The following is a 144,179-nucleotide window of genomic DNA, read 5'->3' on the forward strand; positions in this document are numbered from 1 at the left end:
CTCCCAGGTTCAAGCAATTCTCCTGCCTCAGCCTCCCAGGTAGCTGGGATTACAGGTGCACATCACCACACCCAGCTAATTTTTGTATTTTTAATAGAGACAGGGTTTCGCCATGTTGGCCAGGCTGGTCTTGAATTCCTGAGCTCAGGTGATCCACCCGCCTTGGCCTCCCAAAGTGTGGGGATTACAGGCGTGAGCCACCGCACCTGGCCATAAACTTACTGTGAATGATTATGGCCTAGTTCATGGCTTTCAAAATAAATTAAAGCCTATTGCCTGAGCATTCTGAGCCTCACAGGGACGCTGGCTCTGCATCCTGCCAAGCGTGCTTCCTGAGGGGAGTACCGAGATGGAAAGCGGCACAGAGGCTGACGACCCCTCTTCATTCGGAACCTTTGCCTCAACCTCCCTGGTCTCCTTATGACTGAAGGGTATGAGTGTTGACAGATGATCACTGCTTTAACTCTGCACTATCATAGACCACATTTCTGAGAATAGGCATTTCTAGGAAATAAATTATCTCTTAAAAAATCCATTCTTTTATTTCCACAACTGCTTAAAATATTTTATTAATGGAAGAATACAATTTAACAAAAAGTGTTTATTAAAGGGGAAAATATATAGTATTAGGTTTAAGGCACATGGCAAACTTTTGGCATTAAATTGCAAGAAAAAAGAAATACAAATTATCACAGTAAATTTCAGAATCTGTTTCTTTAGTCCAAATAGTTTTTTAAAAAAAGGTTTGAACAGCACCAGCGCTTCACTGAGGAAGGCACATCATGGCTTGGCGTCTCCGTGGGAGAGCAGCTGCTGCCTGGTGTACTCCCAGATCAGCAGGGCGCCACTCACGTGGACGTTCAGGGAGCGGATAATGCCCTGTTGAGGAATTTCCACACAAACGTCCAACTGCTGGATCAGATTTGCTGGAATTCCCTCACGTTCATTTCTGAGGAAGAAAATGGAAGAAGGGTTAGTTTTCCTGTAACAAACAATTTTTCTCTTTGATACTCTATTTTTTATTTACGTATTTATTTTTCTCTTCGCTATTCTGAATGTTACTAAAAGAGACATTAACAAATGAAGTTAAGTCTGTAGCACTGGGAAATAAGTAAGAGTGTAAGAAAAAGACTGATGGGTCAATTCCGTGTTCACCTGACGATGCCAGAGAGATGAAATAAAAGGAAAGCCCCGGGGGGCTTCTTATAAATGTTACAAATCAAAGAAAAGTGCAGGTATGAGCAGGAGTCAGGGTAAACTGTAGAACAGAAAGGTAACATCTTCCTAGCCAGGCACGGTGGCTCACGCCTATAATCCCACCACGGAGGCCAAGGCGGGAGGATCACTTGAGGTCAGGAGTTCGAGACCAGCCTGGCCAACATGGTGAAACCCCGGGTGGTGTAGCATGCCTGTAATCCCAGCTATTTTGGAGGCTGAGGCCCGAGAACTGCTTGAGCCCATGAGGCAGAGGTTGCAGTGAGCCGAGATTGTGCCACTACACTCCGGCCTGGGCTACAGAGTGAGGCTGTCTCAAAAAACAAAGCCCGAAAACCTAACATCTTCCAGTGGTTTGGGGCTCAGGGAATATACTACGGACAAGAGAAGATTCTTACCCCAACAAGAGTAGAGATTTCTCAGGAAAGCAATATTGGGTTAGGTCTAAACTTTTGGCAGTTTGTTCCACTCCAATGATGGTATAACCTTCTGTTTTCTTCTGCTGCAGATAATCAATTAGGTGAGGTGGTTTTACCTGAATATTAGTTTAAAAAGAACAGAATATTCATTCAGTTATAGCCCCGCTTGGAGTAAATTAGAGTTAAAAAACATATTAACCTCAACTTAAGTCTTTTTAAAAGAAAAAGAACAGAATCATACATTATAAAAAAGAACTCTCCCAACATGATATCATGATATATATATATATTTCTTTAAGTGGAGTCTCGCTCTGTCCCCCGGCTGGGGTGCAGTGGCCCAGTCTCAGCTCACTGCAACCTCCGCCTCCCGGGTTCACACCATTCTCCTGCCTCAGCCTCTCGAGTAGCTGGGACTACAGGCGCCCGCCGCCACGCCTGGCTAATTTTTTTTTTATTTTTTAGTAGAGACAGGGTTTCACTGCATTAGCCAGGATGGTCTCTGTCTCCTGAGCTTGTGATCTGCCCGCCTCGGCCCCCAAAGTGCTGGGATTACAGGCGTGAGCCACCGCGCCCGGCCAACATGATATAAATTTCTAAGAATTATTCCTAAATCAAGAGTGGGCTGTAACAGGGTATGTTTTACTGAACAGAAATCTACATTATTGATGATTTCTAAAAATGTGACCTATAAAAAAATAAGTAGAAAAACAGAAGTGAACTGTATTTTACTTTAAATACTGTTCTTAAACGATTAAAGGCTGCACTGCTATAAATATGCAAAAGAACTAATACACAAAGAGCACTACAAAATATTTTTACAAATACAAACTTTTTATAAAAACTTTTAGGTTCACGGGTACATGTGTGGGCCTGTAATAAGAACTTGAATAATAAATTCCTCTCCACCCACCTCCACTAGAGGAAGCCACTGTTCCGCGGAGACGCTGAGGTGCTGGAACTGTTTGTCGCTGATACACTGAAGGCTGCCAACAACGAGCGCCGAAGCCCCAAATACCTCACAGGTCCTGCACAGTCCTGCACAGAACACCTGGAATCATTCCGATTGTTCCCAACACAATGCTAAGCTCATCATGTCCCATACAGTCCTTTGAAGCTCCCGTGACAGTGGATTCATTAAAAAATGTTTAAGACCAAAAGATTTTAGGCAAGCTCCTGGAAAACTACCACTTTACCTCCTAAATTGGTTGGTTTGTCGATGAGCGAGGCCACGACGATGAGTCTACTAATTGACTTTCCAAGTCTGGCAGCACGATCCTGAAACAGGAGCTCCAGGTCTAAGTCGGGAACACGATTGTTCCACGGGATAATCTTCTTCTGAACGTCGGTCCACTCTGCTTGGTTATCTGCTTCGACCAAATTAGTACCTGGGAAGGAAAAAGAAAACAATCCCACATATAAATAAATCTGAATCTCTATATATTTATTTATACATGTATATGTATTTTTAAGAATTTGAAATACTTTAGAATGAGATGTATTTAACTAAAAAACTTCAGTTGGACTCGGACACAATTCTCGTTTTTAGTAGCAATTTTAAGTTTTCAAACTCAGCTCTACTAACCAATATACTGTGATACTTCATGAAAACATAAGATACACATTTTTTCACATTTTAGCATATCTGAAATTGAGACACATCTTAGAATCAGAGTATCATTGCTAACTTTTTTTTTCCTTGGAGGTACATAAAATAATGATGTATCTTACAAACAGCAGCATATTAGATTAGGATTTTCTGTGGAAAGACTGTATTTCTGAAAACAATATAATAAAATATCTAAGATAATTTTATAAGTGCTTGGGGTAACTTTTCTAAAATGAAGGATGTTGTATAAAGTAGTTATCTCTTGACAGAAGTGATGAGGACACAGAACGTTACTAGCCTATCTGACTGCAGTGTTTTCACCTCTGTAGAACGGGACTGAGACTCTACCTCTCAGGCTCTTCCTCAACTCTGTCCTACTCCAAACTGCTTTCTGAGCAATCAAGGAGCACTTAGTTCACTTAGGATAGGAGAGACATGCAAATAACTGTAACACAGCACAACAGCGAAGGTAATGCTCACACAGAAAGGAGTTACTAATGTCTAGGGGAGGGAGAGGCAAAGGACAAGACCCCGGAAGGCTCACGGGAAGGAAGGAAAAAGTTTGCAAAGCAGACAGTAGATACAGTGCGTGCACATACATGGGATGTGCGAGCAACATGGTTCGGGCAGCAGCAAGTACCTTGGTTTAGTGCACAGACTGCAATGGAGTGGAGGGAGATGGCTCAGACCAAAGGGCTTTGCATATAATGATAAAGAATTTATTCTACTGGCCGGGCACAGTGGCTCACAACTGTAATCCCAGCACTTTGGGAGGCCAAGGTGGGAGGATCACCTGAGCTCAGGAGTTTGAGACAGCCTGGCCAACATGGCAAAACCCTGTCTCTACTAAAAATACAAAAAAATTAGCCAGGCGTGGGGCTGGTGCCTGTAGTCCCAGCTACTCGGGAGGCTGAGGCAGGAGAGTGGCGTGAACCCAGGAGGCGGAGCTTGCGGTGAGCGGGTGTGCCACTGCACTCCAGCCTGCGCAACACAGTGAGACTCCATCTCAACAAACAAAACAAAACAAAACAAAAATACAAACATTAGCCAGGCGTGGTGGTGGACGCCTATAATCCCAGCACTTTGGGAGGCCAAGGCGGGAGGATCACCCGAGGTCAGGAGTTTGAGGCCAGCCTGGCCAACATGGCGAATCCCCATCTCTACTAAAAATACAAACATTAGCCAGGCGTGGTGGTGGAAGCTTATAATCCCAGCTACACGGGAGGCTGAGGCAAGAGAATCGCTTGAACCCAGGAGGCAGAGGTTGCAGTGAGCTGAGATCGTGCCACTGCACTCCAGCCTGCAGCCTGAGAGACAGAGCGAGACTCCGTCTCAAAGAAAAAAATAATTATTCCACAGATAAAAACCATTAAAAAATGTTAAGGAGAGTAACAGTACTGCTATGTGTTTTACAAAAATCTCTTTTAATAGCTATGTGGAGGCTAGAAAACCAAAGGGGCTTTTGTACTAGTCCAGGTAAAGACAATGCCAGTCTAAATTAAGACAAAGCAAGAGGGGCTAAAGAAGAGGAGGAGGAGGCAGCTTTGGGAAGTGAAATCGCCAAGACTGGGTAACAGATGGATGTGGCAAGAGCAAAAACAGGACAAGAACGACTTCCACGATGACTGAGTGACACCATTAATAGGGCATACAGAGCAGGCAGTTTTGGGCAGAAAGGCAAACTGAATTTGGATATGGTGATATTTCAAGAGCTTAAGCAATATCCCAGTGCTAAGGTCCAGTCTGTTCAGCACAGAGGCTGGGCAGCAGATAAGGACTTGAAGGTTATAGCTGCACAAGCGGTGGGTTCAAGCTGGGGACATTAATAAATGTGTTCTGGGAGAGCATGAAGAGTGAGAAGACGACCGGGCCAGTGAAAACCTTCAGTGGCAGGAGGAGAGGTTGGTCAGAGGGTACAAAGTTAGTTAGTCAAGAATAAGCTCTTGTGTTCTAGTGTACAGTACAGTAAGATGACTATAGGTGACAACAATGTATTGTATCCTTCCAAATAGCTAGAAGAGAGGATTTTCCATGTTCTCACCACAAACGTGAGAGGTGACGGGTATGCTAATTACCCTGATTTGACCATTACACAATGTATATATGTATCAAACCATCACTGTACCCCATAGATATGTACAATTATTATCTGTCAATTAAAAATGAAGTAAAACTTTTATAAAAAAGAAAACAAAATTAGGGGGGATGCTAACATTTAAGCCTCGGCATGGAAAGCCTACTACAACATGCCCCTCTTTACCAAAAACAGGCGGAACAGACAGACCTCGTTAGCCATTCTGCCCTTCCAGTAACACTGTATTTCCCTGATCCACTTTACGCAGAACTCGACAGTTGTCTATAATGACACCCCTCTTCCCTCTCCTCCCCGGCTCTACCCAGCCACACTGGAAAGTGCCTCCTGTCACTGTCTTTTGCTCCAGAATCTTCACAGTTGCTCTTCCTTTTCCAGTAAAGCTCTCCCCAGGACGGACCTTGCCTTGCCTTGCCCGTACTTCCTTGGGGTCTCTGCTCAATGTCAACTCCTTAGAAAAGTCTTTCTCACCCTCTGTCCCTCTCTTTACCCCGCTTTGTTTTTTCACGGTACCTCTACTACCAGACACTATGTTAGGTGCGTGTCCCCTGTTGTCTCCTCTGTAAGAATGTGGGCTCTGTGAGGCAGGGACTGGGTCCCACATCTAGCATGTAGGAGACAATCAATCAATCTTTGTTGAATGAATAAATTTAAGACAGTACGTCTTAAAACACATTAGTGAACCATCCAGAGGCCTGAAAAAATTTGCATTTTCCCAGAACTCTCCCCTAGAGATACTGAATTAATCCAGGGGTGGTTCCAGACCCATAATTGGCCTTTAAAAAAAAAAAAAAAAAAATCTAAGGATGGGACATGGAATCTGAATTTTCAACAAGCCACATGTGAGTCCTGAAGACATGAAAAGTTTGAAGAAGCACCAGTGTCAGCGGAATGTGGGGGACTCAGAGCAAGAAGGGTCAGAGTGAGGAGAAAAGGCAGGATGGCGGGAGACCAGCAAACACGTGGCACAGAAAGGGCAGGTGCGATCCGAGGGCAGCGTCCATCTGTCCACTCGGACTGTGTAAAGGAAACTGAAAGAAAAGGGAGGAGGAGGAGGAGGACGGGAAGGGGAGGAGGGGGAGGAGGAGGAGGGTTCCAGAGGAAGCTGATGGAAAGGAGTCAGTGTACAGGGAAGGGTGAGACAGAGGAGAAGGGATAACATGAAGCAGCACCCAACCAACCAAGAGGGAACTAGAATCAAGAGCTTTGCTTTATTCCTAAGAAGGACAAAAAAAGAGATTTCATCATTTGGTCCTTTGGGAAATGTTTATTTTTACAGAAATATACAGTAGAAAAGCAATGAGTGTTAATGAACAATACTACTTAAAAGGGAGGCCACTGGCCATCAGCTTTATATAAAGCAGATCAGGCTTTCTTTGGCTTTTTTTTTTTTTTTTAATAGCAAAGCTAACTTTCACTAAAAGTGTTAGTCAAAGTTATACCACACTTTTACACTGTCTTTTCCCTAAGTGGAAAGGCAGAGTTCACCATGTCAATAAAAGTGATATTATTAACTACCTGTCCTTAGTAACTTAAAAAAATCTAACCAGATCAACAAGGGGAAAAAAATAAAATGAAAATTATTTTTTACCTATGTCTTGCTGAGACCAGTCACCTGGTTTTAGTTTACTAAGTTGAGTTTGAGAAAGGTACCACTGAAATCCCGCATCTAAAGGAACATCAGTGAATCTGGTAAATTTATCAATGGTGATCCACTCATCTTCAATAAGGCCTGAAAGGCGTGGAAGGATGTAAAATATGGTCTGAAAAGAGAATTATAAAATCTAAATTTCTTCCCTTAAAAAAAGCAAAGAAATACATAACATATTTAAAATACAACTTAATTATTAATGATATATTCTCCAAACTATTACATCTGATCAAACTATATACTTTCATTTATATCTTATAGCAACTGTCTATATATATTTCTCATCTTCTCTGAGAAATTAGGGGATTAATTTAGCGAATCCCTGAGAGGAGAAAGAACTTGTACTCCGGTACTTCTAACTATATGTAATAAAACAGTATGCGCCTAATAAAAACAGTGTTTCAGAAGTAATCAGTTCTAATGATGGACAGTATTTGGATAAGTGCAATTTACTGATAACTAAATACCTCCAAAGGCAATCAAGTTCAAGCTCTTTTCATGACAAGTCTTTTACTCCCGTACCCATTAGATAAATTCACAATCTGAAATCTGGTTTGACTAATATAATTAGTTGTGTGACATTAGGCAAGTGATTCAGCCTTTCTTGGCTTCAACTTCCTCATTTGTAAGATGAGGATAAAATCAGATTACAATAGCATATTAAAGTGTCCGTGAAAACGGCATAGTCTGACAGCACTGTAAACAGTCATTGCATAAGCAATCCTCCTTTGCTTTCCTTACCTACTAAAAGAACTGAACCAGAAAAATAACTAACAGTGAAAAAAGTACACAGGAAGCAGAGGTCTAAGTAACAGGCAACTTAAAAATGAAACAATACTCTTAGCAGCAATGCACACGTCTTCATGAAAGGCTTTAGAATGAATATGGTTTTCTTCATGCTAGCCGTATCTGTGCAAACTTAAACTGGCACAATGATCACGATGACATGTTGATTAAGGGGGCACTAAGTACAGCTTCAAATACATGAAGCGATACAGTTCTTGTGAACAATTAAGCCCATTATTTTATTTACACATATGGTTTTAATTCATTTCATGACTGGAGAATACATCATAAAACATATGAGAGTGAGGTGGTCAAAGGTAAGGATGAGGGAGGGCAGGAGGGAGGCAAAGGACTTACTCCTGTTGGAGGACTGAATAGAAAAAGGTTGACTTAACACTAGAGGGTGACTAGAGGAGTCCTGCAGAAAGATGCGGACAAAGCATTCGGGGTGCTAAAGAACACAGAGCAGAGCATATTAAAATCTTTGAAAAATCCTAAATGATATTTGCAGTGAAGCAGCAGAAAATACACATTGTGTTCTAGGATGCATATCTCACAATATATAGATCTATACTTTTTTAAAGATCAGTTTATCAATAATCTTAGTAATCTACCAAAAAAATTGCTTATGCACAGTAGCTTAAGTTACCAATAACTTACACGTTCTTCAGAGGAAAAGCCCTAGGTCAATGATTTAAATTCAAGGGCGGCACATCATAATTACAGATGAAAAAGGGAGAAGGCAATGTCTAATGATTTACATATTGAATTAATTTACATGTTAATCATAATAAGCATGTTTATGGTTCTTACAATTATATAAGCACATTTTGTTACAGTCAATGAGGGGATGTATCATTTGCTATACAATTTTCATTACCCAGAACCTAAAAACTGCCATTAACAAGAGTATATCTTTTTGTTCTTTCATTAACAATGGGCTTCAGTACAATGAAATCTCACCTGCACAAATGTTCTCACTCATTTCCTTTTAATGTCAGAACAGATTTCTGTTTAGTTAAATATTCCCTTCCATGTTTACAAGCCAGACACTGCCTGAGAAATAGAAAGTGAAAATGACTAGCCAATTTTCACTGCTTAAGAGTGAAATGAAAGCAAGTCATCTGCATAAAGTGACAAAGTTAAACTTAGAGCTTTAAAATGTTAAGGTGATGTTTGTAAGCAAGAAAAAAACTTTACCCTAATCATAACCCTTCAACAAAAGCAGAAAGGATTCAGGATTAAATATACAGTAGAGAATTTACAAATGATATTCTCTACTCACCTCTAGACAATAATCCTTGAGTGGGTGAAATGTTGCAAAAAAGAAATGCTCTTGAATGCGCTGCCAATTCTTCTTGGCATTCCTAAGGATTAAAAATATGGTATGAGCCACAGACAAATCAAACAACTCTGGTGAGGGGAGAATCAATCAGATATCTTAAAAAGGGGCTGCAGAGTTGAGAAGGAACAGAAAATTTTATGAACTTTATCCTAAGATTGATACACACCTCTCCAAGATCAATATATACGTTAAAAACTGACACTTACTACATTTCACATTTTGAAGTAGAACCTTAAACCTGTGTCTGGCAGAAAACTCTTTTTCCAGGAGAGAAAACCATTACATAAAAGTCACTTTTTCTACTCCAAAGACTCATATCACACAGCCACGCTGTACCCACTTTCACAAACCAAACAAATTTACTATGAGCAGGGTTTAAATTTTTAAAACATCTGTTGTCAAGTTTATGTTTTAAAAGGCAAAAAAGGTAGGGATAAAAGTTATACAATATGACAGGCAGGTTTCAGATGAAATTCATGATCATCAACCCATACACTAAGCAGCAATTTCAAGACATTTTTCTCGCAAGATCACGCTCCTGCTCCGGCCAATGTATCTTCTTCACACCCTGGAGTTCCTATGCCTTCCCCGACCCTCTCATTATCAGCAGACGGCCATGCCTCACACATCACAGGAGACAGGAGCGAGAGATCCTCTTCCTGCCACCTCCTTACCCACTGTCCTCTCTTCTCCTTCACTTTCAAGAGTCTCTTTTCAAAGGGCAATCCCCTGCCCCACAACAGACCCCATTCCCCTGGGTTCTGCCGTATCTCCCCCAACTTCTGCATCTCCCCTGTTCTCTATTCCAGCCTTTCCGTCAGCCTTTTCAAAAGGGCTTTTATATCTAGTCTTAAAAAACAAAACAAAACCTTATCAAAGTATCCATCAGTAGTGGACTCAAGCGATAACCTAAGGCACAGCCATACGATGGAATATTAGGTAGCTGTTAAAAGAAAAGCCAGTTTACTGGGGTTTCACCTTTGGTGGGAGAAGGGAGGAAGGAGACTGTCTCGTTTTTATTTGATGGCTTTCTGCAATGTTCAACTTCCTAACTATGAATATCACTTAAAAACAACTAATGTTACCAAAAATGAAACAGAAGCCCTCTTTTGACAGCACCTCCACCACTAGCTGTGGAACTTTCTAATATACTATTTTTTGAAAGAATTTTCTAAATAAGTTGACTGTGTCTCACCTTCTGCATTACCCATATTTTGAAAATTTAAAGACATGAAATATTTTAAATATTCCAAATATTCAGGTAAACAAAATTATAGACACCAATAAACCTACCACTCTGATGTAATATATGTTAATATATCATCCTATCCACATTTGGACTGGGTTTTTTGGTACTTGTTTTTGTTTTTTGAGACAAGATCTCACTCGGTTGCCAGGCTAGAGTGCAGTAGTGCAATCTCAGCTCACTGCAGCCTCAACTTCTTGGGCTCAGGTGATTCTCTCACCTCAGCCTCCCGAGTTGCTGGGACTACAAAAGTGCATGCCACCATACCCGGCTTTTTTTTTTTTTTTTTTTGTATTTTTATAGAGAACAGAGTTTTCCCATGTTGCCCAGACTGATCTTGAACTCCTGGGCTCAAGCAATCCACTCACCTCAGCCTCAAAGTGCTGGGATTACAGGTGAGAGCCACTGCACCTGGCCCCATCTTAGACCTATTTTAATGTGGTTTCAATCCCCTAACTATGCTATCGTATGGCTCTTGATAATCCAGCAAATACTTTAGGCTCTTATTTACCTTACCTCAAAGCCTGTGCATTTCTCTGGCCCTCGACTAATCTCATACTAATCTAAACCACAGTCTTCCTCCCACTTTCTCTTGCTCACCTCTGATCTGCTCTTCACACTTTAAATAATGCAAAAGAAAACCGGATGATGTCATTCTCAAGTTTAACTTTTTGCTGGCTTCCCAATTCACTCAACATCAACCCAAGCCCAGTCCTGGCCCCCTCCATCTTGTGGCTGCTCTGTTCCCTCCCTCAGCCAGACCAGGCTTGCTTTAGTTAAAGCTCTGGGCAAATCAAGTGGGGCTGGGCATTCCCAAACACTGTCTTCTCCACAGAAATCTCTTTCCTTCACTCTTCGTTGACCTAGTTCCTATTCATGCTTTGGATTTTAATGTAAACATCGTGTTACTTAGAAAGGCTTTCCCTAAGCCACCCAGACTGAATAGTCTGTGTTTCCTCATCACCACATATACTTTTCTGTGATTTATTTTAAAACTTTTAAAAATTGCTCTGATTACTTGGTATCTATTCCCATCTGACTGTAAGCCACACGAAGAAAGGGGCTTCATCTACCTGGCTAACCCCCAGCACACGGTCTTGTGCCTGTCATAAGCCGATCCCAAGGAGGTATGTTATCACAGAACAGAGGTGGCTCAATGCCCAGAGTGCCTTATTTATTTATTTATTTATGAGACGGAGTCTCGCTCTGTTGCCAAGGCTGGCGTGCAGTGGCGCGATCTCGGCTCACTGCAACCTCTACCTCCTGGGTTCAAGAGATTCTCCTGCCTCAGCCTCCCCATTAGCTGAGATTACAGGTGCCTGCCACCAGGCCCAGCTAATTTTTGTATTTTTAGTAGAAACAGGGTTTCACCATGTTGGCCAGGCTGGTCTCAAACTCCTGACCTCAGGTGATCCACCTGCGTTGGCCTCCCAAAAGTGCTGGGATTACAGGCGTGAGCCGCTGCACCTAGCTGGATGCCTTATTTTGATTGGCTGTATCTCCTACCTGGTACTGAGATTTTTAAAGTTATTTTTTAAAACGGCGTTTTATTGCTTAATAAAAAATATGAGTATAGCCAGTTGCTTTTAGAAATCAAAACACAGCTATCAAGAAGCTTAGAATAGGATCAACAACCAGGATCAAAATGTCTCAATACCAAATAATCAATCACCATCTAAACATAGAGAAAACAAAAGCTGACAAATAGCTACCTGCATGTTAAATTGTGGCAATTCCCTCAAACTCCCTTCCATTAAGGAAGGGCCGAAAGTCTATGGGGTAACTATACCCTCTGTCCCCTGGTTACCTATCTCTAACCATCAAACACTAGTAGCACGTAAGTTCATTAAATTAGGAGCAACTTTGGTAGCTTGAGTTTGGATTATTGCATGATAATGCAAATGCGATCCTGAGAAATATTAATGTTCAAATCTACACATGTAAACTCAGCCATGTATTCACTAAATAATAGGAAATACACCATACACCAAGGAGAAATAAGACATTTAAGGTTCCTTGAGAAGATCCAAGATTTCTAGTCTTCAGATGACAGTTGGGATTTTAGGGGTCCCTGGCAATGCTACAGTGAATGAGTAATTTTGATGACCAGCCTTTGCTGGGCCAGGCACGGGGAGGTCCTTCTCCAGTACACAGAACTGTGCACACTGTACCAGGAGTCCATTCCCACCTCTGTCCCTCCTCTGGACCCCATCTCCCCACAGCTAACTCTCTTTTTCTCCTGCTATTCCCTTTCCCCTGTTTTATCTCAAGCTATTCACTTTTCTCTCTTCTCCATTTTAGTATTTATTTATACTTATCAAGTATCTTTCTCCCAAGCCCCTAAAACCTCCCTTACCCACTTAATGCCCAAATGCCTCTTTTCAACAAATGCATCAAAAGTCAAGGAAGGTAGAAAGGTACGTCGTGGCCAGGGAGGTACTCTCGCCCTGCCCCCATATGAAGCTACACAATGACTCAGTCTTATTTGTACCATGTACAAATAACTTGATGGTCACGGCCAAGACCTCTACATGTTACTGGTTTTCCAAATGCTATTTCATTTGCTTATTATGCTGTTTCCAACACTTAACCATTTGTGTATATGAATTAGTGGGTGCTTTTTCAGCTTTTAGATGAACAATCTTTTATGTTGGTTGATATTGCTTGTGTCTCTAAAATTTAGAAAAAAAAATCCAGAATTCTGGATGGCAGTAATCTATGATAATAATAAAAAGGCAAAACAGCGCCACCTCAGAGACAAGGAGACAAGCGCAGAGACCCACAGGTGCTTATGACACTGCAGCCTGCTTCTGCGCCGTGACGGGTGCGGGGAAAGAGAGGCAGACGTGGGAACTACCGTGAGGGCTTCACAGACACTGGGTCCTGCACCGCTCCCTCACCCCATCCACGTCACTTGCTTGATACTGAGCTTCCATGTACGATTTTGTTTGCGGAATAGCAGAGTTCTCTTAGAAAAGAGAAAAGGCTTTAGCTGTAACTCGTATAGCTGAGAGGTGAAGAGCATGTCTTTAAAGTCAGGTCGTGCCACTTCTAAGCAGTTCTCAAACAACAGAGGATGACATTTAGCTATACTGAAGAGAAACATGTAAAAGATTATTTATACAATAAAGGATTGAGGATAAAAGGGCAGTAAGAGGTCAAGGTGGAGCTGACAATGAACTGTAATCAACCACACCCCATAGTGAGCTGTTGACGCCTGGCCCAGTCTGAGCCCTCGATGCTCCAGCATGAGGATGTGGAAGGAGAAGCTGACGCAGCATGGGCACCACCCTCTCCCTATGGGCCCTGCTAGAGGAGAGTGAGGGCGACGAGGGCTCCTTACCCTGCCCCATGCATGCTTTCCACTTGATGGAGGCTGGATTCAATCACAGGAGTCAGGGCATCAAATTCTTCTACATTTAACACTTTACACACAGTCCAGAGTTTCTTAAGAGCGACTAAAGCATACAGTCGAACACTAAAATTGTGATTGAAGCACCACTGCAGCACAACAATAAGGGCTTGCTTCAGAATTAGTTTCTGAAAAGGAAGGCAAAAAATTCCTCAAAACACAGACACGGACCATTTTACTCTCACTTGTATGACACACAAAAAAGTATACGAATGATACAACTGCTCCTGGTAAAACTTCTTGCACTGGCTTTGCTACCAGGGCCTCTCATTCTTCCCTCCTGGACAAATTCGGCGCACTGGCATTTGCAATTTACTCAAGGAAAAACACATTCTCCCAGCTCTAGATTTCATTAATGCTGCAGTACATTTTCCCCCATACTCTAGTACCTGAGTTAACTTGAAAATCAAGTATGCTTTATGCTAACCATTATACAACCACAGTGTTCTTCAAATGGAGCCTCCATCACTTACCTTAATTTGTGCTGAAAAAGTCAGAAATAGTCTTCAAGAGTCCCACTTCTGATGGCTTGAAAATGCTCCTAGAGCAAGATGCCACACAAAGTGCTGTCCTCCTCCTCGCCACTGATTTCTGAGCTACTCTGTCTTCCCTAATGGTGATCCTGGACCCACACAGTACTGAGTAGTGGCAGGAAAATTAAGAAGTGAGGGGGAGGCTGGGCGCGGTGGCTCACACCTGTAATCCCAGCACTTTGGGAGGCCGGGGCAGGCGGATCACGAGGTCAGGAGATCGAGACCATCCTGGCTAACTAAAATACAAAACACTCTACTAAAAATACAAAAAATAGCCGGGCGTGGTGGCGGGCACCTGTAGTCCCAGCTACTCCGGAGGCTGAGGCAGGAGAATGGCTTGAACCCGGGAGGCAGAGCTTGCAGTGAGCTGAGATCGCGCCACTGCACTCCAGCCTGGGTGACAGAGACTCCGTCTCAAAAAAAAAAAAAAAAAAAAGTGAGGGGGAAAATAATAAAACTGTTTAAATTTCCCTGTAGTCTTTTCCTGTGAACTTTAGTCTTCACACATATACTAACGAAGGAACCAGAAGGACCCAAACGTTTAATGAAATATCAGAAGCTATTTTGATGCTCCTACCAAATGCACTTCTCCCCTAAGGCTCATGTGCTCACCGGCTGCACCTGGCAGCCCAGTTTCTACTGACCAATGAAAAACAACCATATTCACAGAATAGTTTACCAAAGGCATCAGCATGGCTGATAACACACTTCAGTTACCTAAAGTTTCTCTGAGAAGGATAAAAACAGATACAAATAATCCTCTTTCTCTCATTCCTTTACTCAACATGTCATCAACATTTATCAAAGGTCAGTGACTGTACTGCCAACATTACAAAGTATGATGTTATGATATACACTGGTTTTCGTCCACAACTGCTGGCTTCTAACTCCCACAGCCCTTGTTACAGTCTTTTGTTATAACGATCCCATTGGGAAGGAAGTCACTTGTGCAGGCTACACTGAAGGAGTGAGAAGTCATACTCCCCCTCCTTCAGGGCAGAGCATTTATAAAAATTACTTATAATTTTTTTTACAAGGGATTTGTCTTGTCCGTCCCTTCTTTTTTTTTTTCTTTTTGAGACGGAGTCTCACTCTGTAGCCCAGGCTGGAGTGCGGTCGCGCGATCTCGGCTCATTACAATCTCTGCCTCATGAGATCAAGCGATTCTCTTGCCTCAGCCTCCCGAGTAGCTGGGATTACAGGCGTGTACCCCCATGCCTGGCTAATTTTTGTGTTTTAGTAGAGACAGAGTTTCACCATGTTGGCCAGGCTGGTCTCAAACTCCTGACCTCAAGTGATCTGCCCGCCTTGGCCTCCCAAAATGTGGGATTACATGCGTGAGCCACCGTACCTGGATTCATTTATTGATTCAATCATTTATTTGTATCGGTGTGGGCTCGAGGATATTTATTTTATTCTTTGGGTTGTGATCCAATACTGCTTTATTTTGTCGCTCACACTGTTTCAGCTTTAGCCACTGGGAACACCTTCCCTCTGCACTCCCATCTCACATCACTGTGTGTACGTGTGCCGTGCCTTCTGACTCTACAGGATGCTCTACCAGGCTCATCTTGTATACTTTCTGCCCTAGTTTTAGAATCAGCCATTTCTCCAGCGATCCCTGGTTCATTTTATTGGAGAATGGTGTTAGCAACCAAGATCTTGGACCTAGGTATACATTACTTGTAAATGAAAAAAAAACCACTATAATTCTCCATAGGGAAAACAGTGCTTCCTATGGAGGCCACACTCAAAAATGTTGGTACTGCCAGTGATCGCTTGGCTGGGGCCTTCAGGACTTAAATGATGCTTTCATATACATCAGTGTAAAAATGATGCTTTCATATACATCAGTGTAAAAAGCCCTGCTCGTGAATTCTCACGTCCCGCTCATTTTATACAATGAGCAAGCTGACAGGACAATACACAACTACGAGCATAATTCAGAAAAGTTTTTTTTTTTCTTTTTTACTCTTAGAGGAACACTTCGTGCTCTGATCTTGAAACCACCATTGCAAAATTGTAACTGAGGTGGGGAAAGAGATCTGACCTGACCAACTCCATCTTGCTTCTAACCTCCAAGCTGTCCTTATTCATTGCTGGATGTAGGCTGAACTAACTTTGGGAGGAACTTATAGTTTAAAACAATGATAACAGCCCTTTCCCAAAACAAACCTCCTACTTGTCTGGGGACTAGATTTTCTTTGTAGGACTAACAAATTAGCCTCAAGATTAGAAATAATGGTTTAGGAGTCTTGTAGCTAGAGGCTACAAGATTGTGACCCTCCCTAAACTGCTCCTATGTCAGTGCTTGAGATATTTTGCAGACCCTGCACTTGACGGACCAGCTGGCACCACCCAGGTCGATAAACTGGCTCATCTGATCTTGTGGCCCCCACCCCGGAACTGACTTAGCACAAGAGGATGCCTCAATTCCCTATGATTTCATCTCCAACCCAACCAATCAACACCCTTGACTCACTGGCCTTCCCACTCCCACCAAATTATCCTTAAAAACCTGATCCCCAAATGCTCAGGGAGACCCATTTGAGTAATAATAAGACTCCAGTCTCCTGCACAAGCAGCTCTGTGTACTCTTTCTCTGTTGCAATTCCTGTCTTGAAATCGGCTCTGCGTAGGCGGCGGAAAAGGTGAACCTATTGAGCGGTTACAACCTCTGTCGTGTGTGACAACTGCTTTGAATCGTTAATTGCTCAGTACAGGTTAAGTAAGCCGCTTTGAAGAGAATGGAAAGTCTTAAGTGATTGCTTCCAAGAAATCAATCCTACATTTATCTAGGTAACAACGGACTTTATGTATCAGAAATGAAGAGACTGACAAAGTCAGTCAGTTTGGCCTTTTCTTAGGTATGTCAGGTCAGATTTTTTTTTTTTTTTCCTAAGGTGTTGAAGTGGAAATTATTCCATTCTACTAATTAGTGCTCCTTTTTGGATGTTTCGAAAATAAAAAATAAATCTAAAATGTGTAATATACAGCAAGTACAAAAAGGGCTTGATGGAAAAATAACATGCTATTTTTACCAGATCTAACATAAACATCTCCTAAGTTCATTTTCAGAATTTGTCTAAACTATTCTTAGGCTATTCATCTACCCTGCAACACGACAATGTCTGCGCTGTTTTAGCTTTCTCAATAGATTGTAAACAAATCTCTTTCCTGCACATATTTAAAAGAGAAAGACAACATTTGTTGTCTTTGAATGAATATTTGTTTATCTGAAGGCCAGAGCCTTCTTGATCTTAGGAAAGGTGTGAACAAGTTTTCCTGGAACTGTAACACACTGCCATCTGGCTGATACACACTGGAAGACACCATCAATTTAAAAGTGTTATCATGATTTTAGAGGTTAAAATGCGGTGTGGAGAAAGGCCTGTCTTAGAATGGATGAAATAGGTTAATAAAAAACAGACCACTGTTTAAAAACCAGAACACTGAAAAATTCTAGGAAAGCTTATTTTCCCTTCTATTTTTATGGCACTTTCAACACTTAAGAACACTATTTCAATTAAGTTTTCTCCTAGAGTTTATAGTGTATCAGTACATTCTTCTCTGTGGATGCAATAATACAGAATCTTATTGCAAATCTTACTGGCAGGTTCTCCTAAATTCGTCAACGGTTGCCATAGTGATTAACCAAAATTAGTTAGGATTTCTGCTTATCTGTGTGAGAACTTACTGGGGAAATTGTTCTAAACCTGAGAAACATGAAGCAACTGTACTGCACACTCCAAATGATGCCAGTCATTTTATATCACCTTCAATTACCCAACAGCTTTTAATAGTCTGGCCCTAAGTTTCTTTGCATGAGCATTTGTTAAATAACTACCATTCAGTCAAAGAATGCAGTAAGGGAAGTCCTGTTTAAAGAATCCTAAGTAATTCTAATCCTAAGAATTATAAATAATTATTAATTTTATACAAGTATCAACAAAAACTTACCCAGTAATTTGTCTATAAATTTGGTATGTACTCATGCACACCTCAGTGTGTATGCATGTAAATGGGTAATTCCCGTTTACTGGGTATTCGTGTCTAATACATGTGCACATTAGCGGGGCAGTGGAAAGGAAAGGGAGAAATTGCAAAAATCACAGGAATGCTCTACATATAAAAAATTGGTACAAATAATATAAAATTCTTTTTTTATAGTCAAGTTCAAATTCTTACAAACAACTTAAACTCACCTTTTCTGGAATGTTTTGAGTAACAACGTCCAAATGTGATAAAACTGCTAAAAATGTACAAATGCTTGTTTTAAGATTTTCTTCACCCTGAAAAAATAATCACATAAATATTCATTCAAAGCTTACTGTAAGCCATGCGCGTGCAAGGCGCCGTGCTGGACTCTATGAGGGCCCAAGACGGGAGGCCGCCTCTTCCCTGGAACAGCCCAGGGTCTGGGTGGGAAGAGGGCTGCAGTGGCAGGCGCAGGACTGAAAGCAGAGGAATAATTTCCTAGAGCCACATGCCAGTGCATAGAAAAATCAGCAGGTCACATAAAGTACTGAATAACTCAACTCTAAGAACAGCAAGGCTGGGCACAGTGGTGCACGCCTATAATCCCAACACTTTGGGAGGCTGAGGCAGTCAGATCATTGGAGGCCAGAGGTTTGAGATCAGCCTGGCCAACATGGTGAAACGCCGTTGCTAACAAAAAATACAAAAATTCACTGGGCGTGGTAGTGCGTGCCTGTAGTCCCAGCTACTGGGGAGGCTGAGATGGAAGAATTGCCTGAATCCGGGAGGCAGAGGTTGCAGTGAACTGAGATCATGCCACTGTACTCCAGCGTGGGCAACAGAGCAAGACCCTGTCTCAAAAAAAAAAAAATGAAGTACAGTGTGCCCCCTGTATGCGTGGGTTCTGCATCTATGAGTTCAACCACGGATGAAAAATATTTAAATAAATAAAAAATTTTAAAAACACAATTAAAAAGTAATACAAATAAAATTTAAAACTGTATAATAGCGATTTACATCACATGTACATTGTACTAGACATTGTAAGTAATCTAAGATTATTGAAGTACATGGGAGGATACACGTCAGTTACATGCAAATACTATGCCATTCTAAATAAAGAACTTGAGCATCTTCAGGTTTTGGCATCCATGGGGGGCCTGGAACCAATCACCCAGGGATATCAAGGGTTGATTACAGGTAGCAGAGCCAAGGGCATGCTCACTTCAGGAGAGGTGAGGCCTTCAGGATGGGAAGGACTGGCCTGGAGAAGGAGCAGGAAGGTGAGAGAACAGATAAGTGAATAAGAACAAAGACACAGAGGCAAACTTAAGGGAAAGGCAGCAAGAGGAGATAAAGCCAGTTTCGCAGGGAGTGACAGAGATAAGGCTCAAAAACTAAATGGAATTATACTACAGAGGCTTTAAAAAGCTATAGCAAAAAACCTATATAAGACTTAATCAGCTATCTTAGGGAAAGTTTTTCAAAAAGACTGTTCAATTGGAATCTGGAAACTTCTGATTCCAGTTGAAAAAGACTGTTCAACTGGAATCTGAAACTATTATTATTCCATAATAATAGTGGTTTGGAATAATACATTATTTTAGTGATAATAAACTGATAAATGCCAGACAGATTGGAACGAAAAGAGCATACAAGCAGAAGACCAGTTTGGAGACCTCTCCAAGAGGCAAATCAGATGATTATTGAATTCCTTTATTTAATTAACAGTTACTGAATGTCTTCTACATGACAGTTACTATAGAAACAAGTTCCTGTAACTTAAAAATCTACTGGAGAAGAAAAACACCAAATCAGATTAAAATTCTAACTTTAAGCAATACTATTTATGTGCTATGAAAACCTAAAATTAGGGGATCTAAATACTCGGGGAGGTAACTTCCCTTAAGAATGACAATATAGGCTGGGCGCTGTGGCTCATGCCTATAATCCCAGCACTTTGGAAGGCTGAGGTGGGCAGATCACAAGGTCAGGAGTTCAAGACCAGCCTGGCCAATATGGTGAAACCCCATCTTTACTGAAAATAAAAAACTTAGTTGGGTGTGGTGGTGGGCACCTGTAATCCCACCTACTCGGGAGGTTGAGGCAAGGGAATTATTTGAACCCACGAGACGGAGGCTGCAGTGAGCTGAGATCACACCACTGCACTCCAGCCTGGGCGACAGCAAGATTCTATCATCTCAAATAATAATAATAATAATAATAATGACAATATGGGCCAGGTACAGTGCCTCATGACCAGCCCAGGCAACATAACAAGACCTCATCTCTATAAAAAATTAAAAAAAAAAAAAATTGGCCACGCATGGTGGCATGTGCTTATAGTCCCAGCTGCTCAGGAGGCTGAGGCGGGAAGATCATTTGAGCCCAGTCATTCAAGGCTGCAGTGATCTATAGTCGCCTGGGTAACAGAGCAAGACTCTGTCTCAAAGACAAAAAAAAGAAGACACATGAACTGAGATGTGAAGGGAGAGAGCATTATCCAGATAAAGGGAAGAAAGAAGACCGTTTTGTGCGATAGCCTGAAACCAAAAGGACTAGTGATAAGCAGGAAACACTGAAAAGGTCAGTGTGGTACTCAGTTATCTCGGGTGACCCCCAGTCAACCAACCCTCCCTATGCATGACCGATGTAGGCTCCTTCCACCACAGCAGGGATGGTCATGTGATTTGCTCTGGCCAATGAACATTAGCAAGCCTGAAGCACCCAGAGGCTGGATGAGCACTTGCCCATCAGGACATGTCCCCCCCAACACCCCCGTCGGCAGAATGCTTATTCTTGGAGAACTGAATATAAAGAGGTCCAGCTACCCTGCTGGAGACATGGAGTGGGAGCGATGCCCAGCCAGCAGAGCTGCTCCTGCCATTGCAGCTGAGGTGACAAATATGTGAGCGAAGGAGCCATGTGGAAGTCTCAGCCCCAGCAGACATCACAAGTAGCAACACTGCCCAGCCAGGCCCAGACAACACACACATCATGAAAAAAACCAAAACACTGTTTAGGCTGGGCGCGGTGGCTCATGTCTGTAATCCCAGCACTCTGGGAGGCCGAGGCGGGTGCGTCACTTGAGGTCAGGAGTTTGAGACCAGCCTGGCCAACGTGGTGAAACCCCATCTGTACTAAAAATACAAAAATTATTTAGCCAGGTATGGTGGCGCGCACCTGTAATCCCAGCTACTCGGGAGGCTGAAGCAGGAGAATCACTTGAACCAGGGAGGCAGAGGTTGCAGTGAGCCGAGATTGTGCCATTGTACTCTAGCCTGGGCAACAAGAGCGAAACTCAAAACAAAACAAAAAATATTGTTTACACCGCTAAGCTTTGGAGAGCTCTAGCAACAGAAAACAGACAACCAGTGTGCCTCGTGTAGTAAGCTGAGAATGGACGACACAGAGAGACTAGAGAGGAAAGAGGCCTAAGATCATGCAAGCCTTACAGGACACTCCGAGGAGCGTAGTCTTCGTCCTGAGAAGACGTAAGACACTGTCTTCAGCGGGCGGGGTCACCTGTTGAAATTCTCACCGTGGAAACCCTGCCTGGGCTTCAGGGTGGAGAGCAGATGGAAACAGAGCCAAGAGTGGACGTAGGAAGCCCAGTGAGGCAACCACTAAAAGGGATGACAGCAGTGTAGACTGAGATACAATGGCAGAGACAGACAAGAGAGAACTCAGAAATATTCAGGCAGAAAGATCAGGACCTGGTCATGAATCAGACACAGAGCATGGAAAGTGTCAAGGTTTCTGGTTTGTGCAAATGCACAGATAGCGGTGGTATTCACTAGAGTAGGAAGAAGATCAAGTTTGAGGGAAACAATAAGGCACTCAGTATTAGACATCTACGTTTTAGATGATTTAGTCTAAGGGAAAATCATCTACAAGGAAAACGTCTACAGCAAGGGTCAGAAAACTTGTTCTGTAAAGTGCCAAGCAATAAATAAAAACATGGCTTTGTGGGCCACACAGTCTCTGTTGCAATTGTTCAACTCTGCCACGTTAGCACAAACACAGCCACAGACAATATGAAAATGCATGGGCATGGCTGTATTCCAATATAACTCTGCCAGGCCAAATTCAGCTGTCGCTTGCCAACCCTTGATCTAGAGTCAGGGGAAGATGTGTGGCATACAAATACAAATGAGTAAGTCATCCGCATTAGGCAGTATGTGAATCCACAACATAGATAAGACTGACTATAAAAATAAGAAAATTTAAAAAAAGCCTAGCCCTAGAGAAGCACCACCATTTAAGAGGTGGGCAGGGAAGGAAAAGCCTGGAAAGGACACAGAAAAGAGGGCAGGAGGGACCAAAAAAGTGTGTGTCACTAGAACCGAGGATAAGAAAATGGTCAGCAGCATGCATGTGGCTGAGAGAAGACGACGAAGGCTGACCACTGACTCATGGAGGTCGCTCTTGACTCCTGCAACAGTGTCTTCTGAGAAGTGACTGAACTGGAAGTTGGTCCACCATGGATTCAAGTGTGGGGTTGGGGAGGATGTGACAAAAAAAGGCTGGGCGCAGCAGCTCACGCCTGTAATCCCAGCACTTTGGGAGGCCAAGGTGGGCAGATCACCTGAGGTCAGGAGTTCAAGACCAGCCTGGCCAACATGGTAAAACCCAGTCTCTACTAAAAATACAAAAATTAGTCGGGCGTAGTGGCACACACCTGTAGTCTCAGTTACTCAGGAGGCTGAGGCAGGAGAATTGCTTAAAGCTGGGAGGCGGAGGTTGCAGTGAGCTGAGATCGCACCACTGCACTCCAGCGTGGGCGACAGAGCAAGACTACGTCTCAAAAAAGTAAATAAAATAAGTAAATTTAAAAAATTAGTAAAACTCTGGAACACAGGCACCTCTTTTAGGAAGTCTGACAATGAAATAGCAGAGAGCCAGGGTGATCAGAGGAGAGGGACGAGAAAACAGCCAGTATAAATATCCACAGAAAATGGATGCAACTCGAGCCTGTTGAAAAGCCAATGGGACCACTTGGTTAAGGCGGGACTGAGGATAGAAGACAGGCTGATAGCAACAAATGCCTAAGAAGACAGGAAGGAAGAGGGCCAAAGACCCAGTGGGAGAATTACTCTGGCACTGGAGAAGATTCTACTTCTTTACGGTAAAAGGAAGGAAGAAATCTCAGATGGATACTGACATAGGCAGATTTGTCTGATTGCTCTTGAGAAGATATAAATATTCCTACGTGGCAACTGTTATTTTCTCTAAAAAATAAAGGGGAAGGTAATTTGCTTTGAATAAAGGAAGAAAAGGGTGTAGAGGACAACTGCCCCTTTCTTTGATATCTATCCTGAATCCCCTTCCAAGTTTAGGGAATTCTTCCATCTTATGAGTGTTGGGGGACACTGAAAAATGCCAGATATTCGTCTTCCCAGCCTCCTTGCCACTAACAAGAAGGCACTTGACCTGGTTCCAAAGACCCCAATTCTGATTTCTAAATTGAGAACTTACAACTTAGAGGAGTAGAGCTCACAGAAAACCCTCCTCCACGGCAGGCAGCAGAGACAGCAGGTACACAGTTAGCTATGGCAAGGCCCTGCTGAAGGCACCGTGTGTCCAGTGAACCAGCTCTCTCTGGCCTGCCTGTGGCTGCAGTTCTGGAAGCCACTGAGCCTCCCCTGTGCCTGCCAATTTTCCAGGTCTGATTCTGTAGCTTTCCTGGCATTCTGTAAGCTACCTACTACTCCCCTCTTCCCCACTACCTTTTTTGAATCCCGTTTTGATTCCATCAGCAAAAGCTTCCTTTGCCTACACCAAAAACTCTGACTCATGTCCACAGGTAAAATCAGATTCGAAGAGAATATACAAGGCCTAATGACAAGTGAGAGGCTGAGCTAAGCAAATAAAAGTAACAATTGGCACTACTGTGGACGGGAGCCCAGGAAGTTTTGGGGGTACACCAGAACCAACCTGCCCTTTGTGAGAATTCCTGGGGCGGTGCTAACCCATTTGAGAGTTGACATGAACAAACTACATTAATAAGGCTATGGATCTAAAAATCAATTCAAGGGAAAATAACAGAATCTCTTTCTTCATTATAGGAACATGAAGATGAGCCAGAGGAGCATGGGAAGAGGTGAAAATTTTGAGACGGAGTCTCACTTGGATGCCATCTGGAGTGCAGTGGAGCCATCTCGGCTCATTGCAACCTCCGCCTCCCTGGGTTCAAGCTATTCTCCTGCCTCAGCCTCCTGAGTAGCTGAGACCACAGGCGTGCACCCACCCCACCTGGCTAATTTGTGTATTTTTAGTAGAGACGGGTTTTCACCATGTTGGTCAGGCTGGTCTCAAACTCCTGACCTCAAGTAATTCTCCCGCCTCAGTCTCTAAAAGAGTTGGGATTACAGGCATGAGCCGCTACGCCTGGCCAAAGCATTGTTATTTCTTAGTGGTGTGACGACTGACTTAATCGTTGTTTTCTTCATCAGGGTAAAAACCCCAACCTGTCTTTTGGGATTATTGTGAGGTTGCTGCTTCTGCTGCTTATGGAGACACCCAGGTTTTAAGCTAGGAGACTGGGAGAATGAAAGACATCAGAAAGGGAAGCCAGATGCTATTATCAGTTTAGTTTAACACAGGGTGAAGTTTGGTGATTATGGAAAGGCCCTGCAGGTGGCTGGAGAAGTAGGGACTGGCAGAGATGGGCTTTAGTATGCTAAGGGAGCACAGAAAGAGAAGTGGACGGGCTAACCAGCAACTCTTCAGATAAAACCAAGCATAAGGGTTGGGAGAGAGAAGGAAACATGTGAAAGAAATAGAGAAGTTATCAGCACAACAGGAAGGGAATTATGAAGCTGACCGCAGTGTGAGGATCAGCTGTGAAGAAAGCCACCACCAACGCAAAGGCGTGAAATTAAAGTGGGGAGTATGGAGGAAAAGAGAAAGGCTGTCTGCAGCTCAGATGAAATCCCTGAATGATCACTGTTGAAAATGGAGTGGACCGCAGTGATTTGAGGAAGGCAAAGATCACACATTGAAGTTTAACAGTAAAGAAAGGAAGACACTGGATGAGAGCTGGGTGGAGGAAAAGTCAACAGAGCAAGCGTGAAGAATTCGGTGAGGTCCCAAAGGAGACACAAATAGGTCACAGGGGATAGATGTGAAAAAAAGAATAAGGATATCTCTCCTGAAATAGGAAGAAATGGAGAAAGAGATATTTTGAGGAAGGCACCTCCATTTTCACACAAAGTGGAAGACAAGATCATCTATTATGAAAGGGAAAGGTGAATTTGGGAACCAAAAGAAAATATTCAAGATTTAGAACTGATAACTCAGGGCCGGGCGCGGTGGCTCAAGCCTGTAATCCCAGCACTTTGGGAGGCCGAGAGACGGGCGGATCACGAGGTCAGGAGATCGAGACCATCCTGGCTAACACGGTGAAACCCCGTCTCTACTAAAAAATACGAAAAAACTAGCCGGGTGAGGTGGCCGGCGCCTGTAGTCCCAGCTACTCGGGAGGCTGAGGCAGGAGAATGGCGGGAACCCGGGAGGCGGAGCTTGCAGTGAGCCGAGATCGCGCCACTGCACTCCAGGCCGGGCGACAGAGCGAGACTCCGTCTCAGAAAAAAAAAAAAAAAAAAAAAAAAAAGAACTGATAACTCAGAAACAATTTGCTATTTGTCAGGAAGCCAGCAATGATAAACTCTATCACTAATTTTAGTATCAATTCCTTAAAAATGATTTTCAATATATAAGAAATGTTGGAAAGCAATCAGGGGAGTATGTGAGGGTACAGATGAAATAAGAAAGGAAATGAACTGATATTACTTCTATTCTTTCTACTTTGATTACGTTTGAAATCTCCCAAAACCTTTTTTTTTTAATTTTAAGGAATGCAATTAATTCCTCATCATTCATATTTCTAAGATCAAAGACACTGCTTGGTAAATAAGAATACAGAAGGCACCTATTTCCCTTACTTCTTAATGACAAATGCCCTTTCCATCTTCATTTTGTTGCATATAACAACTCTCAGATAAAAACTATGAAATACTCAAAATGAATGCCAGGGATTTCGGTCTTCTGAATTAATTCAGATCTTGCAAAACGTAACTTATGATGTCAATACATTAGCACAACTGAGAATCGAAAACAACTATTTAAGTGAAACAAATCCCCCAGCACTGTCAAAATCATTTCTTAGTTTAAAGAAATATTTAACATGTTCTTTACTTACATAAGAAAAACAATCCCAGAACTTTGGAAGAAACTGAGGGAATTTATGAAGAATCAATATAATAATCCACTCTATAAAATATTTTATGGATGCTTGATTGTTGGTGAAACCAGCCTGGAAAATCCTGTCAATAATTCCATTCAAGAAATTCTGAGAAAAAAAGTTCAGAATTAAACAGTTAGTTATTCATTTTAATTTAAAAATAGTCTCCATTTAAAATAAAATAGCTTAAAGTTTTTATCATGTTATTTATTGAATCTACAATTCTCTGACCAAAGACTCTAAAAACTACTGATTAAAATATAATGATGAAGTACCTTCATTCAGTACTTTATAATTTACCTGGACATCAGCTCTATCTATAAGGAAGATTATTCATCACCTGTATTTTTGCAGGGAAAGGAAAAGACTCAGAAAAGCTGAAAAACCTTCCCAAAGTCACATACCTAGTAAGTGGAAGAATTCAGGTTCAAATCAAGATCTGCCAAGATGCCAGGGCTTAAAACTTGTAATAAGGGATGGTCCAGAGACTGAAGTCAGCAGGTGGGAAACAGCATCCCAGAGGGGCAGGTCTCAGGTCACTGAACCCTCTGTTCAGGCTCCTCGTCCTCCTGCCCTCATGGTCTGTGTGGCCCCACAACTACTGCACTGTTCTCTGGCTAAGACCCTGAGCTCCAAAATCATCCCTCCCCCTTCCACCCTCTCCTCTTCAAAACCGCATTTCTATCTGGGGGACCGAACCTATCTCAGCAGCAGATGAAAAACAATACCTACTTATATAAGCGTATAAAAGTAATATGTAGGGCTGGGCGCAGTGGCTCACATATGTAATCCCAGCACTTTGGGAGGCCGAGGCAGACGGATCACCAGGTCAGGAGATGGATCCTGGCTAACCCAGTGAAACCCTGTCTCTACTAAAAATACAAAAAATTAGCCCGGCAGGGTGGTGGGCGCCTGCAGGCCCAGGTACTGGGGAGGTTGAGCCAGGAGAATGGGTAAACCCGGGAGGCGGAGCTTGCAGTGAGCTGAGATCCGGCCACTGCACTCCAGCCTGGGCGACAGAGCGAGACTCCGTCTCAAAAAAAAAAAAAAAAAAAAAAAAAGTTAATAGGTATTATGTACAAAAGAAGAAAAATCTATCTTACAAGAACTTCTACTTGGTAGAAAAAGAGCAGAAGGACTCATCTGAAGCCCTGAGATAGTAAAGTAGAGCATGAATTTTGTAGTTAGGCTTGATTTTGAATTCCACCTCTATCATTCACCACTAGCTGTGTTACCTCTCACACAGGACATCTGACCTCTCTCAACTGCGGTGCTCTTGGAGGCAAAATGAGAATATGTACGGCCTACCTTGGAAGACTATTATGAAGATTAAACAAAACCATAAGATATAACAGTTTACAACTCTGAGCTCCACAACAGACTGCTAGGTTTCCTTCTCCTTGCAGGTGTGCATGCTCGGGCATTTCCCCACCCTCCGCAACATTACCTTTCTCTCTAGGAGGCCCTCTCCATTCTAAGAAAAACGTGTTCTCAGTAATCTAGTTGAGCATTTCTAAAATGTTTCCTTTTTTAATGCATCCTTATGCTTAATGACGTACTTTAAATCAAATAATACAAAAAGACCTATGATGAAAAATGGCAACCTTCCCCACCCCCCACATCCAGCAAAACTTCTCTGGAAGCAATTCTTTTAGCTATTTCCTCTTACATTATTCCAAATAGTTTTATTTGAATATACTTACACTGTTACTGAAATGTTTCTCACAGATACAAGACTTCATAAGATTGTAAAGAAAGAGGCTAGTGTGTATATATATCTATTTTAATTCTCTCACACATTTAAAAGAAGGTAGGGAGGACAGTAGGAAATTTTAATGTCTGAAGGATTTTTTTGCATTGAAAAATGTTTTTAAAAACTGCATGAGTCATATACCATCACTTTCTCATAATGACGATCTATTTTCTCAACAGGAATATTAAGCAAAGATGGTCAGAAAAATCAGATTGTCCGTTCAACTGTTTCTTGCCTCCTCAGGGAAGAGAAAAGATAACTTCAGATAAAGATACTTTGTTGTAAGAGACTTGGCCTTTTCCTTAGCTGGTTTATGTCATCACACTATTCATGAAGTTAAGGGCAAGGAAACCCACCATGTGAAACATTATTCCCATCCCAAACGATACAATTTGTCTGGTTTCTACAGTACAGATAATCCAAAATAGTAACACTCCAAAATAACGTACCTACAGAAAATTAGGAGTTAAGTATTTGCATTTTCTAATCAAATGGCAAATCAGACTTATTTAACAGTTAAAATGTCACATTAAAATACCGAAGGGAAAAAATATTAAATGGGGCCATGTAAACCAACTTCTAACTTATTTCTGCAATACCTAATTGCCTTGGTATTCTCTCTGTTAATAAAAACTTTTGAATAACTTCAATGTGAAGAACTAAAGTATAAATTTTAAACATTATCTTTTTCAATTTTAAAATGGTATATGACAGTTTCTGCAAAATGGTTCAGTCATGAAATCATATGCTTCAAAGGTATAACTATAATAAAAATCTGATACCTGATCGAGTCTAGGGAAAAGTACAAGCAGAGTCTGCCATATGCGGTTTTTCACTCTGTGCTGTAGAGAATTCACATAGTAGCGTTTTTTGGACTTGGACACGAATTCATCCTGGAAAGGAGAAGGGAGGGAGTCAATATTAAATTATCTATTGAATTGGTGATTAATGAAAAAAATCAATGACAACTTGAAATATAAGAGGCTTAAATTAGGTACAGGGGCTTTTTGTTCCCCCAAAAAGCAGGAGGATGAGAAAAAGAATTGCACCTTAAAATATTTCAAACATTGACATTTTGGGCTGAATGATTAAGAAAAATTTAAAAATTTTTAAATAAAACACTTCAAACACTGAACTTAGTTGCTTTTGTTTAACGTACGTGGTTTTTTTTTGGTTTTTCTCTTTTTTGAGATGGAGTCTCATTCTGTTGCCCAGGCTAGAGTGCAATGGCATGATCTCAGCTCACTGCAACCTCTGCCTCCCAGGTTCCAGTAATTCTCCTGCCTCAGCCTCCTAGGTAGCTGGGATTACAGGCACCCTCCACCACGCCTGGCTAACTTTTGTATTTTTAGTAGAGATGGGGTTTCACCATGTTGGCCAGGCTGGCCTCGAGCTCCTGACCTCAGGTGATTCGCCTGCCCCAGCCTCCCAAAGTGCTGGGATTACAGGCATGAGCCATGGCGCCTGGCTATGTGTTTTTAAAATTAGAAGAGGGGCCGAAAAACTGGGAGCTGTGGGTTCCAGGGGTGAGAAGAGATTGAGATACTGGACTGATATATACTGATATATATTGCCACATATTACCATGTACCTCACAGGCACATCTCACCTTGTGCCCCCGTGTGATATTCACATTTGGAATACTGGTATCTACATCTGATGCAAACACCACTAAGAAGGAAGCCACCCCAGTACGAGACAGCGTGAGGCATCTCTATGCATGATGTGTCTCTAGACACAAGAAAATGGCAGCACTGAGCCTTTCGTAGTAGCAGAGAGCTCTCCCTGGCTTTTCATGGCTTGTGCCACCTAAATTCAGCCAGCTGCAAGATTTGCTTTTATTACCATAACTATTAGTGCTTTGGCCATAAAGCAAGATGGCACTGAAGAGTATATCAACATCCTCAAATGTCTTAAAGGTGAAAAGTCATTCACCACCTCCAAAACCATTTTCACATAATGTAGATGATCCTCTTCTACTTTGTAACTTCTCTGACCTTTCTTCTTCCATAATCTCATTTTCTGCATTTTAGTGTATATAAAGTTTCATGTCAATAGCTAAATTCATATAGATTTTAATGACTCCCAATGATGTTTAAAATCTTATAATCTCTATATAATTTCTGTTAAGAAATTTTCTTCTGATATAGGTGTGTTTAAGTTTCATATACTGCTCAACCTCAATGCAACTAAAAATGGAATCAGTAGGGTGGATCACTCATGCATTCAGGAGAAGCATCTTCATGTCAAGAAAGCTGCCCTTAGGACCTCACCAAGTCACCATCCTCAACTAGAAGTTGAGAATTCTAAAATTCCCTTTCAGGCCGGGCGCGGTGGCTCATGTCTGTAATCCCAGCACTTTGGGAGGCCGAGGCGGGCGGATCACAAGGTCAGGAGATCGAGACCACGGTGAAACCCCGTCTCTACTAAAAATACAGAAAATTAGCCGGGCGCGGTTGTGGGCGCCTGTAGTCCCAGCTACTCGGGAGGCTGAGGCAGGAGAATGGCGTGAACCCGGGAGGCGGAGCTTGCAGTGAGCCGAGATCGCGCCACTGCACTCCAGCCTGGGCGACAGAGCGAGACTCCGTCTCAAAAAAAATAAAAAATAAAAAAAAATAAAATAAAATTCCCTTTCAGCTCAAAATCTTCTGTCCTACTTGTTCCACTCAGTGTGCTCCTTTACTCAGAATTATCTTTTCTCTATTAGTCTGTTTAACTCGTGGCCGGGTACTACTGAAGAAATTAAAAATCACCAGCCACAACTGACTTCATTAAAAATATGTATTCCACACAATGGAGTACTATTCAGCCATAAAAAAGAATGAGATCCTGTCATCTGCAACAACATGGATGGAACTGGAGGTCATTATGTTCAGTGAAATAAGCCAGGCACAAAAAGACAAACTTCGCATGTTTTCACTTATTTGTGGCAGCTAAAAAATAAAACAATTGAACTCATGGAGACAGAAAATAGAACGATGGTTGCCACAGAGGCTGGAAGGGGTAGTGGTGGTAGGGGGAAGGTGTGGGATGGCTAATGAGCATAAAAATATACTTAGAATGAATAAGATCTAGTATTTGATAGTACAACAGGGTGACTACAGTCTACAGTAAGTTATTGCACATTTTAAAATAACTAAGAGTGTAACTGGATTGTTTGTAACATAAAGGATAAATGCTTGAGGTGACAGATATCTCATTTACCTGATGTAATTATTACATATTGTATGCCTATATCAAAATATCTCATACACCCTATAAATATATATACCTACTATAGACCCACAAAAATTAAAAATTTAAAAATATGCATTCCAGCTGTTTCTGGGCCTTCATGATTGCTAGACCAGTAGTTCTTAAACTGTATCAGCTCCAGAATCACAAGGACTCATAAAAACAGAGTGCTGGGCACCACCCCCAGAGCTTCTGATTCAGTAGACTGGGGCAGGGCCTAGGAATATGTATTTCTAACAAGTTCCCCAGGGATGCTGTCGCTGCTGATCCAGAGACCACACTTTAAGAATTACTGCGCTAGACAAGCATTTTGCTTTTTCAAGTCTGTTTTCCAAAGCAGCTGCACTGTTTTGTATTCCTATTAGCAACGCATGAGGATTCCAGTTTTGCTACATCCTCACCAATGCTCGCCATTTTTAGTTTGTTTTCTTAGCAGCCATCCCAGTGGGTACGAGTGGCTGGTATTTTGCCTGTGTGATTATTCCTGGCCTCTCCCTAACTGTCATTTTTCTCTCTCTACTGGATCGTTTCCTTCAACACAGAAACATGCTCTAATTATCTCCCATCTCTAAAAAGCCCCTCTTTAACTCCAGGTTCTGCTCCAGGAACGACTCCTTTTATTTCCTTTATACCCTTTCTAGGGTAAACTCCTAAGAGAGTCCACACTCACTGGCTCCACTCGCTCAACTCCCATTTTCTTCTGAACCGGTTCTATCAGGTTCTCATCCCAGCATTTCACTGAAATGCCTTTGTCGCGGTGACCGAGACAGCTGAAGCCAATGGCCAGCCTGTGGCCTCCTCGTCCTCCATGCAGCACTTCCTTTCCTCACTTGGTCTCCGGACAGTGTCCCCTCCTGGTATCCTCATTAATTCATCCAGAGCTCAGCCCAAATGTCACCTGATTAGACCTTCCTGACCTTTTTAGATCTTTTTTTTCTGAATTTTTTTTCTTTTCTTAGAGAGGTAGTCTCACTCACTGTGTTGCCCAGGCTGGTTTCAAACCACTGACCTCAAGCAATCCTCCTGCCTCGGCCTCCCAAAGTGCTAGAATTACACGCATGAGCCACCATGCCTAGCCCTGACCCGCTATCTAAATAGTTAAATACATAACATGTATTTTTGTTCTGATAGAATTCCCATACCCAGCTCCCATCACTTTAAACTCTACTCATCTTTTAGAAAACCAGTAACATACTATTTCCTCTGGGACATCTTCCTTGACTGCAATGCTACAGAGAGGGAACTGTTGCATAAAAACTATTTCCAAGGTTTTATATAATAAAGCTGATGTGCTACCTTCAGAAAAACAGAGGTACGATGAACACTCCTGTTTTAACAGAGGGACTGATATGAGTTCGGTAGTCATCCATACGTCCACACCAAGGTCAGAAAGGTAACTGTATCTGTCATTTAAACATACATGGGGAACAGAGCACCATGCTCAACTCTTCCCCTTCCTATTTAACTTGTCCCCAGATTTATTAAACCTGTTCTTCAGACACTATAATGTTCATTTAGAAATGATTTAGCAGGCTCAAAAACAACCTAGCTGGATTGTTTTTATCTGAATAAATAAGGAATTTTCATCAATCTTAGACAAACGTCACACACCCAGATCTAGAAATAACAATACATTACAATGGAAGGAAATCCTGGGATAATCTTTCACGGGTTCTCAAATCACAGCAATCAATTCCTAACATTTGAGGCCATTTTCTCAGTTTTTACTTTTTCATTCCATTTCTTACAGAAAGCAACATATGAATATAGCACTGAAAACATAACTGGGGCCAAGCACAGTAGCTCACACCTCTAATCCCAGCAGTTTGGAAGGCCAAGGCAAGAGGATCACTTGAGGCCAGGAGTTTGAGACCAGCCTGGCCAATATGGTGAAACCCTGTCTCTACTAAAAATACAAAAATTAGGCCAGGTGCATGGCTCACGCCTGTAATCCCAGCACTTTGGGAGGCCAAGGCGGGTGGATCACCTGAGGTCGGGAGTTCGAGACCAGCCTGACCAACATGGAGAAGCCCCATCTCTACTAAAAATACAAAATTAGCCGGGCATGGTGGCGCATGCCTGTAATCCCAGCTACTCGGGAGGCTGAGGCAAGAGAATCGCTTGAACCCGGGAGGCAGAGGTTGCAGTGAGCCGAGATCATGCCTTTGCACTCCAGCCTGGGCACTGAGCGAAACTCTGTCTCAAAAAAAAAAAAAAAATTAGCCGGGCAGAGTGGTGGGCACACCTATAATCCCAGCTACTCGGGTGGCTGAGGCAGGAGAATCACTTGAACCTGGGAGGTGGAGGCTGCAGTGAGCCGAGATCCGAGATCATGCCATCGCACTGCAGCCTAGAAGACAGAGCAAGACTCTGTCTCAAAAAAAGAAAAAACAAACAAACAAGCAAAAAACATAACCGGGTTTGACTGGCACTGGAAAATACAGAGTAAAGTACAGATGGTACAGGAAAAACATTACCATTATTGTTCTCTAAAACCAAACTTGAGTTGGACAATTACTAACCAAGATATTTTTTCTTTTTTCTTTTTGTAGAGACAAGGTCTCACTATGTTGCCCCAGCTGGTCGCAAACTCGTGGCCTCAAGCAATTCTGCTGCCTCGGCCTCCCAAAGTGCTAGGATTACAGGCGTGAGCCACAGTGTGACCTAATCAAGACTGAATTAAAAATACAGAACATAAACTTTGTGTTTTCTCCTGACAAAAGATATTTAGAAGTACATATTGTAGCAACATAAAGAGCAAATGTTGACCTCCGATTGTTAAAAACAAAGATAATTTAAAGTAAAATACACTTACTTTATCTAATAGCTTGATTGCAAGATCCTCCATAAACAACTTATGGGACATATTGGAGCCATCTAATAAACACAGGAATTTGATGGCACAAATTCTCACATAATGGTCTTCTCTCTTAGTACTAAAAAAAGTAAATGATAAATTATGTTAATACATTTTGAAAACAGAAAGATAACATCAAATATTAGTTTCAAATATCATTAGATGATCAAAACCTCTCAAAAGTTTTCTAAAGTTAAGTAGGTCCATACTTAATGACAATACTTTTTAATTTAGAATAGATAACAGAAGATAACAAATGAATATATTACAAGAAGGGTCTATACAGAAAGTATGAATGAGCACAAATCCATCCAGATTTCTGGAGAATCAATGCACATGCTGCTGAACCTCGTTCAATAGTGCCTTATCTGTGGACAAAACAGATCACAGCTCATGAGCCTGTCCCTGAAAGAGGACCACAGATACCTCCATTCACTCAGGGGCATGAATACGCATCAAACACGTCAATGGCCTGTCTCTACCACGCACTATCAGTGCACATTCTCCAACTGAGGGGCAAACTCGGGAAGCACTGTGCGCTCTCAACGCCTGGCATTTTCAGTAGCCAAATGTGGAAAGAGAAATTAAGTGAAATCGTTAGTATGTTCACATTCCATGATAATTGTTATAATGTGAATAAATATTTTAATTTAACAACAAAGCAACTGTCTAGTAGAAATCCTAATCAAATTATTTGGCAACTACCAACTAGAAAAAGTCACTTTTATTGCCACACTAAGCCAGCCAAGAAAAAATAACTAAAAACAATGAAAAAAATGTATATATTTAATGAGGAGTGACAGATGATTTAAAACGTAGTTAGGACTTTCAGAATAATAAATACTTTATGACTAAATATTATAATCATTTGATGTCCTAAACTCTAAAATTAGAGTGAATGATACAATGCTACTTTAATCTTCTTTATAAACACACATACACATTTTTGAAAGCCATGTGAAAAAATAAAACTTGAAAAAAAGCTACTTGACAAGCTCCAAAAAAATTAATTCAGTGGTTAGATAAAAATAGTCTTATCCCAGAAATCAAAACTTTAGGGCCTATCCCCACACTCATCGAGTTGCACATATTAACTATGTACAGCTTTTTACATATCAATCATACCTCAATAAAGAGTTTTTAAAAAACTAAAAAACTTTAGTCTGTTCCAAGAGTAATTCTATTTCTGTGTGTAACATACTAACTTGTTAAGCGGTGAATTTTAATTTCATATTAAACTTTACGCCAAAAAAAGGACTGGAGAATAAAGTGTCTAAGCTGATGATCATCCCATCCCCGCAGAAGAAAGACAGGGGCTTTACGCTCTCCACAGTCATTTCCTTGTTTATGCTGGACTCTGCACTACACACTTTTAAAGTTTTATCAAATTCTAGTGAATACTGAAAGATGTAAAGACAATATATTAGCAAGGGACTATAATTTCTATCATACTTTTGAAGGCTCGTCCCATCTTATTAATACGTGAGATGTCACTAGCAACATTTATTAAATTTAGCAAACAGAGAATGTTTGTCATATGATGTTAAATTTTTAATATCTCATTTATGTGAAGGCAGAGAAAATCTACCATACTTACTTTTCCATAACAATATTTGCCGCACAGTCATGTCCAAGGTTTTCTATGAAGGTCTGCACATCCTGAACAAGTCTTTCCATAAAAAACATTTGATAAAGAACAACAGGTTTTAAATAGAAAAACAATTAAATCCCCAAGGTTAAAGTTAACTAATAATTTATATTCTTCTAATTGAAAGCCTCAAAACAAAGACATAATTCTATACCCAAGTAGGCACTTAATACAAGTTATGACCAGCTGAAATAATAGCATCTTTTACCTCTGATCACGCCTAAACACAGTTCCAAATATACAAGCCTCAAGGATAAGTTCGCTGTAATTTTTAGCACTTGATAAAGATCCGTGGGACACATTTGAAGCAGACACTATCCAAGACTGACAGCAGTAACTTATCAGTGTATTGAAGACTCCAGTCTTTATAGCAGACATTTCAATTATCTTGTACATAATCTGGAATAAAATACAATGGTCATTTTATCCTTTGATTTAGTTTAAAAAAAAATCAGTGCTGCTAAAAACTGTTACTTAGTGTCAACATAATCATGAATAGTCTAACAACTGTTACATTCATTACTGTTAGAATAACTTTGCAAGATGATCAATAATCAGAGAGTGCTATTTCATCTCTTGATAATAAAAATAAATAAAACTTTACTGATAGTGATACTCAAACTCTTCAAGAGAAACAAATGCCCAAAGCAGTAGAATCAAAGGGGAAAAACACCTCACCCACACACATTCAGCTTCCTTTGTTTGCATTTTGCCAGTGGCCTTCCTTGGGCTGAGGCAGCAAAGACCAGCGTCTCTAAGTATGTACTGTGGGGCAAAAAAGGATCAAGAAAGGCAGCACAGGGCTGCAGAGAAATAATGGAATCTGACTTTCCCTCTTCCCCTGGGGATCAGGAGCTACAGTGGAATTCCACCTTTGTATATTCCTATCTCAGTGGCTGCAAATGAAAATACCTCCATAAACTAGCAAGACCTTTTGATAAGGGTTACAGTCTGAAAAATATTTCTCTACACACACACACACACACACACACACACACAAACAAAAAACAAAAAACAAAAAAAAAAACCTGAGCCAAAGTGCAATGACAAATGGCACCTGACATTTGCCTTCAAGTATCCGGGTGAAATGAGACTGATTGTGGAAAGAGCATGCCAACTCCTACTCAACCCAGCAATCAATTACATTGCCATGGAGGAATGACCGGTGTTGCTAGATTATCTCATTTTCCAAGAAATCCAGTTTTTCATACAGATTTCCCAACTCTTTTTTTTTTTTCGAGACGGAGTCTTGCTTAGTTGCCCAGTACAGTGGCGTGATCTCAGCTCACTGCAACCTCCGTCTCCTGGGTTCAAGCAATTCTCCTGCCTCAGCCTCCTGAGTAGCTGGGATTACAGGCATGCACCACCACACCTGGCTAATTTTTGTATTTTTAGTAGAGACAGGGTTTTGCCATGTTGGCCAGGCTGGTCTCGAACTCCTGACCTCAGGTGATCCGCCTGCCTCAGCCTCTCAAAGTGGTGGGATCACAGGCATGAGCCACCATGCCTGGCCAGATTTCCCAACAATTAAATGTTGCCAGGTAATCAAAATTTTAAACACTGTATGAACCAAACAAACCATTTCTGAGGCAGATGTGGCTCCAGGCTACCGTTTTGTACCTTCTCTTCTACATCTGTCAGATATTCTCATTCTTACTCTTGACATTTAAGAAGGTTCAAAAATATTTTTGACTGAAGGAATAAAGAACCACAAATCTGAGAATATAACTCTCATGTTCTTCATGTGCTGAAGCTCACACACGTGAAAAGTAAAGCAAAAAGAAAAGAAAGGTAGTTACCTCTTTTATTTTGAAATATGCCTGGCCCTTGATTTTGGCAGCAATGGTAAGAACTTTGTTATCAAAAACAAACTGAACAAAAGCTTTTAAATTAGGCCAGAATATCAGCTGAGTGTTGCTTAAAGAAGATATAATTTTCCAAGCCATGTCAAAAGACTCCATGCAGAGTGATTCAGAGGAGGTCAGAAGCTGGTAGGAAAAAAAAAATACATACTTATTTTAGAAACTTTGATCGCCACTCCTATAGTTCCTCTTCAACCCATGTTTCACTCTATCTTACCTTGGGAACCAACACTTTCAAGCAATGGAACACTGGTAAAACTTGATCAGAAGAAAGAACTGTGAGGGCTTCTAGTGCAGACTGCAAAGTCCTGATTGGCATCTGAACGGCAGGCAGAAATGGTTCCAGAATTTCACTCCCTGTGCTTGGTATAAGGGTGTGATATTTTTTCAACAGGAAAGAGAGGCACACCCATTGATCATGAATATATTGTGCAACTATTTTTCCCCATCCTTGGGAAGATGACGATTCTTCTAAAACACTGAAATAAAAAATAAAGTTACTAGGCCATACTTCCCCAACTTGCCTCCACGTCTTTTGCACGTAGCACACTATCCTTCTAAAGCAGGGGTATACAGATATAAATGGTCATTATCAAACAGCCTACCTACCGATAACTAAGGAAACCACATAAACCTTAATTCTCTAACTCCTCTGAAAGTAGGCACTTTTGCTCATGTTAAATGATTCAGAGAAAACTAGATGCAGAAAAGTCAGCAAGTCTCCAGCAACAGAAATGAGTAACTCCAGTAACAGAGTTACACTACACTTTCATCCTGAATGGGGCTTCAGCTCCAAAATTCTGTAACTATATAAGCAATGTTGGGCAGTCATGAACTCCCGATGACAACAGAAATGGATTTTTAGGCCTTAACTTTCCCTGTACCTGGTACACTGCGAGGGATGAGCATAACTGCTCTGCTCCTCTGCGTGGGGCTTCTGCAGCGTCTGATTGAGCTGAAGAGAGGAAAGGAAGCTTTCCAGGGGCCCAGCATGGAGAGAGTCCAGCTGCAGCTCAGGCTTCTGGTCTATGGCCTCACACACCATGGCCAAGGCAGCCATGCTCACTACTCTCTGAATCTGATTTCCAAGTGTTGGCTCCTGAAAAGGAAATGTGACAATGTTTTATTTAATATGCGCAAGTCTTAATCAGTAAGGACCTCAGTTGCCAGTCCATGGAAAGCTCAGGCTCTCCTTTTTCCTCTTCCTGCCTGCTCCTGAATATCAGGAGAAATAAAAGGAAATCCAACACACATCATTCACTTCCACTACTTCTCTACAGATTGGGAGTGAACAATTTTAAAGTAGCAATAAGAACTCAGCAATTAAGACAACAATGAGATCTTTTCATTTGGTAAACAGGTAACTGGAACTAGTAGATGACAGATTTGCTATGTACAGAACCCAAAGCTGTGTGTAAGTCCTTCTCGACCTTTCTCCTGGTCGCATACACATCTGCGTGCAGCATTCCTATGGGTGAGCCTTATTTTAATTGTCTGTTGAAACAAGTTAAAAAAAATATAAAAGACTCCAGGTTACAAATAATTCCTTCAATCAGCAGCACACTACTTTTGGAGAAGTCACACAGCCCAGCAGTTAAGAGCTGGACTCAGGAACCACAAAGCCCAGGTCTGAATCCTAGCTCTGTGCTACTACCAGTATGAGTGTAGACATACTGCACCTTAGTTTTCTCATCTGTAAAATGGGAACAGTGAAAGAATCTACTTCATGGGGTTACTGTGAAGATTAAGCAAATGGGTTACTGCATGTAAAACACTCGGAACTCTACATGTAGGAAAGGAGGGTAGCCAAGACCACCTGGTCTATACTTAAAGAGAAAAATCAACAATCTCTCACCAAGCTAGGAGTGCAGGCAAGAAGTCAGACACAGAAAACAACAGCACTGAGAAACTACAGCAGTTCTCTCAAATACTGCCAACCAGTAATGTCTGCATCAGAAAGGAAATTTCTATTTATTCCATACCCCTCCCTCACTCTCCAAAAATAAATCAACCATCTCTACAAAAAAATTTTACATATCAACACTGCCAACATATGAAATAGAATTTAGCGTTACCTTTGGGCCAACTACGGTTCCCACTAACCTTAATGTAATTCAGTGAATTACTAAAGGAAGCCGATTTTTAAGAATAAGAGTTACTGTGGCATGGTTCATGGTTTGGCTGTATATTTAGAACTCACAATGTTCTTTCATAACACTAACAGACTAATAGGTACCAGACAGGATGCCGAAATATTAATCATCTTCCTTATCATTTCCTCCTAGAATAAAATTAAATTGTTAAAGCAATCGAGTATCTTCTTTGTTTTTCTTAGTAGCCTGGACTAGTTAGACTGATTGAGTTCAACTTATTAAACACTTACCACATGTTAAGTGAAAATGGCTTTTATTGAGGCCTTTCTATCTGCCAGGTACAGTTCTAAAGATTTAACATGTATGAACCTTCTTTAATTCCCACATCAGCTCTATAATCCCCATGTTGCAGGTGCAGTAAATGAGACACAGAGGGGTTAAATAATGTAGGTCACACAGTTAGCAAAAATAAAGCCAGAATTCAAACCCAGCAACTCTAACTCCAAAGCCTGTGCTCTTCATTGCTAAGCCTTATTGTGCTATGTTCAAGAAATGCCTTGACCAGGCGTGGCGGCTCATGCCTGTAATCCCAGCACTTTGGGAGGCCAAGGCGGGTGGATCACCTAGGTCAGGAGTTTGAGACCACCCTAGCCAACATGGTGAAACTCCATCTCTACTAAAAATAAAAAAATCAGCCAGGCGTGGTGGCAGGCACCTATAATCACAGCTTCGGGAGGCTGAGGCAGGAGAATTGCTTGAACCCAGGGGGGCGAGGTTGCAGCGAGCCAATGGCACCACTGCACTCCAGTCTTGGCAAAAGAGCGAAACTCCGTCTCCAAAACAAAACAAAACAAAACAAAATGCCTTCAGACCAGGCACGGTGACTCACACCTACAATCCCAGAACTTCAGGAGGCTGAGGCAGGCAGATCGCTTGAGGTCAGAAGTTTGAGACCACCCTGGCCAACATGGCAAAACCCCATCTCTATTAAAAATACAAAAATTAGCCCGGCATGGTGGCATACACCTATAGGCCCAGCTACTCGAGAGGTTGAGATAGAACTGCTTGAACCCAGGAGGTTGAGACTGCAGTGAGCCAAGATCACACCACTGCACTCGGTCTGGGTGACAGAGAGAGACTCTGTCTCAAAAAAAAAAAAAAAAAAAAAAAAGGAAAAGATATATATGCATACATTACTCCAAAAACAAGAAAGATGGAAATACACACTATAAATGAGGCATAAAGAGCAATAGGAAGATGAAGGAGAGTGAGATACTAATCGATGAAGACCGCTAAGAGAAAAGAGATTCCAGCTGGTCCATAAAAGGGGGGACCAGATGCTGACAAGTGTATGCTGGAGGAGAGGGCACTCATTCTCCACGGAGAGACCAGACTGAATGACAGCCTCCAGGAGGAAGACAGGACACATGCTTGTGATCTGTAAAACTCTAAGTAGCCTAGAGTGGCTGCAAAGTCATGGCACTCTGGGAAGGAGGGGGAAAGGCAGTGGACAGTGGACAGCTGGGCTGAAAAATGAGGTAGGAAACCAAGCATGGAGGGCAATAATGTCAGACTATAAAATGTCCTTTACTGGACACATTTGGGCAAAAGACCTAGTACAGGTGAAATGTCTGTATCTAAATGATTTTAAGATCGATGCCGCTTATATGTTTAGTATTATATTAACAGCATCATCTGCAATCCCAGTACTTTGGGAGGCCGAGGTGGGTGGATCACGAGGTCAGAAGTTCGAGACCAGCCTGGTTAACATGGTAAAACCCATCTCTACTAAAAAATACAAAAATTAGTCAGCCATGGTGGCACGCACCTGTAATCCCAGCTACTCAGGAGGCTGAGGCAGGAGAATCACTTGAACCCAGGAGGTGGAGGTTGCAGTGAGCCAAGATGGTGCCATTGCACCCCAGCCTGGGTGACAGAGCAAGACTCCGTCTCAAAAAAAAAAAAAAAAAAAGTATCAATCTTAACCACATCTTATCACCAGAGGGTACTATTTTAAAACTGAATTTTAGTTAATGCTTTGTATGGTATCAAAACAGTGTATAAGAACTGAGTATGTATTCCCTGTATGCCTTATTCAAGATAACTGCAAACCTGGAATCAAAGAGGCTTACCTGTCCACTGTCCGTCTCCTGAAGATGCTGAATGGACGCATTTTTCAAAAGAGAAATAACTCTCCAAATAGGGTTACCCCTTTTCCACCCAACCTTCAAATGCAGATTTATAAGCTCAGTTAACACCATCAGGTATAAATGGCAACGGTCCAGATCTGAAACCTAAGACAAGGATTAAAACACTTACGGGTACAAGCAAGATTCACGATTTTCACAAAACCACAAGCCTTCAGGCAGGAAAAGTTTACTTAAAAGACCACCACAACACACTGATGAGAAAATAAGTTCTTTTCTCCAAGCAGCCTTCCATAACCTCCCATGCAGAGCTAAGGACTTCCTTCTCTGTGCTTACACAGTGACTGTGCATTCAGCACAATTACGGTGCATTTCACAATTGAGTCATCTGTCTCCCCACCTATGAGGGAGACCTTAGATAGCAGAAACTACCATCTACCAATTCTTACGTCCCAGGGCTAGTACATCATAAATAATAATGATAACGGTTATAGCAATGACTACTTCCATTGTTTACAAAAATCACTTCTCACAAAAAAGATCACTGTCCCACTTTCGTAAGACAACTAAGTTTCAGGGAAGTTAAACAACTTGCCCAATAGCTCAGAGCCAGTAAGAGGGACAGCATTAAATGCAAATTTTTTGACTCATAAACCCAGAAAAAAATGGGTTCAGCTCTACTATGCACTAGCCTTGTGACATAGGACAAGTCATTTAACTTTTCATTACTAAGCCTTATTGTGTTAAGGTCTCATAATCCAGGTGGGGAGATGGATGACTCAATTGTGAAATGTGCCATAATTGTGCTGAATGCACAGTCATTGCCTAACCTTGTCCTTGTCCATAATATAGAGATAGTAATATTTATCCATCACAGAGTTTCTGAAGGTATCAATGGGAGAAACTATTACTATATGAATATATTATTACTATACCAGAAGAGGCCTCCTGTGGCACATAGAAAGCACACAGGAAGTAATTTGATCAGTTTTTACTGAGCAACCACTGGATGCCTAGCACTTTGCCAGGTGCTAGGATACAGTGCAGGCAGAAGGTAACGATGACAAGACTGAACAAAAGGGCAAGAGTGAGGGATGAAGCTACCAGGGAGGGTTCCTAAGTTTTTGGCTTAAGAAACTGGTGGGATGGTGGGACATTCACTGCGACAGGGACCTGGAGAACCTCCTGTAGGAATGATGATGAGGGGGTCAGTTTTGAACAGTGTGAGAAATTCGACTGACACCATCAGAGAGCAAGCGACTGAGGGTGTTAAGCTCAGAAGGGTGGTCTGAGGTGGAGACAGAGATTTGAGGGTCCCTGGCAGAACTGAAGCTGGGGATGTAGATGAGATCATCAAGTGACAGGGGAGAGAAAGAGAAAAGAAGGGGACACAGACAAGCTTTAAAGAGCTCTGGCTTCAAAGGTTAGGAAGCAGAGAATGGACATTCAAAGAAATGGAAATAATGGCCAGAAGGATGCAGGGGCTGGGGTAAGGAGAAGCATGAGAGAACGACATCATAGAAGTTAAGCAGCGTTTCAAGTGGGAGGTGGTCAGCAGTGTCCACTGGAACAAAAGAATCAAGAAAAATACAGTTTGGAAAGTATCCATTAAGTTTATGACAAAGAGTCGCTGACAACTTTAGCGAGAGTCATTTCTGTGTTGTAACAAAGATAAAACCAAATTAGAATTAAATTGAGTCTGCTTAAAGAGAAGGACATAGGGTGCTAGAAGGGAACATGAAATTGAGAGAGGGTTCTTTTAAAATGAGGGACCCTTGGCTGGGCGCCGTGGCTCACGCCTGTAATCCCAGCACTTTGGGAGGTCAAGGCAGGCAGATCACCTGAGGTCAGGGGTTCAAGACCAGCCTGACCAACATAGTGAAACTCCATCTCTACTAAAAATACAAAAATCAGCCAGGCATGTTGGTGTACACCCATGATCCCAGCTACTCGGGAGGCTGAGGCAGGAGATCGCTTGAACCCGGGAGGTGGAGGCTGCACTGAGCCGAGATCGGGCCACTGTACCACAGCCTGGGCAACAGAGCAAGACTCCATCTCAGAAAAATAAAAAATAAATAAATAAATAAAATGAGGGACCCTCAAACCTGTTAAAATGCTCATGAAAAGAATTCAGGGGAAAAGCAGTCATTGAAAACACAAGAAAGAAAGAAGATAATCAATAGTGTAAAATGCTTAAGAAAATAGAAACGGATGAAATCCCAATTTTCTTACTCTCTTGTAACAAAGGGAAAACAGGGAGGATGGATTCAGGTGTGGGTGAGCATATAGCCTAAGTCCATACATCTGGCAACTGGAAATTGAGAGCATTCCAGCCGGACAGCCACTATTTCCTCTGTGAACTCAGAGAGGCAGTGGCGTAGCAGCTGCAGTGCAAAGACTGAAGGTCATCTGTCTTTCCAACTCAATGGCCTCACATTGGTAGGTTGAAATCGGCCATGGAAATTGGTAAATACTACAGAGGCAGGCTCTTTTTTCCCCTAGAGTCAGTCATTAAACACTGACCAGCACACTGCTGACAGGGGTAACTGTGGGAAGAGAATGCTATTAAACTCTAAGCTACTAAACAAACGTGCTTAATTGGAAATTCTAATTAATTTATTAAAGAATGGCTTTTTCAAAACAATTTAAAACTATCATATATGGAATAACTTTTTAAAATCTTTGCATCTAAAAGATAAAATAACATCAAGCTTTCCCTTTAAGCTATATTTAGCTTCAAAATCCAAACAAACAAAAACATGTTATATAACGGGGCATCATATAAGCATAAGGGAGGGTCATTAAACTTCTTTTATATATGTTTGGAAATTTCCCATATAAAAAGGTAAAAATAATACTGAAGATAAAAAGTGGTATTGGAGCAAAACTTAAATTTTAAAGTTACTTAGATATTTAAATGACTTCTTGGTTAAATACATACACCGACTATGTACCCACAAAAATTAAAAATAAATAAATGACTTCTTAAAAATTTAGGTGTACTAGAATTCATATTAATGATTGCTTGACAAACTTTAAGGAAGATAGAGATAAATATTCCCCACTCCAAAGAGATTTTCATAATAGTTTCCTTGCCTTTCTATAATAAAATCTCAAGTCTTTCAGTCGAATACTTGTATTTTTATATTTTCATACCTGCGTAAGCTGTCAAACAAATGTATTAATATTTAATTGGGTATTTAAAAGCATTCAAATTATTTCAACATTTGTCCCCAGATATTTTAAACAAACAAACAAAAAATTAACAGACATATCAGAACTGGTATTTTCAAGGTATTCTTTAAGGGGAAAAGCTTGTTTAGATGTCCTAAAAGAACAATTATGTACAGTCTAGAGAGAGAGAGGACAGCTACAGTCACAGAGCATCCTTAACACACGCACCCCCACTCAGGGTCTGGTCTCAAACCTGCCACATCAGAATCTCGGGATATGGACCCCAAAATGCACTGAATGTGTGTGGTACTTCAAATATGTTACATCATTTGAAACTCTCCAAACCCTTGGATGTAAACGGGGTGAGGCTCAGAAGATCTATGTAACTTGCCCAAGGTCATAGCTAACAATACAGACAGAATTGGAACTAGAAGACTCCAAAGTCTAAGTTTTTTTCTGCTGCTCCCTAAGACCGTTTCTTGAGAAAATTAATTTTTCTTTTCAATTTAATACAGTATCAGTGATCACTGAAATATTGGTGAAAAGAATGAAAGAAATGAAAGTTACTCCAATGAATACTTACACTATTTAGCTCATTCATAGTAAGTCGTCTGAGAATAAATTCAGAAATGCTCTCTGTAGTAGACATGACAAAGTTCTGAAGAACAGTAAACACCTCATCTGTATGGGGGAAAAATGCATGCAACTAAAATGATAGCAGTTCTTTAGTACAAAACACACCAAATATTCTAATAAATGTACAACTGGGCTAAGCAAGTGAATCACTTGCCAAAAATAAACTGCAATAATATAATCATTATTCGCCCCATGGGGAAAGCTATACTTAACCTTAAGTCACTTAAGAGTCCCAGTTGTAGGTAGAATGGATCAGGGACACTCTTCCCTCCACCACTGAACACAGCTATAAACCCTGGACAGAATGCACGAAGCAGCTATTTGAAAACTCGACAAGGAAAAAATAGCAGGTGGATTCAGAGAGAAGTAACACTGAACAGTGGTGAGTTTACTAATGTTTCTCCCTCTGGTCCTCCTCCCAGTTGTAACCAGATGCAGAAGCAGTCAACAAGGTGGGCAGCAGAATGGGCGCCAGCTTTCTGGTCAGGGAATGACCAAGGAACCTTCAAACAAACTCCTAGAATTAATAAGTCCTTCAGCAAGGTCACAGGATACAAGGTCAACAAACCGAAATCAATCATATTTCTATACATTAGTAACATATAGTTAAAAATTGAAAATTTTAAAACTATCAATTACAACAGCTTCCCCTCAAAAGAAACAGTTATAAATCTTACAAAACCTGTGTAAGATCTATATGCTGAAAACTATAAAACTCTGATAAAAAAAAATCGAAGACAACCTAAGTAAATGTAGAGATGGGCCAGGCGCGGTGGCTCATACCTGTAATCCCAGCACTCTGGGAGGCTGAGGTGGGCAGATCACCTGAGGTCAGGGGTTTGAGACCAACCTGGACAACATGGCGAAACCTCATTTCTACTAAAAATACAAAAATTAGCCAGGCATGGTGGTGAGCGCCTGCAGTCCCAGTTACTTGGGGGGCTGAGGCAGCAGGATTGCTTGAATATGGGAGGTGGAGGCTGCAGTGAGCTGAGACTGCACCACTGTACTCCAGCCTGGGCGACAAACTGAGACCCTGTCTCTAAATAAATAAATGTACGGAAATACCATATTCATGCACTAAAAGTTACAGCATAAGAAAGCAATTCCCCACAAACTGATCTATGTATTTAATGTAATTCCAGTCAAGATCCCAGCAGAACTTTTTTTTTGTAGGTACATATAAGTTGATGATATAATTTATATGGAAAGGTAAAGGAACTAGAATAGCTAAAAATATTTTGGGACAAAAAAGAATTTGAAAGAACCACACTACCTATTTTAAGACTTACTATAAATCTACAGTAACCAAAACCTTGTGGTATTGGCAAAGGAATAAACACTTAGATCAAAAGAACAGAATAGAGTCCAGAATTACACCAATACCAATACAGCCAAATTAATTATTTGTAAACAATTTTTTGAGATAGAATTCACAGAGCACTCAATTCCCCTATTAAAGGTATCTAATTCAATGGTTTCTCGTACAGTCACAGATATGTGCAACCATCACCACAGTCAACATTAGAACATTTCATCACCACAAAGAGAAATCTCAAACCCTTTAAATCATCAGGCCCTTAACTCCTGTTTTTTCCCAGCCCTAAGCGACCCCAGTCTACTTTCTGTCTCTATAGATTTGCCTATTCCGGACACTTCATTTAAATAAGATCATATAATATGTGATCTTTAGTGATCACCTTATGATAACGTTTTCAAGGTTTATTCATGTTGTAGTATGTATTACTACTTCATTCCTTTTTATGGCTGAATATGTATAAACCACATATTATCCATTCATCTACCCATCTACTTTGGATTGTTTCCATCACGGCCAATTCATTTTTGACAAAAGTACAAAACAATTCAACAGAGAAAGGATACTCAGGCTCTCCAACAAATGGTGCTGGTGCAACTACACACCTAAAGGCAAAAAAACTAACCTTGACCTAAACCTTACACCTTAAAAATTAATCCCTAAATATATCATAAATCTAAAAGTAAAATAATAAACTAACGAGAAATCCTGTATGACCTGGGGCTAAGGCAGAGTTCTCACTCATAATACCTACTGCATGATCCATAAAACAAAACAAAAATAAACTGGATTTCATCAGAATAAAAACTTGGGTCTGCAAAAGACACTATTAAGAAACTGAAAAGATAAGCTGCAGACACGAAGAAAATATGTGCAAACCACGTATCTGACAAAGGACTAACTAGGCAGAAGATTTAATAGACACCTCACAAAATGCTGTATTATCATTCTGAGTGTTCATTAAGAGATTACATGTATTAAAAATTAATTTTAAATTTTCATGTTACCCAGGGGCTATATGGCCTCTGGAGTATCTCATGAGTCACTTGCCAGGTCAAGAAGCCACCAGCAAATGATTGGGAAAGTAAAAGCCTTTATTAAAAAATTCAAAACTATAACCAATGAATATGGGAAAAACAGAATACTCTTATTTTCCATATTCCATACTACTCTTTCTGCCTTTTCGTTCTCCTATATATACAGTCAACTCTTTAAATATCAAACTCACATTAATAGCATAAAATAGTTTTATTTTCCTTGTATACAACCAAACTCATTCAATTAAAATAAATTTGAGATTTCAAGGGAAAGCTTAGGCCTTGGAGAAGAGAGAACAAAATGATATGAAGAAAAGTAGCTGCCTGCAAGGCAACCAATATTATCATCCCTACCCCAGGGGTTCCCCTTAATTACCACAATACAAAAGAGCCTCTGTCTCACCCGCAAGGCACATCCCTTGGTCACTGCCACATCTCTGAATTTAATACCCTGTCACAATATACAAATTGCGGGCAAAAGTTCAAGCCAGAATAAAAATTATGGTTTGGGGCCAGGCCCAGTGACTCATGCCTATACTCCTCATGCCTGTAATCCTAGCACTTTGAGAGGCCGAGGCAGGCAGATCACCTGAGGTTGGGAGTTCGAGACCAGCCTGACCAACATGGAGAAACTAAAAATACAAAATTAGCCGGACATGGTGGCGCATGCCTGTAATCCCAGCTACTCGGGAGGCTGAGGCAGGAGAATCACTTGAACCTGGGAGGCAAATGTTGCAGTGAGCCGAGATCGTACCATTGCACTCCAGCCTGGGCAACAAGAGCGAAACTCCATCTCAAAAAAAAAAAAAAAAATTATGGTTTGGTTTCCTTCCCTATGCCTCATATAATTTGTAGTAGTAAACTGAATCCCAAAAGAAGTGGTACCAGAATTGGTCAAAAAGCGATCACAGTCAAAATCATGATGAAGTAGCACTTTATATCCATTAGGATGGCTATTATTTTTTAAAGCCCATTAATGAGTGTTGGAGGATGTGGAAAAACTGGAACCCTTGTGCACTACTGGTGCAAACGTAAAATGGTTCAGCCACTGTGGAAAAGTGTATGGCAGTTCCTCAAAAAATGAAACAGAATTACCATATGATACAGAAATCCCACTCCCAAAAGAATTGAAAGCAGGGACTCAGACAGACATTTGTACACCCATGTTCACAGCAGCATTATTCACAAAAGAGAAGGTGAAAAAAAATCCCATTGTTCATCAACAGAAGAATGGATAACTAAATATAATCTAGCCAAAAAACAGAATACTATTCCGCTTTTTAAAGGAATCAAAGTATGATACATGCTACAATATGGATGAACCTAGAAGAAACGATGTTCAGTGAAATAAGTCAGACACAAAAGGACAAATGCTGTATGATTCCACTTCTAGGACATACCCAGAGGAGTCAACCTCATAGAGACAGAAAGTAGAATGGTGACTGCCAGGGCCTGGGGAAAGAGGAAAATGGGGAATTAGTGTTTGACGAGTACAGAGTTCCAGTTCAGGAAGAGGAAAATTGGAGATGGATGATAGTGATGGCTGCACAACAGTGTGGATGTACTCTATGTCACAGAACTGTATACACTCACATATAGTGAAAATGTAAACTTTATGTATAAAACTATCTATGTGTAAAACTATGTATAAAAAGCTATGTCAGGAAGAAAAGTTCCAATAGACCAGAGATTACTCCCACAAAAAAAGCGAGACTCAGCAAAGAAGACCAGCCCACCACAGTGACCAATTCAGCCATCAGTGAGGACAGAAGCAGTAATAATTACTGAAGGCTCATATAATCCAGTGTAATGAAAGGGAAGCTGTATTGTAACTAAAAGTATGTTTCCTCAAATTTAAAAATAAACATTATACGGTTATTGCAGATTAAACATATAATCATGGAAACATCATTTTACAAAAACTGTATCTGCAGAACGGCAATCCCTGAATCTCATCTGATTAGGCACAGTAAAGTGGTATTGCACATCACAGGCTGGAGGAAAACACAGCCGTCTGGATGCCGTCACTGTGGATTCACGATCGAAACTTCAGGGGCGCGCTCAGCAAGCCCAGCAATCCTACAGTACTGCCTTAGAGCACTCACAAAGCCTCCTTCCCAGACAGATGCTTATACCCTGTCCTCACATTGCCAACACTTCCACCCCCACCCTCACTCTATCTCCTCTTTCCTTAAAAAACCAGAATAAATTAGAAAAGAACTTCTACGACCTCCTATATCCACCCACCTGCACTTATCTCTATCAGTGCTCCTTCTGGAACCTTCTAGAACCACTTGTGTCCTGGATTCCATACACTCTCACCTATGCTTGGATGCCAGTCAGCAAATACCACCTCTTTATGTCTTCAAAACCTCCCACAGTGAAATCATTTCCAACAGCACATACACATGGTTATATTCACCTCTTAAGGAAACAAAAAAACCTTCTTGTTCCTCACCACCAACGGCCCCATTCCTCTGCCCCTCCACACAAAAAACTCGCTATTTTACTCACTATTTTCATTTCTCTCCCTGAGTGGCCCCCACCACTGCCCCAGATTGCTTCCGTCGAGGTTGCCACTGATTTCCACGTTGCTAACTTGGACGGTCAATTCCCAGTCCTTCCGTCAGGGCATCAGCAGCCTCTGGTGTGGGATACTGCCCTCCTTCAGGAAACACATTCTTCACTGGCTTCCTGGTTTTCCTCCTCTCTGGCTATGAATTCCCCTAGGTATCCTCTGCTGTTCCTCTTCACTTCCCTAACCTCTAGCATTGGTGTCCCCAAGGTACTTGGACCCCTTCTCCATCTACACTTGCTACCCTAACACTCTCATCCAGTCTCACGACTTTAAATACCACCTGTATGTTAATGACCCCCAAGTTTCTATCTCTAACTCATAAATTCGATAAGAGGGAAGATCTTAGGTTAAGTCTTCTTATTACAAAGAGTAATAATAATAGGAGTAGGAGGAAACTTTGGGAGGTGAAAGATACGTCTATGGCCTTGATGGTGGTGACGGTTTCACAGGTGTATACCTATCCCCAAATTCATCAAGTTGCATACATTAAATATGTAAAGCCTTTTAACATGTCAATTATACCTCAATAAAGTAGTTAAAAAAATAATATCTTGTTGAGAAATATCTATATATGTGCTAAAAATCCTTTTCTAAAATGCATGGATGTAATAAAAGTCAAAACAGGAAGACAAAGAGTAACAGGAGGGCACTAAACAGGTAAATTCGTTCTCAGGTTGCACGTGAGAACACAGGTGTTTAATTACTTTGCATCCTAACTTATATATAACTTACATATCACACATTATTTTGTCTGTATCCAAAATTACGGCAATTTTTCAAGGGCACGTGTGAGCCAGTTCTACACTGAAAGCACTGAGCATAGGAGTAAATAATCAGGACAGCTCCAATGAATTCAAATGTATGCCCTTAAGGAGTTGAAAGTCTTCTAAAAATTTACTGTATTTTCATAGCATTTGGTTCTGCTACTATCATTATAAAAAAACAGGATATTTCATAAGCATATATTCAAATATAATCGTATCAATTTTATTCTCAGGTTTAACCTAATACTAATGCTCCTCTAGAATTTTTAAATACAAAATTTCTAAAACTGCAAATGACACTGGTCAGGAAGGACTGGGAGGTTCACCTGTCGCTACTCTCATCTCTGATGTCTACGGGTTTTCAACTGCTGTTTTACATACCTTAGTTTAAGGAGAGAAGAAGGAGCTCAATGCTTCTACCTATTATCACTAACTTTCTCTGTGAAGTATTTTCTACTTAAAAGGTACTCAAAGATGAACATATTTAAAGACAAGTAATTATAAAATCACTGCCACTCTCATGCTTTAGCAGAGTGGCAATCAGAAATGGATCCTGCTTAAACATATACAAAATAGTGACCATTTAAAATGGTCTGGAAATCAATAAGCACACATAAATTTTTCTAAAAAGCAAATGAAATTACATTATAGTAACCAACGCATGTAAACCACTAGAATGTCAACTCACGAGAACAGATAGTTGCTCCTTCAACACTGTATCCCCAGCGCCACTGCGAGATTCTCAATACATTATTTACTGAGTTAAGTCTTCTATTTTAAAAAGTCAGAAATTTCTTCTCACTCTAAATACCAATGCTGCATCAAGCAAGACACCAAGAGAAACAACTTATCCTCACCATCCTGGGCACTGGAACCTTTCAACCTGCATGTGTTCAACAGCTTCAACAGCAACTGGAGGCATCTGTCAGTCTTCAGCAAGGGCATGTAGGCATTGGTACCAAACTTCATAAGCACATCCAGAAGAGGATCTAAGAATATCCGTAATACATTCTCTGTTCTCTGCTTTCCACTAGACATTAAAAGACATGCCAAAATCAACCATTTCAAAAGCATAAGCAAATTGTTTCCCGCCTATAATTGGGTGAAAACTGGTTAGCTAACGGATCCAATTAGACAAAGTTACTCTCATGAAAGACTCAGACAACCAGCAGCTATGAGGACTCATCTTCTGGTCCGTGCTTTCCCCACTGTAGCGACTCACTAAAGAAGGCACAGGGAAGAACTACCATCCTCAATGCCAGGCACCAGCAGGAAGGAAATCCTATACCCAATTTATGTGTAAATTAAATTGATGAGACCCTGCTTCCATAATACAAAGATATAAAACCAAAACAAACATAAGTTAGTCAAGGAAATAGAACATGTTTTTAAAAATCCAAAACAAACAAAAACAACTAAGGATTCATTAAAAACTGTTATAACTGACTTTTTTTTTTTTTTTTTTTTTTTCAGATGGGGTCTCACTCTGTCGCCCAGGCTGGAGTGCTACGGTGTGATCACAGCTCGCTGTGGCCTCAACCTCCCAGGCTCAAGCAATCTTCCCACATCAGCCTTCTAAGAGGCTGAGACCACAGGTGTGAGCCACCATGCCCGGCTAATTTTTTAATTTTTGCAGAGACAGGGTCTCACTTATTTTCCCAGGCTAGATAACCAACTTCAGTACAAAATCTTTGTCTAGAAAAGAGATTTGGTGTAAACCAAATTTACTGTATACCATGCAAATATCCTACCGGATTTACCTAAGGATGCTGCTTATTGCAAAACTATAATCTAGTGAAAACTGAGCTGCTTCCATTCTCACAAAATATAAATAAGACTGTTGTAAGATTGTTTTATCTTTATTACTATTTTTTTAGATCATGTATTGTACAAAGGAGTCAAATCCAGTAAATCTCTTTACCTAAACTTACACTGGAATCTTGTAATCCACTTCTAATATTCTGATATAAAACCAGTGATTATTGTATATAGTTTTTTAATCTTCTCTAATTTAACATTAAATTTTTTTCAGACAGAGTCTCACTCTGTGGCCCAGGCTGGAGTGCCATGGCACAATCTTGGCTCACTGCAACCTCCACCGCCCGGTTCAAGTGAGCTTCCCATCTTGTCCTCTCTAGTAGCTGGGACTACAGGCATGTGCCAACACGCCCGGCTGATTTTTGTATTTTTAGTAGAGACAGGGTTTCACCATGTTGGCCAGTCTGGCCTCAAACTCCTGATGTCAGGTGACCTGCCCGCCTTGGCCTCTCAAAGTGCTGGGATTACAGACGTGAGCCACCGTGCCCAGCCATCTAATTAACATTAAATTGTTAAGTTTAACATTTAATTTACCAATTTAAAAGCACTAATATGCCCTTATTCCTATTTGTTATTAACTTGAAACATTTCTTTGGTATACTGTGAATGTTCTAGTACCCTCCCTTAATACCTTGTGATCAACTCACTTAAATCATTCAAAAATCTGCATACACATCATAATTCTGATCAGGATTTTTTAAAAATAGGTTTTCTTTTCAATTATAGAACAATTACCTATATTGAGTCTTCATTCCTTCCACATCCACAGCCAGCAAGACCATCAAAGAAACAAGCTTGGCTTCAAACCAATCAGGCATAAAGCAGTTTTCTCCTGCTTAAATAACAATAGTTAAGGTTTGCAAAACATTAACAAAATCCTTCAAGGAAGATGCTTCAAAAAAAAAAAAAAACCCCACTAAATGATTATGCCTTATTAAATTATGAGAGAAATACAACTGAGATGAAATACAGTAGAACACCCTAGAGCATGGCTCATTATTATACGTATCTATTTCACATGAACAAAAAACTAATTTGTGTACCTGTTACATGCCATGCAATTACCTGGGTGCTGCAGACACAGTGGTTCCTGTGCTCATGGAATTCAGTGTATAGGAGAAAAGCATTAATCAAAGAATAAATACATAGAAAATTGCAATTATAGTGAAGGCTATAAAGGAGAAGTAAATGGTGCTAGTGGAGTCTACACTGAGAAGATGTGCCCTTATCTGGAGAGTAAGAGGAAGTTTTCCTGAAGAAATGACAATTGGGCTGAGTGTGACAACTCAAGAGGAAAGATGAAGGGACATAAGAACTTTCTAGACAGAAGGAAGAGCACATCAAAGGTCTTCTGGCAGGAGGAGGCATGCCATATTCAGAAAACAGAAGTATGCTCAGGTGTGCACTACGTGACAGGGAGTAGCAAAAACTGAAGGGGCATAAACAGGCAGAGAACAGAGACCAGGAAACCTTGCAGGCCATGCAGAGGACCTTTGTCTCTGCCCTAAAGGTCTCTGACCTTTGTCTCTAGGTACCATGTGGAAAAGATATTGCAGAGGAAGCAACGGTAGATGCAAGGTAACTCGGTAAGAGGCAACTCTAGTATTTCAGCTGAAATGAGTCTTCCCTAAAATGTGACCAGCAATGAGATTAAATGAAGACACAAAGGCCATGGCCTCTCAGGCCTCTATCTGACTCCCCAGTGGATGTCCACTTTAATAGGGACTAACATATTTACTATATATAAATATGAAGTAACATATTTACTTCAAATAATCTTCCAATGTTAACAGCATAGGACATTTACTAGACACGGACAGACCAAAAAAGACTAAAAACACAAAAGACAAATGTTCCAAGAAGCATAAACTCATGCATTTTGGAAGGATAATTATCTGATCATTTAAGACCCAGTCCCTGGTCAGCTTAGAGAAACCAGGAGATGAAAATGACTTTGTGTGAGACACAGCTAGGAAATTTAAGACATGTTAAATTCGAAGATGCAATTTTCCTAAATTATCACCAATGACTTTAATGAAAAGGAAGCATTAGGAATGTAAAAAGAATCCTAATTAATGAATCTGTTAAGAGTGCTTCTCTAATGTCTTACGTATTTCCTCAAAGAAAGGATTTTTGTAAAATTGATGTTGCAAAGTATCTGCTGAAAAAGAAACTAACAAAACTATCCTTCTAAACACAGCTTTTGTTTAAAATTGTTTTTCATAATCAGTTCATACTAAACGTAGTGCTTTAAAAACGAAAAAGATAAACACATATTTCCAATGCACATATTTCCACTACAGAGGCTCCAAAGCCATATCTGCAGTATCTAGTTCACAGGGACCCAGTAACTGTAGAATAAATAAATTACTTTTGTCCACTTCTTAACTCTGGCAACTTATTAGCTTCCTTAAACATAAAGTAATTTAAAACCTCAAGTCTCAGAAGAGATAAAGTATTAATACAAGTTAGAAGACAGTATCTTTCTGTTTTTTTTCATATTATTTTACTGAAATACAAGTTTGGCATCAATAAATCATCACATATTTCATAAAGCCTAACTCTGGGTCTGAAAAACTAGTTAAAAGTTCTTTAAAATATTTTGGTTATATCAATCCATAAAAATGATTGCAGACTTACTTTCCCAAGCAGATGACTTAACATACTCTTGAATAAGGCTCTTCACATAAGCATTTAAAGATGTCTTGTGAAGTCCAATGGAGCTACACATTGGGGATGGCTTAAAATAGCTTTCATTAACACGTAGCCAGTCACATAGCTGGAAGAGAAAACAGTTATTACTTTGTTTTAAAAACCTAACCGAACAAAGGGTTTCTAATCTCCTTAAACCAATTTTCTTTATTTCACAATAAACTGAATTTAAATAATTGAATACAAGTAATGAACCATTTACTAGCATACTTGAGTTCCACAGACAGTAAAAACAAAAAAACTGTGTGTGTATATGTATGTATGTGTATCTGTATGTGTGTTATATATGTGATATATACATATATGTACTATGTGTGATATATGTGTGATACATACATGTGGTATATATATACATATATATGTGACATATATACACACACATATATATGTGTGTGTATGTGTTTTCTAATCTCCTTCAAAGAATGTATAAACTTCATTAACAGGCAAGAAATTCTAACATACCTTATATAAAATGTACATTTGAATGAGGTAAAGATCTCTATAAAAAATAATGCATTACATAAAACAAATTACAACCTTCAACTAAAACTTCTTCCAGCTTCACATGCTAAAACAAGAAGTTTTATCGTTGAGAGAAGGTAGAATTTGAAAATTAAGTTATAATCAAAGTTCCTACCCTCCTCACAAGTTTATTTTCTATCATACACGCATATTAAAATACTGTATATTAATTTAAAAGAGAAACACTGTCCAAGGCCGTCTCCATTACATCTCTTAGAAGGTTTGCAAATAAAAGTCACATAATTTCACAACTCATCTTTGGTCACATGTAATGATCAAACTTTTGTTTTAAAATCTAAATATGTTCTCAATTTCCTTTTTATAATATCTGTCTTAATAAGCAAATTCAATAACTGAGTTTAAATATGAAGAAAATAATAATGAAATGAGTCTTTCTAAAAAGTAAGCATTTTTGAAAAATTATTTTTTGTGTCCATTAGGGTTATCCAAAGTTTACTACAAGGAGGCAAAGGAAGAATACATCATTCAACCAAAGACAAAACGGATGAATGACTCTGGATGAATGAAGTGGTCAGGACTAAAAGACACCACACAGGTATAATGAGTGAGCAGGTCAATAACACTAGAGGAGGCTGTTCTGTGTAGGTCTTTATCAAGTCGGATAATCTTAAGATATTATCTGTCTAACAGTGAGGTCAGCCGGTATTTATCTTCTAACAGTATACACTTTTCTTTGTATTCCTCTAAAACTGGCCAGACTACGTTTCCTAATTATTACTGTAAAATATGTGAGGCTTTTCAAAGCTTGTATTTCCACAGGCATGATTCTGCTGTACCAAAATTATTTTTGACAACTAAACTCTAATTCATATTTGATATTTTTCTTTCCCTCTATCAAATCTGTCATAAAATTCAGAATATTTTCCCTTCAAAGAGTTTTCATGTCAGACTTATGGTTTAAAATGACATTTAAATGGCAGTCTCTGGGTAGGCAGGCTCCCTTGATTCCCCATTAAAATACAAGTCTCAAAAATCTATGTGGACACATAAAGAGAATGAAAGGACAAGCCACAGACTGGGAGAAAATATTTGCAAAACACATATCTGATAAAGGACTGGTATCCAAAGTATTCAAAGAACTTTTAAATCCTCATCATAAGAAAACAAACAACCTAATTTAAAAATTTGCAAAAGAACTGGACACCTCCCCCAAAGAAGGCATACATGGTAAATAGCATATACAAAATGCTCAGTATCATCTATGTTCAGGGAATTGGGAATTAAAACAGTAAGACACCACTATACAGCTATTGGAGTGGCTAAAAGCCAGAACACTGACAAACCAAATGCTAAGAGGATGTGGGGCAGAACTCTCATTCTTTGCTGGTGGGAATGCAAACTAGTACAATTCGAAAGACAGCTTGGCAATTTCTCATAACACTAAACAGAATCTTATCACTCAATCTGGCAACTGTGCTCCTTGGGATTTACCCAAATAAGATGAAAAGTTATGTCCACACAAAAACCTGCACAAAGATGTTTACAGTAGTTTTACTCACAACTGCCAAAACCTGGAAGCAACCAAGGTGTCCCTCAGTAGGTGAATGGATAAATAAACTGGTCCATCCAGATAATGAAGTCTTAGTCAGCATTAAAAAAAAAAATGAGCTATCAAGCCATGAAAACACAAGAAGGAACCTTAAATGCATATTACTAAGTAGAAGAGCCAATCTGAAAAGGCCATGTCCTGTATGAGTCCAACTATGTGGCATTATGGAAAAGACAAAACTAGAGACAGTAAAAAGATCAGCTGCCAAGGTTTGGGGGAAAGGAGGGATGAACAGGCAGAGCACAGAGAATTTTTGGGGGCAGGGAGACTATTGTGTATGATATGTCTGTCAAAACCCATGGAATGTACAATGTGAAGAGTGAACCCTAATGTGAACTATGACCATTAGTTAATAATAGTAATCAATATGGGGGTCATCAATTGTAACAAATGACCCACATTGATACAAAATGTTAACAATAGGGGAAACTGTATGTAGGGATGGGAAGAGTGGTGTGGGAGTATGTGGAAACTGTACTTTTTTTTTTTTTTTTTTTACATTATTACTTTATTTTTAAAATATATTGAGACAGGGTCTCGCTATGTTACCAAGGCTGGTCTCAAATTCCTGAGCTCAAGCGATCTGGCCTCCTGGGCCTCCCAAAGTGCTGGAATTATAGGCATGAGCCACCATGCCTGGTCGGAACTCTCTGTACTTTCTGTTTAATTTTTCTGGAAACCAAACACTGTTTCAAAAATTAAAGTCTATTAATTAAAAAACTATTTAGAGTGAGCTACATAAAGCCATTTCTACAGGTTTAAAATGACTGAATATCAATGACTTTACATGACTTAACATAATAACTAGGTATTTAGATAATGAGAACACTATGTACAAAAGTTATAGGATACAGTCGAATCTACACTAAAATATATATACATATATATATGTAAGTGCTTTCCAACAAAAAAGAACTGAAATCTGGATTCAGCTATAAACCACCAACTAGAAGCTTCCTGAGGGTAGTCAACGTGTTTCTCTCACTGACCACCATATTCCCAACACTCAGCACAGTGCGTGGCCTGTGGGAGATGTGCAATACATAGTTCTCAACAAATGACTCCAGGACATCAGGAGACAGGCAAAACAAATCAAAGGAGTGTCAAAGATGAAAACAGACGCCGATGCATCACAGAACCGAAAAATCAAGGGGAACAGACAAAGAAATCTAACAGCTGGCTCCTTAAAAACAAATAAACAATACAACAGGCAAACGCCTCACCCCTTAAACCAGGGCAAAAAGACATTATTAGTAATAGGAGATATTTACATTTAATATGGGCTAAAGGTAGCCTACAGCATTTTTACATGAATTTTCTCTTTTAAACCTCACAACTCATACCATGCAACAAAATAAATTCCAGCCGGATTACAGTCCACAATTTTAAAGCTATGCCTATTAGCTGCAGTGAATAGGCTTTATTTGAATACCCGAACAAACAAAATTGGACATCTGACCAAATAAAAATAAAATAAATTTCAAAAATATTGTTAGTTTTTTTAGGTGTGATAAGGGCTTATTTTTAAGCCCTTTAAACTCCTTATCTTTTAGCAGTACATACTCAAATACTTACAGATGAAAAGTAAGATTTGATAAGATTTGATTCAAAATAATTGGGAGAGGAAGGGAGAGTAGGAGGTCCAGGTCAAAGAAGATGGGCCAGTCAGGTGCGGTGGTTCACGCCTATAATCCCAGCACTTTGGGAGGCCAAGGCAGGCAGATCACAAGGTCAGGAGTTTGAGACCAGCCTGGCCAACATGGTGAAACCCCATCTCTACTAAAAATACAAAAATTAGCTGGACACGGTGGCGGGTGCCTGTAATCCCAGCTACTTGGGAGACTGAGGCAGGAGAATCGTTTGAACCTGGGAGGCAGAGGTTGCAGTGAGCCAAGATCACGCCATTGCACTCCAGCCTGGGCAACAGGGCGAGACTCTGTCTCAGAAAGAAAAAAAAAAAAAGACCATATATGGTGGGTGATGAGAGTTCATTACATTCTTCTAAGAATTTTTAAAATTTTTTCAGAGTAAAAAGCTACTGGGAAAAAAATTAAACAAAATCAAAAATCAAAATGAAACTGAAAAGATGCCCGAACTTACAAACTATAAGAGAATGATAAATTATAATTACACTGAAATGCCCTTTCCCATCCTCCAGATTGGTAAAAAATCCTGCTTCACACCAGGCACTATCATACCCTGTGAAATTCCTGCAACCCTATGGTAGGCCCCAAAGATACCGAGGTCCTAACCCTGGAACCTGTGAATGTTACTTTATGCAGCAAAAGGAGCTTTGCAGATTAAGTATTCTGAGATGCGGACATTATGCTGGATTATTTGAGGGGGTCCAATGTAATCCTAAGTGTCCTTATAAAAGGAAGGCAGAGGCAGATTCGGCCACAGAAACAGAAGAGAAGAATGTGATATGAAGATGAAGCAGAGATCTTGAGAAGCCAGGCTGCTGGTTCTGAAGATGGAGAAAGGACCATGAGCCGAGAAATGCAAGCAATACAGCTCCAGAAGATGAGGAAATGGCCTCGCCCCTACACGGAAGCACAGGCCAGCCAGAATCTTAATTGCAGACCAGTGAAACGGATTCCAGGCTTCTGGCCTCCAGAACTGTAAGGCAATAAATGTATGTTATTTTAAGCCACCAAGCTGGTGGTAATTTATTACAGCAGCCATATGGAAACTATGGACGGAAATTGGGCAATCCCCAGAAAGATTGCACAGTCACCCAACCTCTGACCACTGATCCCAGTTCTAGGACTCCATTCTGCAGATGTACCTGCCAACTCTTCATTTATTGTGGCATTGTCTGTAAAAGCCACAAGACTAGACAACTCAACAGTTCGGCAATGGGAGAAGTTGAATAAACAATGGTACAACCACCAGATGGAATACTATGCAAGCTTTACTTTACAAAATACTATGCAAGCTTTACTTTACAAAATACTATGCAAGCTTTACTTTACAAAAAAGACTAAGAAAGGTCTTTGCCTATGGAGATAAAGAAATCACTATGAATACATATTTTAATGAAAACTTGCAAGGTAGTAAACAGAGTCTATATCAAAAACACCTTTGTTTAGGGATGGGGTGGGGTAGGATAAGGATCAAGGCAGGATAGAAGAGCAAAACAATAATAAGACACTTCTGACCAATAGTTTTAATCTTCAAATCACGTAAATTCATTACCCATTCAGTGAGCAAAGCTAAATTTTTTAAAAAGGAACTAAAAAAAAAAAATTATTTGCAATGGGTATAACAACTTGTCAATACCCTTTTATTTGTTTTTTCGTTTGTTTGTTTTTTGAGACAGAGTCAAAATCCCAAAACAAAATGGGGAAAGGACAATAATAGACAATTCACAAAAGAAATACTACAAAGACATGAAAAAATGTTTTAAAAAACTGTCATCAGAATAATGCAAATAAAGTCACCAAATGCTGTGTTTCATCTACCAAAGTGGCAAAGAATTTAACATGCTGATACATTTGGTATTGTATCACTGTAGATAAAGTGGATGTCCACTGTCATACTTTGAAACCTCTCTCAATCTATATCAAGAACCTTAAAAATGTTGAAATACGGCAAAATTCAATTTTATGAACTGATCCTAAAAAACAGGTATAAATAAAAACGTATAGGAATAAGTTCCTCCCAATGTTATTTACTTTTTGAGACAGGGTCTCACTCTGTCGTGCACGCTGGAGTGCAGTGGCACAATCTCAGCTCACTGCAACCTCCGCCTCCCGGGTTCAAGCAATTCTCCTGTCTCAGCCTCCCAGGCAGCTGGGACTACAGGCATGCAGCACCATGCCCGGATAATTTTTGCATTTTTACTAGAGACAGGGTTTTGCCATGCTGGCCAGGATGGTCTCGAACTCCTGGCGTCAAGTGATCTGCCCACCTCAGCCTCCCAAAGGGCTGGGATCACAGACACGAGCCACTGCGTCCAGCCCAATGCTATTTATAAAAGCAAAAACTTTGAAACAAAGTCCAAGAAAAGGAACTAATCCAATAAATTTTACAAGATATAATCAACTGAATTTTTACTACACCTTGAAAAATTACTTAGCAACATGTTAAAATGCTCATATATATGTGAATACAAAAAAATAAAATTTAAAACAGTTCAATCTATATTTAGAAAGATTGTATGTATTATTGTAAATACACATATACTTATCTATAATGAGAAAGCAAGTAAGAGAATACATACATTCATAGGGAAAAAGAATTAAAAACTAAACAAAAAATATGAATTTAGTTTGATGGTAGGCATTACAGATCATTTCTATTTTCTTTATATGGTTCTACATTTTTCAAATTCCATATAATTAGATGCATCAAGAAAATAAAACTCCATTTTTTAAAGGCCACAATTTGCCCCTTCTTCATTTCTCAAAAACTATATAACCCAGAGGCGACAAAGATCAGAACTCAACCACATACATAACAAATAAGCACTGAATTCAGTCATATAAACTAAATCCCGTGGTTTACAAAAAGAGGGAGGAGGCTGGCCCTGAAGAGCCCTGAGGAAAAGGGTGGTATAGTAAGAGGCCTGGACGCCAGGGATGCAACATCAACAAGACATCATCACAAGGGGCTTCACATGAGGAGGGTCTGAGCTAGAGCCACAGTGGGGCATGGAGAAGAGGAAAGATGTTTATGAGACAGGAGGGTTTCATGATGAATTGGATGCAAAAAGTCAGAACAAACTCAGAATTACCAAAACGTTAAGGACTGGACAACCAGGGGGAGGAAGGAGCCATTCAATGACAGAAAAAAGAGAAAGAGGAGTTTGTGTCACTTACTGTGTTTGAGTCTAACATCGTCATTATTCCTAATGCATCTCATCCAGAGTTGAGATCTGCCCACTAGCAAGTAAAGATTTTCTTCTAAATAGGTCTATCTCTACTGCAAACATTTTCCTCTCTCCCACCTCTCCATAAGCATCTTAGCAGAATTAGTTAAGTCCACTCAAAGCAAATATACAATATTTCAAAGTCTCTGTTGACAGATAACAAAGCAATCATTATATTTTATATAAATGGTTACTCAGAAATTCATTAAGAAAATCATTTTTTATAGTTTTCAAAGACTTTATTATATTATTTTCAATCTCACCTCTGTCCACAATGAAGTTCCTCGTCCTAAGGATTCCTCTTGTCTCAGAGACATGAGAAAAGTTGAGACATCAGAAAGGGACACTTTCTCCTGGGCAGCGCAGAAAAGATTTTAAAAATTACTCATATGAAAATGTTTAACTGAATAAACTAAAACCACTGTGGAGGCAACCAATTAATACTATTTAAAGTAGGTTATCATTAGCTAAATCAAAAGAAAGCAAGTATCATTAGCTAAATCAAAAGAAAGCAAATAAAAAGAAAATATTATTCAACTTTTAACACGAAGATACCATGTTAACTTAAAATTGACGTTACTATCTTAAAGATGGTCACAATCTTAAAAAAAAAAAAAAATTCTATAAGAAGAAATTATTTTCAATCAAAATGTGAGGCCAGGCGCAGCGGCTGACGCCTGTAATCCCAACACATTGGGAGCCCAAGGCGGGTGGATCACCTGAGGTCAGGAGTTCGAGACCAGCCGGGCCAACATGGCAAAACCCCATCTCTACTAAAAATGCAAAGATTAGCCGGGCATGGTGGCAGGTGCCCTGAAATTCCAGCTACTTGGGAGGCTGAGGCAGGAGAATCACTTGAACCTGGGAGGCAGAGGTTGCAGTGAGCCAAGAATGTACCACTGCACTCTAGTCTGGGAGACAAGAGCAAAACTCTGTCTCAGAAAAAAAAAGTGATTATTTTCAATGCCATAAAAATGATCCCGACTAAGAAAACCACCTAAGTCTTTCATTCCCTTAAGGTTGTGCATCTTGAATGAAGATACCTTGCTCTATCTAGGCCAGGCATTGGCAAAAACTACTCACGGCCTGTTTTGTAAATAGTTTTGTTGGAACATAGCCAACGCCTGTTTATTTAGTTCAGAAGTTGCAACACAGATCATAAAGCCAGCTGCAAAGCTTAAAAAATGTTTGCTACCTGGCACTGCACAGAAAGAGTCTGCTGACCCCTGTAGTAAGCAATGTTTATTGAGGCTTTGTAAAAAGCACAGAATATGCACCATATATATTCCTTGAATGTCGATACAGGGGAAGATGAGGGGAAAAGTATAAAGGGAACGAGGTATAAACTCCAAGAATCCTCTCCCAGTGGGCCACGCAGGACACGCTTAGCTCCCCCAGCAACAAGCTGTGACAACACAGTGAAAGTCTGTCTACCAGGGAAGCTCAATAGAGATTCAGTGCCTCGGGCTTTTACTGGGACATGGTCATGCAGGTACCTTTTGCCTCATACATACTGAAATTCCAGACTCCCAGAAAGAAAGCAGGTTTTCAGTATAAACCACATAGAACAAACACTTTAGATACAATAAGCCACTCTTAGCAGTTAGGATAGTGTAAATCCTCCCAAAATCCAAGGTCCCGTTGCCAGCCAAGGGCCAACCTTACAAGCAGGCCTTTCTAATGGTAGTATCATAGGTCTGCTATGTTAACTCATTTCTGCACAACCACTCACTAAGAAAGACTTGTAAATGGAAGTAACAAAAGAGAAACTTACCACATCTAGCAAATTCATAGCTGTTTGAAGAAGGTAGCATTGGGCTGCCCCTCTCAGGAGAATCTGATGTGTGATCATAGTGCAATGAATAACATCCCTGACATCGAAACACAAAAAATGCAGTTCCGTATTCCCAAAGACAATTCTGATAATTTGTGATTATCAACAAGTTGATTTATAACATCTACAATTTCTAATGCAGAAAGTCAGCAGAATTTCAAAGCTGTTATTTCCCATTGTGGCCTCTATTAGAGCTCAATTTTACTATGAAACAAGTCTCTTAAAAATAAGACTACAGGCCAGGTGCAGTGGCTCACACCTGTAATCCCAAGACTTTGAGAGGCTGAGACGGGCAGGTCACCTGAGGTCAGGAGTTTGAGACCAGCCTGGCCAACATGGTGAAACCCCATCTCTACTAAAAATACAAAAATTAGTTGGGAGTAATGGCGCACACCTGTAATCCCAGCTACTTAGGAGGCGAAGGCACGAGAATCGCTTGAATCCAGAAGGCAGAGATTGCAGTGAGCCGAGATCGCGCCACTGCACTCCAACCTAGGTGACAGAGCGAGACTCCAGCTCAAAAACACACACACACACAAAAAAAACTATAAATGAAGATGCTTTTAAAGAAGTTTATATTTACTGAAATACTTTTTCTTTTTTTCATCTCCTCAAATTCCTTTTTACCAACATTTTTGAAATACTTTCTATTAAATATTATTGTTTGATATTTTATCTTTAGTTTTCTACCTACAAATTAAAAAAAAAAAAAAAACTTACTGGCCTTATTTAAAGAGGTCAAAATTCAACAGCATATATCATCAATACACATTTAAACTAGTAATTTGTAAAACAAAGTAAGTTCAACTATATGAATAATATATTTTTTAATTTGTTTTCTTATGTAAAATTAAGAGCTCAAACATCCCAATGCCAATATTAACTATTTCCATTTACTGTAGATTAAAGCAGACGGAAAAATACATACATTGATGGAAAGTCATGGCAAATAACCATACAAGTACATATCCAGAGTAAATTACCTGAGAGCAAGAAGCCCATCTATACCCAGGGCCTTATATTTTGGGACATTTGCCAAAGCCTTAGATAGAAACAAAATGGGAACAGCACACCAATGCCTACTTGTCATCTTCCGAATAAACTTCAATAGGAAGTTACCTGAAAGAAAAAGTTTTAAATTATCATTGTTGCCAATAAGCACATGAAAAGAAACTCAATACCATTAGATATTAGGGAAACACAAGTGAAAACCACAGTGACGCTCCACTTCCCACACACTAGGATGGTTATAATCTAAAGGACAGACAATAATCAGAACTGGGAGGATGTGGAGAACCCAGAACCCCACACAATGCTGGAGGGAACGTAAAACGGTGCAGCCACTGTGGAAAACAGTGTGGCAGTTCCTCCAAAACTTAAACAGACTGACCACATGAGCCAGCAGTTCTACTTCTAGGTACATATCCAAGAGAACTGAAAATTCTACTTCTAGGTATACATCCAAGAGAACTTGTACATGAACATTCATAACAGCATTACTCAGATAGTCAAAAGTAAAAGCAATCCAAATGTCTACCAATGAAATGAATGAACAAAATGTGAAATATCTATACAGTGAAATATTATTCAGCCACAAAAAGGAATGCAATGCTGATATATGCCACAACATGGATAAACCTTGAAAACACTATGCTAAGTGAAAGAAGCCAGACATAAAATGCCACGTATTGTATGATTCCGCTGATACGAAATGTTGAGAATATGCAAATCTATAGAGACAAAGAGGATTCGTGGCTGCCAGGAGCTATGGGTAGAGGAGAATGAGAAATGACTATTTATACGCCTGGGGCTTCTTTTTGAGGGTGATCAAAATATTCAGGAATTAGACAGTGGTAATGGCTGTACAACTTTGTGAATACACTAAACACCACTGAATCAAATGGTTTAAAAGGGGTAAATTCTATCTCAATAAAGCTGTTGTAAAAGAAAGTTAATTTAATTTCATTTCTATTTTAGTAAGATAAGTATTCTACTATACTATAGGGATTCTGATACCCATGGAGCTCTATTTTTTTTTTAAAGGTAATTTTTTCTTTTCTTTTCTTTTTTGAGACAGAGTCTCACTCTGCTGCCCAGGCTGGAGTACAGTGGCTCGATCTTGGCTCATTGTAACCTCCGCCTCCCGGGATCAAGCAATTCTCCTGCCTCAGCCTCCCGAGTAGCTGGGATTACAGGCATGTGCCACCACGCCCAGCTAATTTTTGTATTTTTAGTGGAGACGGGGTTTGGCCATGTTGGCCAGCTGGTCTCAAACTCCTGATCTCAGGTGATCTGCCCACCTCAGCCTCCCAAAGTACTGAGATTACAGGCATGAGCCACCACACCTGGCCGGTAAGAGAGAAATTGTTTATGATTAGAAGTCATTCTTCTATTTGAGATGTTAAGAAAAAACAGGATAGGAAATATTGATGGTTAGTGGCCTCTAGTATCTGCAAACGGTAACATCTTTCTCATAGGCTGTTTCTTGACTACTTTGGATTTAATTACTATCATTTATATTTCTATTTTGAGATACAAAGGGATAGTGCTTCATTCTGTCCTCTCTGCTAATGTGTGATTTGTTAAGGACTCTTAGCTCATGCAGTTAGTAAAAATGTCTGTTTTCTCACATAGTTGTAGAATGACTTTGAAGAAATCCTCAGAAGCTCCTAAAAGGACATTATGTGTATTTTCTATCTTTTGAAATACCTAGTATGAAAGACATTCAGAATACACAGAAGATATTCACTGGAAACGTGACTGAAAAATGACTGAGTAACCGTGAATGAAAGTTTTAATTGCTCTTTTTGAACTCCTGGCCACAATTTTTCTTTCTTCCATTTGCACTAATTAAATCCAGTAAATCTCATCTTTTGCCTAACACTTCACTCATGACACTGGAAAGATGGCAATGGCCAAGTTTCCATTTCACATTGACTCAACACATTTACCAAGCATCTGTGATATGCCTGGTCCTGGACCACAAACACTTGGCTCTCAAATTCTGGGAAGCCCTGACCGACATTTCACTCATGTGTGCTACTGACATGCGAGGCAGCAACGTGGCTGACAAATTCATCCCCATGTGGCTGCAGCCCAATGCTTAATTAAACTCCTGAAATCTACCAAACTAACGAATGACTCTAGGCTGGGTTAGGCTGGGTGTGGTGGCTCACACCTGTAATCCCAGCACTTTGGGAGGCCAAGGCGGGCAGATCACGAGGTCAAAAGATCGGGATCATACTGGCCAACATGGTGAAACCCTGTCACTACTAAGAATACAAAAATTAGCTGGGCGTGGTGGCACATACCTGTAGTTCCAGCTACTCATGAGGCTGAGGCAGGAGAATCACTTGAATCCAGGAGGCAGAGGTTGCAATGAGCTAAGATCGCACCACCGCACTCCAGCCTAACAACAGAGCAAGACTCCATCTCAAAAAAAAAAAAAAGAATGACTCTAATAGTTATCTTCCCCATCTTCCCCATTAACTCATTTTTTTAAAGAAAAAGTAATCAAAACAATCAATTTTCTATAAATTTGAAGTCATGATATACAGACCATATTTTCTCTTTTTTCTGACGTTTGAATAGACATTACCGTTGGCCATCTTGTCATCCTATTTGCCAGATTAAATACAAAAGAAAAAAAATACGTATTTCATACCTAGGCTCACTTTATAAATCACAAAGGTGGGAGTAACACAAGGACTCACAAAGCAGAGTAGGTCCTGCTGCTGCTCAGCAAACAAAAATCACACGGCTTTTGTGCTCTGCTTTCCCACCTACCTCATTAGAATGAACCTGAAGAATGGGGATGGCTCTAGGACAAGGTCTTACATAAAACAAGTGCTTTTTTGTTTTGTTTTGTTTTGTTTTTGAGACAGTCTTGCTCTGTCACCCAGGCTAGAGTACAGTGGCACAATCTTGACTTACTGCAACCACCGCCTCCTGAGTTCAAGTGATTCTCCTGCCTCAGCCTTCCAAGTAGCTGGGACTACAGGTACACACCATCATGCCCGGATAATTTTTGTATTTTTAGAAGAGACGGAGTTTCGCTGTGTTGGCCAGGCTGGTCTCAAACTCCTGATCTCAGGTGATCTGCCTGCCTCGGCCTCCCAAAGTGCTGGGATTCCAGGTGGGAGCCATTGCACCTGGTTTATTTTTTCTTTCTTATCTTCCTAAGTTAATATCTATAAAGGGACAACTTGCCACAATGAGTCTTCTGTTTACTACTTTTTCCTAAAACCAGGTTCCCTATTTTTTGAATATATTTTACTAATTCTTGAAACTGAATAGTAGACAACTAGAAAAGACGGCTAAATTGCAGCACACCTTCTAAAATTACCTCCATGCTACTCATGCCAGTACTGGTAATATGTCATACACAATGACTAAAGTGTGAACTCAAAAAAGATACTGTATGAATCTGAGAAAATATGCATATCCTGGAAAAGGAAACCATTTTGAAAATATTTATTATAATAGTTGATGGTGCTTATAACCAATTTGCTAAAAAAAAAAATTGTAAGCTAATGCATTATAAAAAAACCCTTTACTGACACATACTCTTTATGTCTCCTGGAAGAAGAGAAATATACGTGACTAAAAACTTCTGTAATTTCAGTCCCAATGGAGAACAGCTTCCTATTGGCTGGCCTGGGGACCTACAAACAGAGACAGGGGAAAACAAATATTTAACATTTATTTACAAGTGATTACACTGAAATTAGCCTAAATAGACCATGGCCCAAAAGTCTTTCAACAATAAAACAATCAGACAGTCTTATTTTTCTGAACCTGCATTTCATTTTTCAGTAAAATTCTGAGAATCCTTCTGATTATAGAAACATCAGGACCTTGTAGGAAAATGGACGTGAGATAATAACCTACTACACTGAGGATTTCCTTTTTACGACACTTTCCCTTCCACGTATATAAATCTTGCTAAATAGTATCATAAAAAATAAGAGCCTGAAATGATAATTTTAAATTATATTTTATTGTTCCCAACATGTAATCCAATGACTTTAAATCTTTACGTCTAAAATAAAAGAAGTAACATTCATAACAAAGACATATATTAGTAATAAATTACTTTTGCAAGAGCATCTAATTGTTAACATCTACTAAAGTCACATTTTTTCTGCTATATGTTTCTTCCAGGAACATTATCTGCTAATTGAACACATTAGAGTGCTAGAAAACTGAAGGCATTTCATAATAAATGTGTTTGTCAACTCTTAGAAAACACCAAGATCTTTTCATTGGTTTTACTGCTCTCCAGCTGTCTAATTGCTACAGAAAACTATTCAATAGTAATGAGTTATTTGAAAACTAAAAATAATTGGCAAATCAAGTGTTGCTATGCTCTTTCAATATTATTAAACAGGACTAAATATTAATATAATTTGGCACAGACTAAAAATGTTTCAAGAAATTGGCTGGTGGGGGGATGTAGCTCTGTTTCAAGATGCAACTATAAATTTAGTTAATATTAGAAAGACAATTTCAAGTGCAGAGGAGATTTTTGAAGATGAGAATTCAAGAGTCATAAATGATGCTCAAAAAAATGAGGCTAAGGTACAATCCTGACAAACTTCTCACTGTCAACCTTTTCAAAACATAACTGTGGCCTATAAGTAGAGACAGGATGAATAATAGCAGCCACTGCCAGATATGGAAAGGAAAAGGTTAGAATGAACCCTGCAGTACTGAACTGAAATTGGACGTCCTGGTGTGAATTCATGGTTCTTAATATGGATGGATGGATGGACGCACAGACAGGCACTGGAAAAGATATAAATAAGTAAGTTTGGTCAGCAGACAAAGCTAAGAAAGAGGCACACACAGGGAGATGCAACGATCAAGCAAATGCAGTAAAATATTAACATTTGAGGAATATGGATGAACGGGAAATGAGAATTCTTTGGATTATTCTCAAGACTGTTCTGTAAGTCTGACACTAAGTTAAAAGAAAAAGGAAAATAAGTTTAAAGCATTGGTTAGCCAAAGTCATTACAACTTCCAAGAGGGCAGAAAGCAGCAATAGGGAGAAGAAAGTGAGCTACAGAAGACAGTTTCCAACAGCCCAAGAATAGAGGAGCTCAAGGCAGAAAAAAGGAAACAAGAAAAAAGAAAGGAGAAACACTTGGTGCAAATCAGAATGCAAGAATAACAAATAGGAAAAGGACCACACGATAAGAAAAACTTGACTGTCTATTCAGCAACATACCGTATGTGCCAAATGCATTAAACAATCTGGTCAGGTCTCCTAATATGAAAATGTATCAAATACATCATAACATAATGTCTCTTTACCTGCTATACAGAGAGCTCTCTGAAAGTGCATCCATTAATGGTCCAATAATAAACTAAAAAAAAAGACACATAATTGAAACTTAGTTGTAAATGCAATTTTGGAGTCAGCTTCCCTGACTGAACATCCTACAAAGGCTTACAGAAGACCTGCTATAAGCAAAGCTGATCTCTTATGCTGCAGGCGAAATTTACTGATGGTCCTGGAGGGGAAGCTTAATTCTACCAGAAAAACAAAGTAAGTACAGAATTTTCCCACCTCATTAAAATGTATGCCATACTAAGAAGAGAGTTCATGTGTTGGGTCAAGAAAGAAGGAAGGAATCCAAAGAAGAAACATATGCTAGAAAATAAAGGTAATGACAGAAAAACCAAAAAGATACTCAAGAGAAAACTGAAGCCCCTATGCCTAGAGGATAAAGAGGAAAAAATTACACTCAAAAATTACTATTAGATACTGGTCAGAAAAGCAAGCTTACATGAAGTACACAAATAATAGAATGTAGAAACATGATGCATATCAATACACCATAGCACATATTAAAACAATTAGAAAAAACTGACTTAGGCTGGGTGCGGTGGCTCACACCTGTAATCCTAGCACTTTGGGAGGCTGAGGCCAGGAGTTTGAGACCAGCCTGGCCAATATGGCAAAACCCTGTCTCTACTAAAATTACAAAACTGAGCCGGGCATGGTGGCGTGCACCTGTAGTCCCAGCTACTTGGGAGGCTGAGGCATAAGAATCCCTTAATTCCGTGAGGCAGAGGTTGCAGTGAGTCAAGATCATATCACTGCACTCCAGCCTGGGCAACAGAGTGAGACTCTGTCTCAAAAAAAAAAAAATTGTATCACTATCTGAGAAATAAATTCAATCATTCTTTAAAAAAAAAAGAAGCAGCAGCAGCAGCCAGGCACAATGGTTCACGCCTGTAATCCCAGCATTTTGGGAGGCCAAGGCAGGTGGATCACTTGAGGTCAGGAGTTCGATACCAGCCTAGCCAACATGGCAGAACCCAGTCTCTACTAAAAATACAAAAATTAGCCAGGTGTGATGGTGCCCACCTGTAATCCCAGCTACTTGGGAGGCTGAGGCAGGAGGATCACTGGAACCTGGGAAGCAGAGGCTGCAGTGAGCTGAGATGACGCCACTGCACTCCAGCCTGGGCGACAGGCGTGAGACTCCATCTCAAAAAAAAAAAAAAAAAGAAAAGAAAAAAACCTATTGAAAGAAAAAGAAGAAAAAAATTGACTTCTGTCACCTCTAAATGAGAGGTAGATTACTCTACCTAAGGAAGTCATCATGGGACTCATATGGCACCATAATATAAAACAAAATCACAGCTCTAACTCCCACCGTCTCTGCCTCGTGTAGTTCCTGACAAATGGAAGTATAGATTCTAATATATATTGCTCAGAAGGCAATCTCTATTTCATAAAGTAGACAACAGCAATTCATTGAGTCAGAACTGGAGAAGTAGCATCGCTAAACGAGTAACAGTCATCAGTGGCTCAGAACCGTGAGAACAGCATCACCTGAAAGCTTCTATACCAGTTTTCATACGGAGAAAACTTGACTTATGCTTATGATTCTTGACTTACGCTGGTCTGAATATTGATAATATAGAACTACTTTTTCACAATGGTAATAATGCAGGCAGTTCTACCTTTTGGCTTGTTGAGAAACAACATAAGCTTTTTTCCAAATAGGAAAGCTGGGTTTAGAGAAATATGATTTGTTGGATGCAAATCAACAAAATGTTACTTGCTGATATAGAACCCTAGTGTATTTTTACCCCTCACTTTTCAACAATGAGAGGAAGGAAGGGGATAGGCTGTCATTACCTCAGAAAATTCTGGTGAAAATGGAAGAATCTTTGTTTCATACAGCTCCAAAAAATGGATAACACCTTCTTTGGTCAGGATTTTGTTTTCACTTTCAAACATTCTTTTATAAATACACATATGCCAGGATGGGTGAAAGAGCCAACATCCTGTGGAAATAAATATCTAATGTTGACATCTGCTTCTGTCTTTGTTTCACCATCAAGACCACATACTCATAAACAAATACATGTACAGACAAACACAATAACTTCATTATAACACTACAAAAAAGTTTTTGTTAAGGTTTTTTGAGAGACAGGTTCTCACTACGTCACCCAGACTACAGTGCAGTTGCAAAATTCTAGCTCACTGCAACCTCAAACTCCAGGGTTCAAGCGATCCCCATGCCTCAGCTTCCTGAGCAGTTTCCTAGTAGGACTACAGGTACGCAACACCATGCCCAGACAATTTTTAAAATATTTTTTAGAAACGTGCTCTCAGAATGTTCCCCAGGCTGGACTTGAACTCCTGAGTTCAAGTGATCCTCCATTCTCCGCCTGCCAAAGCACTGGGATTACAGGTAGCAGCCACTGCATCCAGCCTGTTTTTAGTCACATATGAGTATGTTAACCAAAATAATTTTGGTATTCAGTATTCAGGCAGCTTCATTTTGAAAAACTGTAAATGGGCCAGGCACAGTGGCTCGTGCCTGTAATCCCAGCACTTTGGGAGGCCGAGGCAGGTGGATCACATGAGGCCAGGAGTTCGAAACCAGCCTGGCCAACATGGCAAAACTCCATCTCTATTAAAAACACAGAAATCAGCCGGGCGTGGTGGTAAATGCCTGTAATCCCAGCTACTGGGACAGGGGGGTGGTTCGGGACTGAGACACGAGAATCACTTGAACCCTTGAACTTGGGAGGCAGAGGTTTGAAAAAATAAGAAAGACTGTAAATAAATGCTATAACTGCTACAGTGTACAAAAATTAAATATTACCCCATGCATGCAGGTTGGAACTTCAGATTTGGAATAGTTTCAACCAATTCTTCTCTTGTCCCACTTCAATCCATTTTTCACACAGAAATATGAAATTGTCACACCTCTGCTTAAAATCCTTCGACATCTCCTCATTGTTCTTAGAATAAAGTCCAAACAAGGCATGAACTGACCCTGACTGCCACTCCAACCTCATCCCCCGCTCCACACACCAACTCTGCTACAGCCTCACTGGTCCTTCTGTTCTGCCTCCTACAGCTGCTCCCATCTCAGGGTTTGCGCCCCAGGTGGTGCCTCCTCAGCGTGGACTCTTAGCTTAGATGTCATCATAAGACAGGCCTTCCCTGACTACCCTACTCACCCATTAGTCCATTTCATCAGCTCCTTGTCTGTTCCCCTCATATACCTTATAATCAAAACTATTTTTTCATGGAAAACACAAAAGTCAGGTGAAAAATACCACATCGCTCTCACCATTTTACCGCCAGTAATTACTAGGTTGGTGCAAAAGTCGTTACGGTTTTTGCCATTTAAAAAAAAAAAAAATGACAAAAACTGCAATGACTTTTGCACCAACCTAATAGCATGTACTGGACACTAAGTAAATATTTATTCAGTAAATATATAAATGAGTGAGCAAATAAAAAACATGGAATAAATATCTTACAGATATTTTTCTAACTCTTTTGAAGTATCTTTTAATTATGTTAGAGAAAAATACTCAGCATTTTTAACTCATGACATTCTATAAATAAATTAATCCATTATTTGTAATTTACACCAAGATGCCTGTTCAACTCTTTGGCAAAGGTAATTTTTCAAAATCAGTCACTGCTATTTGATTTGGTTTGCCAAGAGCTGTGGGCAAAATGTGGTAATAAGAGCATCGTTTTAATGGTAAATGCCTACGTGAAGTCACAAGATTCAATTAAATTCTAGCCCCAGGTGCAACTATAGATGCTTATGGTCTGCGAAAAAATCCCAGTGTATCAGAAAACAACTACAGCAATCAGCTGAATAAAGCTCAATTCCTAAGGGGTCAAACTATTAAAGTTGTAATTATCTAGAGTAGGCACTAAAAACCATTTACCTAGGTTAATTCTCATGTGTAAACACAATAATGTCGCATTTTATCATTCATATGAACACAGGCCAAAACACTATTGGGCTGCATTTAGCTATTTCATTAATCTAAACTTAATTTTATTAAGATACATGTAGGAAGCTCCAGCTTCACTGTGTATCTCCTAAAAAGCTCTCATAATATAGTGATCAAGGGCTTATAAACAATATTTGAAATTATATCCTGGAATTTTCTCTTCCAAAGAAGTACAAGATACAGAACAATAACTGAAAACTTAAGACAAGTAACTCTAACAAACACTGGAAAAGATATCCTAAGTGAATAAGAATGGGAAGCAGTTACAAAGATATATTCATACCAAAGAGCGATTATTGGCCAGGCGCCGTGGCTCACGCCTGTAATCCCAGCACTTTGCGAGGCCGAGGCAGGTGGATCACCTGAGCTCGGGAGTTTGAGACCAGCCTGGCCGACATGGCAAAACCCCATCTCTACTAAAAACACAAAAATTAGCCAGGTGTGGTGGCGCATGCCTGTAATCTCAGCTGCTCGGGAGGCTGAGGCAAAAAAATTGCTTGAACCTGGGAGGCAGAGGTTGCAGTGAGCCGAGATCATCCCACTGCACTCCAGCCTGGGCAACAGAGCAAGACTCCACATCTCAAAAAAAAAAAAAAGAGCAATTATTAAAACCACAGACTATGTCATCATTGAAACCCTATCGACGAGTCCTTATCTTTTAAAGAAATGTGCTAAAATATTCACAGATAAAATGATACGACATCTAGGGATGTGCTTCAAAACCATTTAGTGAGAAGGGCGCAGGAAAGGCTACACAGGATAGACTAAGCAAGGCTGGCCATGAGAGGATCATTATTAAAGGGAGTGGTAGGTATATCACACACACTCTTCTCCTTCTATAAATGTTTGAAATTTTCCATCATCAACAGTTTAAAAAATTAACCATATCTCTAAATTATAGAAAATTCTGTGGCTATTTTAAATTGTTTTTTGGTTTTTTTGGTTTTTTTTTTGAGACAGAGTCTTGCTCTGTCGCCAGGCTGGAGTGCAGTGGCGCGATCTCGGCTCACTGCAACCTCCGCCTCCTGGATTCAAGTGATTCTCCTGCCTCAGACTCTCGAGTAGCTGGGACTACAGGCACACACCACCATGCCTGGCTAATTTTTGTATTTTTAGTAGAGATGGAGTTTCACTATGTTGGCCAGGCTGGTCTTGAACTCCTGACCTCAGGTGATCCGCCCACCTCTGCCTCCCAAAGTGCTGGGATTACAGGCATAAGCCACCATGCCTGGCCCAAAATTGTGTTCTTAAAGATGTTAAGGATATGAGTAGATGGATATAGTTATTATGCTAAGTGAGATAAACATGAGCAACATGATCCAGGTATGTATCTGGAATGGTAACAGCTGTTATCTCTTGGTGGCAGCATTACAAGATGTACGCTTTTATAGTTTTTCAAAATTCTCTATAATGAACAGGAATTAGTTATAAAATCGGGGGAAAACCATAAATGTTATTAAAAAAATAAAAGTAATCGTTACCATTTTCCTCTGACACCGCATATTCAAACAGATTGTTTAGCTTTGGTAAAACTGGCTTTATAACATGTATCTAAAAATAAGAGCAAAAAAACATATGAAATGAAAATGCATCTTGAAAAATATCAGGCAATTTTCATCTCTTTATTTAACAGTAGCTCTTCTTATAAAACATATGTAGAAAGAGCCTCATTTATCTGGTTTTTCAAACAACAGTATGATTCAGGTATGTAAAACTGAGTATGGCAATGCTAATGAATATAACCACATTATAGCTATGTTAAAGTCTGCCATTTATATAGTGATCATCATAAATCATGTCATAGAATTCTCAACTGTCCTGGGAGACAGGTAGGACTGCCAATACTAAGATATTGCAAAGAGAAAAAAAAAAACTGAAATGTCTTCTCCGTTACTCAAGTTGTTCACGGCAGCACACACTTAGAAGGGCCAATTCGGAGTTCCATGTTCTTAATACCATGTAGCCAAAGTTGCTGACACGTTTGTTTGAGAATTTACATATCCTTCAAAATATGGATAAATTTGGGTTTCTAAATAATGGGGGTTTTATGGATCTACTGATTAAAGAAAACCATAAAAGTTAATTTGAATTTAGAAATGCTTTTTCTTTATTCCTCCTCCTTGCATCTATATACATTTAGCACATATAAGTAATTATTTACTTAAAGTCCACAAACAAGATTTGGTGCACATTTGCACTGACACCTCGCAATGACTCCACAGATGGATGGCACCTCTGTGGTCCCCAACTTGCAGAATGGAAACCATGGTTCTCAAACCCATGAGTTCCCAGAACAGCAGCATACGTATCACCTGGGAACGTGTAAAAATCTCAGAGTCCTGGCCAGGTGCAGTGGCTCACACCTGTAATCCCAGCACTTTGGGAGGCCGAGGTGGGTGGATTACTTGAGGTCAGGAGTTCGAGACCAGCCTGGCCAACATGGTGAAATCCCGTCTCTACTAAAAATACAAAAATTACCCAGTGTCGTGGCTGTAGTCCCAGCTACTTGGGAGGCCGAGGTAGGAGAATCACTTGAACCCAGGAGGCGGATGTTGCAGTGAGCTGAGATCATGCGACTGCACCCCAGCCTGGGTGAGAGAACAAAACTCTGTCTCAAAAAAAAAAAAACTCAAAGTCCCAGGCCCCACCCCGACCTACTGAACCAGAAAGTCTGAGGATAGGGCATGGCAATTTATACTTTGTAACAAGCCATTTGGGTGATACTGATAGTGATAAATGTTAAAGTTTTAGAATGGCAAGGGAAGATCAAATTTTTGAATAATTTAAGTCAACTGAAAATATTCTTTAACTTACTGAAACAAGTTACACTCTAAGTTGCATTTATGCCAGAAAACAAAGTATACTTGGATTCTATCATCACCAGCTATATGTGAGTTGGTATTTTTGCATTGCTTTTAATGAATGTTTTTAAAAAAGAAAAATTGTTATCTACTATAGGATTTGCTAAAATAGAAAAACACTTACCTGATTTCCTTCTAAAGTCTCCATAATTAAAATATAATTTTCCCAAAACTTTAGAAGTTCATCTTTTTTCTTCTCAGACCACCAAAACAGACTTGGGCCTGATATGGTTTAAAAAAGAAAATTAGTTCTTCCTCTTGCAAATTTCATAAGTTTCTCAACGACAGCAGTTCTTAAGATACTACTACTATTACCAAATATATTCTCTAATAATGGAGGTGCCCCTGTATCAGAGCCTGGATAGGGGACTTGGGAATCTGAGGGAGATTTTTTTTTTTTAACACTAGGATTACTGTTTTGGAGTTCTGGGTAAAAATGGCAGATTTGCACATATAAACTCTACTCTCTCTCCCTGAGAATCTCACTATAACAGTAAAGGATTTTTCAAGGGCAAAACCCCAAAAGAATGGAGGACACGGGTAGCAGACAACAGCAGTAAAATACAGAATGTGAAAATCAGATGAAAGCCAAGTTGACTCAAGTCATGAGAATTTTAAGTTGAGGGAAAGCCAGGAAACAATTTGATTTACACTGCAAAATCCCCCTGAACCAAAGGAAGTGGTTGCAAAAGTTACTTCTGGTAAGTGGAGTGAAAAGTGAGGCTAAACTAAAGAGGATGTGTTCAGTGTTTAAGAAACAGTCATATCCCCAGGCCCCTTTCCTATGTCCTAAACAGGAAAAAGACTAGAACTGCTTTTCTGGAGAAGGTAAAATAGTGGGTCTCCAAATTGGGAGGCGCAGGACACAGCAGACATTAGTCCTACTGACAAAGGGGATTCAGCGAACATGTGTGCACCCTGGATGCTGAGACTCCTCTCTACCTGTCCCCTCAGGTCCCAGAATACTGGCCAGGCCCTCACTATGCATCAGACAACCAGAAGATGTTCTCTGCAGAATCTGGCCAGCCCAGGAGGGAAGACCTGAAAATACATCCAAGATTCCCTAGTGAAATGGCTTGGCTAAATCACCTTATGGTGAAGTTCAGTCAACAGCACCACTCATGGGCTTAGAGCTTTAAACCCAATTTTGATTTCTTATCCTTAAACATAAACAGGGATCTAAAATCATCAGACAGTTGGGGAAACCTCTAAACTAAAGATCAAGACCAAAACAAATGGAGGAGGAGGAGGAAACTGGAGAAAATAAAATTACACAGGGAGAAGAAAACTTTTTAAAAAGCTTTCAGTAATATCTTAAGAAGACAGTACTGTTATAAGAACAGGATATTATTAAACAGGGGACATTCTGACCAGGCATGGCGGCTCATGCCTGTAATCCCAACACTTTGGGAGGCTGAGGCAGGAGGATTGCTTGAGACCAGGAGCTTGAGAACAGCCTGGTACAACATAGCAAGACCCTGTTTCTACAAGGAAATTTAAAAACTTATCAGGGCATGGTGGTACACACCTATCATCTCCACTTCTCCAGAGGCTGAGATGAAAGGATCACTTGAGCCCAGGATTTTGAAGTTACAGTGAGCTATAATCACGCCACTGCACCCTAGCCTGGGCAAGAGCGAGGATTTGTCTCAAAAAAAAAAAAAAAAAAACTCAATCCAAAATCATAGAAAATCCTTAGAAAAGATGCTTTCAAGAAAGTCCAGTAAGTTCAATATCTAAAAAAAGAACAGAAAACAGAAAGGGACGAAGTTATCCACAAAATATTCTAGAAAATTTCCCAGAACTGAAGAACACGATTTCCAGATTGCATAGGAAGTCCAGCAAGTGCCCAGCACAAGGATGAAAATAGACACCTATCAAAACTGTGAAATTTCAGAATGCTAGAGCCACTGATCCTACACACTTCCATAGAGAAAAACAGTTCCTGTATAAACAAACAGGATTCAGAACGGCCTCAGATTTCCCAACAGAGGAAGCTGTAGCTTCTGGGACAATCGATACCTTTAAAATTCTGCATGGAAATATCTTCCAGGCTCGAATTCTACCCTCAGTCAAAAAATCAATGAAATGTGAGGACAAAATAAAGGCACTTAGACATGTATGGTTTCAGCTGCTGATTAGGATATAGAAAACCATAGGAGATCGTTATTGTCATACAAAGAGGAAAGGCTGAAAAGTCTACAAAATCCTAAACTGTTGTGCGGTGGGTGGGGGGAGCATTAGAGCTGAGGTCACAATGCAACCAGGTGGTCTGAATTCCAAAAGGAAGGAAGCCGCTCCAAGAATGGAAAGGCCACACAAACTGTTCTACCTCCGGCACAGGAGGAAGACATGGTCACCCAAAAAGCGGTTTTAAAAATGGCATTTTGACAAGTTTTTAAAGACCAAAGTGGGCTAGCCTGACAGCTTGCTGAAGGAGTCCACATCCATTTACCAGCAATTTTCTTCAAGCCTGCCCTGGTGCTCTCAAGAGAGACTGTGGCCAGGGCAGGAGATCCCCGGAGTAGGCACCCAGGGCAGCAGGACTAACTACAGAGGCCCAGCCATGCCCTGCAGGAGTACAAGTTGGTGATCAACTGCCAAAACGTGCCTGCCCTCCTGGATCCTTCTCCGACAGGAGGTCAAAGCTGTCTGCCCCTTGTGGAGGGGCAGGAAACCCTCCCACACTTTCACCCTTGTCCCTGACTTCATACCAGGCAAAAGTTGGCTGCCTCTAGGGCAGGAACAGAAAACCTGCTCCCTTCGCCCTGCACTGACATTAGGCGAATGCATCTTATGCTGTGGAAGGGGAAGAAAACCCCCTACTGCCAGATATCCTGCACTGATACAAAGCTGGTCTGCAGGTGCTGGAGGAGGGCAGGACAGTACACCCAAGACCTACCACAGACACGTGCAGGATGCAGCTGCCACAGGTGAGGGCCAGGAAACTAAACCCACCCCTAAGTAGGAGGCAATGATTATTGCCATGGAGAGGGAGCAGAGACAGTGAAAGAGCAGGAATGCTGATGCTCAGACACATGGGGCCTAATACAAGGCTGCAGTGGAAGAAATGAAAAGCCCCTGCCTCATCTCTTGCACCAAGGAACAAGCATCAGCAGTCTACCTGAGGGATGGACAAAGCCTTGGCTGAAGACCTCCAACTGTGGCACAGGCCTCCCAGGCTGGAGAAAAACCTGTTGGGATTCCAGGCTTCAGCTAAGCAAGTAGCCACAAAATCCACCTGGGAAAAGCTTGTAGAGTGCACTGAAAACAAATATAGCAACCAACGCCAAACCCAGCTCAACTACAAGCTAGACTAACTCAACGCCACAAAGTAAAAGTGCCTATCCCTAGGCAGAAATATTTACTTCCATCTCTACTGTTATTACAGTAAGACATAAAAAAAGCGACTCCATAGCCAAACACTACAACAGAAAACAAAGCCAAACTTGGATGGTCCGGGTATCAAACTTGCAGGTAACTATAATTAATATGCTAAAAGATCTCATGGAAAAGGTAAACAATATGCATAAACAGATGAGCAGATGGGGAATTTCAGGAGAGAAACTCCAAAAGTGTCAAATGGAAATGAGAGAAAAACATGATGGCAGACATAAAGGAGCTTTTGATGGAATTATCAAACAAGACCTTAAAAAAATCCTATTTCAGGAAACTGCTAGAGAATGCACTGTGCTGACACAAGCCAGTAAAGCAAAAAAGAGGAAGATAGGAACTACAGGAAATGAGATCCAACAGAGCACCCAGGTGAAGGGAATCCCAGGATAAGCGTGAGGTCTGTGCACCAGGCACAGGGAGAAACCTGCCACATCTGGGCATGTAAGGGGACTCTGAGAGAAGCTTCTTTAGGAAAACGTATAAAACCTCTGATGATCTGATTTTGTAGAGGAAAGATTTAGTCAACTGGTTAAGAATTTAAGAAGGAATCCGTGGTAAGTATAGAAAGAATCAAACACATTTTAAAACATCAAAATTATATGAAAAACTTGCAGGAAGAGAAAAATGATCAGTTTCCTACATAGATCACCTGTGAGCAGCATTTACGGTCATAACCGTATAAATGCTGAACATGCATTTAACCAAAATTTTACCTGTGACAATATATTTTATTATATAACTAAGATATATTATGTCAAGACATAGGGGTAAATCCCAAAATATTTCGTTAAAAGAGCCCACAGGATTTGCTTTCTGTAACAGAGGAAATGGGAGTTGCAGGAAGCATGGAAACACCATTGCTCATCCTTAAAACTGCAAAATAACTGGCCGGACACAGCGGCTCATGCCTGTAATCCCAGCACTTTGGGAGGCCGAGGCGGGCGGATCTCGAGGTCAGGAGATCTAGACCATCCTGGCTAACACGGTGAAATCCCATCCCTACTAAAAATACAAAAAAAAAAAAAAAAATTTAGCCAGGCGTGGTTGCGAGCGCCTGCAGTCCCAGCTACTCGGGAGGCTGAGGCAGGAGAACGGCGTGAACCCAGGAGGCAGGAGGTTGCAGTGAGCCGAGATCGTGCCACTGCACTCCAGCTCGGGCAACAGTGCGAGACTCCGTCTAAAAAAAAACAAAAATAATAAAATAAATAAAGTATTAATAAATAACAAAATTAGTCAGGCATGGTGGCGCATGCCTGTAATCCCAGCTACTCACGAGGCTGAGGCAGGAGAATCACTTGAATCCAGGAGGCAGAGGTTGCAGAGAGCCGATATTGTGCCACTGCATTCCCGCGTGGGTGACAAGAGTGAAACTCCATCAAAAAAAAAAAAAAAACTGCAAAATAACTGACTCATACAAATAAATGAATGTTTAACTTTTGATGATTTTTAAAATATTTCCCAGTGAAAACTCTCAGGGATGATCACATCCATCTAATGTTTTAAAATTACTTGAAAATATAACCTCACAACTTCAGGCAAACAAAAATCCTTTACCTCTAATAAATGGTCAGCTACCGTTGAAAAAGTAGAAATATTCTATTGAGACAATTTTGAGTCAATCTACTTTGTAGTTTGATAGTTTAAACGCAAATTTAACATAACTGAAGTCAAACCAATCAACAGTAACATACCAACTTGAAGGGAGGCCTTGCTGTTTCATTACTCTTGCACACAGCAGAGAGCACAGCTCAGAAAATCAAAAAATAAAATCTGATTCATTCTATTAAATTAATGGCAAAAATACACTCAAAAGGTCGACTTAAGAAACATGTTTAACAAATATTAGTAAATCCTGTTCCTAATTACCAGGAGAAATTTCAAAAGAGTGTGATGGCCTCTAGGACGCTTAATTCTAACACTCAAGACTCAATCCACTGGTCAGTACAGATAAATAATAAATAATTTTTCTTTCAACTTGATAGATCTATCAACCGTTCCTATTGGGATAAATCTACCACGATATAGTGCTAGATTTGGGTCTGTAAAATCTTACACGGGCTCCATCATCTTCCTAAACTATTCCACGGGTGCTGTATTCCACCTGCTCTGGGTCAGAACGTTCCCAACTGCAGTGATTTGTGACTTCAGAGAACACCCTCGAGAGGGGGTTCCAAAGGTTTTCAGGCTTTAGGGGAACAACCCGGAATAACCAAATTCTGCATGGATCGGAGTGGCGACCCCGGTAAGCTAGTTTTCAGAAGCATGAAGGCTCCCCTCCGGGGCAGCCAAGTAGGTAGCACTGGGCTGGGGGTCAGAGGCAGGTACCGTTTCCTTCCTGGGGCCCGCAGGTGCAGTCGGTCCCCAGCTCCGCCGACACCTCTACCGCCCTCTGCAGTAGGTAGCGCGCTCGCTTGCGCGTCAGGGCGTCCGCCTGGCCCAGCCCCGCCTGCACGGTCCTCCAGAAGCGCCAGCAGCGCCGGGCGTCCGGGTCCGCCTCGCGCGCGCTGCGGGCGCGATCGCCGCCGGGCTCGGGTAGCAGCTTCTCGGCCAGGGAGCTCAGGACCAGCAGCTTCTCCTCTACGCGGCCCGACCCCGGGGACGTCCCGGGCGCAGCCAGCCCGCCCCACACGGCCCGCAGCGCCGCCCCGCCGCATTGGACCAGCACTGGCAGCAGTCGCCCGGCCACTAGCGCCGCCGCGTCCCCGGCGGGCCCGGCCTCATCCCCGTCCCCGCCCCCGCCTAGCGCCAGAGCGACGGCAGCCCCTGCCACGCGTTCCAGCAGCGGCCCGTCCTCGCGTGGCCGCAAACAGGGCCCGACGGCCGCCAGCACCTCCACGGCAGCCTCGGCGCCAGGCGCGCGCCACCCGGCGAGCAGATCGCGCAGCGCTTCCTCAGCCAGCGCGGCCGCCAGCTGCGGAGCCCCAGCCAGGCGGGCGCACGAGCGCAGGGCCGCGCCTGCCGCCCTCAGCACGCGCCGGCGGTGGCGAGGCTGCAGACCGGGGTCCGGGCCGCCCGCTGGGCGCCCGCGCAGGCTCCGCAGCAGTGGCACGAGGTATCCTGCTGCCACCTCGCGCGCCGCCTCCGGGAGCGCGCCTGCGCCCCCGCCGTCGCGCGCCTCCTCGTCCTCGAGCCGCTGCAGAAGGAAGCGCAGCGTCTCCACGCGCTCCGCGGATGCCTCCCCTTGGCACAGCGCCCCAAGCAGGGCCCGGGGGTCCCGGCTCTGCGAGAGCAGCGCTTCCGCGAGCACCCACTCCATTTGCCGAGCGCCCGCGCCACCGGCCCGGGCTCCCAAAGGAAGGCGCCGGCGTGCGCGATGCGTGCGCACAGGACCGGCCGGCCCCTGCGTGCGCGTGCGCCGACGGAGCCGGGTGCGCGGCCGCAGAGAGGGAGACGTAGCCCGGCTTGGTCCAGCTCAGCGTCTGTTGGGTTCCTGCCACCAACCCTGCCTAGAACCCCACCTGGTCTCTTATTTTTAGGAGAAACGAGGCCCTCGTTAAAAGTTAATGTAGTATCTACACCACCTCCATCGATTCCTGATTGGAGGTTGGTCTGCCTAGGACCCTAAATCAGGCGTGCCTGTGAGCATAAACCAGTTCACAGAAGGTGCACATCACAATCACTTCAGATTATTTTCCAAACGTTACATGCTGGGCACCATCCACAAAGAGACTGACACAGTAGGTCTGAAATTGGTTCTGGACATCTGCATTAAAAATAAGTCAAGAAAACACAAGAATGATTTAGACGTAAGGCCAGGAGTGAGAAGTGTTAGGGATGGAGGGTTTCCAGGTTCAGGAATTGGACGAAATGCACAAACAGAGCAAAGAAAGAGCGAAGCAACAAAAGCAGAGATTAATTGAAAAAGTACACTCCCCAGACCCGAGCAAGCCGCTCAAGGAGGGCTGGTTACAGAATTTTCTGGGGTTTCAATACCCATAGAGGTTTCAATTGGTTACTTGGTGTACACACTATGTAAATGAAGAGGATAAAATAAAGTTACAAAGTTATTTACTTGGTGTACTCCCTGTGTAAATGAAGAGGATATTTCCTGTCATAGCTGAAGTGTTCCCATCTGATCTGGTCCTAGGAAGTTTTTAGGTTCCCTGCCTCCAGGCCCTATTCTCCTGCCTCAGAGGTACCTATGGCAATGTGCTAGGATTCAGCTAAAACCAAGATGCCCACGCCAGCCCTCACAACCAAATGCCCAAGATGACTTCAGGATGCAGAGCCTCCCACACAATGCATGTGCTCCCATGTGCAAACTCAAAAATAGTCCCTGTGTCTGTCTTTTCTGTATTTCTGACAGCATCCATTGCTAAATACAGAAACAGAAAACCTCACCTCAGCCTGCATGGTGCGGATTTGGTTCCTGGCTCAATCTGAGACAAAATGGATCAGTGACACGGGTTTTCTTTGCTACTAAACACAAAGGTCTGCCCCTGAGTCAATAAAGAAAACAGGGTCCCAACTTCAAAGAGCTTGACATATAATAACATAATGGATAAGACAAAAATTAAAGTTTTTTAAATGTAGTTATTTTTATATAATGTAAAGTTATCTGACTTAAATTTAAGGTTATGTAACATTAGACAGGCAAGACTTTTTTCATATTTCAGAAGCATTCAGTTTTTAACAAAATGCATAAATGGTTCTATTTTAAGCCCTTTTAAAATGTGTCAGTATCAATTACCTTCAACATAAAATGTGCAGACAACTATCATTTCTCTCAACATATATCTAATAAATATAAATGGGCAAATGTCTTGAGCACTTAACAAATGAAGATACACAAATGATAAGCAGTTGGAAAAGTGTTCAACATCATTAGTCATCAGAGAAATGCAAATTAAACCCACAATGAGATACCACTTCATACTGATGAGAATGGCTAACATTTAAAAGCTCGAAAACACTAAACGGCAAAGACCAAGGGTGTGGAGCAACTGGAATCCTCATACATTACTGGTGGGCATGAAAATGGTACAGTCACTTTAGAAACTGTTTCTTGTAAAGTTATAATTTAGCTACTTTAAAATTCAGCAATTTCACCCCTAGGCAATGACCTAAAATAAATGAAAACATGTTTCAAAAAAAGAAAAAAAAGTCTTGCAGAAGAATGTTTTTGACAACATTATTCATTATAGCCAAAGCCTTTTAACAACCTAGTAGGTGTTAGGTAACAACCTACATGTGCATCAAATAGGAGAATGAATAAAAAATTGTAATCTATCTATATAATAATGCTCCCAGCAATAAGACAATGAATTGCTAATCCACTCAACATAGATAAGTCTCAGAAACAATATGTTAAACAAAGGAAGACAGTCACAAAGTTTACATCCTCGTGATTTCATTTATATGAAATCCAAGAATAGAAAAAAGTAATCTGAAGGATAGAAATGAGAACAATAGTTGCATAGAGGGAGTAGAGATTTGACTAGAATTGGGCACAAGGCAACTTTCTGAGGTGATGAAAATATTTTATGTTGATCAACGTGTTGGTTACACATTTGTCAAGACTCCTTGAACTGAACCCTTAAGGTCTATGCATTTTGCTCTGCAGAAAGTTTTCCTCAATCAGCCGGGCACGGTGGCTCAAGCCTGTAATCCCAGCACTTTGGGAGGCCGAGGCAGGCGGATCACGAGGTCAGGAGATTGAGACCATCCTGGCCAACATGGTGAAACCCCGTCTCTACTAAAATACAAAAAATTAGCCGGGCATGGTGGCACATGCCTGTAGTTCCAGCTATCTGGGAGGCTGAGGCAAGAGAATCGCTTGAACCCAGGAGGCAGAGGTTGTAGTGAGCCAAGATCATACCACTGCACTCCAGCCTAGCCTGGCGACAAAGTGAGACTCGGTCTCAAAAAAAAAAAAAAAAGAAAAGAAAGTTTACCTCAATCTTGAAAAATGACTTATACCAAAAAAAAAAAAAAAAAAAAAAAAGTTGGCCTATGTGTTTTGTTCTCTGTTGCCTACAGAATAAAGCCCAGCTGCAGAGCACGGCATTGAAGGCTTATTGAGATTGGGGAAGAGGCAGTTGGCCTCATAACCTGATTCCCCTACTCTGCCCCCTGTCCCAGGCATATGGAACTCTCCTGCTTACCCACAACATGTTTGCACTGTCTTCTCTCCTGGAATATTTCCCACAACAGCACTTTTCTGATTCACCAATGTGGGCAGCGATTTCCTAATTGCCAAAGCTGCCCTTTTTCGTTCTTAACCTGAATGGACTCTGTGGAGTATTTCCTATTTCTTGAAACACTGTCTCACTCTGGTTTTCATCGATGACTTCTTCCTGTTCTTTGCTTTCTCTGCTTCCTCAGCTGTTTCTTCTCCATCTCTTTCAGCATCTTATTTTTCCTCCTGACCTTTCCTTAGTGATATTTCCAGGGTTTTATCTTCAGGTCTCTCTTCTCCTCACTCTGTAAATTTTCTCTGAATAACTTCATTAACACTATAGATCTGGTTACCATTTACATGCTAATGATGAAAAAATCTATATCTCCAGCCCAGGTCTCTCTCCTGAGACTTATCCTTAGGAGATAGCTCCAAACCTATTTCTCCAACTGCCTACCACACGTCTTCATTTCAATATTACTCAGGACATCATTCTCAGTCTCCGCTTTTACAAATCTAACCTCATTCCCTTCATCCCTTCCCCCAGCATCATTCCTCCCCACCGATGTACTTCTTCCCAGGAATTCCTTATTTAGGGGAATGGCCATCATTGCCAAATTGCCCAAGTCAACAACCTGAGAACTAATAGACTTCCTACTCTTACTTGATTCTCACATGCAATCACTCCTCAAAGTTATCCATGTGACTTTCTAAATCTCTCGGTGGTCCGTCCTCTCTGTGCCCCACTAAGACCTTAGTTTTAGACCCTCCTCATTTCTTGCCAAGATAATATCAATCACCTCCTACCCCACTCCCAGCTATATGACACTTAAGCAACGCTTATTGAGTGAATAGTCAGTCATCTCCTGCTCTTTTATGAAGACCCAAATTTCAAGGCACCTCTCTAAGAAGCCATTCCTAATGCCCTGGTCATGTAATACATATTCCATATTGGTACTAGGATGATCTCCCTAAAATTAGATCATTGGCTACCCAGAGCCCTCAGAATCATGGTTGAGTTTCTTAGCATGTCATCCAAGATGCCTCAAGATGGAATGCCTGCCTAATTCTCCATCTTCACACTCCTGACATACACACCTTGATGCTGAAGTCCCTAAAACATGTGTGCTCTCAATTTTCTTTTTTCTTTTTCTTTTTTTTTCAAAAGCCCTTCTCCCTTTTGGAAAGCGCTTACCCCTTCTCCACCTGACTTTTACTTTTTTCTTTCAAGACAAAGTTCAAATGTTATCTCTCCAGAAAGTCATTTGTTAATACCTTTCTCCTGTCACCAACACCCCAGCTAAATTAGGTGACCCTCTTTCAAATTCCCCAAACATCCTGGCGTGTCACTAACACAGCAATGGTCACGCTGCGTTGTAATTGCAAGCTATTTCTCTGCCCCCTACTCCTCCCCTCTAAGCAATATGAGGGCTAGGCATGGGGTATGAGGTTTTGTCTATTATTATACTCATGCCAGTACCTCATCCCAGACATATCATACTTCAGTAACGCTTTATTTTTTATTTTTTTAGACTGAGTCTCACTCTGTCACCCAGGCTGGAGTGCAATGGCACAATCTCGGTTCACTGCAACCTCCGCCTCCAGGGTTCAAGTGATTCTCTTGCCTCATCCTCCCGAGTAGCTGGGATTACAGGCGCCCACCACCATGCCCAGCTAATTTTTGTATTTTTAGTAGAGACCAAGTTTCATCATGTTTGCCAGGCTGATCTCGGACTCCTGACCTCAGGTGATCCACCTGCCTCAGCCTTCCAAAGTGCTGGGATTATAGGCGTAAGCCACCGTGCCTGGCCCAGTAACACTTATTGAGTGAATAGCCATCTCCCACTCTTCTATGAAGACCCAAATTTTAAGGCATCTCTCTGTCGCCCAGGCTAGAGGGCAGTAGCACCATCTTGGCTCACTGCAACCTCCATTTCCCGGGTTCAAACGATTCTCCTGCCTCAGCCTCCTGAGTAGCTGGGATTACAGATGTGCACTACTACACCCAGCTAATTTTTGTATTTTTAGTAGAGACGGGGTTTCACCATGTTAGCCAGGGTAGTCTTGAACTCCTGACTTCAAGTAGTCTGCCCACCTCAGCCTCCCAAAGTGTTACAGGCGTAAGCCACCGTGCCCGGCCTTCCTAAAACTTTTAATTGTAGTAGTAATAACGGCTATAGTTACCACACTTATTAAAGACCAGACATGGTAATATCTATCTGTATATATTATTGCACTTCACCCTCAAAACAACTCATAAACGAAGTGTTTTTACTTTTCTTCTTTTACAGATGAGGAAACTGAAGATAGGAGAGGTTGAGTTACTTGCCCTGATATCACAGGATGAAAAAAGCAGCAGAGCTGTCTGACTCAAAGGCTGTGCACTTTTCTGCAATACCTCCAAAACATCAAGGAAGAAAAATATACAATTGCCACGTCCAGTGTACTGCCTGTAGAATTTCTGTACTCCCGAAGTCTAGCACATAGTAGGTATTCAGTAAATTATGGTTGTATGAATGGATGGAGGTGTAGTTTCTGCAACTACTTATGTGCCCCTTAAGAATTGGGATTTTGGCCAGGCGCAGTGGCTCACGCCTGTAATCCCAGCACTTTGGGAAGCCGAGGTGGGTGGATCATTTGAGGTCAGGAGTTCGAGACTAGCCTGCCCAACATGCTGAAACCCTGTCTCTACTAAAAATACAAAAACTTAGCCGGGCATGGTGGCATGTGCCTGTAGTCCCAGCTACTTGGGAGGCTGAGGCAGGAGAATCCCTTGGACCTGGAGGCAGAGGTGGCAGTGAGCTGAGATTGCACCACTGCCCTCCAGCCTGGGCGACAGAGTGAGACTCCATCTCAAAAAAAAAAAACAACACCTCCCCCCCCCAAAAGATTTGGGATTTTGCTTTAATTCATTTGTATACTAAATATCAAACATATTACCAGAAGCATGTTAGTTACTCAATAAGTACTTGAAACTGGATGAATGAAAATTCAGTATTTTATAGTGATAGAATTCTAAGTTAATCAGCTGGAAAATTTCTAGTGACATAATTACCCTTGAAACATGAACATTTGCAAGCTGAAATCGTTGTGGCCTGGTTCAACATGAAACAATGCGCAGCTTTGATACACAGAGGAGATCCAGCGTGTGAACAGCCAGCTACCCCTCCGCATCCTCATGGGGATGAATAGTTGCATTGGAAGCCATATGTGAATAGGATTTAGAATAGTTTTCTTTCCTCTTTCCTTGCAATTTTCCTCCTTCATCCATAGATGAATTAGGGTTGTGACTGTTATTTTAACATCAAAAGCAGGTGTACTATGGATGAGTGTCTGAGTTTTCCTCTCTTTAAAGTAGCAAAGTTTAGTTACTTCAATCTAGCTCACGTATCCCTTACACCAGGGGTCCCTAACCCCTGGGCCATGAACCAGTGACCCCTCCGTGACCTGTTAGGAACCAGGCTGCACAGGAGAAGGTGAGTTGCAGGCGGGTGGGCATTACCACCTGAGCTCCGCCTCCTATCAAATCAGCAGCTGCGTTAGAGTCTTATGGGAGCGTGAACCCTAATTGTGAACTGCGCATGCGCAGGATCTAGGCCGTGCGCTCCTTGTGAGAATCTAATTCCTGACCACCTGAGGTGAAACAGTTTCATCCCCACCCTCCCACCGCCACCTTCCTCGCTCCATGGAAAAATTGTCTTCCACGAAACCTGGTTTCTGGTGCCAGAAAGGTTGAGGACTGCTGCCTTATACCCAAAGTCAGCCGCATCCTCTGTTTCCTGGGGCAACAAATACGTACAGCTTTTTAAAAGAGGCCTGTGCTCCGGGTGCGGTGGCTCACGCCTGTAATCCGGCACTTTGGGAGGCTGAGGCATGCGGATCACCTGAGGTCAGGAGTTCGAGACCAGCCTGATCAATATGATGAAACCCCGTCTCTACTAAAAACACGAAAATTAGCCAGGCATGGTGGCACATGCCTATAATCCCAGCTACTCGGGAGGCTGAGACAGGAGAATCGCTTGAACCCTGGAGGTGGAGGTTGCAGTGAGCCTAGATCACGCCACTGCACTCCAGCCTAGGCAACAAGAGCAAAACTCTGTCTCAAAAAAAAAAAAAAAAAAAAAAAAAGCCTGTGCTTTTGTCGTCATGGATGGGAATATCTAGCAGAGGCCTCAGAGGAGTCATTTTCTGCCCTGAGATCCCTCCTCCACCTCTGGATCCCACAGCTCTGACTACACTGGTTCCAACAAACTTCGAATGTAGGGGTGCTATTGTCTACACCTTATGTTTTAAAATTCACCGTGAGGCATCTAAAAATGGCAATTTTTTTTTATTTCCTTCTGATCGGAAATGGTGCACCTATTGATGGAATTGCTCTGCTGCATCTCTGACTTTGATTCTGCCTCTTCTCACTTTCCCAACTTGAAATGGACACTGCTTCCTTCTTAGTAAGGGTAATGGATAAAGGAGAAAGAATAAAAGGGAAACAGAAAGCATAAGTCAGGGAAGCTGATCCAGATAAATGTCCTCTCAAATGTCTCCTTCCTTCACGAGTGTTCGCATGGGGCCAGCCATGATGGCTCTTACCTGTAATCCCAGCACTGTGGGGCAGAAGCAGGAAAATCATTTGAGGCCAGGAATTTGAGACCAGCCCAGGCAACATAGGGAGACCCTGTCTCTACCAAAAAAAAAAAAAAAAAAAAGGCTGGGTGTGGTGGTATGTGCCTGTAGTCCCAGCTACTTGGGAGCCTGAGGCAAAAGGATCACTTGAGCCTGGGAGATTGAGGCTGCAGTGAGCTGTGATTACACCACTGCATTCCAGCCTGGGTAACAGAGTGAGACCCTGTCTCTACAAAAAAGAAAAAAAGTGTTTGTACAGACTTACTGTTTGGGATTTTCAAGGCACACGCTGCAGGTGCTTGACAGTCTTTTGTATTACCATGAGGGAAGCACTGGGCAAGGGCGCTGTGGCACTGTGAGGGCTATAGGACTACGTAACGAATGATGACAATGTTGACCTGAGAGAGGTACACAGAGCTCCAACCCCACTGAAAAGATGCTTCTTAAATGCACAAATCTTGCATGCATTCATGGTCCAGAATGCACAGGCAGTTGCATAACCAAAAACTATCATCTGTTCAGAAGCTGACATTTCTCTGGACAGAAGATGGTGCTGTTGTCAGTGCAGTGTGCTTTTTCCATCCTTTCAAGTAAATGTTCATAGTTGCAAAGTGGAAAACAAGTATAAAAATAAAGAAAATAGCAATTACATAGCAAGACTTCAGCTATAGCTTTCAGCTGTTTACCTCTAAGGCTCTAAGAAAGGGAAGGAGATTCTTGACAGGCTCTGTCTGAAATTTTTGCCTTGTGATGTTCCCCCTGAAAGCCCTCAGAGAACCTCCATGGAAAAATGCAGCCACGGAATCATTAACACGTTTATGGTGAGTGCGATATCTAGAAAACTCAAATTCCCAGTGGAGATCTGTGGCAGACACCATTCATTATTAACCCCACAACCATCCTCCCTTCTCCCTCGCTGTCAAACCCTCATTTTGCTCAGGATGGCAACATACTGACCCTTGGCCAATGGCTCATGTTTAGGCAGCAAACAGGACAGGCCTGTTCCCTACTTGTCCAACCATCATGACAAGTCAGGCAATGGGTGCTGTTGGCTGTGTCCTAGTCTTGGACAATGAGACGTAAGCAGCAGTCTGCTGGGGATGTGTCTGGGAAAGCTTTTGCTTCTGATAAAAGGAAAGAAACCATCGCTGCCACAATTCTCCTCTGTTCCTTCCTGCCTGATCACAGAGTGCTCTCTGGACCTATAGCAGCCAGCTTGAACCCATGAGAGAACAAGCACAAGATGACAAACGCCACACACAAAGTGGCAGGGGAGAAAACGCACAAGGAACCAGGGTTCCTTGAAGCCATTCAACCAATGCTAGCAAATATCTATTTCTTGACAGTTTATAATATGAGAAAAATAAGTCCCTGTTTGTTCAAGCTTCTCTTGAGTTTTCTATATTTCTATCTGGTACGGGACGCCCACCTGGTTGCTTATCGTTTAGTACTGCTAACTCCATTAGTTTTGACCACCTCACTCTTTCCAGGGTTAGAGGCCTCCTCCTGAGTGGTCACCACCATCATTTCTGCCTTGAAACTGACATTCACTGTTGCCCAGACTTGATCATCCTGGTTAGACCTATAAAGAAACAGAAAGCAACAAGTAGAATCACCATAAATCTTTAATCACTGGAAGACACATGTTCATACTGAATGCCTGGACCTCACCCCAGGCCAGTTCATCTAGAAACTCTGAATACAGGGCACAGTCATCTGTATTTTTTTTAAGGTTCCACAAGTGGATTGAGAACTGCTGGTCTTATTCATACGTTCCCCATTCACATGGCAGATATGCATAGCAAATTGCCAAGGAAAGGAAGGAAAATAGTTAAGTATTGGGATAAGCCATCCTTTCAACATTCAGCAATTCATTCCGTTATATATAGATACTGTCTCACCTTGGCTTGGTCAGCCTTGCTCTTTGACTGATGGGCATAAAGAGAAGCACAAACTACTTAGAGGTTCAGTGGACTAACCAAAGGGAGGAAAGGGTGACCTGCCCACTCTCACGGTGTCTCCAAGACCATGCTCATATCATACTGACTGCTTCTGTGTGTGTCGCCTGAGACTCCAGTAAAACTGCTACAAACAACTGGAGTCACCAAATTTTCGATCAGTTTATCTTTTAAACACAATCTAAAAGCATTTTTAAAAGAAAAAAAAAGTTCTTACTCTTGCTACTAACTACTTATTTCCTTTTTGTTTGTTTGTTGTTGTTCTTTTCTGCAAACAAACAAACAGAAAAGCCTCTGCTTCAGTGGGCGACACAGTTTCAATACCTGTAAGGTCATCTATGGAGGCTCCTTCCAGTCCTGGGTCTGGCTTCTTTAGTCTTCAGTCAAATCCATAAGGGTTTGGCAGGCAGAGAGTGTAGGATTAAGCCTGCCCATCCAGCCTGCTTCTGAGGCAAAATCAGAATTCATAGGCTCTCTGCCACTGTCAGAATCGCTCCCTCTGCTGCTTCTGACACAGGAAAGAGATGGCAATAGATTCAGTCACACAAGGATTCCTATTAAATGATGAATTGTGATGCCATAGAAGGCAGCACCTCACTGCAGGGAGAAGTAGAAACCCAGGGAGTTCTCGCCAGTGTGAGCACGCCAGAGGGGCCTTTAATAGCTGCATTTGCAATAAAGAAGGAGGTGAAATCCATTACCGGCTGTCTTTATTTTGCTAGCCCACTGATAAGCGATTGAAGTCTAGAGAAAGTTCTTCCAAACACGTTTTACCTGCGGCATTTAGCCGGAGACTTGGACATACCAGGCCAATCAAATCATCACCAATAACAGGCGCTACGGAGGTACTAATAGCTTTTCCTGGAATACTGGGATATCCCTTTCCCTACTTTGTAAGTAGGTAACCTTAGAGAGGGTCTGGAAGACCGATTGAAATTTTTGTACCAGGTCTCAGAGCCAGAGGGCATTGACTGCCTATTAAGTAGATGTTGCTGATTCCTCAGGAGGGTGTGACAGGCTCTTTAGGTGAGCTACTGAAACAGTTTTCAGGTTTCATGCTTGAGGTAGTGTATGGGTTTTGGGGTTATTTTTCTACTTAGGGCAAAAGTGGCTTATACCTCACAAAACAGATTCCATTGGCATCAGACACCTCTGCAAGGCAGTTTGCAGGCTTTGTCCTAGTTCTCCTGCAGTGTGGCATCTATGTTTTCTTCCCACTTAAACATGTTGTCTGCTGGGTGCTTTCTTTGTAAATGAGGATGTTTTAGGATGATAGTAACACTATACTGTGAACTCCAACTAAGACAGATTGCCCTCTGTAGCGTGGGTGGGCCTCATGCAATCAGTTGAAAATGTGAATAGAACAGAAAGATCAGCCTCCTGAGCAAAGGGTAATTCCACCAATAGACAGCCTTCGAACTTCATCTGCACCATCAGCTCTCCTGGGTCTCCAGGCTGCCAGCCAATAGTGCACATTTGGACTTGCCAGCCTCCATAATCGCATGAGCCAATTCCTTATAATAAATCTCTTTCTATATATGCGTACATCTCATTGGTTCTGTTTCTCTGAAGAATTCTACTACACAAGAGTTCCCAAACTCTTAAGTTCTTCTGAAAACATTGTTTATCAAATGCCGTAAAGTGAAAAGGAAAAGACATCTTTGCTGAAAGTGTTGAGATGTTCAGTTTAAAGATTGATGTGTTTTTATTTTTTTATGTATATATATACTTATTATTGTTGTTGTTGTTATTATTACTATTATTATTATTATTATTTTGAGACGGAGTTTCACTCTTGTTGCCCAGGGTGGAGTGCAATGGCGCAATCTTGGCTCACTGCAACCTCCGCCTCCCGGGTTTCAAGCAATTCTCCTACCTCAGCCTCCTAAGTAGCTGGGATTACAGGCATGCGCTACCACACCCAGCTAATTTTTTTTGTATTTTTAGTAGAGATGGGGTTTCTCCATGTTGGTCAGGCTGGTCTCGAACTCCCAACCTCAGGCAATCTGCCCACCTTGGCCACCCAAAGTGCTGGGATTACAGGCATGAGCCACCTCACCTGGCCAGATTGATGTGTTTTTAAGCTGGTTTTGAGATGGAGTCTCTCTCTGTTGACCAGGCTGGAGTGCAGTGGCGCAATCTCGGCTCACTGCAACCTCTGGCTCCTGGGTTCAAGCAGGTAATCTCATATTTTTCTAATGATGAGTGGTTTTACTTTTTAAGTTCTGTGCTGCTCCCATCAGCTAATAAATACCTCAATGTTTCTGAGTCTGTAGGAAATAGGTGCTATTTAACTAACTTTTCTCAATCTAGCAGTCAATTAGTCAAGATGGATTTCTGCCTCTGTCTGCTGTATACTCCCTGTGCATTTCACAAAAGCCCCTGTGACAGGGCAGGTTTATCTTCCTCCCCCTTTCCCTGTGCCAGTACCTACCCAGGCTAAGGGAAAAGAAGGGAGCTTGTCATGTGAGCCAGGCATGGGAAGAAGACAGCCAGCCGTGTAGCATAAGGCCATAAAGGAGATATACCAGCAGGAGGTAGGTTTTCTTCATCGTGAAAGAATGAATTGTTTTTCAGTTACTTTACCCAGAGACTAAACCTTGGAAGAATCCTCTTCCTGTTTCCCTCCTCCATCCTCAAAGTTGAAGACCTGCTCTCCACTCCTTTACTCTCACACACACACACACACACACACACATACACAGATTGAGAGAGAGAGAGAGAGAGAGAGAGACAGACAGACAGAGCATCCCACTCCTTATCTGGCAGCAGATAAGAACACAAAAACCCTGAGCATCTTAGCAGCAGGAGACCTGAAACTAGACCAAGAAGACTTTGGGGGTAGGTGGAGTGAGGGAGGGGGTCTGTGTAAGCAAAAGTGTTAAAGGACAAAGAAACAGTGAGAGAATGATAATAGTCAGTTATTGCAAAATGTACTGCCCCACCGTCCCCACCCAATTCCTTTTGCTAGGAGGAGCAAAGTGCTGGGTTTGGCTGCAAAGGAAGTAGAAGAAATAGTCCTTGATCTTACTTGCATTCAGTTTGAAAATCTAGGTATCAGTACACTAGCACCAAATCTAGTATTCTTTGGGCAATTTCTTTTCATAGCTAGAGATGACATTACAAAAAATATTAATGTCTGTATGAATGAGCAGGGCTGTGCAGTTTAGCACTCGACCACAGTTCTCTATAAATACCGATGCCCACCAGTTGGGAACTATAGTGGTGGGTTTGTTTGCTTGTTTGTTTTGAGATGGAGTTTTGCTCTTATTGCCCAGGCTGGAGTACAATAGTACAATCTTGGCTCACCGTAACTTCCGCCTCTGGGGTTCAAGCGATTCTCCTGCCTCACCCTCCTGAGTAGCTGGAATTACAGGCATGCACCACCATGCCCGATTAATTTTGTTTTTTGGTTTTTTGGTTTTTTTTTTTTTGAGACGGAGTCTCGCTCTGTTGCCCGGGCTGGAGTGCAGTGGCCCGATCTCAGCTCACTGCAAGCTCCGCCCCCCGGGTTTACGCCATTCTCCTGCCTCAGCCTCCGGAGCAGCTGGGACTACAGGCGCCCGCCACCTCGCCCAGCTAGTTTTTTGTATTTTTTTTAGTAGAGACGGGGTTTCACCATGTTAGCCAGGATGGTCTCGATCTCCTGACCTCGTGATCCGCCCACCTCGGCCTCCCAAAGTGCTGGGATTACAGGCGTAAGCCACCGTGCCCAGCCTATTTATTTATTTTAAAAATCAATTTCTTTTTTTTCGGGGAGCCTGCTCTCACTGTGTCACCCAGGCTAGAATGCAGCAGTGCAATCATAGCTCACTGCAGCTTGAACTCCTGAGCTCAAGGGATCCTCCCATGTCAGCCTCCCCAGTAGCTGGGACTACAGGCATGCAACACCACACCTGGCTAATTTTTTTGTGTGTATTTTTGGTAGAGACGGGGTTTCACCATGTTAGCCAGGATGGTCTCGATCTCCTGACCTCGTGATCCACCCGTCTCGGCCTCCCAAAGTGCTGGGATTACAGGCTTGAGCCACCGCGCCCGGCCTAATTTTGTACTTTTAATAGAGATGGGGTTTCTCCGTGTTGGTCAGGCAGGTCTCGAACTCCTGACCTCAGGCAATCCACCTGCCTCAGCTTCCCAAAGTGTTGGGATTACAGGCGTGAGCCACCGTGCCCGGCCAGTGGTGGTTTTTGAAGAGCGTGTTGCTGCTAATAACTTTGCCCCGTTTTTTTTGTGCCAGGGACCGTCCAATGGCTATACTCAAATGAATTTGCTTTGCCTAAGTTCTTAGCACTTGTCATGCCCCTGAAGATGGAAAACAGTGTCAAGATCAGTAAGAACAATGAGATCCAGCAGATATTGGCATGCCTGTGGTGTCCCAGGCACTGTATTAGGGCAGTCACTATCCCAGGCCTCCCCAGGGAGCTTACAGACTGGTTTATCTTTGTCTGTTTGGCTGCTAGAAGACACTATCATAGACTGGGTCACTTATAAACAACAGAAATGTATTTTCCACAGTTCTGGAGGCTGGGAAATCCTAGATCAGAGCAGTGACACATTTGGTGTCTGGTGAGGGCCCTCTTCTAGGTTTCAGAGGGCTAACTTTTCGGTGTATTCTCACATAGCAGAAGGGGCAAGGCAGCTCTCTGGGTTTTTTTAAATAAGGGCACTAATCCCACTTATGAGGGCTGTGCTCTCATGACCTGATTACCTCCCGAAGGCCCTACTTTCTGATACCATCACCTTGAGGGTTAAGATTTTGACATGTGAATGTGAGGGGATACAACATTCAGTCTGTAGAATAGTATAAATAATTCTATGGAAAATTAATAATTTTATTTATTTATTTATTTATTTATTTATTTGAGATACAGCAAGACTCTGTCGCCCAGGCTAGAGGGCAGTGGAGCAATCTCGGCTCACTGCAACCTCCACCTCCGAGGTTCAAGCAATTCTCCTGCATCAGCCTCCCAAATAACTGGGATTACAGGCACCTGTCACTACGCCTGGTTAATTTTTGTATTTTTAGTAGAGATGAGGTTTCGCCATATTGGCCAGGCTGGTCTCGAACTCCTGACTTCAGGTGATCCGCCAGCCTCAGCCTCCCAAAGTCCTGGGGTTATAGGCATGAGCCACCACGCCTGGCCAAATTAATGATTTTATAACAACCACTATGCAAAAGAAGCAAAGAACATGCTGAGAGCCTATGATCAGATGTTTCACCCCAGTCTGTGCAGTAGGACTGGCTTCTCTGATCAATGATATTGTCAGAAGTGTTTGAACCAGAGCAACTGCATCCTGAGTAGGGGCTGGGTAAAATGAGGCTGAGACCTACTGGGCTGCATTCCCAGATGGTTAAGGCATTCTAAGTCACAGGGCAAGATAGGAGGTCAGCACAAGATACAGGCAATGAAGACCTTGCTGATAAAACAGGTTGCAGTAAAGAAGCTGGCCAAAACCAAGAGGGCGACGAGAGTGACCTCTGGTCGTCCTCACTAATACACTCCCACCAATGCCATGACAGTTTACAAATGCCATGGTAATGTCAGGAAGTTACCCCATATGGTCTAAAAAGAGGAGGCATGAATAATCCATCCCTTGTCTAGCACATGATCAAGAAATAGCCATAAAAATGGGCAACCAGCAACCCTCAAGGCTGCTGTGTCTACAGAGTAGCCATTCTTTATTCCTTCCCTTTTCTAATAAACGTGCTTTCACTTTATGGACGTGCCCTGAATTCTTTCTTGTGCGAAATCCAAGAACCCTCTCTTGGGGTCTGGATTGGGAACTCTTTCCTGTAATAGTATGTCAGCTGATACCTATAGAAAGAGGGAGTCAACTAGACTAGAATTGGGTAAACAGCCTCCCCCATCCCCAGGGGAAACTATGTGGAAACCCCAAGGCAGCAGGGAGCAGGGAAGAAGGTGAGTGGGGAAGGCCAAATGAATGGAGTTGACAGAGGAGGCAGGACAGGTGGGCACCCCAGGCCAGGTAGGACAATCAGCCGTGAATATCAGACGCATTCTAGGTGGGAAGTGACTGTAGGGTTGTTTGAGGGGAAGAGGGAATGGTGACTGATTTGATTTGCATGTTCGAAAGTATAACCATTAGGTTGAAAGAGCAGGATCCCAAATGTATAGCAGAAATCATTCCCCAACTCTTTGATTCAACATTCCCAGGTTTTTCCTTCTTTTCTTCTTTAAAAAAAAAAAAATTGGTAAAATATACATAACTTAAAATTTACCATCTTAACCATGTTTAAGGGAACAGGTCAGTGGCATTAAGTACATTCATATTGTTGTGCAACCATCTTGCAAAATTGAAACTCTCTGCCTATTAAAAACTAACTCCTGATTCCCCACTTCCCCAGCCCCTGGTGACCACTTTCTCTCTCCTCTATGAGTATGACTCCCCTAGGTACCTCATTTTAGTAGAATCACAGAGTATTTGCCCTTTGTGACTGGCTTATTTCACTTAATGTCCTCAAAGTTCATCCATGTTGCAGCATGCGTCCGAACTCCCTTTCTTCCTAAGGCTGAGTGATATTTCACTGTATGTGTGCCATGTTTTGTGTATCCATTCATCCATCAGTGAACTCTTGAATTGCTTCCACCTTTTGACTGTTATGAATAATGCTGCTATGGACATGGGTGTACAGATGGTCAAGGCCCTGCTTGCAATTATTTTGTAAATATACCCTCAAAGGCTTTTTCTTGAATCCTGATTCTGGGAATTACACTATACTAAACACTATGGGGGTTTAGAAACCTAAATATGACAGTCTCTGACACCCCAAAGAGACAGGAAAATGCCCCCCACCCTCTCTCTGCAGTTTTCAGTGGAGTAAATAAATAAGTGGTGACTGATGAGACTAAAAAGACAGAACTAGTTAACAGGACTGGGTAAGATGTTTCGGTCAAGTCAATAAAAGATGAAGAACTACTGGAGGGCTTTTGTTTGCTTGCTTGCTTGGTAAATTGGTTAGTCAGCTGGTTGTCTGATTTATCAAAAAATCAAATTAAGTTAAACATAGAAGCACCTGAACAAAATTAGGCTACAGAAAAATCCCACCAGAGTCCATATGTAGGATGAACTGGAGAAGGGGGGGAAACTGGAGACAGAGGACCTAGAGAGGAGGCTGTGGCAATAGCCCAGACAAGAAAAAATCAGGGTCTTAAATGACACCGTATCAGTGGCCACGGAAAGAAAGGACTCTTTCTTTGAGGTTAGTGCCCGTTTGCGATTGGTTGACCCTGATTTCAGGAAGATCTGGTCTCTGAGCCCACAATGTGCCTCTACCTTCTGGACTGTCAGTCTCTGTCAGAGGTAGAACATTTCTGCCCCTAGGGGATCCTTCCATTAAGAAACATCTCCATCTGCTTCAGCTCCTGCTTCCTTGTGACCAAATGAAATCTGCCCAGGAGAGCTCTGCATCACACACCAGCGGTCTCAGGGCTGTTTGCAGCAGCAGCTTTGAAGGACAGCTTCTCCGAGCAGGAACTCCCACTGGGCAACCCAAGAAGCCTCTAGGCGACTCAGTCCCTTTAGCTATTTTTAGTGTGCCTTTTACATTCAGAAACAGGAAGCATTCTGTACAAACTCATTTTTTTCTGCTTCCCTCAGGCAGAAAATTTCAATCTTAAACCTTTATGCTAAATGACATAATGTTTGAGAATTTAGCTTACTTTCTTTCCTCATTGTTACCGCACTATTCATACCTCTAAGTATGCAAAGAGCTCTGAATCTTACAGTTCTAGCTGAAGCAGCAGTCAAATTGCAATGAATGAGGTCTCTGACTGTATTAAGACCATGATGTCAAGCTGGGGTGGGGTGGGGACAGTGTGCAAAACTGTGCAGTCATTGAGGGACACAAACTTTAACCTCCACTCCCACCCCAAACACACTACAAAAAGTAATGCCTTAAGCTTGAACATGAACAGTGTAAGAGGTCCTCAGATCCAGGGTTTGTCCTGAAAGATCCTTCCTTCCTTCCTCCCTCCCTTCCTCCCTCCCTCCCTTCCTTCCTCCCTCCCTCCCCCCCTCCCTTCCTTCCTTCCTTCCTTCCTTCCTTCCTTCTCTCTCTCTCTCTCTCTCTCTCTCTTTTCTTTTTTCTTTTTTTTTCTGAGACGGAGTCTCGCTCTGTCGCCCAGGCTGGAGTGCAGTGGCGTGATCTCAGCTCACTGCAGCCTCCGCCTCCCGGGTTCCAGCGAGTCTTCTGTCTCAGCTTCCTGAGTAGTTGGGACTACAGGCGCCCACTACCACGCCTGGCTAATTTTTGTATTTTTAAAGTAGAGGCAGGGTTTCACCATATTGGCCAGGTTGGTCTTGAACTCCTGGCCTCAGGTGATCTGCCAGCCTAGGCCTCCCGAAGTGCTGGGATTACAGGTGTGAGCCATCACACCCGGCCAAAAGATTTTATTTTTTTAAGAGCATTCTTTCGGAATAGGATATAACTAGCTTTAAAAAAATTCTACTTTAACATCTTATTTGCTTGGTACTATTAAGAATTCTAGAAGAAATTGAGCCATGTGACAGTAGAAACATTAATGTTTCATGTTTCATTTACTTTATTTTTTTGAGACATGCTGGAGTGCAGTGGCATGATCATAGCTCACTGCAGCCTCGATCTCCTGTGCTCAAGCCATCCACCCACCTCAGCCTCCCTAGTAGCTGGGACTACAAGCATATGCCATCATGTCCAGCTAATTTTTTTTTTTATTTTTTATAGACCTGAGGTTTCTCCATGTTGCCCAGGCTGGTCTCAAACTCCTGGACTCAAGCAATTGACTGGTCTCGGCCTCCCAATCATTTACTTTTTCTTATTTGCAGTACCCACTGCAAAAAGTCGGACTACTAACAAACATCTATAATTGGCTCATCTCTGAAGTACTGGGAAAATATCCAGAAGAATAGGACATGAAGCTGACAACACGCTTAATGAGGAATATGACATAAACTTATACCCCCTTGCCCAGTTTTTTACTTTGAAATTTGTCAAACATATGGAAAAGTTCAATGAATGGTACACCATTCAAGGACACCCTACTTCACCTAGATTCACTAGTTGTTTATAGTTTACCAATTTTCCTTCTCTTTCTCCCTCTTTCCTCCTATATATGTGATGTATGTGTGAGTATGTACAGATACACACACATTTGTATTCATATATGCCAAACCATTTGAAAGCAAATTGTAGGCATGATGACACTTCACCTTGTCACACAAACAGCCTTGTTGCTAATACAAAGCCTATTTGTGGATTCTCTTCACACGGACGCGTGTGACACACCTTAAGTGCTTTAGCATGTACTCCTAAGAGCAAAAACATTGTCTTTTATAATCCCAATGCCATTATCACACTCAAGAAGCTTAACATTGGTATTTTAAAGGATACTTTTTCAAAGAAAGGTAAAATTATGACTCGTACAGATACTAAAAAAAGTTAAAGATTTATTCAATTCATTATTAATGAGGAAACTACAAGATGCTACAGCCAGTTCAAAAGAGAATCCAAAAAAGACACACATTTATTGACAAGGATACTGAAAGGAATAAGCAAACTGAGGCAAAACTGGCTGCTTCTCTTCTGTAGGCAAGGATTGTTTTGCATTGTTATCCATTATGTCCAACTTATTGAGTTGTAAAATAGCTCAAAGGCCACGAAAGGTGCAGAGCCCCTATAGGATCAAAATTAGATAACCCTGAAGAGTGGGTGGGCTCTAGACCTTTTCCTACAAAGGGCTAGATAGTAAATGTTTTCGGTTTTGCAAGCCATATGGTTTTTGTACAGATATTCAACTGCCATTGAACATGCAAGTAATCTTAGACAAAATGTGAAGGGTGAATGTGGCTGTGTGCAATAAACTTTATTTACAAACACAGGTGACTAACTGGATCTGGCTTACTGGCTGTAGTTGGCCAACCCTGCTCTAAACAATGCATAATTTTCCATTGAAGCATACATTTTACCCTACAGATACAACAATAAGATGTTGTTACGGGCTGAATTGTGGCTTCCCAAAATTCCTTTGTTAAAGTCCTAACCCCCACTACCTCTGAATGTAACTGTAGTGGGACATGGGGACGTTAAAAGGATGATTAAGGTAAAATGAGGTCATGTTGGTGGGTCCTAACCCAATATAACTGATGTCCTTATAAGAAGAGAAAATTAGGACTGGGCACAGTGGCTCATTCCTGTAATCTCAGCACTTTGGGAGGCTGAGGCAGAAGGATCTCTTGAGCTCAGGAGTTCGAGACCAGCCTGGGCAACATAGTGAGACCTCCATCTTAAAAAGAAGAAGAAGAGGAAGAAGAGGAAGAAGAGGAAGGAGGAGGAGCAGAAGAAATGAAAAAAAAAAGAGAGAGAAGGCAACTAGGACACGGATTAGCACAGAGGGAAGACCATGTGGTGACACAGAGAGAAGATGACCATCTATAAGCCAAGGAGAGGGGCCTCAGAAGAAACACACCCTGCCAATACATTGGTCTTGGACCTTCAGCCTCCACAACTGTGAGGCAATATAATAGCCCTAGCAAACGAATACAGATGTCTTCCAGTTTTAAAAAGATAGCTACATAATCATGGGTCAAGTGAACAGGACGCTACTTTTCCTTAAAATTGTTTTATTAAATGCAATATTGGCAACATACACTTCAAAAGTGGAGATAGGAGGAAGGTTTGGATGTCAAACAAGTTTAGAAACTATAGCAAACTGTAGTTCCTTCTTAGAAATCCACTACATTCTCAGTATGCATAATGCTCCTGAGATATCCTGCAATCACGTCTGTTCAACCTTTGCATAACCCTGACTTTCCCAAACTTTGAATGCCTTTTCAAAAAGAGATACAGTTCTGATGAATAAAACCATCGTTCTTGGAACACACTTTGGAAACACTAGTATGAACAAATTATGAGGCAAATATTCTAAGGATGTAAAGATGTCTGTGGACTGAGCCTTGAGAACTGTGGGATTCAGAAGGCTGGAAGGGAATACACACGTTCCAGGTAGGGGCAAAGGGAAGACTCCTGTGGCCCGTCATGCGGGGTCATGATGTGGAAAGCAAGGCACAGAGGGGCCAGGCTGCCCAGAGCTGAGTGCTCACATTGCTGTGTGATAGGAAGGCTGGTCCTGAAGGAACGATCAGTGCCCCCTTGTCAAAGAGAACCTGAGGCTTTCAGTGTCCAATTGTAGGATAAGGAGTGGAATTTGGAACATCTGGCCCTTGGTGTCCTCCTGGTGATCACTTCCAACAGAACTTAAACGCCCACAATGGGTTCCTTCTATGAAGTCTCTGTCAATGGGGTGAAAGCCCGGATGGTGCGCCCAATGCCAGCCCGAAGCCACCAGATGGCGCGCGGAACCCGCAATGCACGCACGCCAGCCTTGCGTTTGTCCCCGCACTGGCCCCAGGCCTTGGGAAATGTGTCTTTCCCCTGCCTTTTTACACTTTAGGAAGCTCATCTTTAGAGATGCATGTGAAACACCCCCCGCCCCGCACAGCTGTGTTCCTCCTGCCCTTCCCCTCCTGGGACACATCGGCAGCCTTTCCCCGGTCTGAAGAGTTTCCAAGCCGAGGAGTCTCTTGCACGTTTGTTCTACTGGAACTCGAAGCCGGAAGCACTGAGCTTCCATTTTGTAACCCACAATCCCGATGAAGTACAATCGTTAGGGAAAAAACATCTCAAGGATTGTGTGTTAGGGCAACCTCATTTCTGGCATGAAAACAAGCCCTGCAAACACTCTGTTACTCTGGTGTTCTGACTGCAAACCCAGGGGGATGTAAGATTTTTACGTAATCCCAAACCTCAGCCCTGAGGAGTTAATGATGTTCCTCTTGCCACTGGGGCACGAAAGAAAGACTTGCATGTTCGGGTGGTTATGGCTTGCCCAGAGCGGTGGAACGAGCCATAAGGCTGAAGGCCAAGGGATTCGGGCCACCCATGCAGTGAAATAATCCCCCAGAAATGCAGAGCCGGGAGTGGAAATGAAAGTAAAGAGAAGAGTCATTCCAGGGCATTGGCTAAACCTGACTAAACCTGACTGATCATCAAGCCTAAAGTTTGCTTGACTCCTGAAACTGCAAATCTCAGATTTGGGATGTACTGCCTAGATACCAGGAAATGACAGAAATCAAGCAGTTGGAACACTGTTCTTGTCCAACTCTGGGTCTTAAGCTCTGTTCTCATTTTCAGTTCCAAAAGCAATGAATAATTAATAAGGTAGTTTTTGAATGGAAAGCACATTTCAATGGATGGGTGATGCTTTCCGAAAGGCCTCTGACAGTTACTGTTTATTTCCTTCTTTCTTTCTCTTTTTGAAATAAAACCATGGAAGTGAAGACTGAAGCAATATTCAAATATACGACATCCCACATGTTTGACCCACCAGAGACTTGCACCAGTAATGAAAAGCAGGATCTAATATCTACCTTGTCACCTACTGTATGCCTCACACTCTGTTCCATGTTTTTATGGAAGTAATGTCTCATTTAATCCTCACAGTCATGGCTCCGTAGTTGGCACTGGCCCAGGTTTTTAGATGAGGACCCTAGTCTCCTATAAGGTTAAGCAGCTCACCCAAAGTCACACAACTAGTAAATTTGAGAATAAGGAATTGGAACTTGGTATATCTGACTTCAAAGCCTCAGTTCCTCTTCCTTTGCCCATGCATTTCACAGACTCATGGGACCTCATGGAGTTAGAAGGGATCTGGGAGGGCATTTGGATGAATGCTCTAAATAATACATGAATCTCTTTTCCAGCATTCTCTGTAAGTTGAAAGCTAAACAAGTGTGAATGTGCCTGAAATCAAAAGCTGAAGCCGAAAAAGAAGTCAGAGCAAGACTTCAGAATTCAGATAGAGGGCCTAAAATACATGTAATAGATTTTGGTCCTATTTTCTCTAAAAGTGGGACAGATGTATATATTTAAGTCTGTGAGACGACCAACAGTGCACCTAAGGAATGAGTCCAGAATGTTGTTCTCTTAGCCCAGCTCAAAGGGGAATAGTTGAAGAAAAATGACTAGGGAAAGAAGGCAAGTGTTGGTATGGATGGGATGCCTGTGATATCCTGAAGATGTGTGCACTGTAATTCAAAGAGATTCAGAGGAATGCTACTGTTTCAGCATACACACCCTCAGGTCCTGGAACAATATGGTAAAAAGCTCCCCTCTCCCCCAGTTCTAGGGAAAGGGAACTAAGTGAGAGCAGGTGACCAGCCTCAGGCCACATAGCAAGGAGGTGGCAGAGCTAGAAATAGAACCAAGTGCTGAGTGTCTCAGTTGTGCTGTGGTGCTACTCGCCCTTGCTGCCTCACACATCTTCCGTCATGACTGGCTCTGTGTGAATTTGGAAACTCAAAACCAGGTTTCAGTTTTCATGACATACTGGAAACTTGGCCTTGGATCACTAAGAAGTTCACTATGGGGGCCGGGCGCGGTGGCTCATGCATGTAAACACAGCATTTTGGGAGGCCAAGGTGGGCATGAGGTCGACATGGAGACCATCCTGGCCAAAATGGTGAAAACCCGTCTCTACTAAAGATACAAAAATTAGCTGGGCGTGGTGGCACATGCCTGTAGTCCCAGCTACTTGGGAAGCTGAGGTAAGAGAATCACTTGAACCCAGGAGGTGGAGGTTGCAGTGAGCCGAGATCGCGCCACTGTACTCCAGGCTGGCGACAGAGCCAAACAAAACAAAACCAAACAAAAACGAAGTTCACTGTGGCTTGTGAACCTTTCAAGCAAATGGAACCAGGTTTCTGTCATGTGTCGACCCCCACCAATGCCAGGAGGGATGGATGGGTTTGAGTGGGAATCAGGTACAATTCCATCAACGTGGTATTGACATGTCCCAGAGTGCACGCTGGCCTGGAAGGACACCTGGAAATGGGGGGCCTCTACAAATCCCAGCTGCAGTGGAGTCTCTCAGAGTCAGTCAGGGAATAACTTGGGGAGAGAGAGAGAGAAAAGGAGGGAATGATTTAGGAGGTGTGCATATTCATTTGCAAATGAAGTTATGGAAGTTGCTAGTGAGATTTTTATTGGTAATTAAGTGATAATGCCTGTGTAAAGCTGCTAGAGTTGAAATTCCTGTAAAATACTGAAGGAACTGAGGCACTTTTGAGAAATGTCTTATTGTTTAGCATTTTCAGAAACAATTTAGGTTTCCGTAGTATCTTGTATCCTCTAACTAGTAACTCTTCAAAGCATTCTTGCGAGGCAGGTCACTGGGCTAACCTATTTGTGCACCTCCAAAGACTGTTTATTTACACGTAGAGGATGTTAGATGACACCTCTCTCTCTCTCTCTCTCTCTGACACACACACACACACACACACGCACGCACGCACGCACGCCAGGATACAGGATCAAATGTCCTTCAAATGGCATGGCCAGGTAGAGAGTGTTTTGTTTTAAATCAAGATTCTGTATATGATTAGCTTGAGATAATCCAGTTTAATTAATGGAATTAGAGGAATTAGGAAGGATCCAGGTACAGTGACTATTGAAAGACTTTGCAAGAATTTATGTTTGGGCCTGGCATGGTGGCTCATGCCTGTAATCCCAGCACTTTGGGAGGTTGAGGCACATGGATCATTTGAGGTCAGGAGTTCGAGACCAGCCTGGGCAACATGGTGAAACCCCATCTCTACCAAAAATGCAACAAAAAAAATTAGCCAGGTGTCGTGGCATACACCTGTAATCCCAGCTAGTCAGGAGACTGAGGCAGGAGAATTGCTTGAACCCAGGAAGCACAGGTTGCAGTAAGTCAGTATTGCACCACTACACTCCAGCCTGGGTGACAGAATGAGACTCCATCTCAAAAAAAAAAAAAAAAAGGAAAAAGAATAAAGAAACAAAGAATTAGTGTTTGAACTGCTATGACTGCTATGTAAAAAAGTAATTACTTTCTTCCCTTGCTGGCTGGCAATGGTGGCCTCAACATCCACAAGGCTGGGAGAAAGGAATAAAGGAGAAAATCAAGAGCCTGGCCCCAGTTTGAACTGGATAATAAGCCCTTGATTAATTAATAACTGCCTCCTCTCTAAATATATTATTTGATATTGAGAGAGAGACAGAGAGAGACTCACTTATCTACACACGTGTCCTGTCTGTAGTGAGAGGTCAGCCAGGGCCGGTAGGTCAGAGGGTGAAGTCCAAACCAAGGAATTCCAATGTATTAATTTTTTCAAGAGGATACTTTATTGTCTTTAACATATAAAAAGAAAATGTGTTAAATTAATAAATGTCTAATCAAAAGTCTAAAAGAGTACTGTGCTAACATACCAGCAGGTAACAGCTCTTAACAGTTACCTGTTCATGTGGGAGGTGGGTACATGTGAACACGCCTGATATAATGTCAGGGGGTGAACATGCCTCCAAAAGTTAGAGGGTCTGAGCTCCAGGAAGTGGGTAATGCAGCCCTGGGCACTGGGGGAGGAGATTGAAAGAAATTAGGCCGTTAGGGTCAGAAAGGAAAAGGGAGAGAAAATTCGGGAACAGGAAAGATGTTTCATTTTAAGCACCTGGTGCTTAATCCAGGATTTTGTAGCATATCCTCACTGTTTCTGGAGGTTCCTAGATTATATCCTCTAAAAATACCATAAGTTTCCTAAGCCCAGATGATGTAATAATCCATGTTCTCATGGACTTCCCTCTGCCATTGGCTGGTTGTTCTGTTGTTTTCTGGAGAGTAAAGTGACCATGGAGACCTTGAAGGTGATGGACACTCAACCAAGACCAGTTAATGAAAATATGAAGGGTATTTTGGAGATGACTACTTGCTAGGAGTTTCCAGAGATGAACTGAATTGTCATTATTATCTGGTAGTATAATTAGTCACAGACTTTATCCATTTTTTCCTTCCCTTGTTTAGCTAATTCTAGTACTTCCTGAGGGATGTTAGTTTTAAATTTACTACTGATGGCCAAGACTAAATTTCAGGCCAAAAATCTTAGTTCTTGCAAGACTATAAGGCCAAGTCATCTTGTGGAATTATCCAAAGACGTATAACAGAGGACAGGAGAAAACAAATGTCAACCACACATTTAAACACACAAATGCACATTTAAAATGGCCACCACCCATTGAAAATTTACTAGATGAGTGACACTCCACTGTGCCCATTAAATAATGGGATGCATGAACAACTGAATAAACCGATTGCTGTGTTTTGATTGCTAGTTCCTCTTTTTTCCTCACTCCTTGCTCCCGTTGACCTTTTAGCTTCTTTTGCTCTGTTTTAGCAAGCTCATCAAAGATTTAAATATCTGCTTTTGGTCAAAACATCTCAAATTTATATTATTTTCTGTGACCTTTCCCCTATGCCTATAAGATATCTTTACCTATCTGATATGGGTTGACTGTGTCCCCACCCAAATCTCATCTTGAATTGTAGCTCCCATAATTCCCATGTGTCGTGGGAGGGACCCAGTGGGAGGTAATTGAATCATGGGGACAGGTTTTCCTGGGCTGTTCTTGTGATTGTGAATAAGTCTCATGAGATCTGATGGTTTTATAAACGGGAGTTCCCCTACACAGGCTCTCTCTTGCCTACTGCCGTGTCAGATGTGACTGTTCCTCCTTTGCCTTCTGCCATGATTGTGAGGCCTCCTCAGCCGGGTGGAACTGTGAGTCCATTAACCCTTTTTCCTTTATAAATTACCCAGTCTCGGGTATGTCTTTATTAGCAGCATGAGAACAGACTAATACACTGTGAACCCCAAAAATCTGAGATAGGTCTTAGTTAATTTGGAAAGTTTATTTTGCCAAGGTTGAGGACATGGCCATGACATGGCCTCAGGAGGTCCTGATGACATATGCCCAAGGTGGTTGGGGCACAGCTTGGTTTTATACATTTAGGGAGACATGAGATATCAATCAATATATGTAAGAAGTACATTGGTTCGGTCTGGAAAGGTGGGACAACTTGAAGCAAAGGCAGGAAGACTAAAAGCCTGAGGGAGCTCCCAGGTCACAGACAGGTGATACATTCTTTTGAGTTTCTGATTAGCCCTTCCAAAGGAGGGAAATCAGATACACATCTATCTCAGTGAGCAGAGGAGTGACTGTGAATAGAATGGGAGGCAGGTTTGACCTAAGCAGTTCTGGGCTTGAGTTTTCCTTAGTGATTTTGGGGGCCCAAGATGTCTTCCTTTCACCACACTATCCCAGCCATAACATGAAAGAGGACAGAGAAGAGAGAGAGAGCTAGCTCTGAGCCCTGGCTGACCACTTACTGGCTCAGCCACCTGGGTAATTCGCTGCGTCTTTTGGCCTCAGTTCTTTTTTGAGTTAAATTTCATTCTCTGGAACCACAGGATGGGTTGCCTTGTGTTTCCCAAGAAGAAATGCTGAAGTCCTAACCTCAGTACTTGTCAACATGACCTAATTTGGACATAGGGTCTTTGCAGATATAGCCAAGTTAAGATGAGGTATGCTGGAGTAGAGAAGGTCCTTAATTCAATATGACTGGTGCACTTACTAAAGGAGGAGAGTTGCCGATAAACAGACACAGAAGGGGGCAGGCCATGGGAAGACAGAGACTGACGTGCTGCAGCTACAAGCCAAGGAGCACCAAGGGTTATTGGCATCACCAGAAGCTAAAAGAGGCAAGGAAGGACTCTTCCCTGCAGGTTTCAGAGGGTATGTGGTACTGCCGACACCTCAATCTCGGATTTCTAGTCTCCAGAACTGTGAGACAATAAACTCACGTTGTTTCAAGCCACCCAGTTTGTAGTGTTTTGTTCCTGGCACTCCTAGGAAATGAAGACAGTGCTATGGGGAAGCAGTCAAAGACCCTGGGCTTTGAAATCAGATCAGGATTTGAATCAAGTTTCAATTACATACCAGTTGATGATGATTTGGGCACATTTCTCACTGAGTCTCATTTCTTTCTTGAAATCTAAGTGGCCCATAAAAGGGAAATGATGAAACTAATCTTGTCAGAAGGACTATTGCATAATGAAATGAGACAAGGTGTGTGTATTAGTTAGGAATGTTTTTATTGAAAGGAGAAACTCAACATGACTCAGTAAAAATGGGACTTCGGTGTAAGAATTGTGGGATGTCTCAATCCAACTTGGTCCTAGATTCTAACATTGGCAGCTCTTCTTCATTTTTCTTTCCTGCCCTCCTCTGAATATCTCAACACACGCTTCTTCCTCCATTCCCCTCTCTCTCCCTTCCATTAGACCAGGTGCCTCTACTTTTCCATTATTCCAAACTTTGCCTCCTTTAGCCACCTGGAAGAAACTAATTTGAACCTCCCTCTTCAATATATACTGCTTGGGTGATGGGTGCACCAAAATCTCACAAATCACCACTAAAGAACTTACTCATGGCCAGGCGCGGTGGCTCATGCCTGTAATCCCAGCACTCTGGGAAGCCAAGGCGGGCAAATCACAAGGACAGGAGATTAAGACCATCCTGGCCAATGTGGTGAAGCCCCGTCTCTACTAAAATACAAAAAACTAGCCAGGCGTGGTGGGTGGTGCGTGCCTGTAGTCCCAGCTACTGAGGAGGCTGAGGCAGGGGAATTGCTTGAACCCGGGAGGCAGAGGTTGCAGTGAGCTGAGATTGTGCAACTATGTTCCAGCTTGGCAACAGAGTGAGACTCCATCTCAAAAAACAAACAAACAAAACAAACAAATAACAACAACAACAAAACCATCTGTTCCCCAAAAACCTACGGAAATAAAAAATTTCTTTTAAAATAATAATTTGAACCTCCCTCAGCTTGCAAATTCAAAAGTCCAATGGGAGTGGGAGAGACATAATGGTCCACTTGAGGTCAGATGTCCCACCCTCACCCCAACCAGCTATGCCAAGAGAAGAGGGTTGTATATTCCCAAACACATTGTGAAAATTACAGGAGACAATATATAAAAATTACTTTGGAGAACTGTGACAAGTGTAAAGTGTCGTTATTTTCTATTTGTTTTTTATTATAATTTTTTGATAGAGTCTTGCTCTTTCGCCCAGGCTGGAGTGCAATGGTGCCATCTCAGGTCACTGCAACCTCCGCCTCCCAGGTTCAAGCGATTCTCCCACCTCAGCCTCCCGAGTAGCTGGGATTACAGGCTATTTTCTATTTTAATTCATCACACCCTAATGGGGACTTTCCGTCTTTCTGCCTCCTCTACTCCCTCAACCCTGCCCTGATGCCCTTCTTTCCACTCCACCCAAATCCTTCCTGGGCTTCAAGTCCTTACCCAAATCTTTCCAATCCACAGTCACAGAAGTCTTTTCTGTTTGCAAACTCCTATTACCCTTAGAGTTGATTTCTCTCACAGTTAAGTCCTTAATTGTCTTCTAATTGGTCCTTGGCCTAGATCCTAAGTCACCAGAGGGCAGAAAGCATGTCTTCTTGTGCTCTTAGAGCCCTGTGCTGCTTCACATATTTCCAGGCACTAGGAGGTGCCCATCTGCAGTGCTGGTCCTGTCCCACCACCCCCCGCCCTGCCCTCGGGGTTCCTTGAAAGTTGCTGCCTGCAGACTTCCTCCTCACTGACCTGGAGCTCCAGAGAGGCCCCAAGATAAACACAACAAAAGCCTCAAATCTGCAAAATCTGCAAAAGATTTAGATTAGGGGTGTCCAGTCTTTTGGTTTTCCTGGGACACTCTGGAAGGAGTAGAACTGTCTTGGGCCACATATAAAATACACTAACACTAATGACAGCTGATGAGCTAAAAAAAAAAATTTGCAAAAAAATCTCATAATGTTTTAAGAAAGTTTCTGAATTTGTGTTGGGCTACGGGTTGAACAAACTTGCTTTAGATAGTGTTACTGCTACTCAGGGTCTGCAGGGCTGTTTCCCTCACATGGCGCATGATGTAACCAGTTCACCTAATTGCAACCAGTTTCAACTCCATGCTATTGGATTTGTTTCCCTGAGGTACCAGATTCCAGAAAGGTCCTACTCTTCCCTAAATCAGCTGGGGAGTTGCATGCAGCCTATTTTCCACCTGCTTTCTGGTTTAGTCTTGCTCAGGAGCCTGGGCAGGCCAGGTGGGTGCTCCCCTGGGTTGATCCTGACACTGGGTCATACTGGGAGATGTGGTGGAGGAGCATTATTACTAGGAAGCAAATTAGAACCTTGATCATGAGGAGGCAAAGTCTTGCCTGGGAAGAAAAGAGCGCATGTCAAATTAAGGTAGAGACCAGGACAAAGAAAAAAAAAATGCTAAACATAAATTGCAAGATGTTCAGACATGGTGAAACTAAAATAGCTCTTTCCAGATTGTTCCATCAAAAAAATTCAAAATACGTTCATTGAAGCTGAACTTTTGTTCTCTCCCTCCCATCCTTTCTTCATTCCTTTCCTTCTTCCTTCCCTCTCTTCCTCTTTCTTTCTGCCCTTGTTTGCCACTTGCCTAAGCAAAAACACAGCCACATATTCCAGCTTTTGGCTTATGGAGAGTGCTAGAAAATTGAATCACTGCTTATCTAGAAGATTCATCTCAATGACCTCCAAATCCCTCCCAACTTGGAGGTTCTGCGGGTCTGTAGAATGCCCTGGTGAAAGAGAAAAAACACACGCTTTGAAGTCAGACCAGGTATGTCCCACTTCAGACCAGGTATGTCCCACTTCAGACCACGTATGTCCCAGTTCAGACCACGTATGTCCCACTTCAGACCAGGTATGTCCCACTTCAGAGCTTGTGTTCTTTCCGTTTCACCAAGGCATTCCATAGACCCACAGAACCTCTGAGTTAGGAGGGATTTGGAGGTCATTGAGATTAAGCTTTTTTTTGTTTTTTGAGACGGAGTCTCGCTCTGTCACCCAGGCTGGAGTGCAGTGGTGCGATCTCAGCTCACTGCAACCGCTGCCTCCTGGGTTCAAGCAATTCTCCTGCCTCAGCCTCCCGAGTAGCTGGGACTACAGGCATACACCACCACGCTCAGCTAATTTTTGTACTTTTAGTAGAGACGGGGTTTCACCACATTGGCCAGCCAGGATGGTCTTGATCTCTTGACCTTGTGACCCGACTGCCTCAACCTCCCAAAGTGCTGGGATTATAGGCATGTGCCACCATGTCTGGCCTAGATGAAGCTTGTTAATAATGAGTGAATCATAGCTCTCATATTTACTAGCCGTGTGACTTTGGGCAAAGTACTTAACCTCTCTGAACCTAGGCTCCTCATCTGAAAGCCTGGCCAGTCCCAGCTACCAAGTTGTTGCCATGAGGATTAAATGAGAAACTACTTATAGCACATGGAGATAGAATGGAAATGGAAGACTAGGTCCAAAAATCTGCTGCTGGGAAAGCAGAAGACACAAGATCAGGCTGCGGAGTGGGAGGTTCATGGGACTGGGTGGGTGAACAGAGGATGTGGCATTGTTGCTTAGAAAAGCTACTTGGGGCCAAGCGCGGTGGCTCACGCTTGTAATCCCAGCACTTTGGGAGGCTGAGGTAGGCAGATCACCTGAGGTGGGGAGTTCAAGACCAGCCTAACCAACATGGAGAAACCCTGTCTCTACTAAAAATACAAAATTAGCTGGGTGTGGTGGCACATGCCTGTACTCCCAGCTACTCGGGAGGCTAAGGCAGGAGAATTGCTTGAACCCAGGAGGCAGAGGTTGCGGTGAGCCGAGATCATGCCGTTGCACTCCAGCCTGGGCAACACGAGAAACTTGGTCTCAAAAAAAAAAAAAAAAAAAAAAAATACTTGGGCCAGCTTATTTCCCAGAGCCTGGCCTTGCCCTGTTCTCCCTGCCTTCTCGTGCAGCTGGATTCTTGTGAACAACCTGGGTGTACAACCGGGACTTCCACCACGTGTGCTGTACCTCTGAGGCTGCACCGTCTCCCACCCAGTGATTTCCCATGGATTTTCTGCCCCTAACTATCCTGGATCTACCCCAGCCCTATTTAGACCATCTACCTGCTGGCCTTTTTTATTCACTTATTCATTCATTTCACAAAATACTTTTCTGTCCACCTGCGCCATGATCCTTTCAGCTTCTTGCCAGTTCCCCAACAGCCCCACCCTCAGGCTTATCCCTCCCTCCCTGGAGGCTGGCTGCATCAGAGGTTACCTTCACCCGCTGCCTGGAGCAAATGCTGACACTCAGTCGAGATTTGTTGACTAAATAAACACATAGAAAAAGACTTTTAAAAAAAGTACCACCCCTTCTAGATCCCCAGCCCCGTTTTGGGCTGATGCAATCCAAATTTCTCTACACCATGATGAGTTCAGTGCTGGCAGCTTGGTGGTGGCGCATAAGTAACTAGGTTTCCCAGCTCTCAGGCAGCCTTTCCCAGCACCTCTGTGAGGTTCTGATTTTCAAGTATCCCTGGGGCTTACAAATGCTAATAGTGGCTCTCTTCATATGACTGTAGTAATACTTAGCACTCGTGTCCTGACACATCAAATCAGTTCGAGTGCACCCACATCCCCTGGTGAGGTAGGACCCTTACAGTGCGCTGCTGTAAATGAGCAGCTAAGGGTGCTGGGGTGCAGCTAGGGCCACACTTGGCTTTGATCTGAAATACTAATTTCTTTTTTTCATTGCTTTCTTTTTCTTGATACACGCATACAACAGGTAATGATGAAATCTCGGTAATTGGAATATCTGTCACCTCAAATATTTATCATTTCTTTGGGTTGAGAACATCCAAATCTTCTCCCTTCTAGCGATTTCAAAATATACAATAAATAATTGTTAACTCTAGTCACTCTATGGTGCTATTTTTATTTTATTTATTTATTTATCTATTTTGAGACAGAGTCTCACTCTGTCACCCAGGCTGGAGTGCAGTGGTGTGATCTCAGCTCACTGCAACCTCCACCCCCTGGGTTCAAGTGATTCTCCTACCTCAGCCTCCCGAGTAGCTGGGACTACAGGCACACACTGCCACATCCAGCTAATTTTTGTACTTTTAGCAGAGATGGGGTTCCTCTATCTTGGCCAGGCTGGTCTTGAACTCTTGACCTCGTGATCCACCTACCTCAGCCTCCCAAAGTGCTGGGATTACAGGCGTGAGCCACTGCACCCGGCCTCTCTCTACGGTGCTATTGAACACTAGATCTTATTCCTTCTATCTAACAGAATGTTTGTACCAATTAACCAACTCTTCTTTTTTCTATTTATTTATTTATTTATTTATTTATTTATTTTGAGATGGAGCCTCACTGTGTCACCCAGGCTGGAGTGCAGTGGCGCGATCTCTGCTCACTGCAACTTCCACCTCCCAGGTTCAAGCAATTCTTCTGCCTCAGCCTCCCAAGTAGCTGGGACTACAAGTGCACACCAACATGCCTGTCTAATTTTTGTATTTTTAGTAGACACGGAGTTTCACCATGTTGGTCAGGCTGGTCTCGAACTCCTGAACTCAAGTGATCCACACGCCTTAGCCTCCCAAAGTACTGGGATTACAGACGTAAGCCACCATGCCCAGCCTTTTTTCATTTTCAGATGTACAATTGGCTAGACACGGTAGTGCATGCCTGTAATCTCAGCACTTTGGGAGGCCGAGGTGGGTGGATCACCTGAGATCAGGAGTTCAAGACCAGCCTGGCCAACATGATGAAACTCCCTCTCTACTAAAAATACAAAAAATTAGCTGAGTGTGGTGGCAGACACCTGTAATCCCAGCTGCTCAAGAGGCCGAGGCAGGAGAATTGCTTGAAACCGGGAAGCGGAGGTTTCAGCCAGCTGAGATCATGCCACTGCACTCCAACCTGGGCAACAAGAGTGAAACTCCGTCTTGGGGGAAAAAAATGTGCAATTAAATTATTATTGACTATGGTCACCCTGTTCATGCTATCAAACAGTAGGTTGTAGATATTATTTTTTGTATTTTTTATGCCCATTAACCCTCCTCACCTCCCTGCAGTTCCCAACCAACCCTTCTTGTTTTTTCTTTGTTTGATACTGAGTCTCACTCTATCACCCAAGCTGGAGTGCAGTGGTGCCATCTCAGCTCACTGCGACCTCCGCCTCCTGGGTTCAAGTGATTCTCTTGCCTCAGCCTCCTGAGTAGCTGCGATTACAGGTGCCTGCCACCACGCCTGGTTAATTTTTGTATTTTTAGTAGAGACGGTGTTTCACCATGTTGGCCAGGCTGGTCTTGAACTCCTGACCTCAACAGATCCACCTGCCTCGGCCTCCCAAAGTGCTGGGATTCCAGGCATTAGCCACTGTATCCGGCCCAACCAACCCTTCTTAATACTGTCCTCCCCACTACGCTTCCCAGCCTCGGATAACCACCATTCTACTCTCTACCTCCAAGAGATCAAAATTTTTTGCTCCCATATGTGAGTGAGAACATGTGTTGTCTTTCTGAGCCTGATTTATTTTACTTAACGTCCTCCAGTTCCATCCATGTTACTGCAAATAACAAGATTTCGTTCCTTTTTATGTCTAAATAATATTCCATGGTGTATGTATACATTTCCTTTATTCATCCTTTGAGGGACACTTAAGTTGATTCTATATTTTGGTTATTGTGCATACTACTTCAATAAACATGGAAATGCAGATATCTCTTCGATATATTGATTTTCTTTCTTTTAAATGTATTCCCAGCAACAGGATTGCTGGATCATATGGTAGTTCTATTTTTGGGTTTTTGAGGAACCTCCAAACTGTTCTGCATTGTGGCTGTACTAATTTACATTCCTACCAACAGCATTAGAAGGGCTCCCCTTTCTCCTTATCTTTGCCAGCATTTGTTAGTTTTCTCTTTTTGATAATAGCCATTCTCCCTGAAGTTGAGATGGTGCCTTGCGAAATACCAATTTCAAATGACTATATTCTCAGATATATCTTCATCTGACTCCACAGCAACCCCCTGCCCTGCAGATATTTGCTGTCTCCTCAGTATTCAAATGAAAAGTACCTCCCTCAGACCCCACCCAACGGGAGGCCCCGGCCAACTGTCCGGAGGGCAGTGCTTCCCCTTCCTTCTCAGAGGCAAAAAATAAACAAAACCCTGGTAGACATGTGATAGAATAATCATAAATACATAAAATTGGTCACGTAAACTGTGAAACATTAAGTTTCAGTTCCACAGACTGTGAAAACAGCAAAGTTTCCAACAAGGTCAAAAAAGTTAATAAGCACTGGGAGGGATGAACAGAATACCCCAGGGTCCCAAGTGAGAAGAAGCCCTGGCCAGGGACGGATCTGACTCCTCTGGAGCAACCCAGAGCCCTCACAAAGCCGGCCACCCCCCACCTCGCATCGCCTGGAAGAAAATGAGAAACTCCACATGCCCCAAAGCACCCCCCAGAGTGCCCCCCTCCCTACCAAGTGGTTAAAGACAAAAAAGAAAATCACCAAAATGTACACTTATCATTAAATGCACATAAAATGCACCTATATAAGAAGGGGAGGCTGGGTGCCGTGGCTCACACCTGTTATCCCAGCACTTTGGGAGGCCGAGGCAGGCGGATCACCTGAGATCAGGAGTTTGAGACCAGCCTGGCCAACACAAATACAAAAAAAATTTAGCTGGGAGTGGTGGCACGTGCCTGTTATCCCAGCTACTCAGGAGGCTGAGGCAGGAGAATTGTTTGAACCCGGGAAAGCAGAGATTGCAACAAGCCGAGGTCGTGCCACTGCACTCCAGCTCCAGCCTGGGCGACAGAGCAAGGCTCTGTCTCAAAAAAAAAAAAAAAAAAAAAAAAATGGAGGACTCTATGAACCTCAAGAAATGCAACTAGTCCTTCTTTCAGCTGCACAAATGGTTCCTTGCTCTTATTCCATGTTTCTCAAACTGGAATACATGTTCAAAGGGGCAGATCCCAAAAGGGATGGAGGTGGAGGAGGGGCGATGGGGATTCCCAGCCATGGGCAAACTCAGCACATTTCCTGGAGGTTTAGAGTTACTTGTTGGTTAGCTTCTCCATTTTTTTAAAAAACAACATTTTTATATGAAATTGGTCTAGTATGGAATGAAATGCAAACTTTCCATGAACTTTTAAAATCTAACATCAGTTTTCAAAGCAATCTCTCACCTCTGACCAGAGAACTGTATTTATGTCTTCTGGTCTCAGGGTTCCTAGGTGGAAGTTGGAAGACCACTGAATTTGTTTTCATCTTGGAAGGCGCAGAGTCTCATCTTGCTGGAATGAGGTCCCCTAAGTGCTGGGAGAGCGGGTCGGGGGGGGCGGGTCAGGGGGTACAGATCAGGGTCAAGCTGAGGATGGCCCAGTGGCAGCCCAGAGCTCCCCACTGAGAAGGCGGGCCTCCTCCATGTGGCCTGTGGGTCTTAACTCTTGGGCTACGAGGAGCAGACCCATGAAAGGCTGGGAGGTGAGCTCCTAGGTAGAGGTGGAGGAGAGATGGAGACAGGAGAGAGGGTGGGTGGCACTGGAGGGGACCGTACAGACAGGGAGCCCTCAGCGACCTCAACAAGAAATCTGTGAACAGTTCTGCTCAAAGCCAGCCCAGGCATACTTTAGAATCACAGAGTGTAGGCACTGAAGGGAACTGGAAATATTCTAGTGCAAACCCCTCATTTTACAGTTGGGAAAACTGAGGTTCAAAGCATTCAACTGACTCGCAGGAGGTCATAAACCTGATTAGTGCCAGAGTTTTATTTTTAATATTAACAAGATTATCAGGATTCTTTTTGTTGTTGTTTGAGACAGTCTTGCTGTGTTGCCCAGGCTTGAGTGCAGTGGCACCATCTTGGCTCACTGCAACCTCCGCCTCCTGGGTTCAAGGGATTCCCCTGCCTCAGCCTCCGAGTATCTGGGACTACAGGAGTACACCGCCACACCCAGCTAATTTTTGTATTTTTAGTAGAGACGGGGTTTTACCATGTATGTTGGCCAGACTGGTCTTGAACTCCTGACCTCAGGTGATCCGCCCGCCTTGGCCTCTCAAAGTGCTGGGATTACAAGCGTGAGCCACCACGCCCTGCCAAGATGATCAGGATTCTAAAATCAACTTGCAATGTATACCAGCCTGACAGTTGAGTCAGAAAACATTATCCTGCTGAAATAAAACACATATGAAAAGATAATTGCAAAAAGGAACAAAATTAGTTTAAAAGCAAAAAGAAGAGTTGCTAATCAGATCAGCATTTTCACCCAATGAGCAACTGAGTTTGTTGTCCCCGGATTAGTTTGTGGGGTTCAATGCTATTGGATGTAGTGGGAGCTCTCAGTGTTTTTTCACCAAGCAGGATTTAGGACTCCTGGCATTGTCTCTGAAAACATTTTCATGCCATTTTATGTAAAAACAAAACAAAAAAACCTTACGCCACTTGACTTTGCAGTGCCTGACTTATTTGCCTAGAAGCTAGAAACTTCACCTCATTACAAAGATGCGAGTCAGAGCTACAAAATGCAAAACTAGTGTGAAGAACAAGGGATTCTGGAGAGGCAGCTTTAGCAGTTGGGCAGGGCCTCCTGCAGGAGGTCACCCTGAAGATTTTCCATGGTGTTTTTATGGTAAGGAGGACTGGGAATTGTTGCTCCATAAATACATATGCTGTGTTCTAACAAAAACCAGCTTTGCAGTGGCTCTAAGGCTGCCTCTGTCTCTGTCAAAAATCCTCAAATGGCAAAAACTAGGTGCTCAGTTTGAACCATGAGAAAAATAAAAGTTCCCATTCGGAAACTGCCTGCTAATTATTCCGGGGACATTCTTCCTGTCAATCTTTTATTAATTATCCAGGGGAAGTGATTCTGTAAAGCAACACACAGTGAAATGATTCATCTGACATGACTTCCTTCATTTTGCATCCAACTGAAACAGTTCCAGAAGCCTCAACTAGCAATAAAGTTGAGAGAAAACTAAACTGAATGCCCTCCAAAAACACAGCCATGTTCTGAGCTGCATTCCACAGCAGAAGCGTGGGCTTAGGCAAAAACAATAGGTAAGGACGATGCACCTTTCATTTCCCCAGGTGTTTATAATGAATAATGGATTCAATGAATAAATTCCAATAAATGACTGAATACATTTTCATAACTAATGACTCAAGTGATGAGTAAGAACACTGCAGAGTCTCAAATACATATTTAAAGCACTATAAATTCTAAAAGTTTAAATTATACATTTAAAAATATATAGAAAGCTTTAAAAATAAAATTTACTATAATGTTATCACACAATTATACAATTATTATCAATTCATGTTATCTTACTGTAATCTATACTTACTATATATTACATGTTATCTTAGTTATACTTACGTTATCTTATTATTTCTTTTTCTTTTTCTTTTTTTTTTTTATTGAGATGCTATCTTGCTCTGTCGCCTAGGCTAGAGTTCAGTGGTGCAATTGCTGCTCACTGCAACCTCTGCCTCCTGGGTTCCAGCAACTCTCCTGCCTCAGCTTCCCGAGTAGCTGGGATCACAAGTGCCCACCACCACGACCAACTAATTTTTGTATTTTTAGTAGAGCCAGGGTTTCAACATGTTGGCCAGGCTGGTCTCGAACTCCTGACCTTAAGCACTCTGCTGGCCTCAGCCTCCCAAAGTGATGGGATTACAGGCATGAGCCACTGCACCCAGCTTTCTTTTTATCTTTAAAAAGTTGTTTATTTTTATTAAAAAATTGTTGCAACCTCTCTCTCCCGGGTTTAAGTGATTCTCCTGCCTCAGCCTCCTGAGTAGCTGGGATTACAGGCGCGGACCACCACGCCCAGCTAATTTTTGTATTTTTACTAGAGACGGGGTTTTACCATGTTTGTTGAGGCTGGTCTTGAACTCCTGATGTGATCCACCCACCTCGGCCTCCCAAAGTGCTGGGATTACAGATGTGAGCCACCGCACTTGGCCGCAATGTGATATTTTAATACACATGTACATTTAGGACTGTTTACTATAGCCAGCCTAATACTTTTCTCCTTGTCTGTCTCACTTTCTTTCCTTAAAAGTACATATACACTTATATGCACTTATATGCACCTATACACTTCTCTAAATAACTGTGAAGCAGAGATCAAGGGTAACAAAAGTATTCCTTTAAATGCACAGACTGAATTCAAGCAAAAGACGTGCTTAGGAAGCTGTGCCTACACACAACAAAACTGAAAATATACTATCCCTTAACCACAGGCAGTTGCTGAGTACACTGAGTTTTAGGAGCCTTTAAAAAAGATTTCATCAGTCATTCAAAGGCATGGATTTTAAATGCAATTACTGTGTATAATTAGCCGTTTCATCTTCAGTGTCAGTGAATTTGGAATTTAATCTCTGATTGCACAAAATAGAATACTAAGTAGCTTACTCAATAGAAGGGCCGGTATCGTTGTTTGTTGGTGGCCAGATGATGTGGCCAAATCCCTTACAGCCGCCAAAGGACAAAGGTTGAAGAGAAACGAATGCAGACAAGGCACTGGCTCTTATTAGATTTGTAGGTGTCTTTAAAGACACAGTTCACAAGTCATCTCCACTCTGGAAAATTCTGTCATCCCCTTGCCCATGCCAGTGGAGCTGATTACCCCCACCTCACATACATCATTTAACACACGCTGTACCACAACAATCCAATTGTCTCCATGTCTACTTTCCTTACAAGATTATGAGTTCCTTGAGGGCAGGGACCATTATACTTTGTGTTTTTACACAGAGCATAGTGCCTGGTGCACCACAGCATTCAATAGATAAATGAATGAGTCAATGAATGAGCCACCAATTAAAATCAACTAGAGGCCAGATTTACAAAAATAAGTAGTTTATAAATAGTTGTTTTTTACGTCCCTAAAGAAAAAAAATGAACTATCTGGGCTGGGCGCAGTGGCTCACAACTGTAATCCCAGCACTTCGGGAGGCCGAGGCAGGCAGATCATGAGGTCAGGAGATGGAGACCATCCTGGCCAACATGGTAAAACCCTGTCTCTACTAAAAATACAAAAATTAGCTGGGTGTGGGGTGTGTGCCTGTAATCCCAGCTACTCCAGAGGCTGAGGCAGGAGAATCGCTTGAACGATTCTCCTGCAGTGGGCCGAGATCGCGCCATTGCTCTCCAGCCTGGTGACAGAGAGAGACTCCATCTCCAAAAAGAAAAAAAAGAAAAAAGAAAAAAGAAAGAAAAGAAAAAAAGAAAAGGAAAGAAAGAAAAAATGAACTATCTAAATTATATTAGCTTCTCAGTCCTCTTCTAAGGACTTAATTTTCAGCCGCAGTCCCCACCTTCAAGTCACCAATAAGTGATTTGATAACAACACTTTAAAATGTATGAATAAAAATAGACCATCAAGTTCAAGTGATGCTTCATGGATTGACCTTAATTCTGGTTTTGGTCTATGACCTATCTATGAAATTTATTTTTAGCTATTCCTGGAATATAAATTTCCTGAAGACAAGAACTGTGTCTATGCCATTCACTGCCATCTCCTCAGCTCCCTGAACAGTACCTGAACTACAGAAGGTGCTCAGTAAATACATCTTGAGTGAATTCACATGTGTGGCAGCCACTGGGATAGAAGTTTGCTATTAAAAAATCATGAGCTACTTTCTTGTCTCCTGGGAAAATGTTCAATAAATCAACCATGAAAAGAACATACATATCACAGGCATGAAAAGATTGATGGTTTTATTGTAATGATTTTTATTCTCCAAGTAATAAAAGAAACTCAAAAACCTGTACGGAACTCACAACAAGAAAAATTTCCCTCAAAATATGTCCCAAGTATTCCCAAATAAAGTCTCTCTCTTGGCACCAGAGGAAACGCACAGATGAACGTTGCGGCTGATCCCTAGCTTGCTCTGGGAGTCAGCTAGCCAAATCTAAAATTGGTTTGTTGAGTCAGAGGCAGGAGAGGAAAGGTTGCCCCCGATAGTAGAGAAATTGGGTTAGCAGCAGAAATGGCACCTCCCAGCCCCCTCCCAGCTGAACTAAATGTATACTATTGCATGCAGAATGGACGTGTGTCACGCAGTTGTGATACGTGATTCCCCATCCCTGCGGCCACCGCGGGAGTGAGGAGAATGGAAAAACACAAAGACCCCACTGTGGTTTCTAAAGACTAGGGTTTCTATAGGTGACATGAGAGATTTGTAGTTCCCACATGAAGCTATTTGCCAAATGACTCATTCCGAAGCTTGAGAGAGAAAGGTTGGTTCCCAAATCAGCACACTCTGTTTTCGTGATGGCAACAGAAACACTGGGAAACATAAAGGAGGATGTTCCAGTTTTTCGTGTGTCCAGGCCCTTAGCCCCAGACCCTTGAGGGAAGTAAAAGTTCTGGTTAGTGAACTGGTGTACGGGATCCTCAGTGAGGGCCAGGAAGGCTCTGCAGCCACCCACTGAAGAATCCCAGGGAGCTGGAACAAGTGTAGTGTCACAGTAGGTAGCTAGTCAAGTGTGAGCAGGGCAGGCGAGGGCTCTACAGACACACACCAGGAGTGTGGCGCGACCACCAGGTGATGGGCAGGTGGCTGTTAACCATTTCTCTAAAGTAATAATTAGTCACAATTCGTGCCAGGGAAAGGCCATCTCCTAATAGAGAGCAAATGCCTGAAACTGATCACCAGCTTCCCAGTAAGATCCCGGAAGTATGCCCACACATAACACCCCAAGTCAAGAGGCAAGCTGAGCACTTGGTTTCTCAGCTCACCCGCTTGGCCTTCTTCCAAGTTGTGCTTTTTGTGTTTTATTTTTGAGATAGAGTCTCGCTCTGTCACCCAGGTTGCAGTGCAGTGGTGCCATCTCAGCTCCCTGCAACCTCCGCCTCCCAGATTCAAGCGATTCTCTTGCTTCAGCCTCCCAAGCACCACAGGCGCCCCCCGCCACACTCAGCTAATTTTTCTAATTTTAGTAGAGACGGAGTTTCTCCATGTTGACCAGGCTGGTCTCAAACTCCTGACCTCAGGTGATCCATCCGCCTAGCCTCCCAAAGTGCCAGGATTACAGGCGTGAGCCACCCCGCCCAGCCCCTTCTTTTCTTTCCTTTCTTTCCTTTCCTTACCCTTCTAAAGCTTTTTAATAAACTTTCCCTTCTGCTCTGAAACTCGCCTCCGCCTCTCCTTCTACTTCATGTTCCTCAGTCAAATTCTTTCTTCTAAGAAGGCAAGAACTGAAGTTGCTGCAAACCCGTAGGGATTCGCCACAGGTACCTTGCGATAACTCGGGTACCTGCCACCAGTAACAGCAGCACAGAACCAGCACTTGCCAGCGCGTATACCTCATGCCCATTATCACTCACCCTGTGTGTGCTTGTGTGTAGGTAGGTGTGTGACTGTGCTCGTGCATGCATGCACATGTGTGCATGTGTCTATGTACGTGTATGGGTGTGCTTGTACGTGTGTGTGCGTACATGTGTTTAAGCACGTGTCTATGCGTGTGTGAGTGTGCTTGTACGTGTGTGTGCACACATGCGTATATGTGAGCACCTGTGTGTGTAAGCATGTGTATGTTTGGCAGTGTGACATGCGGTAAGGGAGGAAGATTTCGAGGGAGGAGAGTTGAGGCCTAATTCCCAACGGTTATTTGCTCTTCAGTCTGAGACAAGTCCCTGAGCCTGAGGATTTGTTTTTCATCTATAAAAATGTGATGGTAAGAAACACTACATTGGCTACCCTGCAGAGATCATTAAAGCCCTGCCTAAATGGCAATGTGCTGTGAATATGCTAACTATTATTAACTTTGTGCTTCTTTTATCTCTTTTGCCACAGCCAACCCCAATGGTTAGACTGCATGTTAGAACCAAGTGTCCAGAGCTAGGGTTGTAGGCCATTAAAAATAGACTGGTGGGCTCCCTGGCAAGGGTGGGTGGACTCTAACCCTGACATGGGATTGAGGTTGCTGTACAGCTTTGTCAGGGGCTAGGTAGTTTGTGTTGTTTCCACCAAGCTGTCCGCCCGGTCTGTGGCTTCCCTTATTGTTCACCAAGCTGATATATTGGTTGCTCATGCCTTCCCACCTTATCACTGAAAAGATGTGTTTATAAACAGCATTAGGAACTCCCTCCAAAAGCTGTTCTGTAAGTGATAACATTTGCGGTGACTAAGGTGTACTAATCACTCTTGTGCCAGGCACTTTGCCAAACACACTACAGACTTTATCTCATTTAATCCTTAAGACAGTCCTTAAAATAAATAATATTATCTCCATTTTATAGATGAGGAAACCGAGGCTTAGAGATGATAAATGCTTGCCCAGCATCACATAGCAATCAAGCGAAACTCAAGAGGTCTAACCCAGAGTTGTTGCTCTGAACCATAGTTGCCCAGCTCAGCCAGTCATTCAATATCTCCACCCACGGGGGACCCACGGAGTTTGGGAGAAGAGAACAGTGAGGAGACCGTATTCAGGATGTGCAGGCTGTAGATTAGGCTCAAAGGCTCCTTCCTACCTCCTTGCATGTGCCTATACTATTTTTCCCTCCTGGCTCCCAAGGAAAAGGAAGTGACTCTAGTTCAATGCTGTCCCCAGGACAGTCCAGGTTCCCTTTTGGGCTGCCCCTTGCTGCCTCTCCATTCCTGCCATGGGACGCATGCCACCTTAGGAACAGCATGCCTCAGCTAGGTGGAGTCTAAGTGGAGTACAGAGGAAAGAGCTCTCTTGTGAGCTCTCAGCTAAGGCGGAAAAATCGACTCCTCGAGAGGTGCACCCATGATTACTGCTCACCCCCACACTGCATGTGGCTTGCTGGTCCGAGAGCCTTTCGCTCCACTGGACAGGGCAACGGGGCCCACAGTCTGCCCAATCCTGCCCTGCCCCTGGACACTCACGGGCTGCTGTACTGAACAGGGCAAATGTCAGTGCAGGGACATGGATTCTGGCCCCAGGTCTGATGCCAACTTGGCCATAGCAACAAAGTCATTGGACTTCTCTGGGCTTCAGATTTTTCTTTTTTTTTTTTTGAGGCAGAGTCTCACTTTGCTGGAGTGTAGTGGCACTGTGTCAGCTCATTGTAACCTCTGTCTCCTGGGTTCAAGCAGTTCTCCTGCCTCAGCCTCCCGAGTAGCTGGGATTACAGGCACCCACCACCATGCTCAGCTAATTGTAATATTTTTAGTAGAGACGGGGTTTCACCATGTTGGCCAGGCTGGTCTCGAACTCCTGACCTCAGGTGATCTGCCCTCCTCAGCCTTCCAAAGTGCTGGGATTACAGGCATTTGCCATCAGGCCTGGTCCAGATTTTTATTTTTCAAACAAAATGAGAAGTTTGGGTTTCACTCTAAGCATTCTTTTCAACTCTGAAACCCAGCAATTCTGAATCTCTCCACTTCCGGGCAACTCTGTTTGCATTCTCCCGGGGTTCATGGGAGAGAACCTTCTTCAGAAAGGCTGATGCAAGAGCTCCAGGGGAAGGGCACTGGGGGCACATGAACTGTGGAACAGAAATAGCGATGGTTATAGCAGCTGGCAGAGTGAGGAAGCAGCGGTCTTGGGAGTCCCAGCCTGAAGGCAGATTTCCTGGTCACAAAAGCACCAAACGACAAGACTCCACCAACAGCACCCCTTGGATGGTAGAGTCGAGCTGCCAAGCTCGCTCAGGGGACAGTGACTCTTTTCTCAGTCACTCATCATGGTCACTCAGGACTAAGTGCATTTAAAAACACCCCCACTCTGCATTTAATAATCCCCCCAAAACCCAAATGACTCCTCAGCACATTGAAGCTGCTTAAACCATTGACTGTGAGGAACTGCTATAGCAACTGCATAACAGTCTGGAGGGGTGTGCACAGGGAAAACATCTCAACTACCATGCATTACGTGTTCTTGCTGAGAGAGAGAAGGAAGGGACTTGAGTTCGAGGCTCCCTTTGCTCATTGCAGTTGGTACTTTTCAATGTAAAATATACCAAGATGAATGTGGAGCTCAAGCTACTGGGACAGCGAATAAAGATGCCGGGAAGAGGAGGAAAGAGATTTCACATGGGCATCGGTTGACAAGTCTTTCTTGTTTGTGGCTTGCAGTGAGCAGTGGACAGGCATTCTCAGAGCAGGTCAGAGAGCAAGTCATAAATGGGGGCAAATTCCAGTCGGGTCTTTCAACCGACCGTTTTGTTCAATGAATGTCACACTGTAACAGGATAATTGGAGGGTTTGGGTAAGCTGGTGAGGGAATAAGGGCTTTTCCTGAGAATGATAAAAGCAGAGAGGCAGCTCTCAGCTCTAAGCTGGCTGCCCTGTTTCTGCAAAAATAGGTCCTTTAATATGGAGAGCAGAAATCTAAACCTTCTTAAATCCCCTCAAATGTTTTGAATAGAACAAACACCTATTTCATGAAAGAAATACATTTTCAAAGATATAGCAACAGGACACACGAGCTGCTTGGTCACCTAAGTGTTTTTGGAAAAGGAAAAGAGCTATTCAGCATTAAAGATTCAGGAATGTCTGTTGACATATTAAGGAAACAACCTCAGGGGACAGCTGACGAGGCTCCAAGAAGCATCACCAAGGGAACAGTGACGCAAACGCGCTCCGTTTTTACAGGCTGGCAGGCTGCCAGGTTCCCTCGCCTGACGGCTGATGTAATGCTAATCCCTATCTGGGTTAGCGTTGCTTAGATATCAACTCAAGCAGCTCAGTCAGTTGCAATCAATAGCAGGATCCTTTTATAGAAGATAGTAAAGGAAAAAAATACGTGTGTGTGTGTGTGTGTGTGTGTGTGTGTGTGTGTAGAGAGAGAGAGAGAGAGAGAAAACTCCAGATTCTGGTGTGCTGAAAACCTATACATTGTACAAAAAAAAAAAAAAAATACATTATGCACTCAGGTGTTTCCACCTGAGTATAGCCAGTTGTCTACAAAAGATATTGCTATTTCATAAGACCAGTGCTTTTTTTTAAAGCATAACTAAAGAATATGCCTAATTCCCAGCTGAGCTAAATAATGATGGAAGAAAACAGAAGACATTAGGTGGGAATGTGAAAATAATGATCTTTTTCATTATTGAATAAATGGGCTGATTCCTTTTAAACCTATGCATAAAATATCACTTCTTAAAAACTTCTTTCTTCAAGACCGCTGCTTTTCAGTTATTTTAGAATAAATAATAAGAATAATAATTATGCAAATTTCAACCAGTCGTGGATTGAATGCTTATGTTAAGTGTCTTCTATAATCTGTTGAGTGGGCCACTTTTCATTTTTTTCTCTCAGGCATAGCAATTTTAACTGTCCAAGAGCAATAAAGAAGAACTCATTTTAAAAACTCAATGCAATCATGCATATTCTTACTTATTTACAAGATTATACCTAGATGGAAGGAATCTATGTTGTCCCACACAAAAGACCAATAGCAAATACATCCTTAGTTCCAAAGCCTTCAGAGTGGAAAATAGTCAAACATTCCCCTTGCAACCTGCCAAGAAAAGGTGGTGTGGGGGTGGAATGCGCACCAACAAAGATGACCGAGCTATTTTTAATAATAATAAAATGAGCATAACTACGATAACACAGGGCAATAGACTTGCCAATCAAGCCCACAAGGATTGCAGTTACACGATATAAATGACACATTATTAATATTTTAAATGTTTATTGCAGTTTTCTTTTAAGGTAGGGTTTATTTTGCTTTCAGCCTTTGAGAAGTTTACAGATAAGCTTTATAAACCACGTAAATTACATGAAAAGGTGACGGGTATGTACATATTTTTCTGGGAAAGGGGATCATAGATACCATTAGCGTCTCAAAGGGGTCCAGGGGCCCTCACCCCAAGGTTAAAACTGGTGAATTCTAAGGAGTTAAAAATCCTGTAGAAATTTGATTTCAATTATCCCCCACCTCCCAGTGAGATAATTTATTTAGGGTAGAGAACGTGGGAAATTGAGAGGCCAAGTTGCTCACCCAAGTTCAAGGAAGCAGGCCGGTTATGACGATCTAGGCGCTAGATCAGGCGGCCTCCTTGCATGAGTTTCTGTGGCGTGCCCATCAGTCAGGAGCATCCCATTGGAGCAGAGCTCGTAAGGGAAGGGTCAGAGGAAGCTTAGGATGCCTGCTCATTAGTTCAATTTCAACTCAAGGGACACACCTCGATTTCTAGCATCCTCCATGCCCACCCAGCCTCCCTTCCCCTTCCCACATTCCTGCTGCCCAAAGTCTCCCTCTAATCAGGCCAAGGCTAAACAGAACACTCTACTGTAGTATTTTGAAATTGTAATAGTCTCCCATGAAAATGTAGCTTTAGTATCACCTTTCTTTGATAAGGCAACGTTTGCTTCAGCAGCTTGAAACACTTCCTATTGGGCAGAAAGGATACAGAACAGGAAACAAGGGTGCACGAAAATGAAGGAACTTCCCACTCTGTAGAAATTAAGATGCAAATTCAGTTCTCCAGACTCATAGCCCTGTCCATTCTATGTTACCTTTCAGCAGCTCGGCCTGGTGAATAGAGTCGTGTATTCACTGAGTCCAGCTCCTCCTGCCTGGGGCAGAAGCTAGGAATGGATGGCACAGGGAAGTCAATTCCAGTTTTAAGTAAGGAGCTGAGAAAAGAGCTGGGCTCAAAGGCACAAAGATGTGAATTTCTTCCCTTTTTTGAAGCAATAATATTTAATTCCATTTTTATGGTTATAAAATAATATTTGTTCATTGTAGAAAATTCAGGGGAAAAACTAAAAAGAACAGGAAGCAAAAAATATCTGAAATCCCATCTCTCCTAGATATCACACTAAGTAAACAAATAACTTGGTTATTAGGACTGGACCTGCCCTTTTTTGTGTCCCCGAAGAAGTCACAAGTGCTTAGTTTCTTTGTGAGGAAGATATAAATAATGAATTTTTTTTTTTTTTTTTTTTTTTGAGACAGAGTCTCACTGTCTTCTAGGCTGGAGTGCAGTGGCGCGATCTTGGCTCATTGCAACGTCGCCTCTTGGGTTCAAGCAATTCTCTTGTCTCAGCCTCCTAAGTAGCTGGGACTACAGGCATGCCACCATGCCCATCTAACTTTTGCATTTTTTGTGGAGACGGGGTTTCACCCTATTGGCCAGGCTGGTCTTGAACTCCTGACCTCAAGTGATCCTCCCGCCTCAGCCTCCCAGAGTGCTGGGATTACAGGCGTGAGCCACCATGTCTTCCCATGATTAAATTTTTCTTGTCTGCTTTACAGGGTCGTTCTATGACTCAAAAAAGATTAAGGTTTTGGAAATGATTTGTAAATCACACAGATCTATATTGCAGAATTAAAGGATTCATACCATTATCCTTAAAGGTTATTTGCCCCTATCGTATTCATAGCTACTAAAACTATCACCTTAAAAACATGATTTCCCATGCTCATTCTCTGCTTCAGAACTGACCATGGATCTCGACGGCACAAGATTTAAATCAGAGCATCCCTGGTCTGACTTCTAGGTGCTTTCTCAATGCCGAACTTGATCTTGTCTTTGTTGCTGCAAACCTTGTTTCTCATTGACCTTTGATGCAAACTCTACCCTATCAAAGTAAATCTTCCCCTCATTGGCACATATACTGTATGCTTTATATTCTGGAACTTTCTATATGCTTTCCCTCATATATGACATTCCAGCCCACCTCAAAATGCAGATCACTTCTAATGCTTCATTTAATATCGTTTCCATCAAACAGCTGCATGCTGGGAAAAATTCAGAGCTAGTTTTATACATGATAATTACATGACATGTCACTTAAATTTATACCCATCTTCTGATTTTTCTTTTGCAAACTTTTTCTTCATTCTCAAACTCTTTTTCTAAAATGGTTAAAAATAGATTTTGGAAAACATTGGACATGAATGTCATTTGTTGTGTATGAATTTGCTAAGAAATAGGGTGTACCACAGCTGTTATTTTTTCCACATAGCCTACTCAATCTGTCATGCATTTACTGTGTTTTATAAATATGTGACATATTTGGAAATATATTGTTCACATATCTTGCATGTTTTCTATTCAAGGCATGCTAAAAATATAGTATCAGTTTGTCAACACGGTTTTTAAAATCAAGAGCCCCTCATTAAAAAATTCCAAGGAAGTCCATAGTTCAGACCAAGCAGTTCTTATGCTTTCTGTTTCTTACCTTGCCATGTTTATATGTGTCCCTGTCTCACCTAAGTTGTATGTTAAGCTTCTCAAATGCAAAAATATCAGACGTGTGACTCAAAAGCAAGGTGATTTTCTCAAATTGCTTCATGTTCTAGAATACATGTTTAACTTGATGCAGGAATACAAGAGAAAGAATGCAGGCTCTCTCTCTCTTAAGTGAATGTTCTTTCTGATGAGTCAGCAACATCACCGTGGGATAGTGATGTTGGGATGTTTCCATTAACCTAAAGCTTTGAGGTGTGCAAATCATAAACCGAGCTGGCTTCCACATCGTTTAAAACCCTTGTTTTCTTTTCACAACAACTGCCCCGGAGTGACATTTAAATAATGTTGTCTCCTGGAGAATTTAAAACCTAAGCATAGCCTTGTTGATAATGGCAGCTTGCAGGTAACTGAGGAGAGAGTAAGACAGGGGGAGGGCAGAATTTCCCTATCTGTTTTTTTTTTTTTTTTTAACAAATTTACTTGCTGTTTCTAAGTAAAAAAAGCAAACAAACAAACAAAAAAGGCAATGATTAAACAAGGAAAATAAGTGGTGAGTCAATATTCTCCAATTCTTTATTCATTAAATTATTTTCATTTTTATAAAGTACGTCTGTCAGTTTCTTTTAAGTAAGGGCAAAATTATCCTAAGAAATCTGTAGTGTAGATCTCATATTTTTAACAGAAATAACCATTGCAATGACAGCCACTGTTATTACACTATTATTATTTATTACATGTGTATTTCCTGCATTAATCTGATCTTAACACATTATCGGTAGAGTCTCTCCTTGCAGGAGGGAAGCCTGCTCAGTGGGAGATGGATCTACAAAGCTCTCTCCCAGCCTGGACTGGAGCTGCGTGGCTGCCTTCCTTCTGTGCAGCTGCACGCCCCGGCTAACTGAGAGGGAATTCTCACGTGACCGAGGACGGCCCCAGACTTCCCACTATCTCACTTCCTTTGTGTTCCTTGCAGAGACACACAGGGGACTGTGGAAGCCGGCTGTGGAGGCTGCTTGAGAGATTTTGGACCCAGAACTCAACTTCGGGGTAAAACTGAGAAGAACGTTGGAGGGGTCTCTTTCCCCTCGAATGTGTGCATAGAAAATGCAATTTTCCATTGTACTGGAGAGACTCTGACTGCCTCTCAAGAAGGTCTTACCGTGATGATTAGGGAAAAAAAAGCCTCTCTTGGTTATGTGATCACGCATTCACCTTATGAGATAGCAGCATATTATTAGTCACCATTTCCTTAGCAATCCAGGCCAGGACAATAAGACCTTTGTACCCACAGTTCGTTCTTTCCAAGCCCTCTCAGCCCATCATCTCATTCTGCCTGCTCAGCAGCCCTGCAAGGGAGGACAGGAACTATTTCTCCCACTTTCCCGATAGGAAAAGGTCACCCAGCTTGTATGGGAGGAAGTGGAAGTTGAACTTAGATGTCCCAGCTCATTTTTTCTTTCTTTTAGCCTGTGTGCTTTTGTGATTGATACCTGTCCACACTTCTCGTTACCTCAACCCATTAAGACATATTGAGGGGTAAAAAATGACCTTTTTCAGAGTGTGCTCTGTAAGAAACTTTGTGTCTTCAAAATATTAATTCATTTCCAATCACTAAATTCTCCATACCAGTTATTTTTCTGCCGTGTGCCTATTTCTCTGCTAAGCATAATGACTGAACAAAAAATACCTATGACAACACTTTTATCCACAAGTAGCTTATTGTGGTTGCCAGAATTCTAAGAAGACCCCTGATGTCCCATGCCCTTGTGTAATCCCCTCCCCTTGAGTAGTAGCAGGACCTTAATTTGCTTCTAGCCAATAGCATATGGCAGACGTGATGGGCTATTGCCCCTGTGATGACACTACGTTATCAGGCAAAGGTGAGGGGATTTTGCAGATGTAATTAAGATCTCTGATGATTCGACTGTAAGTTAATCAAAAGAGAGATTATCCTGGGTGGGTCTGCCCTAATCAGATGAGCCATTTAAAAGATCGAGAGGTCAGACACTAAAAGCAGCAGATTCACTCTCTCCCTAGCTGGCCCTGAAAAAGCAAGCTGCCATGAGATCTGTAGATTCAAAGAAACGAATTCTGCCCTGTGACCTTGAGTGAGGACCCTGAGCCTCAGATGAGACCCCAGCCCCAGCTGAAACGTTGATGGAGTCTTGTAAAAGACCCTGAGCAGAAGACCCAGTCACTCATCCCCATACGCGTGGCCCATGGAAGCTGTGAGTAAATGTGTGGTATTTTAAACCGCTAAATGTATGACAATTTGTTACACAGCAGTTATGATCTAGGAAGGAGTGGCTACTCAACATAATTTAGCAAGGGTCTGTAAAATCTAAGATTTGTAAAAAAAAAAAAAAAAAAAGAGTTTTTTTTTTTTTTTTTAGCTTCTTGGAATATTACATAAATAAGATGTAGAGGTGATAGGTAATACTAATAACTATCCTATAGTAGGAAAACCAGTCTTGTCATTTGGAAACAATAGTGAGAGCTATATTTTCTTCCTCTTTCTCTCCCTGCCTCACACATACAGTTGCCCAACCAATTGCTAATAGGAAGGTCCTATTAACATCAGCAATCATATTTAGCCACATCATCAGATAGCTATTCCCAAAAGGCACTTTTAATTTCTCTCCCAGCTAAAGCTGTCACCTTGGACAGGAAGTGGTGGGCTCTGTACAAGATCATAGGAAAAACTTTGCCTAGAACACTGGATTTCAAGAGATGCCCATGCTCTTTCTAAGCCTGTAGACCCTTTAAAGCAGTGCTGAAAGCTGCCGGGCACTTAGTAGGGACATAGTAAGCACAGTAGTAGGTGCTCAGCAAATATGGAATATGCACAAATAGCATCAGCTCTTGAAAATACTCTTTGCTTTATAATATCAGAAGAAACCCAGGTGCAGTGGCTTGTACCCATAATCTCAGCAATCTGGGGGACTGAACTAGCAGGATTGCTTGAGGCCAGGAGTTCAAGATCAGCTTGGGTAAATGTCAGATGAAATGGTCAGTCTATTAAACACTTCTCAATGGATTTGACCCTAAAGCTTAAGTTTTAGTGATTCTTTCTAATATTAGCTTTGCTAACTGAAGTGTGGGATTTTCCGGTTGCTGTTGTGATGGCTAGCTGATAGGACGAGGTAGGGGCAGGGATAGGAGAGGGTTGGGTGGGGGCAACGGAAGCTCTGGCCTGGTGGACCAAGTCTCAGTCTGCTCTGCAGAAGTTAAAATACACCTGGGAAGACAAGGCAGATAAAGTAGTACGCAACTGAGCGCATGGGTGGAGGAGAAAAGAGAGAATGTATCTCTGTGGGTCACCCCTGTGGAAGCCCATTTTGCAGTAAATGCAGAAACAGCATTATTAAATCAAGATGAGGGTAAGAAGGACTGCCAGAAACAGACTCCACCCCCACCTCCCCGCACCACCCCAGGTCACTGCACCTGCCCAAACCTTGGTTCTCTCCCTTGAAAAACGGACGATGATAGCATCTCCCTCAGTGGGCTACTGTGGTGAGGATTCAGCAAGATAATCCATGAGGCTTCCAAGAAATGAAGGATGCTCAGTAAATATTTGTGATGATTATTCACAGAGATGAACCCAAAATCTAAATGCCACGAGTGACTGGCTGGATGTTACAATATCTGGGGAATGCTTCGCAGCCTGACCCTTATTCCAGAAAATTCTGTGAGTATCCTCGTGACCTCACTGAACGTCAGCGCCGACTGCTCTTAACAGGGAGAGCCACAGACTCTGCAGTGCGGGGTAGGCAGGGCCTGTCACTGTCGACTGTTGTCGCTGTGGCCATCGCAGTAGAGGTGGCCGGGCCTTCTTTCCCACCTCCCCTTCTTCCCCATGGTCAGCCCCGCTCCCAGGCTCTGTCTGTGCCCCTGCAGCTCCCCGGCGGTGGCCTTTTTGTTCAGGGCTTCTGGTGGCTGGGACTCAGCCTGATTTAAAAGCTCCAGATGTGTTCTCGGCAGCCCGGGAGCACAGGAGTCAAAGCAAGACCAGGAGCAGTTGCTGAGAGGACGCCACGCTGACCAGGGATTGAGAGGGTGGCTTCCTTCAAACAGAGAAAGGAAAAGGCCCCTTGAACCAATCTGAATGTAAAATCCAAAAGCTATGACCACCGCGAGGAAAACGAGAGTCGTGATGCTGGCCAGGAGGCCGTCGCCGTGGGAATGCAGTTGGCCCTGTATGTGGTGTCTGAGCAGGGCCGGAGACCTTCCAGGGAGGGGAGAAATACTTCTTGGCTGACTCTCCTGACTCTGTGTTTCCTACAATTCTACAACAAAGATCCAGGAACATGAGAAAAGGAAAATGAGAAAATGTGTCCTGTGATCCAAATTTAAGCCAAGAACAGGACAGACAATGTGAGCCAAATAGAAATGAGGCCAAGAGTACTTTCTTGGGGCCCTAGCTTTTTTTTTTTTTTTTTCGAATGCCCAAACCTGTTTAACTGCTTAGTGTGAACTCTGGTTCTGGGATACAGTTCACTATGGGAAAGGAAATTTAATTAGCACTGGCGACCTCACCTTCATTCTTAGGTCAATACAGTAAACTGGCATATGAATAGTGATTTCTACCAGTGGATTCCTGAATGAAAAGAGAGAGAAAAGGAGAGAGGAAGACACACACAGACACACACACACACACACACACACACACAGAGAGAGGGAGAGGGAGAGACAGAGAGACAGAGAGAGACCATGAAACACAGAGAAAGAGAAACAGGCAGAGGCAGAGAGAGACAGAGAGAGGGGAAGAGAGACAGAGAAACAGAGACAGGAAGTCAGACAGAGAAAGAGAGAGAGGAGCAAGTGACACACTTCAAAAATTATTCTTGAGGGAGGTCATTCTGCCTCAGCTGCAGAAATCAACAATCACTTGGCATTGCCAGCTCTAACACATTCCCACATTGCGTTCTGCCCGGGCATTGACTACCTTGACCCACACTCTCTATATCATGTTCACAGTAACATAAGTGGTCAGATTTCTACAATTAGGCCTTGCAAGATAATAATAACAAGCCGTATTCGTATATTGCTTTACTGTTTGCAAAGCAGTTGCGTAATTGTCATTACGTTTGGTTCCTCATGACTGTGCTGTGAGGAAGGCGTTCCTGTTCCCATTTTAGAAGTGAGGACACAAAGTTACAAGTGTCCAAGCCAGAACCTCATGCCAAATCCCATGACATTTCTGCTGTACTGGGCTCTACCATGCCCTGGGAGGATGGCCACCTGCAAACACAGCCTTTCTCCCAACAGAGAGAGAAACTGAGACGCAAGCTGAGGTAGCAACTTGATGGAATGGCACGGTTGGGACCATTAGCTCTTAGAATACGTCAGTTTTGATTGGTTGAAATTGACAGGAGTATCTAAGACAAAAGAAGACCTCCAGAAAATAAAGGGGTCGGGGAGGGATGATGGAGAAGTGACTTTATGGTTATCAAGAAAAAGGCTATGTATCGAGAGAGCATTACTCCTAGTGAGAATTGGAAGGATTTAGCTGTACTTTATGTCTCAGAATGTGCTAATGTGATTATCTCATATTAGCTATTATGTGTGCCCTATGAATAATGCCATTCCAGTGCTTCTGGAGAATAGGAGTGGAGCTGCAGGCCCTTCAAAACAATCCTGGGCAGAGTCTGAGTAATCCTGCACATCTGAATCACCAGCAAAAGACAAGTCTCAATTTGGATTCAGAAAATACATGATGCAAACCTTTCTCAGCCCTGGAAGGGAGGGAAGGCATGGGAAGAAGCAGGATTGGACTGGAAGGACTGGCTGTCTTTCCTGCGTGCTCTCCCTTTGACCTGCTTGGCACACCCTGCTTCCAAAATGGCCCATGTGGTTGACAGTCTGCAGGGATGTGAGTAGAAACCCAAGACTTCAGGCTGAGTGCACCTCAAAGCAGGGCCGCAGTCTCAAGCACAAGAGAGGCACGTTCTGCTCACAGCGTTTCTTTCTAGTCTGAGCAAAATATTCCTGCAAGGCCAAAATCCCAATGGCTGGACGCAAGCAGGGTGTATATGTTTTTCCCCTTCCAGGCTCTTTAGTTGCATTTTACTGTTTTTCCTACCTCGATATTAGGCTGTCTCCTTGATGCGAAACATCCTTCCTTTCTAGAATTTCCAGGAAGCACAATTGCCTCCCACATTTAGATTTGATGTAATTCAAACCAAAGTTTGAGGCTATTTCTCCTAATTCAGGAAAAGCTGTGAGCTTGGCAACCCAAATGGAAAAAGACAAAAAAAAAGGATGGTAGTGGATTTGGGGGTGTTTTTCTCATTTTTGGTTGTGTGTGTGGCGTTTCATAAAGCGTATAGGAGAACGAAGCTCAAAAAGCAACTGCTTGGAGAGATAGAAACTCTTGTAATTCATGTTGTGCATTATGGATTTGGCAGGCCCAAGCACAGAAATTTCCAGAAGTGTTTGCGTGGCAGCAGTTCTTAGCCAATTCACATTTTTTAGCTGTTCTGGCCAGCTGCCCAGCCTGCAGAAAAAGTCTTGTATCTCCACAAGTTTGGCTGGCCTCACTGACGAGTTTCCAAACTGCATGGCAACATTGGATGAGCTGCTTTTCAAGTGCCAAAAAAACTCCTGCTACTTATATTGTTACTAAATACCAGATGTGCTTAATCAAGAGCGCGTGGGGCCAAACCTAGGGTAATCAAATAACCTATCATTAACATTTTCTAAAAACAAAAAAATGCAATTGGAACACCAGATTACTGTTTTTCTTTGTTTGCTTTTACGCCCTATTACTGGAACCCCTAGGGTGATACGAACAGGACACGGGCGGGGAGGCCGGCTCTGAAGACGCTGTTTACAATCACACCCCTGCACATCTGAAATATGTGTGAGAAAGTCAAGGCCTGCACAGATTTCCTCTGGGCTCCTCACAAGGACCCTGGCCCCTCATGACTCCTGCCCTTCAGGGGAGGGGCCCTGCAGGCGGAGGCTCACACCACACTGGAAAGCACTGGAAGTTTGAGGTGCACTGGAGTTTGACCTTGAAAGAGAGAAATGCAGAAAGAGACAGCAGGGCAGCTTTGGGGACTTGGCAAATTAGTGAATGTGCAAGAGTTGGAAGCTGCTGCTGCTGCCGCTGCTGCTGGAAAAATACACAGATATTCTGAAAGGCTGTAAGAGACAAGAGGATGCTGTGTGGCTTTGTTGGCGGCCCCAACTGGGCTCCAACTGGTAGATCTTGACGTATTTCTTAATACAAAAATCTCCAATTCTGTTTGGTTCCTCTCATCGCTGTAATATAGGTATTTTGTAAGTTTTCCAGGAATCTGATAGGAAAAGAAATGTGGCTGGCAGATTCTCCCTCTTGCTCCATTCAAGGTCATTCTTGCTATCTGGGACCTGCTTGCCTCCAGGGACCTGCTTCTCCAAACCTCTGTGCCTCCCACCTCTCTAATCCTTCTCCCCCAGACTCACAATTCTAAAGAGATGAAAAGGACATCTTTCTTACCCCAGGGTTGCTGGGTGACCCTGATAGATAATGAGCATGTGTGTTGGAGTGATTCTAGAGTGAGAGGGAATGTTGCAAAATGAAATTCTACAGAAGGAGATGGAAGCCTGCAATAAGAAATTTCAGATCTGCTTTAAGACAACTGTGTAAATAAAGGAATAAGAGACTCAACCCTTCAAGAGTTGTTTTAAGAAACCTATTGCTAAAAATGTGTTATAATCCCACTGTACCTCGTACACCATTGTGCCAAGCCAGACTCAGAGGGAAAAGATTTAGTGTTTCTCTGTTGCGTGGAGCCATTAGGGGGCTAAACCATGAGCTTGGTCTAATTAGCAAGGACATGCCTTGAAAATGTGTGATTTCAGCAGATGTGAATAGTAAAGTAATGCAGAGCTGGTATCTACCATATCTTTTGAACTTTCCTGTTAACCATGGTCATGGGTTTTAACACCGGATGCATTCCTGAAAAGTCGGGTGTGAATCCACATACGAAGTGGGATTATGTTTGAAATGTTCTGGGGATGCTCTGGACTTAGAGGAACCATGTATCAGTGAAGAAGCCACAGGGAAAGTCATACCCACCCCTGATTCTTCTCTGTGGGGTTTGGGCGGGGCCTCAAGCCCTGGCGGAGGTTAGCATAAGCTGCCCCTCACTTTCACTGCTGGGCCATTGAAAGGAAAGGGCTGGTCCCTGAGAAAGGTCAAGGCAGGTCTATTTTGTTCTCCAGCAGCAAAGCAGAGAATGCTGGAGGAAACCACCCAAGCAACAAGCTCTGCAGAGGGCAACTGGAGTCTGAGTCTGAAAACAAAAGTGGAGGAGCCCATCTCCTTGGAGCTGTTTATATTACATAACTCAAATAAACACAGCAGTGCAGGAACAGTTCCCTTGGCGAGGGCCAAGACCATGAGAGGCTGACAAAGGGCGTCTCCTTCAGCCACCCTGGTCAGAAATGGCTTCTTTAAAACAACAATGAGAGCAACGCACAGGGACTCGCCAGTCCGATTCAGCAGGGTGTCTTGAACACATCGGAGAGGAGTCGCTCTAATTAGGACTTGTCAGGTCTCTTTATGTTCTCTAGCTAAGGAAGTAAATCCTAATCAGAGCACCCAGAAAGAAGCAAAACTGACACAGGAATGGCTGTTCTCATGTGCAGAGTAGGGAAGTGAAGCCCTTCCAGTGGGTTTTCTCGGCACTCGAGAGCCTCTGTGAAGCCGGGCCAGTGCGGCAGCTGCTTCTTGGGCAATCGAGTAGTGGCTGGCTTTCTGTGACTTCAGCTCCTCTTCAGTTCAGGGCCATGCAGGGACCCCAGCCTTCTGGGAAGCACTGGGCAGTTTACATGGAGTCTGTGGGACGAATAATAATTTAAAAAAAAACAAAAACAAACCACCACCACCACCAACAACAAAACGGTTACTAACTCAGTAAATGACCTTAGGCCTACAGGCCCAAAGTCTGAACAAAATCAGCCTTGAAGTGAGAGCAAGGCAAGAGCCTACTGAAATCTTTTTCATCAGTGCCCTGAAGTCTCCAGGGACAGCAACCCCTATCATATACCAAGGGACGAGAATAGAAATAAAAATTGAGAACACAATCGTGAGCACGGGCTGATGGTACCAGCTGCCAACAACTGCCCCATTAGTAGGCTATGGGGACGTGCTAGGGAACATTTTCTCTACGAGGCTTGCGTTTGAAAATATATCTTTCTTCAAAGCTGGCCCAGGGAGTGGATGGGGAGGAAGGAGACTTCTTTCTCCGTGCTTATTGGGCGCTCATTCATCCTGCGATTTGCTGCGGGTAGCTTACTTCTCTGAACCTGCGTGTGCTGTGTGAGTGGCTAGATCCCGTCTCTCAGCGACTTCATGTTTTAGACAATTCCTGGATGAAAGCCGCGCTCCAGAATTCGTCCCCCGCAGTGTGTTTGCTGGGTGCCCATGGGGCCAAGGAGGACAGAGGACGGCAGCGAAGGGTAGCCCTCACTACTAAAGGCTCTCACCTCTTCTTCCTCCTTGGATGTGTCCCTGAAGACGTTTGTCTCTTTGTTTCTTTATTCTCAAAAGGAGGACAATTCCTACCCACTCCCTAAGGATGTTTAGGAGGAACAGCTAACAAGTTATTTAAAAATGCCTAGCAAATAACATTCAGGATCAAGTGCTGAATGATCCCCATCCTCACACCACCCACCTAATGCATTACCTATGTGCTCCCCTTTAAAATGTGTTGCTGACAGACTGCCCTGTGGGGTGTAAGGCTGTTCTGTACAGAAGAGGTCTCTCGGGCTCCTCCAGAGAAGTTTGCTTTGCAGGAACCGCTGAAATCCTTACATGTCCAAACGCATATTCTGGGTAGAAAACAACAGGTGATGAGCTGTAAGGTAGAAGGCTGCCAGGATCCACCCATGGGCACCCAGAGTTTGGCACCCCTCTTTCCAGGGGGAAACAAAAGTGAACCAATCAACACGACAAGGTCAAGTTCAAGTCTGCCTCAGTAAAACCCTGGGGACTTTCTTCTTGAAAAACAACTGGGACAGTGTGACAGCTGTTTAAAGATGCCAAAGAAAAGGGTCCCCAGGGAACGCTCCCCAAGGGCGACTCTGCTTGCAGGAGTCTGTAATGAGTGACAAAAAAGACAGACAGTGAGAATAGGGCAAGCCAGGCCCAGGTGAATGCTCTGATTAGCTAGTGATCAGAGTGCCACACAGATTTAAGATCTAGCGGTGATGACAATCATGATAATAATAACTACAGTGATTATTATGGTTGTCATTGGGGCCTATTAAACAATAGATTGCCTTTAAGCTGTGGCCCCTCTAAGAACCTTTTACCCGGAAACATGTACCACATTGCAATCCTCACGGCCCCTTCTGTGACTTCATTTGGCATGCTTATAGGCGAAACCCAAATCAGGTTTTATGGTTGCTGGATGAATATTTGCAACAACTTTAAAATCTAGTTCATGATGCAAGTTGCTCCTCACAGCAAATGCATGGTGGGACATCAGAACGGTGACAAAGGTGGGAACAAAATCTCTGCCCGGAGATGTGACGTGTTGGAGGTGAAAACAGATTGCATTTGCACGGCAGCCACTGCCTCTGAAACAGGCTGAAGAAATTCCTTTTATGGCAGGCACTGGACTTAGAACCCAAAGACCTGGATTTCATTCTCGGTTCAGCCACCTCCTAGCAGCGTTAACTGGGGCAGGTTAGTTAACCTTTCTGAGACTCGATGGCCTCACCTGTGAACTGGAGATCATGATATCTATCAGGCATGGCGGTTAGGATGGTCAAAGGCCACCCCCAGGAGCATGATAAATATGAGCTGAAACAGCGAAGTTGGAATCTGTATACAGACGTGACCTGTCGCCTCCCAGAGCGTTAGCCCTCACAGTGAACTGGCAGGAGAGGTCTCCTGTCTTATTTCTGGGGGCAGAGGCACAGAGCTGGGAAGTCAGCCTGCCCACCTCCCCCTGAGAGCTGGCAAAAGAGCCAGTAATAGGATGCATGCCCATGCCCTTTGATCCAGAGCTCTTGCTACCAGACGCATGGCCTCTTCAACAGCTCACTAGCTGATGGATTTGCTTCCATT

General features: G+C 42.3%; 1 protein-coding gene and 1 long non-coding RNA gene across 8 annotated transcripts; one reads left to right on the forward strand and one right to left on the reverse strand.

The window, feature by feature from the left end:
* Positions 1 to 535: 535 nt before the first annotated feature.
* TARBP1 (TAR (HIV-1) RNA binding protein 1) lies at positions 536 to 85,071 on the reverse strand. Of its 7 annotated transcripts, XR_002519066.2 has the most exons (31): positions 83,837 to 85,067; positions 78,240 to 78,337; positions 76,736 to 76,805; positions 73,117 to 73,265; positions 71,277 to 71,329; positions 69,525 to 69,622; positions 65,942 to 66,077; positions 64,899 to 64,995; positions 63,388 to 63,477; positions 56,088 to 56,226; positions 54,183 to 54,282; positions 52,487 to 52,659; positions 45,880 to 45,977; positions 42,108 to 42,269; positions 38,767 to 38,981; positions 38,100 to 38,361; positions 37,820 to 38,008; positions 36,229 to 36,419; positions 35,970 to 36,041; positions 34,331 to 34,451; positions 29,064 to 29,174; positions 26,487 to 26,636; positions 18,511 to 18,597; positions 13,704 to 13,900; positions 9,055 to 9,136; positions 8,733 to 8,825; positions 6,924 to 7,095; positions 2,828 to 3,019; positions 2,545 to 2,669; positions 1,614 to 1,750; positions 536 to 949 (listed from the first exon to the last, which is right to left on the reverse strand). XR_002519066.2 is itself a non-coding variant. In XM_021931485.2 (30 exons), the coding sequence occupies exons 1-30, from the start codon at positions 84,765 to 84,767 to the stop codon at positions 781 to 783; spliced, it is 4,863 nt and encodes a 1,620-aa protein (XP_021787177.2). In that variant the 5' UTR covers positions 84,768 to 85,047; the 3' UTR covers positions 536 to 780. The 7 variants fall into 7 exon arrangements, 3 of the variants coding, with proteins under 3 accessions (XP_021787177.2, XP_003893794.2, XP_021787180.2); XM_021931485.2 differs by lacking the exon at positions 8,733 to 8,825 and having other exon boundaries at positions 54,183 to 54,279; positions 83,837 to 85,047; XM_003893745.5 differs by lacking the exon at positions 8,733 to 8,825 and having other exon boundaries at positions 83,837 to 85,047.
* LOC108583597 lies at positions 83,096 to 90,075 on the forward strand. Its single transcript, XR_001898393.2, has 2 exons — positions 83,096 to 83,753; positions 89,921 to 90,075. It is a non-coding gene; the product is annotated as an uncharacterized LOC108583597 (long non-coding RNA).
* Positions 90,076 to 144,179: the final 54,104 nt, after the last annotated feature.

This window comes from Papio anubis, chromosome 1 (assembly GCF_008728515.1).
Source record: "Papio anubis isolate 15944 chromosome 1, Panubis1.0, whole genome shotgun sequence".
Classification (NCBI taxonomy): Eukaryota; Metazoa; Chordata; class Mammalia; order Primates; family Cercopithecidae; genus Papio; species Papio anubis.

Excerpts from the sequence above, each read along its gene's own strand:
- TARBP1 (XM_003893745.5), bottom strand. The coding sequence starts at position 84,767 with ATGGAGTGGGTGCTCGCGGAAGCGCTGCTCTCGCAGAGCCGGGACCCC. Across the intron at positions 64,996-65,941 it reads GATGGGCTTCTTGCTCTCAG|GGATGTTATTCATTGCACTA; the intron begins GTAATTTACTCT and ends TTTCGATGTCAG. Across the intron at positions 54,283-56,087 it reads TAAGTCATCTGCTTGGGAAA|CAGGAGAAAACTGCTTTATG; the intron begins GTAAGTCTGCAA and ends TTGTTATTTAAG.